This window comes from Silene latifolia, chromosome 4, assembly GCF_048544455.1.
Source record: "Silene latifolia isolate original U9 population chromosome 4, ASM4854445v1, whole genome shotgun sequence".
In the NCBI taxonomy this organism is placed as follows: Eukaryota; Viridiplantae; Streptophyta; class Magnoliopsida; order Caryophyllales; family Caryophyllaceae; genus Silene; species Silene latifolia.
The window spans coordinates 100,933,563-101,077,741 of NC_133529.1; the positions used below are offsets into that span (position 1 = coordinate 100,933,563).

Genomic DNA, 144,179 nt, shown 5'->3' on the forward strand with positions numbered 1-144,179 from the left:
AGCCGCACCGCAGCGCGAAAATACCTGCATCACAACACGAAGTACCATGCCCGGAGCACCACCCGAGGCACAACAACCACATCGATAGACATCACAACTTACACAATTCCCATAAACGTGACTCAGGACAACTTCCCGGACAAGAAAACTTACTCAAAACTGCTTTACTATATCACAACGCAACATATTACACGGAATAAACAGATAAGAATCTCATGAATGTCATCTATACCATTTCACGGAATAAACATGTATCATGAATACACATACAACTATAACTAGCCATGTTAGATCACCCAAACTATCACTTTTAAACATCATTCCATTAGGTTACTGTACCCAACATATATTACAGAACATTCCAATAAAAACTTTATAACTATCACACCACACTACTTATCGTGAGGTCAGAACTTCACACAAACGTTTATACAAATCATAGACCCGTAATGTAATACTACGGTTTTATGAGTCTCTGGGTACTCTATCGAGTGGGCCTTACTCTGTCGAGTAAGGGTGTTTTGATTTAAGAAACAGTATTTTGCCTGTAGGGTACTCGATCGAGTATCCTTGGTACTCGATCGAGTAAGTGGCACTCGATCGAGTACGTTAGTTACTCGATCGAGTAAGTGTGTTTTACGGGTTTGTTTTGACGGGTTTTGTTACTAATGCGGGATTAATATAAAAAGGTTCCGTCACTTTTCTTAAACACTTTTATCATCCTAAAACCTTTCTAGAGAAGATTGAAAGTTACGTTCTTCGCATTCATCGCATTAGTGGCAAATCCCAAGGCTTGGTTAGTCGGATCATCTTATTCTTTACACCGTTGTGATCGTCGTGTCAGGGGTAAGTTCCTTATATAATTTATGTAGTGCTTCGTTGAGTTTCTTTAAAACCCTAATTGGGTAATTTGGGGGTTTTGGGGAGTATTGTTGTTGTAGATTGTGATTGTATGATTGTGTGTCTATAGGAAGTGATTTCGTTGAAGAATGATTATAATTAGATGATTGTGATGATCTTGGTGATGGCTAATTCCAGGTACGGTTTCCCTACTCAGTATTAGTTACATGATGTGTGTGGTGATTGTGTTGTAGTTAGTGATTGTTGATTGATTCAGACGGTTGTTGATTTTGGTGTTATGGTTATTGTTTATCTGTCTGTGTTCTTCGGGGTGCGTCCCTGGCTGAGTGGAGTCACTTGCGGGAGTGGCTTCACGCCCTTGATTCGCCTTCTGTGGAACCCGCCACAGAAGGGATGTGCACATTAATGAACATGGGTTTATCGCTCGATGGAGATGAGCGGGGCTTAGGTGGGAACGGTTGCGGTCCCCCACTGGCGGCGATGAGTACTTGTTGCGATGGGTACTCTGGCAGAGCTACACACTTTAGTGTGTAGTCAGATGTATGGAGTTGGAGATGGAGTTGTGGAGATTATGTTGTGTTGATTGAGTGTTTGTAATACCGTTTCTTTGCAGCTGTCTGTTTTATGTAATCAGTACTGACCCCGTTTAAATGTTTTAAAAATTGTGGTGATCCATTCGGGGGTGGTGAGCAGTTATTGAGCAGGTATGATTGATGCGTATGGGATAGCTGGGATGAGTCATCACGTTGCAGTTAGAAGTCTTCCGCTGTGTCAGACGATGTCTAGTAGCTTTGATAGTTTTATCAGTAGACCGTTTGAGTACTTTGTATTTCATTTAACAGTTTTGGTTTGAGACATGTAATCACTTAAATTATATTTACTTTTAAAGTACGTTTCTTTATTTTCTTATGATTATCATTGCCTCGGGTAACCGAGATGGTGACGTTCCTATACCTGAGTGGTCCTGGTAAGGCACTTGGAGTATGGGGGTGTCACACGTAGTCACATCCAACTAGTCAATCATGATCACATAAGTCACCACTTGATAAAGGTTACTTCTCGCCCGAGCTTAACTCGTATGCCCTCATAACATATTCTCCCATTCGCATAACCATCACCCCCTGCGAAATATAACCATACAGCTAATACTCACCTACTAGCAACCGCCACCTAAGACCACGTCTTATATTTCCTCACAATTGTACATATCAATCTGGCCTCTACAAAATCAACCTATTTAGAATGTCTGTCTTTCCTATTTATCATCACCCTTAACCACTATTGACAACACCTCAACACTACCACCGTTCGTACATCAAACCTCTGACACTCATCTCTAAACATCATGGTTTCTTCCCTATCTTTGGTTAACATCCAAATAACGAACATCAAATTCATCAACAAAATTACCTCAACACTATTTCCAATTCCATCCTTAATTGTATCGTCACCCAACTCACCACCAAGATAGATCTCATATCGTGCAAATTCTTTACCCAGCTTTTACTTTCCTTAATTCCTCGAAACTCATGATTAATATGTCATCCTGGAACTCCTATATAACCGTTAACTCAAATCCTCATGATAGTATCATACATCTCGACGTTTCCTTAATTTTATATCACATAACTCCGGTGAACATTCTCCTAGTTTACTCCTTTTTTTTTTCACTCGACAAAATCAATTAACAATTCAACCCCTTATTACTTCTACCTAACTCTTTAGTGCTCCGGTTACCTTCTCATTGCTCCAAAACTCAAATCCCATTTTTTTTCACCATATTGGTACCATCTCACTCTTTCTTATCATGGATCTTCTCTTATCATGCTATTACTCACACTTATCACCAATCAGTCTAGAATCTCAAAACTCATTTCATACCGTTAATTGACCAAGGAAAACACACATTAGTTTCATCTCTTGATAATACAAATTCCCAAACTCACTCACTATCTGCAAATACACGTTGCGACATGTCTCCATTAAGTTTACCATATACCACTCTTCTCCATCCTTCTACAATGACCTTTCATTACATTTATTCTTAACCAATACAATTCCTAATTAACCATCTCCCTTCATAGTTCCTTACACATCTCAAGTTGCTACTATCCAAATCCTTCTTTTCAATCTTTTCATTCTCAGGTTCCTTAGACTTACATCATCCCTTGCCCACATTCATTTACTTTTTCATTACTCAACACACAATCATATCACTCATCTCAATTCACAAAACATGCTCCATGCCTCAACAAGCCTTACCAATCTTCCTTTTCTTTTTCCACTATCTATCACGACCACATATAACTCATGTCCTCTCCACCGAACTCATACTCACCACAGGTGCCACTCCTTACATCATAAGATTGGGTAACTTACGCATCAGGACCTGTTGGAGCTTGTGTCCTCCACAAATTAGTGTGATAACATTTATAAATCTTTTATAGGTTCACAAGGGTATACTTCGTATTTTATCAGTTGATTAACGATTACCTAATAACGGTTGGCTTGCTAGAAAGTTTGACGTTATTATCATACTGATGGCGGTGATCAACTGGTCCCTAAAGGTCACACCTAAAGGATGTGTTTGAGAGATGTGGTTATGGAAATGTAATCACATTGATGCCTTATATGACTAAACAGTTAGTCAATGTGTTGATGAGACGATTATTTAATGCCGATTAAATAATATTAGCTGAGACGAATTAATCAATTAAGTAAATTGAATATAATAAGTTATATTTAATTAATGTATATAATGTTAGCTTGGACGAATTAATATGTTAATTCGTAATTAAATGTAATCGTTTATATTTAATTAGCAAGTTAAAGTATATATTATACGATATTGTCTGTACACGGCATTAATAAATCCACGCAAGCCGTTGTGTGTAGACTTATTAATACGAAATGATATAAATGACAATTTATAAATAATACATTTTATACATGGTCGATCGACGGTGTGTCGATCGATCGATCGATATACTGTTTAGGATGTATGGGCGAGATTTTGAAAGAAAAAATCACCCTAATTCACCCTAATACACGGTTATAAGGGAGAGGGGAGATTATTTTTCCTAACCTAATTTTCTAACCTATTCTTGCCTCTCATCTAAAAACACAAAATCCGAAAACCCTAAGCAATTTTACAGAAAATTTAGGGATCGATTCTAGCAAGAAGCAAGGGCATATCTCATATCGTCTTGGGTGCAACTGATAGGTGAATATCATTGCGATATTGTTCTTAGGCCGATTTTGCTAGGACCGAAGGTTATTTCTTATTCATCTATGATTTTGTTTATGCAATTTATTTTATGACTAGTTATCATCACAATATATTCGTTATAATCCTTGAAGTTAAAGGGATGCATACAGATAGATCCCACAAGTGGTATCAGAGCCAAGGCCACGAATTTTATTTTGATGATTTTCATAAAATTGGATGTAAACAAAAATTGGTCTCGAAAAATTAGGGTTTCGACTGTAAATTTTTTTTTTAGCCGTAGCTGATTTCGTTTCACAGTATGGTCGATCGACCAGTACCCCTGGTCGACCGACTGCCTCGACTAGTCGACTGACCTTCTTCGTTTTTTTTTATATTTTGATTTCCATTTGATTCATACATATTGTTGTTTTAATCAGTTAAGATGATAATATGATAATTTGTAGATGTTTTTGATTTAATGAAAATTAAATTGAGATGTAAATGGAAATCGTATCAAGTTGTTGATGATAAATTGTTTTTTGCTATATTGTTTTTGGCATAAATGGTTCTAAATTAGAATCATGTTTCATAAATTTACATGTTTAAATTATAAGGTGAATATGCCAATCTTGTTAATAGCAACAATAAACGATCTTGTTCATCAATATCATGTTTTTGTTTTAGGGCATTTTTGCTGCAAAAGAAAAAAAAAGGGGGGAGGAGGGGGGGCTTTATTAGGGTTTGCTTTGCCGAGAGCTCCAAAAAGAAAAAAGTTTCTGTTTTTTTGTTTTTTTTTTTTGCTTTTGCCGAAATAAAAAAAAAAGGCTGTTTTTGTTTTTTTTTTATTCCAGCCGAGAAAAAAAAAAAAAAAAAGATGTTATGTTTCGGTTTTTTCAAGAATTGCCGAAAGAAAAAAAAAATTGATTTCTGTTTTTTTTCAGCCGAGCTGGAAAAAAAAAAAAAATTGGGTGTTTTTGTTTGCCGAGACCAAAAGAGAAAAAAAAAAGATTTTTTTTTTATTTTGGCCAATTAATTATTGTGAAGCGGTTCATAATTCATAGATACCTAATTATTTTAAAGCAGTTTAAAATATTGATGGATAAAATTCATATTACAAGTTTAATATGAATTAAGATTAAATTTATAGTGAGTAATTGAGGAATTGTCACTTAATTTAATCAATGAAATAGGTGGTTTGGATAAAATTAATCTACATAATTAAAAAATTATGTCTTGCATGTTTAATTTTTTTTTAGTTGATGCGTTTTATTTCAGTTGAATGAATCGTTGAATGGTTTTATTTACGTATTTTTGCAATCGGTTGTAATTTGTAATACCTAGTGTGGCCTTAGTCAAATTATATTTTCGTAATGATGGGAACATAATTTTTAATGTAATTTGAGATCTCGTATCTCCGTTTGTTTTTTTTATTTATTATGGTTTTGAAATTAGAATGTAAATAGGTTTATTATGTAATTTTTTTTAAATTGTAATTTTTGAGAAGACTAAAGATGGAGATTGGAGCTCACTCCTGCTACATGGATCAAGATGGAACATCAAGACAAGCTTCTCGGGTCCATGGATGGATTCCAAAGTTGTATTAATGTTCATTTTGATAGGATAGGTCACACTAGTACTTTATTTTGTTTTACGTTTTACCGTTCTTATTGCTTTTCATTCACATGCTAGTTAGTGCATCATTTTCCGCCTAAAACCAAACCACCTACTAAAATGCATGAAAATTGACACATATAGGTTGTATGTTAGTTTTCATAGACATACAGATGTCACATGTTTATTAAGCCATCACCTTAGTTTATTCATTCACGCATGCTAGATATTAGTTCACTTAAAATGAATTAAAATAAAGTTGATGGGATCTTCCTCTAAAACGGAAATTGAGATTAGTCTTTATAAGGGCAAACAACTATGAATCCCTTCTTCGTCGGTAGGCATAATATGACCCCTTCTACGTTGGGTAAGTAGTTTGTGTTGACTTAATTTATCTCAACATTATAGTCCGAAGAGTTTCTCGTGATTATAATGGACTAAAGATAGAATTTGCAGAAATTTATCGACCAAGAATTCTAACAGTAGAATTAGCCAAAAGGTTGGCTTATCAATTTACAGATAATTGAGTCTTGGGATCATTTATATAATTCTTGAGGGAGGTCAATTGTATAAATGCATAAGTCTTCGCTTATAACAGTTTTGCATTAAGACTTAAAATCATCACGATGCACATGCTTATTATTTTATTCTTCTTTTCGCAGTGTAGAACACGTTTATATTACTGTTACAACAAATGGCTGGAAATAACGAAATCCCAATGCCAAGTGCCACACTTGATCGCGAGTCCTGGCTTAAAGTCTTTATGGACCAAATAAATCGATTCACACGCCCGAAAAATGACGGGTCCAACTTTGCGGATGGGAGGCAGCACTACGGAATGTCGCCATTGCGTGTAAGCTCAAGTACTTAATTGAGCCAATACCGGTCAAACCAGCCCCCAATGCGGGGGTTAACGAGTCACTTGCTTATAGTGATTTCGTCATGGAAGCGGGTGCGATAAAGAACGTACTCATCTTTGCAATGGAAACCAATTTGCAGAGACGCTTCATTGCCCAGGGTGCAAACAAGATTTTCACCACGCTCACTAACGAGTTCTCAAAAGCACCGAGGATTGTTACTTATGAGCATACCTGTCGCTTCTTTGATGCGAAACTCCAAAAGGGCCAACCGGTTAGCTCACACATTCTTAACATGATTGAGAATGTCGAGAAATTGGAGGCACTTGATTGTAAAATCAGTGAGAGCATAGTCATTGACCGTATGCTTCATTCTCTTCACGATGGTTTTGCCCTTTTCAGGGCGAACTACTACATGAATGACTTAAAGAAAAGTCCTCATGAGCTACACTCACTTCTCGTGCACGGGCCGAGAAGGATATGAAATTGAGTGGGAGCATGAAGCAGGATGTTCTCACGATTTCCAACAAGGGTAAAGGTAAGGGCAAAGCTCCAGGCGACCTAACTGTAGGTAAGCCAAAATTCAAGAAGCCAGGAAACGGTAAGAGTGGGCCTGGTGAGACTAGTGGCTCACAGGGCAAGGCAAAGAGCAGGGCGGTGACATTGAGTGCCATCATTGTCACAAGACTGGACATTGGAGGAGGAACTGTCCCGTGTACCGTGAGGACATTAAAGCAGCGCGTCGTTTCGTTGGTATGTCATTTTATATTCATATGATTGAGATTAACCATGCAAGTTTTGGAACTTGGGTACTTGATATTGGTTGTGGTTCTCATCTGTGTAATCATTTGCGGGGCCTAAAGAACATCACACCTCTCGCAAAGGGTGATGTGGACCTGCGAGTTGGGAATGGAGCACGAGTTCTGTCGATCTCAATGGGAACATATGTAATCCAGCTCCCTAGTGGTTTTGAGTTATAATTATATAACTGTTACTATGTACCCAGTTTATCTAAGAACATTATTTCTATTTCCGTACTCGATATAGACGGTTTTGCATTTTCAATAAAGGATAATAGCTGTATTTTCTTTTTAATGAAATGATTTATGGCAAAGCAGTTTCCATGAATGGAATTTACATCTTAGATCAAACCACGGAAGTATTACACGTGAATAATAAGAAATTAAAGGTTGGTGACAAAGATCAAACCTATCTATGGCATTGTCGAATGGGACACATAAATGAAAAACGCGTGAAGAAACTCGTCGATAATGGGACTATTCCCGCATTCGATTTTCTTACATTTGGCACGTGTGAATCATGTCTTATCGGCAAAATGACTCGAATTTCCTTCAAAGGTGTTGGAATGCGCGCTAGTGACCTATTAGGACTCATACATACTGATGTTTGTGGACCTATGTCAATTACCGCTAGAGATGGCTATAGATATTTTATCACTTTCACGGACGATTTGAGTAGATACGGATATGTCTACTTGATGAAGCATAAAAGTGAGTCCTTTGAGAAATTCAAGGAATACCAGAACAGGGTTGAGAACCAACTGGGTAGAAAGGTTAAAGCACTCCGTTCAGATCGGGGTGGCAAATATCTTTCAAATGAGTTTGATCAACACCTTAAAGACTGTGGAATCGTTTTACAGTTAACTCCACCTGGAACACCTCAATTAAATGGTGTGTCCGAACGGAGAAATCGAACATTACTTGATATGGTTCGATCCATGATGAGTCACACGGTAGTACCTGATTCATTGTGGGGTTTTGCTCTTTGTCAATTTTGCTCTTATACTTAACCAAGTCCGACTAAAGTCACGACAAGACTCCATATGAAATGTGGAAGGGAACGGTCCCTAACTTGTCCTTTATTCGGGTTTGGGGCTGCAAGGCTTATGTCAAGTGGAGACACGAGGATAAGCTCGGCCCGCGATCGGTCAAGACATACTTTATTGGTTATCCAAAAGGAACGTTTGGTCATTACTTCTATTCGCCTACCGAACATCGAGTTTTTTGTTGCGGCTCGAGAATAAGACAAGTAATAGAACCTTCGAGTTGTCGGAGATTCCAGAACCAACAACCAAGGAACAGATAGAGGAAGTTGTTCCTCCAACTGATGATACGGTTAATATTCCTGAGGAACCTAGTAGGTCGGGTAGAGTCTCTAATACTCCGGACAGATAAATTGGTATGGTCGAGGAGAATGACGTTTTACTCCTAGAGAGTAATGAACCCGCTACCTATAAAGGTGCCATGACCTGTTTCGACTCAAAGCTATGGCTCGAAGCCATGCAAACCGAGATGGACTCCATGTATGAGAATAACGTATGGGATCTAGTTGATTTACCTAATAAGGTAAAACCTCTACAGTGCAAATGGCTTTACAAGATAAAGCATTCTGTAGACGCGCAACCAGATACCTATAAGGCACGACTAGTGGCAAAAGGTTTCACTCAAGTGCACGGATTGCATTATGATGAGATTTTTGCACCTGTAGTCATGCTACGTTCCATTCGGATAATCTTAGCGATTGCCGCATTTCATAATTATGAAATTTGGCAAATGGATGTGAAAACCGCCTTCTTAAACGGTTATTTGGAGGAAGAGTTGTACATGGTGCAACCCGAAGGTTTCATAGATCTTGAACATCCTAAGAAAGTTTGCAAGCTTAAGCGTTCCATTTATGGACTTAAGCAAGCTTCTCGGAGTTGGAATCATCGTTTCGACCAGGTGATAAAATAGTATGGTTTCACTCGATCGGTCGAGGAACCAAGCTTATATACCAAGTCGAGTGGGAGTAAGATTGTATTCTTGATATTGTATGTCGATGACATACTCTTGATTGGGAATGACATTCCTCTCTTATCTTCGGTTAAAGGATGGTTGAAGAACCATTTCCAGATGAAAGATCTGGGTGAGGCACAACGCATTTTGGGAATCCATATCTACCGAGATAGATCACGACGGACGTTATCCTTGAGTCAGGAATCTTATTAGGATAAGATTCTTGAAAGGTTCAGCATGACCAACTCCAAGAAGGGGAACCTTCCAATGACGTTTGGGATGCAGTTGAGCAAGTCTCAGTCACCCACGACGCCTGAAGGGATTGAGCGCATGAGTCGTGTTCCTTATGCATCTGCAATAGGATCAATCATGTATGCCATGATATGCACACGTCCAGACGTGGCATATACATTGAGTATGACGACTCGGTACCAAAAGAATCCAGGTGAAACACACTGGATAGCTGTTAAAAATATCCTCAAGTACCTACGGAGGACTAAGGATAGGGTATTGACTTATGGAGGCGATACTAAGCTATGCGCAATCGGTTACGCAGATGCTAGCTTCCAAACGGATCGAGATGATTAGAAATCTCATTCTAGATTCGTTCTTACTCTTAATGGTGCTTTGTGTGGTCACCGAATAGTTCCAAACAGGAAGTTGTAGCAGATTCTACTACTGAGCCATTGAAATATGATAAGCATGGAGGGCACGTTTTTCCATGAGAATTAAACGTGTACCTGAGTTATAGTAGTTGATTATGAATTCGATACGTTATCTTTTTCATATACTATTTATAACTTCATCGTTTTTATAATATTTTGTTTTTCATGTGGATTGTACTGACAACATTGAATGCCACAAAGTGAACTGAATTACATTATATTTGTTTGGTCCGTAATCGCCTTAATGAGCTGATAACTCTGGCTATTATATTGTGCAGTTGATTGATGGTGGGTTCAACGAGCCATAAGTCAAACGGTTGACTGATCGATCACAGATGCGAGATTATAACGATACCTCGTAGGACAAATTTTTGTGACAACGTAATGGAGTCCTAAATGTTTAAAAACATTCGGTGCCAGGTCGTGGATAGGACATCCATTGTGTTCCTAAAGTCGATTCTTTTGACTATCGACTGTCTCTTGAGATTAAGGCAGTTTTTGGGTGACTTTGGTTTCTTTCTCACGTGCCGTGAATCGGAGGCTAAGTAGATTTTTTCTGGGTCATTTCATACTGTGGTTACATCTGCAGGATTCGAGTTGAGGAAAATATCCAACCCTTATCAGGTTTAGTTATTTCTCAGGGCCACTCGAGGAGTTGTAACTGAAATGCATGGCCATGCTCGAATGATGATTCGTTTATCAGTTAAGTTACTCTCTAGTCGAGGAAACCACTCTTGATACAGATCACTTGTAAAATACGACCTTTGTGAGTACAGATTTTGCAAATTGTTTTACATTGAGTGGGAGAAATTTTAGGATATGAGAATCGGTCATCGCACATACACTTGTGAGGACAAGTGGGAGTTTGTTGGAGCTTGTGTCCTCCACAAATTAGTGTGATAACATTTATAAATCTCTTATAGGTTCACAAGGGTATACTTCGTATTTTATCAGTTGATTAACGATTACCTAATAACGGTTGGCTTGCTAGAAAGTTTGACGTTATTATCATACTGATGGCGGTGATCAACTGGTCCCTAAAGGTCACACCTAAAGGATGTGTTTGAGAGATGTGGTTATGGAAATGTAATCACATTGATGCCTTATATGACTAAACAGTTAGTCAATGTGTTGATGAGACGATTATTTAATGCCGATTAAATAATATTAGCTGAGACGAATTAACTGTCAATTCGTAAATTGAATATAATAAGTTATATTTAATTAATGTATATAATGTTAGTTTGGACGAATTAATATGTTAATTCGTAATTAAATGTAATCAGTTATATTTAATTAGCAAGTTAAAGTATATATTATACGATATTGTCACAGACCGGCATTAATAAATCCACTGCAAGCTGTTGTGTGTAGACTTATTAATACGAAATGATATAAATGACAATTTATAAATAATACATTTTATACATGGTCGATCGACCGGGTGTGTCAGTCGATCGACTGATATACCTGTTTCGGATGTATGGGCCGAGATTTTGGAAAGAAAAAAAATCACCCTAATTCACCCTAATACACGGTTATAAGGGAGAGGAGAGATTATTTTTCCTAACCTAATTTTCTAACCTATTCTTGCCTCTCATCTAAAAACACAAAATCCGAAAACCCTAAGCAATTTTACAGAAAATTTAGGGATCGATTCTAGCAAGAAGCAAGGGCATATCTCATATCGTCTTGGGTGCAACTGATAGGTGAATATCATTGCGATATTGTTCTTAGGCCGATTTTGCTAGGACCGAAGGTTATTTCTTATTCATCTATGATTTTGTTTATGCAATTTATTTTATGACTAGTTATCATCACAATATATTCGTTATAATCCTTGAAGTTGAAGGGATGCATACAGATAGATCCCACAAGTGGTATCACACACCTTTACACACCACCATTCACATATATTTTTATTCCAAAATTCTCTCTAAATATTAGTTGTTTAGTTTAGTTTAGTTTAGCTTGTATTAGTTTGTTACAACATTTCTATTATCAAGTTCAAGATTTATTCCAAGTTATTTCCATTTGCAATTGTTCTTCTATTTTCATTCAAGGTAATTTTATATTTATTTTAATTATGTTATTTATCATTTCATTTAACATTAGTTTAGTTTATATTTTCACAATGTTAGAATAATTTACCTTTGTCTAGGGAATAAAGGAAGCCATGCATGATTAAGTAATTTGTAAATGTCAAAATAAGGATAAGTTAATATTGTATAATTGTTTTTATCACATGTTTGCACCATAATGTTTAATCTATGTTTAAAGGCCTTATTCATCGATTAAGTTTGTTCATTCGTTCTAAAGTCGAGAGGCACGGAATTGAATTAGACTAAGCATGTGTAGTAGGACGATCTAGTCATGGACGAGAGTTTCTCTAGGACCTGGTCTATGGTTGATACTAATGCCGTAAGGTGGGTATCTCTAAGCCTAAACATTTACCGCAAAATCAACTTCCTAACTTGACATAAACATTTACGTAATTAGCATGTGTGACCCGACCTCCCTAGACAATTTCTTTTTATTGTTGTTTTCATTTTATTTGCATAATCAACCATCAATCAATCAACCGCATCGACTCAAGATAAACTTCGCTCCATAACAATTAATTAATAACTCCCGTCTCCTTTGGGTTCGACCCCTAAGTACTACATTCATTTGTTGTCTAGGGTATAAATATTATTTTTGCATAGGTGTGCGATAGCCTATCAAATTTTGGCGCCGTTGCCGGGGATAGGCTATCGCACACCTATCCAAAGTTGGTGCTTTAATGCCTTGTTTATGAGTGTGATTAAGAGCATTAAGGAGGGCATCTTAAGTATTTTGGCATCCTAAGCTCTTCTTTAGCATCCAAATTTTCCACCACATTTTGGACTTGAATTCTTGGGCTTTGACTTGCACATTGACTTTGCTTGCATTTTCATTTTGATCCAACACTTTCTTCATGCAAAATCCATGCACTTCCAACACTTAGTCCAATCTTGCTCTCATACTTAGCCTTGCTTCTAGTGTTAGCCCATTTTGTAGTACTTTAGCTCATTTAGCTCATTTTCCTACAAAACACACTTGAACACACAATTGCACTAGAAACACAATATTAGCTTAAAAATACTTTGATAAGTGCTAAATGATATGTAAAATCAAACTAATATAAGGGGTTAAAATGTATAAAATATGCACTTATCAGTGATTTATAAGTATAAGCCACGAAATCATCATGCATGTTATATATTCTGGTCCTAAATGTTTTTAGGTCATTTTTATGATTTATGGAAATTTATTGCTCATTTTAATGATTTTTGGTCATTTTATTACATTTTTATGACTAAAATGGGAATTAAAATGCTAAAAATAGTTAAACTAAGTCTCTGAACTTGAAAATTTTATATGACCTTACATGCATATTTTACAAGTTGTGTGTAAAATCTCGTATTAATTGGATTAATATTGCATGAATTATGATTTTTATGAGATAAAAATGGATTAAAAGAGGTTAAATGGTTAAAAATAGTTAAATTTCGAATTGGGCCATGAAACTTTAATATGTTGTCACATGCATAATTTACAGAGTGTATGTAAATTTCGAGATTAAATGATCTCATTTAGCATGATTTATGAATTTTTAGTGTAAAAATGGCATAAATAGTGACTATTTTGGCATAAATAGCTAAATTAATTTGCATGGCATGAGAAAATTATTTTAGGTTGCATAAATATCCCACTAATCATATCTAAGGTTGTAAAATTTATTGGACTAATTTTAGATACTTTAGATGTTTTATGAGATAAAACCGATAAAATACAACTATATTTTCTCAAAATTAATTCGAAAATTTTAACCATGATTTTTGATATTATGAGTGTCATGGAATTATTCCAGAATGTTCAAAAATTTAAAATTCAAATTTTGAAATTTTTATAATTTAATTTGGATTTATTTCATAAATATTATGATCTTAAGGTCAAAAATGAGCATAAAATTAAATCAAGTTGAATTATTGTCAAAAATTGAGTGATGACTAATTTTTGAGTCCTAAAAAGTGTTAGGATAATTAACTTGAGCTTAGATGTGATTTAAGTGTTAATTATTAGTGATTTTAAAAGGTTATTATCACGCATTTCCATAAAACCGGGTTATATATACGACATAAGTTAAATAGGGCGATTTGGCACATCATTTGGCATGATAGGTACATATTATAATGCTGCATATTTCAGTTGTTTAATGTTTTTTATTTATATAATTTTGAATTATGTAATTTTATCTTAGTATGGCCTTAGTTTTAATCGATATTACCCGTAATGAAAGAGAATGTTGATTCGGTTGTAATTTAATGTGATCTCGTATCAGTTTTATTTTTATTAGTTTTTCCATTTTACAAATGTATAATAGGAATAGCTTTGTATTTTTATTATTATTTGTAATTATGGAGTATCTTCAAAGACGGTGTCATTCGGAAAGGTGATCCGACGAAGACGGTGTCTTGGGAGGCGTGCCACTTGAAGATTCAAGGGACCAAAGGAGTTGGTTTCCGAATATGTAATAGATTATTAGATTTTCTATTTTAGGAAGGTCATACTAGGAATTTACTTTATTATTGCTTTGCATTTCTTTTAATATGTTACATGCATTGCCGAATCGCCATAATAACACATGCATATCATATCGAGTCATCGACCGTGTCAATTATAATTATCGTAGTTCACCGCTTTAGTTCACTTAAAACGTGATAGATAATAAATTGACAAGACCTCTCACATATAATAATTGAGAAATAGCCTTACCAAATAATAGAAACCATGAATCTCAATTTCATAAGGGAGTTAAGCCGGCTTTACCGTAATACAAACCTTGTTACGTTGGGTAAGTGGGTAATAAAATGTTATTACATCGAAATTTGGATTGAGCTCAACGGAAGTATTCGTGACCGTAGTCGCATGTGTTCCGGGCTAAAGATGAAAATTAGAGTAGTTTTTATCGACCGAGAGTTCTAGAAGTAGAATCGATTAAGGGGTTAATCCACCGAGTTACTCGGCTTACCGTACCCGTATTAATATGAATTTGGATCTCGGAATCATTTATATAGTTGGGTGGAGGTCACTATATAAATGCAATACTTGTAGTGTAATTCACGAGTATTATTAAAACGATAGATGTTAATTATTTCCTTCATTTTCATTTTTGTAGTTAATTATACGCAATGAATTCATCTAATACTCCTACACCAATCACCGTTGATACATGGCTCCAATCATTTGATGAAAAATGCTCCGAGTATGACAAGGATACGATTAGAGAATTACGCGTTGGAATTGGTCAGGATGGAAATTTTTGCTTCTTTACCACCTCCACACCACCCACTTCAATATTATTGCCCACCACCTTGGAAAGAAAATCTTGTGAAGAAAATCTAACAAAACCCAAGGCATCCTTGTTTGAATAAACAAGGAGAAATATTAAATTCAGTGGGAGTTCTAGCAAGAGTGTCCTTGCAAATGAAAGGAGCATTGGTATTAATAAAGGGAAGGCAAAAATGGGCGAGAAACCCAAACCTGGTTATGAATTGGAAATGGATAGTGGGACTACCAAGACCAAGACCAATAAAGGTGCCCAATTCTATGAGGAATGTCATTATTATAATGTCATGGGCCATTGGAAGCGAAATTGCCCCAAGTATTTGGGAGATATCAAAGTTGGACTTATTACTCCAAGTGGGACTTGGAAATGTGGAAAAGCTAAACAAAAGTGATATGAATCTCCGACAAGGAAATGGAGCTAGGGTAGCCGCCACTTCAAGAGGGACTTATGTACTTGTTTTAGCTAATAGCTTTGAGTTGTAATTTACATAATTGTTATTATGTAGCCACTTAGTCTAAAACATTATTTCCATTTCTATGTGAGACATGAAAGGATTTATATTTTGCCATCAAAGACAATTGTTGTATTTTGTTAAAAATAGACATGGCTGTGATCCATGTCACATATCTTAATGATATACATGTTTTAGACACTTCCAACTCAAGCAATGATATCTACATAATACGATCTAAAAGACTCATAACTAGTAATCCAAATGATTTGTACATTTGACTTTTTCAATTAGGTTACATAAATGAGAAACGCATTAAAGGCTAGTGTCGACTGGATTTAATGAACCATTTGATTTCCAATCATATGGAATATGCGAATCTTGTCTCCTTTGCAATATGATTTGTACTTCCTTTAGTGGTAAAGGGACATGAGCAAGTGATTTGTTAGGACTAATACATGCCGATATATGTGTTCTAATGAGCATCACCACAAGGATAATTTATGACTACTTCGTCACTTTTAACAATGATTTAAGTAGATATGGGTATATTTACTTAATCAAATATAAAGTGAATCATTAGAGAAATTTGAGAAATGACGTAGAGAACCAATTGAATAAAGTTCTAAAGCATTACGATCCGATCGTAGTGGCAAAGATCTAAGTAATAAATTTGATTTATTAAAGATGGATTATGACCTAGTGTCACTACCCATAAGATCTAACTAATATGAGTTGGTTTGAGTTGTTGAACTCAATTTTGGGAATTTGCAATCCAAAACGGACAAGTAATTCTAAACGGATGGTCAACCATGAGATACCTAAAATAGAGTGTCTATTTAACAAATTACATGGATCAGACTCGCATATCACATGAATCAAACTGCCATGATAGGGATGGCATTTTGAAAGCTAATTCATAGTCTAGATAAACTTCTTATACTCCACAATATATATGTTTGTAACTCACAAAGCTTTCTCTCAAGAAGATAGATGTATTTCTGAGAGATAGAGTGGGAGTAGATTGGATCGTTACAAACATGTTTTATAGTTATAGTGTTACTTTGTGAAAGTAATGGAACTATAATCTATAAAGATAGAGTGGGAGTATAGTTAAGTGAGAGTTTAGCACACATGTCTTGTTGTTAAAATGTTGCTTTGCGAAAGTGATAGTATCATGACCTTGTTACATACGAGCCATACCATTACAATCCGAAAATGGTTACTCATGAATAGATTTACTTTAAAGTGAGGGTCTCTTTAAAGGTAAATAGAGCTTCAGAGTACACAAATGCATAAGATTTACATGAAGATGTTGATCAAGATAAATTGTGTTAGGAATTGCCGCATTTTATTTTAATGAAGAATGGCAAATAAAATTCGTTTTTCTAAAATGGGAATTTAGAGAAGGAAGTGTTTTAAACACAAAACCTTAGATGAAGATCTAAGAATCCTAACATATTATGCGTAGCTTTCTTAAGTGATCCTAGAATGGTCTTAAGCAAGCATTAAAGGATTATACTTTTCGTTCATGTGATAATAGTGAATGGTTTCATTCACATGATTGAAGAATCATGATTACACATGAAGTTAAGTGGGAGCTAGAATCATTTTCTCCATGTCTTATATGTTGAAGACATATTACTTATTGAGAATATTGTACCAATACACTCTTCTGGCAAGAGTGATTGGGAGACTAGGAAAAGGTGCGATGTATTCTAGATTTTTGAAATCTATGTGAGAGAATATTGGCATAGAGTTGAGAGTCTTATGAGGATAAGATATTTCGTATCTATTTAACATCAACAAGGTTGAATAGGCTATTCATGTTGATGGAAGTGGAATTACTACGATGGAGTCATAGTCATTCACTGAACCTATTAAGTTGTTGATTACATGAAATCGCTTTCTAATGTTTCCGCCATTAGAATGATCATGTATGCCAACAGACGTGCATGCCATGGTGTGACATATGGTGAGAGCATAATAAGTCAATAAAAGAGATAATTCCCATGATATGGCTTGTGAAAGCCTTAAAGAGCATCCTTGATATTCTTGAGAAGGATTAAGGATTTGTTCATATGTTTGGATGATAAACTAAGTTATGTGTTGAAGGGTTGCACAACCTTTAGTTTCCAAACTGTAAGGGACTTGTTGTAATCATAGGATGTCTTATTGACTAAGGAGTAAGAAACTAGAAAAGTGTCTTAGTTTCACGCATTGCAAATTCTACAAAAGGAATCTAAATAAATTGTGATAAAATGGTCAATGTGGGGATTAAGGGTGAATCCCTCTACAAATGACTTTATCACAAGTTATGTGATAACAGTGGGAGCATATTTCAAAATTAAAGAGCCCAAGTCTAGTAAGGAGACTAGACAAATACTTAGAAATAAATTCAAGTTATTAGAAATAACATTGAATAGAAGGAAATAGCAATTGAAAAAGTTGGAATACATGGATATCGGGTATATCCACTTGCCAAGCTTTTATTGCATTTAAACTAGTGTTATTAATATACTAAAGATTATAGGATATGAAGTAGTAATAGTGTATTGACTATTCATATTTGATAATCGCATTTATCGTTTGAGTTTTATTAAACTCACCCGTTACCTTGTCGTATCCGAATGGGTTGTTGAGACAAATTGAACCCCATTAAAGTGAACTGGATTGACATGGTATTCGCCCCTAGTTACTTATATTAGGTGACGTCTCGAAGTGACTAGAGTGTGATGCGATTGATGGCAAGTTCAAGTGCCATAGAGTCATATGGGATGACTAGTCGATCACATAGGCAGATGTATGGGACACTGTCGGGCGTGACCGCTTAGAGTTCTGGTAATTCATAAAGCCTGGTCGTGGCAAGAGCTACTATAGTATTCTTATGAGTCAATTCTTTTGACTAGAGACTATTCGCCCAAGTTGGCACAAACTCCTGATTAGCTTTGATTTATACTCTACGACTTCGTAAATGAGGTCAAACTGGGTATATTTTGGGTTATGATGGATTGTGGCTGAACGAAGGGAATATGGCGATAGGAATTGTCCACCCCTTGTCAGGGTTGTTTGAAATCTCAAGGCCACTCGAGGAGTAGTTAACTGGAAATGCGTGGCCACGCTCGGAAGGTATCTATGGTAGATAATTCCGGTCAGACAGTTACTCTCCTGATCGAGGAAACCACTCAAGATATGATCAAATGTAAGTACGACCTGCAAGACACCTTGCATTGAGTGGGAGATTGTAATAGGACAAGAGAAATGGTGACGCACACTTGTCTCGGACAAGTGGGAGATTGTTGGAAAATGTGTCCTCAACAGTAGTGCGATCACATGATTTAATATCATAATTAAATCTCATATTAAGAATACGTAAGGGATGATTCATTATATATAGTCAACTGATCAACATTAATCGGTAACGATTGGCTTGCTAGAGTTTGACGTTACTGTCGTGGGACGGTGGTGGTCAGTTGATCCCTTAAGGTCACACCTAAAGGATGATGCTCTTATCTATAAAGTTGATTAATTGTATGACGATACGAGTTAATCAATTCCTTAAAATTGAACAATTCATTTGTGAGAGAGAATATATTTATCTTATTGTAATGGGATTAAATAAGATTTATTTTAGTAATAAAAATGCTTTATTAATAAAATTGTTTATTATTTGAGAAACAATAGAAATAAGAATGAATGGTTAATTATAATTATAAGATGTTGTAAATTATAATTATATGACCCATTTTATTTATGTGATCAAGTATCACTAGTCAATTTGTTGTATGTAATTTAATTAATTCATAAAATGATATTTATGTGATAAATATGCATTAAATTAATTAATAACATGTAACATACTACATGTGACATATTATGTGACTAATGACAAATTGACAAAATAAAATGGTGGTCCATATTATGTGAATGAACCGAAATGGAGGTGGTATTAGTGGGTTGTGGTTATTTTATTTTATGTGATAAAAAATAAAATAATGATGCCTATACCTACTAGCCTTACATGCCTAAGGTTTTGAGAAAACCAAAAGAAAAAGTGAAGGACTATATATTGGTCCTCCACCCCTCCAAAACTGGTACACACACTACACACATACTAAGGACACTTTGTTCTATATTCATTCCTCTTTATGCACGTTCATTCATTCACATGCATTCTCTCTTACACATATTCATTTCTTCTTCATCAAAACATGAGAAGTCTTGATTAAAATTGTTCTATAAAGATTAGTAATATTATTAGTGTAATATATGAGTATTAGTAATCAATTTTAAGGTAAACTACTAAACAAATATCTAGCACATATTATTTAGTAGAGATAAGGGATAATCTTGGGTGCAATCAAAAGGAGTGGCTTCTATACTTGGAGTCTTTGGAGGATCATCCTATTATTCATTATAGCTCAAGAACAAGTGAAGGTAGGAGACCTTACTTGTACCCATAAATCCGAAATTTACAATGTAAGGGACATTGTTTTCTTATAAATCTCTTATTTTGTTATGCACGCACTAGATCTAAAGAACAAATAATTAAAAAGTTAATTAGTTCATTATTAGAGGAGTCTAATAATAGGTATATATACCTAACACTTATGAATTAACTTGTCATTGACTTATTATGCTCTTAGCATATGTTACATCATGGCATGTGCGTCTTGTTGACATACATAATCGTTCTAATGGCGGAAACATTAGCAAACGATTTCATGTGATCGACAACTTAATAGGTTCAGTGAACGACTATGACTCCATCATAGCAATTCCACTTTTATCAACATGAATAACCTACTCAACCTTGCTGATGTTAAACAGATATGAAAGATCTTATCATCATAAGACTCTCAATTTTATGCCAATATCCTCTCACATAGATTCAGAAATCTAGAATACATCGCACCTTTTCCTAGTCTCCCAATCACTCTTTCACAGAAGAGTGCATTGACACATTATTCTCAATAAGTAATATGTTATCAACATATAAGACATGGAAAAATAACTCTTGCTCCCACTTAACTTCATGTATAATCATGATTCTTCAATCATATGAATGATACCATTCTCAGTTATCACATGAACGAAAAAGTATAATCCTTTGATGCTTGCTTAAGACCATCCTAGGATCACTTAAGAAAGCTACGCATAATATGTTAGGATTCTTAGATCTTTATCTAAGGTTATGTGTTCCATACACTTCATTCTCTAAATTCCCATTTTAGAAAAGCGAATTTTTAATATCATTTGTCATTCTTCATCAAAATGAATGTGGCGATTCCTAACATAACTTTATCTTGATCAACATCTTCATGTCAATCTATGCATTTAAGTACTCTAAAGCTCTATTTACTTTTGAAGAGACCCTCGCTTTAAAGTAAATCTACTCTTGAGTAACAATTTTCGGATCGTAATTCAATGGCTCGTATGTAACAAGGTCGATACAAGGTCATAATACCATTACTTTCGAAAAGCAATATTTTAACAACAAGACATGTGTGCTAAACTCCCACTAAGCTATACTCCCACTCTATCTTTATAGATTATAGTTCCATTACTTTCACAAAGTAACACAATAACTATAAGATATGTTTGTTAGTTACAATCTACTCCCACTCTATCTCTTAGAAATACACTTATCTTCTTAAGAGATAGCTTTGTGAGTAACAAACATATATGGTGAAGTAATTGGAAGTTCGTCTAGATTGATGTGTTAGCACGTAAAAGACCAGCTCTATCATGGCAACTTGATTCATGTCATATGTCAGTCTGATCCATGTCATTTGTTAAATAGACTCTCTATTTTAGGTATTTACTAGTTGACCAACCGCTTAGAATTACGTGTCTGTTTTGGATTACAAATTCCCAAGATTGAGTTCGATGACTCAAACCGACTCATATATATTATTTTGATCTTATGGGTAGTGACACTAGGTCATAATCCATATTTAATAAATCAAATTCATTACTTAGATCTTTGCCACTACGATCGAATCGTAATGCTTTAGTACTTTGTTCAATTGGTTCTTTACGTCATTTAGAAATTTCTCAAATGCTTCACTTTATATTTGATTAAGTAAATATACCCATATCTACTTAAATCATCGGTAAAAGTGACGATGTAGTCATAAATTTCCTTTGCGGTGATGCTCATTAGAACACATACATCGGCATGTATTAGTTCCAACAAATCACTTGCTCATGTCCCTTTACCACTAAAGGGAGTACAAATCATTTTGCAAAGGAGACAAGATTCGCATATTCCATATGATTGTAAATCAAATGGTCCAATAATTCTAGTCGACACTAGCGTTTAATGCGTTTCTCATTTATGTGACCTAATTGAAAAAGCCAAATGCACAAATCATTTGGGTTAATAGTTTGAGTCTTTTGGATCGTATTATGAAGATATCTTTGCTTGAGTTGGAAGTGTCTAAAACTTGTATATCATAAAGATAATTTACATGGCTCACAGCCATGTCTATTTTCAACAAAATACAACGATTGTTTTTTATGGCAAAATATAAATCCTTTCATGTCTAACATAGAAATGGAAATAATGTTTTAGACAAAATGGGTATATATAACAACTATGTTGATTACAACTCAAAGCTATTAGCTAAAACAAGTACATAAGTCCCTCTTGAAGTGGCGGCTACCCTAGCTCCATTTCCTTGTCGGAGATTTATATCACTCTTGTTTAGCTTTTCCACATTTCTAAGTCCCACTTGGTGTAATAAGTCCAACTTTGATATCTCCCAAATACTTGGGGCAATTTCGCTTCCAATGGCCCATGACATTACAATAATGACATTCTTCATAAGATTGGGCACCCTTCTTGGTCTTGGTTGTGGTAGTCTCACTATCCATTTCCAATTCATTATCATGTTTGGGTTTCTCACCCATCTTTTCCTTTCCTTTAATAATACCAATACTCCTTTCAGTTGCAAGGACACTCTTGCTAGAACTCCCACTGAATTTAATATTTCTCCTTGTTTCTTCAAACAAGGATGCCTTGGTTTTAGTGAGATTTTCTTCACAAGATTTTCTTACCAAAGTGGTGGGCATTAATATTGGAGTGGGGGGTGTGGAGGTGGTAAAGAAGCAAAGATTTCCATCCTGACCAATGCCACAACGTAATTCTCTAATCGTATCATTGTCATACTCGGAGCACTTTTCATCGAATGATTGGAGTCATGAATTAATGGTGATTGGTGTAAGAGTATTAGATGAATCCATTGCGTATAGATTACTAAAAAAACAGAAATGAAGGAAATAATGAACATCTATCGTTTTAATAATACTTGTAAACATTTTAAACAAGTTTTAAGCATTTATATAGTGACCTCTTCCCAACTATTATAAATGATCCCGAGATTCAAATTCATATTAATTCGGGCACGGTGAGCCGATTCATCCCTTATCAATATAACTCGGTGGATTAACTCTTCATCGATTCAACTTCTAGAACTCTCGGTCGATAAAAATTACTTTAATATTTATCTCTAGCCCGGAACACATGCGACTACGGTCACGAATACTTCCGTTGAGCTCAATCCAAATTTCGATGTAATAACATTTTATTACCCACTTACCCAACGTAACAAGTTTAGTACCCCGGTGAGCCGAGCCTACTTCCTCATGAAATTGGGACTCGTGGTTTCTGCTATTTGGTAAGGCTAATTCTTAATTATTATTTAGTGAACTAAAGCGGTGAACTACGATAATTATAATTGATACGGTCGATGACTCGATATGATATGCATGTGTTGTTATGGCGATTTGGCAATGCATGCAACATATTAAAAGAAATGTAAAGCAATAATAATAAATTCCTAGTATGGCCTTCCTAAAATAGAAAATCAAATTATCTATTACATATTCGGAAACCAACTCCTTTGTTCCCTTGAATCTTCAAGTGGCATGCCTCCCAAGAACACCGTCTTTGTCGGAACGCCTTTCCGAATGGCACCGTCTTGAAGAAACTCCACGATTACAAATAATAATAATAAAAATACATAGCTATTCCTATTATACATTTGTAAAATGGAAAACCTAGTAAAAAATAAATGTGATACGAGATCACATTAAATTACAACCGAATCAATATTCCCTTTCATTACGGGTAATATCGATTAAAACTAAGGCCATACTAAGATAAAATTACATAATTCAAAATTATATAAATAAAAATACATTCAACAATTGAAATATGCAGCATTATAATATGTATCTATCATGCCAAAGTATGTGCCAAATCGCCCTATTTAACTTATACCGATTATATAAACCGATTTTATGGAAATGCGTGATAATAACTTCTTAAAATCACAAATTAACACTTAAATCATATTTAAACTCAAGTTAATTATCCTAACACTCTTAGGACTCAAAAATTAGTCATCACTCAATTATTGACAATAATTCAACTTGATTTAATTTTTATGCTCATTTTTTACCTTAAAATCATAACATTTATGAAATAAATCCAAATTAAATTACAATAATTTCAAAATTTGAATTTTAAATTTTTGAACATTCTGGAATAATTCCATGACACTCATAATGTCAAAAATCATGGTTGAAATTTTCGAATTAATTTTGAGAAAATATAGTTGCAATATATCGGTTTTATCTCATAAAACATCTAAAGTATCCAAAAATTAATCCAATCAATTTTACAACTTTAGATCTGATAATTGAAATATTTATGCAACCTAAAATAATTTTTTCATGCCATGTAATTCGTTTTAGCTATTTATGCTAAAATAGTCACTATTTATGCCATTTTTACACTAAAAATTCATAAATCATGTAAAATAAAATCATTTCATCTCAAAATGTACATACAGTGTGTAAATAATGCATGTGACAATATATTAAAGTTTCATGGCCTGGTTCAAAGTTTAACTATTTTTAACCATTTTACCTCTTTTAATCCATTTTTATCTCATAAAAATCATAAATCATGAAATATTAATCAAATTAATACGAGATTTTACACACAATTTGTAAAATATGCATGTGAGGTCATATAAAATTTTCAAGGTCAGAAATTAAATTTAGCCATTTTTAGTCATTTAACCTCCATTTATTCCATTTTTATCACATAAAAATCATAAATCCTGAAATATTAATCACATTAATATAAAATTTTACATGCAATACATAAAATATTCATGTAAGGTCATACTAAAAGAGCACGGCCATTAGTTATATTTAACTATTTTTAGTGAATAAAAGTCCATTTTACTCATAAAAATGCATTAAAATCACTAAAAATCATTAAAATGAGCAATAAATTACCATAAATCATAAAAATGATCTAAAACAATTTTAGGACCAGAATATATAACTTGCATCATGATTTCGTGACTTACCCTTATAAATCACAAATTTTTAATTTTATATGTTAACAAATTAATTCGGAAAAACAATAATCGATTATGCATGCAACATCCTATGCTCTGATACCACTTGTTAGGTTCATATACCTATTATTAGACTCTTTTAATAGTGAACTAATTAACTTCTTAATTTTTGTTCTTTAGATCTAGTGCATGCATAACAAAATAAGAGATTAATAAGAAAAACAATGTCCCTTACATTGTAAATTTCGGATTTATGGGCACAAGTAAGGTCTCCAACCTTCACTTGTTCTTGAGCTATAATGAGTATTAGGATGATCCTCCAAAATCCCAATGTAGATATTCTCCTCTTGATTGCACCCAAGATTAGCCCTTATCTCTACTAAATAATATTAACTAGATATTTATTTAGTAGTCTACCTTAAAATTGATTACTAATACTCATATATTACACTAATAATATTAGTTATATCATTGAACAACTTAAATCAAAACTTCTAAAGTTTTGGTGAAGGAGAAATGAATATGTGAGAGAGTTTGCATGTGAAGTATCTTGTAAGAGAATGAGTGGAAAAATATGAACAAAAATTGTTCTCTCACCTTTGCTTGGTCCGGCCAAAATGCTCTATTTAGAGCACTTTTGGTCTTCTCAAAACTACCACATGCAAAAGCTTTAGTTGAGGAAGTAGGCAAGCTAGATTTAGGTGTGTCATAAGCTTTTTAGACAAAATAGAAGAGTTAGGACAAGTGTCCTATTTCCTCCCAAAAACCGTTGTCTATGCTCTTATTATGGTCCATTTTTGTCTTATAATATTTGTCCCACAAATGCTTATAAGTCTTATGTTTAATTATCTTACATAATTAAATATTAACTAGTTTTGGATCCCGTGAAAATCACGTGATCGTTAATAATTTATTGTTTTAATCAGCTTAAAGATTATGAACTATGAATGTTTATCATCCAACCAATATTTAGGCATTATTTTAAGTTCTCTTTATTGATTGAATGAATTAGAGTGTTTAGACCGACAAAATAAAATCTCAAAAGTGTTTAAGGTAGACAAGTAGAGATATTCTGATAACACAAGAGATGATAATTGTAGACAAAAATATGGCAATGTGTTTAGGTAGTACAAATGAGGAGGGAAGCCAAAAATTCATCATTTAAGAAAAAAAGTGATATTCTAAATTAGTAGAATGTATTAATTATTAACAGGTATAAATATGGGAGGAAACTAAAAAGTTTATTACATTTACATTCTTTTGTCACATTAAAATTTGTCATTTTAGGTACTATTTAATTAAATTGTATAGATTTATTTATAGATGAGTGAATGAAATCAATGTCATGTAACTATAAATTGATAATCCACGTCACATTAAAATTTCCATGTTACATTTAATTAAATTTGTCATTTTAAGTACCCCTTTAATTAGATTGTATATATTATAGATGAGGTTTTAGGGCCGCCGCATGAAACTTCATAGTGAAAAGAGTTGCAATTCAACTAATAAAAAGTTGCTTAACGTAATATTTTTAAATTATGTGAGTATGTATCATCCTCCTGCAATTTGAAAACACAAAAATAATTAAAAATAAGATTCTAATTAATTCAATATACAATAAAGAAAAAAGTAAAAAAATATTCTAGTTATTTATGTAAACTTTACATACCAATTTTTGGAATAAAATGGAAATTTTGATTGTTATATAATGGTGAGGGGAAAGCAAAAAGATCATCATTAAATAAAAGTAATAAAGTTAAATAAATAGGGTAAATTGATGACTAAAGTTATGAGTGGGAGATAAAAAGTTTGAACAATTTTTTTTTAAATTTATTTTGTATGTTTGAGACTTTATATTTTTTAAATTTTATTACTAATATGCATGTGACACATGATAATAAAAAATAAATTTTTGTTATGACACATGGCTTAGTGAGATGACTTAGTGAAATATTTAGTCATGCCTTTTTATAATATTGTACTTTACATACCAATTTTTTGAATAACATGGAAATTATGATTATTGTTATATAATGGTGAGAGGAAAGCAAAAAGATCATCATTAAGAATAATAAAATTAAATAGATAGGGTAAATTGATAACCAAAGTTATGGGAAGGAGATAAAATATTTGCATCAAATTTTTTTTATTTTTATTTTTTTTTTGTGTTTGCAACTTCTATTTTTTAGTTTTTTTTTTTTAATTTATGAATGAGGTAAAATATAAGGTTTTGTTTGTCATGTTGAACTCAAAGCTGGTAAGAATAGAAACTATACATATATGAAAATTAAAGGGTTAAACAAATAAAAAAATGGAAAAATAAACAAAAAGGCGAAAGTAGTAACTCACAACATAACAATAAAGCGTTCACATCAAAGAAGATCAGACATTGAATCCTATAAAACACAACAAAGTAAAGAAGTTAGACTTAATTTACTAATAGAAATGTTAAAAAAACCATAAAAAAATATCAATACCAAGATATACACAAAAGATATATAATTTCATTTAAAGAGATGGAAGTAATTCAAGATGTAATTAGGTTACAAACTTACAATGAATGAGAGAAGGGTAAAACAAAAGTGGAGTAAATGCATAATAAAACATCTTGAATGTGTTATTATTATTATTAAAACTTAATTAGACATGAAATATTATAGCATATTAGGAGGTTTTTGAGAGTTGTCACATGGCAATTAAATACTACTCAAGTTAGTCTTTTAACGGTATTTTATAGATGATTTAGCTAGTCATTTAACTATATTGTATAGATAGAAATATATTTCAACGCGGACATCGGCAATCCAAAGGCATTTTGGCAAAAAATTGGAGAAGATGATATTTTGAAAATTGTAAATGTATTTGATTCATATGTGCGTGGAGTAAAAGAACAGGGATTAGTGGATTACTTAAACGATTTTGGTTTTTTTTTTAAGAAGGAAAAAAGAGTGGATTAAAAAAAAAATTATTGCTAGGTGGCTTTTAGTCGATGTCTACGTGACATTTATAATCCTAGGTGGCTTTTAGTCGATGTCTACGTGACATTTAATAGGTGTTTCAAGTAGCTTTTTAATAAAATTTTATAGATTAGAGTGACACGCGGATTAAGATGTGGCATTGCAAATGCATACGTGACTTTTCCTTATCCTACGTGGCATTGTCTGCGTGGCCTTTTGAGGCTAGCCTTTTAATAAGATTTTATAGATTTGATCATATAACAATTATGTGACAAATTAATAAACATATATTCACTCAACTTATTATTTCTTAATTATGATTCAAATATTTTTGTTCCGGGCGTAATTCCAGAGCAGATATTTGTTACCACTCGTAGCTAGTAGAATGATGTCCTTGCTTGAATCCTCCTTGCGGTCTCCTGAAACGATGAACAAACTGAGGGCTCGGCTTTGGCCGAGCGTACTCACTCCGACGCTCAAGTCAGTAAACTTAGAGAGAAGTTGTTGTAACTTGGCTAAGAGTGTATTGTAGAGAGATAAGGAAGATATTACCAGATGAATAGTGGTTATTAGGTCAATTTGTGGATCCTTTCCTCAATGAAGGTTGAGGAGTATTTATAGGCATTCACCTTTTGTCACGTAGTGGCCAAGTGGCCAAGTGGCTCATTAGGTGGAAAGACCGTTGTACCCTCGGCCGATGGACCTATGGTAGGCTCGCCGAGGGTCTTGGATATGAGTACGCGGATGTGTGTTCCGGCTGGCTAGTTGTCTGGCCAAGACCTGGGTGACAGGCCGATGGGCTTCATCGGCTAGGCTGTCTAAGTTGTTGACTTTGCTGTGGATGCCCTTGACCTTGCTCAATATGTTGACTTAGTCAGCGGTGCAGAATATGCCCCATCAATTTGCCCCCAGCGTAGTCTATGCCGTGGTATGGGCTCCGATGTATGTTGAGCGTATATTCTGCGCAAGTATTTTGCAAAAATTTTCTGCGTCGGCTTCTTCTGATGCATCGGCTTGATCATTCGTAGGCCTACCATATCCCCCCTCCGCATGGATGTGTAAAGGGCATCCGATGTGGAAAAGAAAGTGACGCTGGCCGAGACCGGGGTTGGGAGTGTCGGTTGTTTTTGATTGCCCCCGGCCGGTGCTTCATGGCTTGGTCGATCATGTGGCCGGCGGATAGCAGGTACCTAGGAATTTGTTGAGGGAGATGAGCAGGCGGAGAGATGTGAATGGGCGTGTTGAATACGCTTGGTCACTGTAGCATTGATTGACATTTAACTGTTGCAACGATTGACATTCCGTGGTTGCATGTCCGACACGTGTCTGTTCGCTGATTGGTTGACGCTTCATGGGCTGTGCCCTGATTGGTCCTTCTTTGTGGGCTTTTCCCTATAAATAGGGCAGTTATTCCGTGATTTTGGCCACCAAATTTATTTTCTCAAATTTTCTCCAAAATCTTCATCTCTCTAAACTTTCAAGGGCTTCCATTTCTTCTAATCTTTTGAGTTTTTGATCCGGCGAGTGCATTTCTTCAAGGTAATCAAACAAATTTTCACCTCTTATTTCGTTAGTAACTGCTGTGATCATGTCTTCTGTTGATGCCGGGACTAGTGCTTACAGGCCGGGGTTCCCCGTCGCGTTTTTGACGAGGAGGGGATATTAGAGGCCGTCCCGTTAAGGTTTGGGGGTCCTAGGTCTCCTCCTCCCGTAGTTGATCCGCCCCTCCCGGAGGAGTTTGAGGATGAGGAAGATGCTGATGTTGTTAATGATGATGATGAGAGGGCTCCCGTTGATGGTGGGAGGACGACTATCCAGGATCATGGTGAGGCCTGCACGACTGGCCTTGACCGTGCATTTACAAATAAATTCGCAAGCAGCTCCGGAGAGACTCTTTTCGGAGCTCATTTCTTCCTCGGTGAGGGGTATAAAATTGTTATCCCCGGGAGGGTCAGGCGGTCTCTTTGTCCTCCCCGGGTCACATCGGCGTGCATATCGGCACTGGAGTATGGGCTCGGTTTCCTTTGAATGAACACGTCATGGCCATCATCAAAGCTATGAACGTTGCCGTGGCCCAACTGCATCCGTTGGCCATGAGGACGATAGTCAGCTTTGTGTGGATCTGTCTCTTTAGGGGGGAGATCCCAACGGTTAACTTATTCCGCCGCCTACATAGTCTTCGGCCGTCAAAATCCGGCAAAGTGGGGTGGTATAGCGTACAGACGGAGCCAGGCTATGTCTCCGTGAACAAGCTTACTTCTTGCAAGGACTGGCAAGGGCGATGGGTGTACGTCCAAGTGCCGGAGGACTACCCATTGCCTCGGTCTTTCCAGAGCCCCGTTTATTTGCGGTGTGAGACCCGGGAAGAGTATGAGAAACACATCTCCCGGGGTAGCAAGGTCAAGATGGACGCTTCGTTCGTTCCTCTCACTGCGGATGAGAAGCGGGCAATGCAAATTGTTTGATGCTGAGGAGGGATGCTGCCCCGACTCGGATTATTCTTCGGATGAGCCGCTATGCCGCGTCGGCCTCATACCGGCCCTCAACAGGGTGAGTGGGGTCGGTGTGAGGCCCACCTTTGCCTGTTATGTTCCTTTTCGTGAGCCTTGTTTTACTTCCTTTATGTAACTCTTGTTTGATTTCTTGCAGATCGGTTTGGGCGGGATCATCCGAGAAGGACTTGAAGAGGCTAGGGCTTGATAAGGACGGGAAGGTTGTCCAGCGGCGCCCTACGGCTGATTCGAAGGATCGCAGGCTAGCCCCCAACGAAATCATGGAAAAGCAGGCGAGGGGGTTGGATCGGGAGACGGCCCAGGCACGGGTTCTCGGAGGCGTGTCGAAGAGATCAAAGAAGGCGGCGTCCAAGTCGGCGGCGGTATCAATGCCAACTCCCTCTTCGACCCCCGTGGTCGAAAAGGATCATGTGGAGGTGATCAACATTACTGAGGAGGAGGTGACCGTTGCTAAGGTCCCTTCTCCGAAGAAGAGGAAAGACCCACCGTCTGCTTCCAGATTCTGCCTGGGGAGATTCTGCCTCCACCCGCCCTCCAACTAAGAGGGCCCAAACTGGTACGGATCTAACTTGTGGTTCGGATTTAGCCGGTTCGTTGGACATTCCAGATGACAGGCTTTCTGATGTGTCAATGCATGGTGACATGGATGCTCTGTGTAAATTTTTTGTAGATCCACCATCGGCGGCCGGTGTTCTAACTGAACGGCAATCAGGGAAGCAGCCTGAGAAGGCTATTGAGAAGGCGGGTGATAGAAATGTCACCGTCGACTCCTTAGCTCAGAAAATTCCTCCCTCCGAGCTTGTGGCGGAGGGTGAGAGATTATATAAGAAGTTGGGGACGTGGATCCGTCTAGCCGGCTCTCGCGCCATGGAGCAGGAAAAGGCCATGGACCAATCTGGGCCGCTGATCGCAAAGTTGAAGCTTGATCTCACTGCTGCAAGGGGGGAAGCCGGGAAGGCTAAGCGGGATCTCGCTGCTGCCGAGAGGCGTGTCGAGGAAGTTGAGAAGCTGCTGGGGGCCGAGAGGGCCAAAGTTGAGGCGGCTGATGGCGCCACGGCTAAGATGATGGATGAGCTGGAGAGGTATAAAGGTGCTTACGACGCCGTGGTTGCCAAAAGGGACGAGTGGAAGGATCGGTTCCAGAAGCAGGCGGAGGCGCTCGGGGACGCACAGGCTATCCTTGCTCAAAAGGAGAAGGATATTGACATGCTTCAAGATGATCTCCTCCCTAAAATGTGCGTTCAATTCCGGGACCAGGCCGAGGAGGCGGCCAAGGAGGCAATCAGAAAGCTCGTCCCCGACGGCTTCCCGTGGGATAAATATGACCAGCTCCTGGATGAGATGGCTGAGGCTGCGGAAGCAGCGGCTGCTGAGAAGACGGAGGCGGCGAAGGTGGCTCAGATGGCGTTGGCCAGGGCGGCCTATGATGCAGAGGAGGCCGGAAAGGGGACTGAGAGGCTGAAGGCGGCCGGGAATGACGAGCCTTCTCCAAAGCCGGCCACCAAAGATGATGTTGCTGCTTCCGATGGAGGGCAGCATCAGGCATAGGGAGACGGGCGGTCGTCACCAGACTCACCCGGCATCTCGGATAGCCTTAGCTGTTCGGGGGCCAACTATTGAGCCTTTCCTCCCTGCCACTTTTTGGCGCTTCAATTGATATGTTTGTAATCTTTTGCTTTTCTTTTCCTTGTTTGTAAAAACTTTCATGGTAGGTTGTGTTTAGGCTTACCCCTATGGGGACGGCCGTCGTTTGTATTCTTCTTTTAATTCCTTTAACAAAGTTTGTCCTTTTGCGTTATTAATTGAGTGTCTTCGTTTTTACCTTTGGTATGGCCGAGGTAGTTTGAATGCATATCTCAACTGCGCAACGTCTTTGATGTATTGACCGACGCGTCCCCGTCGCTCTCGGCGAGTTGCCGAGGTAATCGGGGTTATGGCTCGATAGCACTTTTTCTAGCGTGCCGGTCATTGTGTCCCCGTCGCTCTCGGCCAATTGCCAAGGTAACGGGGTTATGGCTCGATAGCAATTCTTCTAGCGTACCGGTCATTGTGTCCCCGTCGCTCTCGGCCAATTGCCAAGGTAACGGGGTGATGTGACCATAATTAGCGCACATTTAGTCCCCTAATTGAGCCTATTTTGCATACTATTATAACATTCTATGGCCATTTTATCCGTCAAAACCTTCCTATTTGCTCTTCTATCGCATTTCATGTGTTTTGTAGAAAAGGAGATAATAAGGCGGAAATTCCCGTCTTTCGTGCATATTTGGAAGCTTATTGATGATATTAGATGGACTAGTATGAAGAGGAGGCAAGAATGATGACCAAAGATGTAGGAATAAAGTGTTTGTAGAAGGATCAAAGGGTTAAAAGTAAGAATGACGAGAGGGAAGGCACTTCATGAAGAAAATGGCTCGGAACGCAAACCAAGAGTTGCTCCTTTGGCTCTGAAAGTATGCTAGATGGAACGGCGTCGAAAAAACAAGCGATCTAGGCTTTTGAATCACTCCAATAGGAGTCCGGATGAGAAAATGACGTCCGTTTTACAATCCGAGGTCAAACAAAGAAGCTGTTCAGGAATCCGCCCGTCTTCGCAGGAATCCGCCCGTCTTCCCCCAAGACGCCCGTCTTCTCTACAATCCGCCCGTCTTGTGGCTGGGAAAAACAAGAAATTCCGCTGGAAGACAATCCGCCCGGATTCCCTACAATCCGCTCGGATTGCCCCACTAGAATCCGTCCGGATTCCCCAGGATCCGCTCGGATCCCCCAGGCCCAATCCGAGCGTCTTCTGCCTTGATCCGCTCGGATCGTCCATGCCCCATCCGTCCGTCTCGACCTCCATCCGCTCGGATCACAGTACAGCATGGTTTCGTCCTTCAAGTTACAAAATGGAGACGCCCTTCTCTCATTGAATACCGGAGTCTCCTTGCTCAACTTAAAAAGTGTAATTACTAGTTTAACCCTTAGTTAACCCTAATGCATCCTCCCTAATTTCCACTATAAATACCCCATTTGTAATGATCTTTTCATCAAGTTTTATTAGATTAGAAATTCCTCTTAGATTAGATTAGGAGTAGATTAGAATAAATTACTCTTTAATCTTTCCACAAATTACACATTAATCTCTCCTTAATTATTGTTCAAGTTTATTATTCAAGTTTACTATTGGGTAATTGAAGATTATTGGGTTATTATTGGGAGATTGACAACCTTCCATCAATCATCAAGTTTCTTCTTTTATTCTTGCTTTATTATTTGGATCATCTCAAGTTGGTATAATTCTTTTACCCTTTTACTCTTTATTGTTTATTTCTTCATTCTATTATCATGTTTATACTTGTTATGATGATTGACACCATTAATGACATGTTTCCCATGATAATGAGTGAGTAGTTTCTTTAGCTAGGATTAATGGGTAATTAGGGGAAACCAACATGGGATTGATTCATGCTTAATCTAATATGTTCACATGATTAAATTGCTTGCTTGTTGTGATGTCAACTTTATGCACATGTTATGTTTGATGAAATGCTAAGCCTATGAATCCTTGCATTTACAACCATCTCTTATCTATTCAACTTGACTTGTAAGATATAAACCAACTCGAGTCTTGTTAGACCATGCATTGAAGTTGATTAGGAGGAAAGTAAGTCGACTTGTAGGTGTTGTACAATCTAATCGATTCGGCTCCGGGACCCAACCCTTCCTAAGAACCGTAAGATATAACCCAACTCGGTTCCTCCACAACATTAATTGCTTGCAACCTTGTAAACATGTTTGTATGATCAACATCATGAATCCCCCATGACCCCATGATATCCTAGCACTTTTAATCAATTGTTTACATCCTTCTTTTATTGCTTGTTTTACCTTATTGTTTGCATTAGTCTAGACACAACTACAAACCCAAACAAATCGTGACACTAGCATAAATTGAGATAGATAGACTTAGAACCCAAAGCACACCGTCCCATGGATCGACCTCGACTTACCGCTAACTAGTTGTTTGTTGAGTATTATAAATTGTGTTTGATTGAGAGCCCCAACGACACTCCCCATCGACGCTCGGGTTGAAGCCCAGGACGCCCATATTTCGCTCGGGACGAGCGGATTCCTCCCTTGCTACAATCCGAGCGTCTTGCCCTACAATCCGCTCGGATTCCCCTGCTACAATCCGCCAATATCCCCAAACCGAACCTTTACTCGTCCCGAGTAAAGAGGTGACAAAAACTAGACCTTTATTTAAACTAACCTAATAACATAATCGATATGAGACAATTAGCGGGTCTCACTCCGCCCCTTCAACTCACAACAAGACAACCATGAGGTAGGATGCCTTCTTGCAAGGCAAGGTGGGTCTTGCCAAAATGGCGACACATCCAAACATTAAGCACACAAAATCAAGTAATGGATGCATCTACAAAAGAATAGCCACTTTCCTCATCTAAGTGGCGGAAATTATCTACAAGGGAAGCAATTCAAGGGTACACACTCCTTCATAGATGCAATTTCTTCAAACTACTAAGCCTAGAAGGATACCAATAAATCACCTCCAAGTTGTGTCAAGCTAGGGTACCTTTGTCCTCAATCGTTAAATGCTTTTGTCAAGAGTAGACTCCCTATGGTGTTAGAAACACTGGAGGATCGCGGAATTCCCCCTCTTGCCTAGACAAGAAGAAGGGTCGTCCCCTCTCTACCATGCACAAAAATGGATACGATGGATAAAGGGATCAATAAATATTTGAGTTTCACTTTGGGAGTTTGCTTTTGTTTTTGTTTTTCCCCCCAATTTCTTGTGGCATTTGACATTTGAGAACACTTTCTTTGCCATTTCTTTTTGATTTTTGGCATTTCAACACTTGACAACTTTCAACTTTTCTTTGCATTTCTTTTGAACATTTTCAAAGTCACCCCATATGTAGGGAGGGTGCCTTGTATTTGAAGCTTTTTAGGAGTCTATTTTTGCTCCTCTTTTCTTTTGATGCATTTTTGCAAACTTTTTCTTTTCTTTTCATTTCTTTGAACTCAAATTGATTTTCTTTTTGTTTTTGTGCCCATTCCCTTTGATGACAAAAATGTGGTAGAACATGGATGATGGATAGAAGTATGCATGGTTTCAAGGGTCACCTTGGAATAAACGGTAGCCAAGGAGTTATCACACCACAAGGTATTCTTGACTAGGCCTTAAACCATGGGTCAAAGGATACTAGCATGACACATCCTAGGGTGTTTTACAAGTATTCTAACAAGCAAAGTCTTAAGAAGAAAAAGCATCTACTAGGGCCTATATACACTTGTCAAGCTTCCCAAGTAGACGGTTTCACAAAATTTTTCTAACCATGCAAACTACATGCCATGATGCAACTAACATATACACATCCTAATGCAAATGATTCTACCAACTAATATGCCATATAAACTAAATGCAACTCCTAAATTCACATTGTTTTACCGCATCAATCAAAATAAAGCCACATAGTCATTAACATAAAGAGGAAAAAGGAGATTGGAAAGATCATACCATGCGGTCTTCAATATCCTCATGTCTCGGATGTGGCGTAGTCAATCAATGTGAAAAAGGATGAACAAACACAATATATACAAAACAATATATACAAGTCTACACTACAAAGGAAATGAACTTGTTTTTGGATTTTTGATTTTTTGAAATAAAGTACAAATGCAATATGATATGAATGAATGCATGCTCTAACTAAATGCAATTCTATATGATATATATAACAAATGAATGCAATCTAAACTATACTAGATGATGCATGATTTAAACTATGGTCACTTATGATCAAACCTCCCCAAACCGATTTAAACACTATTTCTAGTGTAGAAAAGAATAGGATTGGTCATTAGTGACTATGCATGAATTCTAGTCTATATGCAACCATCTACATGAATCATGTGAGATATATTACAATGCAAACTATACATATGAACTAACTAATGTAAATGCAATATGAAATATAATACAAATGCAAGCTAAATGTAATGCAAAGTCAAGGGAAAAGGGTATCTTACAAATGGTGGTTTGAGATAGGACTCCACCAAACTAGTTTGAATTGTTGAAGTTCTTTTCTTTGTCCATGGAGCTCAAGGCTCTTAGAAGAAGATCAAAGGCTTGTGAACAAGCTCCAAATAAGCATATGTATGGGTTTCTCCAAGTGAATACGAAATTTGGCCAAGGGAGCTTGTCATATATTCTCTTCTTCACCTTACCCTTAGCACTTGAGCTTTTGAAGTGCTTCAAACCAAGAAGCCCATGATTCTTGTCATTATGAGGTAAGAAGTATGGTTCATGGTTGCCCGGAGACTTCCACTCACTACCTTCTTTTTCAACTTTGGTGATGATGATAGCATTTTGATTTTTCAATCCTTCCAAGGTGGAAGGAGAATCGTCATGGCTTTGATGATGGAGTTCCTTAGAAGTTGTCATTGTGGGTGCCAAATTTCCACAAGTAGCTTCTCGAGCAAGCTTCTCTTTGAGCTTTTTCACCAAGTAGCTTTTGTATGATGTTTTGACCTTTTGAAGAAGGTTCACCATATCTTCTTCAACAATCATTGGCTCCATGGTAGGTGTCAAGTAGTCTTCATGGGATATAAGGAAAGGACATTCACCTTCATGATAGGATATCTCAAAGGTCTCAAGGATAGGCTCCTCAAGCAAGGTGATATCACAAGTCCATCCCTTAGGCTCGTCATCATCGCTATCTCCATAAGAATCATAAATGGGGGCTTCACTCTTCTTCACCAACTCTTTCTCCAACACCTCAACATTCACATCAAAAGTCATACCCTCATACTCACAAAGGCTAAGAGTATTTGGCTTACTCAACCTCATATCTTCATCATCAAATACCACACTTTCATACTCACAAGAGCCCAAAGAGGTTGGCTCTTCCCACTTCTCATCAAAGGTAACTCCTTCAAACTCACATTCATGGTGAATGTCCAAGGAGTGGTGGGGGGTGGTTTCTTGGGATTCTCTCATTTGGGCAATTTGAATCTCCAACTCCTCTCTTTGGATAACAATGCCCTTAAGAACATTATCTTGTTTTTGGCTCTCTTCTAGCATTTGTTTGAAGAAGTTTTGTTGATCTCCCATCATTTGGAGAATCACATTTTCAATGGGTTCATCTTCTTGTTGTGGGTAGGTGTGAAAGTGGTTGTATTGTGGCAATTGAAGTTCATTGTGAAATGGGTATTGGGTGGGTGGTTGTTGTTGATATTGGGTGTGGTAATTTTGGTGGGAAAAATTGGGGTAGTAGTTAGGATTTTCATTGTACGAATAGTAAGGTAGGTTTGTGTTGACTTGCTCCTCAAACTCCCCATACCCATAGTCATACTCAAAAGATCCACCACATACTCCATATGTCAAGTCTTGAGTCATCATCACTTAAGACAAAGAGATAACTACAAACAATGGAAACTACACAAAAATGGTAAGAACAATCCTTGAGGAACAAGTTCCTCAAGGTGAAAGCACAATTAAAATAGACAAACAAGTAAGAACTTAATCACATAGCACCATCCCCGGCAACGGCGCCATTTTGATGGGGAGTGTCGTTGGGGCTCTCAATCACGGGGTTATGGCTCGATAGCAATTCTTCTAGCGTACCGGTCATTGTGTCCCCGTCGCTCTCGGCCAATTGCCAAGGTAACGGGGTTATGGCTCGATAGCAATTCTTCTAGCGTACCGGTCATTGTGTCCCCGTCGCTCTCGGCCAATTGCCAAGGTAACGGGGTTATGGCTCGATAGCAATTCTTCTAGCGTACCGGTCATTGTGTCCCCGTCGCTCTCGGCCAATTGCCAAGGTAACGGGGTTATGGCTCGATAGCAATTCTTCTAGCGTACCGGTCATTGTGTCCCCGTCGCTCTCGGCCAATTGCCAAGGTAACGGGGTTATGGCTCGATAGCAATTCTTCTCTTTGGGTGGCAACTATGGAGGGGACAAGCACTTGGATGGAAAACTTGGTTGTTTCTTCATTTAAGATCACGCGTTGGGGTGTCCACATTGGGTTTGGACACCTCCGCCGCTATACAAAGTACTTTCTTAAGTTGTCGGTGTTCCAATGGCTCATCAAAGGCACACCCTCTCCATGTCGTCAGTAGGTATGTACCCGGCCTCATTTCTTCAACCACCTTGTAGGGACCCTCCCAGTTGGCCGTCAGTTTACCATGAATATTTCCTTTGTTGGTGGCGGCCGACTTTCTTAGGACTAGGTCTCCTACTTTTAAGTCCCTTTTGTGGACTCTTCGGTTGTAGGCTCTTCTCATACGGTTTTGGTATACTGCCAAGTTGAGGCGTGCTGTATCTCGGCTTTCTTCGACCAGATCTAGGGAGGCTTTAAGGCCTTCCTCATTTTCGACCGGGTTAAAGGTAGCCGTTCTGAATGTTGGCACCGTCGCTTCAATTGGTAGGACTGCTTCGGATCCGTAGACTAAGTGGAAGGGAGTGTACCCCGTTGCTTCTTTCTCGGTGGTCCGTAGGGACCACATGACACCGGGTAGCTCATCGGCCCATCTTCCTTTAAGGTCTTCCACTGTCTTCTTCAAACCGTTGAGGATTGTCTTATTGGTGCGCCTCGCCCTTTGTCCGTTGCTCTGTGGGTGGCGGGACGGACGGAGGAGTACGCATACTTAATGCCAAGCTCTTCTAACCAGTTCATTATCAGGTCACTCCAAAATTCTCGGCCGTGGTCAAATACCATGACTTGGGGCAATCCAAAACGGGTTATAACATTCTCCCATTACCTTTCGACGGCCATTGTGGTCTTTGCGGATCGCTACGACTTCAACCCATTTGGTGAAGTAATCAACGGCGACGATCAAGAACTTCCTTCCTCCGGAGGCCGTTGGAAACGGCCCTAGCATATCCATCCCCCAGCGTGCGAAAGGAAGGGGCTAAGCACATTTGTAGGTCTCGGGAAGGAGCATGTATCACGGGGCATGCATCGGCAATTCGTGCACCTCTTGGTCTTCGTTCGAGTCTTGAAGCATGGTGGGCCGAAGTAGCCGGCTCGGAGAGCTTTGTGGGCTAGTGTTCTTGCCCCCATGTGGTGTCCGCATATGCCCTCGTGAATCTCTGTCACAATCGACTCTGCGTCGGTCGGACCGACACATTTCAAGAGTGGTCTTATTACGGACCTTGCGTACGTTCTCCTTCGAATACCAAGTACCCGGCGGCGATCCTTTTGAGCTTAGCCGAGAGATTGCGGTTATCCAAGCAACTCACTTGTGAGTTTGTATTTCATTATCGGAGTCATCCACGTCGTTTCGGCTTCTACGTCCCCCACCATGCCGATGGTCTCGGTGATGCTTTTGTATTCTGATGTCTACCAGCACGGTTGGTGACGTTCTTGACGGTTGGTGGCAAGTTTTGAGAGAGCGTCGGCTCGGTTGTTTTCGGACACAGGGGACACATTGGATTTGGAAAGATTTCAATTTTGCTATGTCGACTTTTACCCTTTCCAAGTATCTTACCATCCCGTCATCCCGAGCCTCAAACTCTCCTCTGATTTGGTTAGTAACCAAAAGTGAGTCATCTTTAACACAATGTGTTCGCTCCGCGGCTACGGCCATCTTGACTCGGTTATCACCGCTTCGTATTCGGACTCGTTGTTCGAGGCCGAGAAGGTAAATTTCAAGGCGTACTCAAACTCGTCTCCGTTTGGGCTGATGATAAGGATGCGGCTCCCGAGTGTTTCGTCGTGGAGGAGCCGTCGGTGTAAACCTCCCATACACACAGGTTTGGTTCTTCTTGATATGTGCATTCGGCCAGGAAATCTGCAAGTGCTTGTCCCTTTATCGAGGGCCTTGGTTTGTACTGAATGCCAAAACCAGAGAGTTCCACTGCCCATTTGATAAGCCTACCGGATTGTTCGAATTTCTCCAAAGCTTTTTCCAATGGTTGGTCGGTCAGGACCGTCACGGGGTGTGCGTCGAAGTAGGGTTTTAACTTCCTTGCGGCAACGACGACGGCGAAAGCTGCTTTTTCAATCAGCGGGTAATTCCTCTCGGCAACAGCAGTGTGTGGTGACAAAGTAGATTGGGTGTTCTTTGTTTGTCTTCTTCCCCGATGATCACGGCGGCCGACCGTGGCCGAGGTAATCGCTATGTATAGGTATAGCGTCTCCCCTAGTATCGGCCCGGGCCCAGTCGGGAGGGTCCGAAGATGAGCTTTTAGTTGGTTGAAAGCTGCGCTCTGTCCTCCTCCCCCACTGAAGTCTTTATTCCCCTTTAACACTTTGAAGAATGGGGTGCTCTTGTCGGCTGATCGAGAGATGAAACGGGCGAGAGCCGCCATTCTCCCGGTCAGCATCATAACCTCTTTTCGATTCCTTGGTTCCGGCAGATTTAGGATTGCTTGGACTTTATCTGGATTGGCATCAATGCCTCACGGCACCGACGAGTACACCGAGGAATTTACCGCCGGACACCGAAGTTGCACTTCATTGGGTTGAGCTTCATCTTGTATTTCCTTAGTGAACAAAATGTTTCCCGTAAGTCGGCCAGGTGCTCGCTGTCAGATTTGCTTTTCACAATAGCGTCGTCGACGTAGGCCTCAATGTTTCGCCCTTTTTGATTTTGGAATACTTTGTCCACCATCGGTGTACGTTGCTGCGGCGTTTTCAAACCAAACGGCATCATTTTGTACATGTATGTGCCGTTCGCGGTGATGAATGCGCATTTAGGCATGTCCTCCTCATCCATGAATACCTGGTGATATCCCGAGAAGGCGTCTAGCAGGCTCAGCATGGTGTAGCCTGCCGTGGCGTCGATTAAACTATCTATCCGAGGCAAAGGGTAACAATCCTTGGGGCATGCTTTATTAAGGTTGGTAAAATCTACGCACATTCTCCATGCCCCCGATGACTTCTTCACCATCACGACGTTGGCTAACCACTCAGGATAAGTACAAGGCATAATAAAGCCTGCTTCTAGTAATTTATCTACCTCGGCTTTGATGGCGTCATCTTTCTCGGCTGAGGAGTTTCTCATCCTTTGCTTGACAGGGCGGCGGTGGGGAGTACGTTTAGCTTGTGAATGATTACCTCCGCTCACGCCCTGGCATCTCGGCCGCCGAGTAGGCGAAGACGTCTTTGTTTTCCCTCGGCAGATCTAGGAGAGCGGCTCGAATTTTGGTTCCGTGTCGACGCCGATAGTCACGGTGCGGCTGGGTCAATCTCTACCTCCTCGGTCTCCGCTCCTCTACCATGCCGACGGTGGTATCCGTGTGTCCGCCATCCTGTCGTAAGGATGGGCTCTTCCCCTTTTCTGATTTCTTCGCCGCTTTGAAGGATTGCGGGTTGCACCCCCGGCGGATACGGATATTCACCACCTCATCGTCCTCGTTCTTCGAGACGAGTTTATGCGCTTCCCCCCGGTCCGAGACATACATCAATGTCGAGCCGGATGGACATCACCGCGTCGGCCTTACTCGGGTGTCTCGGCCTATGAGGACGTTGTAGGCGGATGAACCGTCAATGACCACGAATTCCGACATAACGTTCTTGGCTGCACCTCGCTCTCCGAACATTTCTTGGCGGCTGATTGACCCTGGGGTACCATGCCGGCCCCGGAGAAGCGTACAACGGGCTGGTGCAAGGGGTCAAGTCTTCAACCTTTAGACCGAGGCTAAGAAAGCATTCTCCGTACATAATATTTGTGTAAGCGCCGTGTCAATCGGGCACCTCTTCACCAAGTGGTTGGCTATGTCCGGTGTGGACTGTAAGTGGATCGTTTGTGAGGAGCGACGACTCCTTCGTAGTCCTTCTTCCCGATGGTCATATCGGGGATGTTGGGAGCGGGGGTTGCTAAGTTGGGCACAAAGTTGATGGCACGATATAGCTCATTCGGATGCCGTTTGTACCCACGAGTGGACTCGCCGTTTCGTTGCCCCGATGACGACATTGATTACTCCTTTCCGTTCTAAGACGGGTTTCTTATTTGATCCGCCGGTATCATTCTTCGGACCTCCGGCAATATATTTGCCTAGGCTCCCCTTCCGGATCAGTTCCTCAATGGCATTTTTCAGATGTCGGCAATCGTTTGTTAAGTGGCCGGTGTAGCCGTGGTACTGCAGATTGGCTTGTGTCACCGTCGCCCCTCGGCTTAGGGGCCTTTCCACTTCCCGACCTTCGCTCTTGCTCGGGCGAAGACCTGCGGCGGATACAACCGGGGGTGTGATCATTATCTTGCTTTCGGTAGTATGGTGCCGAACTCCCCCGCGCCGCCGAGTTACATTTCTGGTGGATTTGTCGGACCGTGAGTTCTTTTCGTCACGACGTCTTTCATCTGGCCGTTCTCCGCGCTCTTCTTTTCGAGGGCTCGGTCTCGCTCGGGCCTGCCTGGTCTTGTGGTAGTCTTCTACTTTGATGGCCTGATCGGCCATCCTTCTAGCGGCATCTAGGCCTAAACCCCCGTACTTGATGAGCTCGTCTTTTAAGTTTCCCTTTGGGAGGCCTTTCATCAGTGCGAAAGCCGCCGGTTCGGGGTTGATCTCCCGAATCTGCTGAACCTTGCCGTCGAACCTCTTCACGTAGCTTCGTAGAGACTCGCCCTCCTCCTGTTTGATAGTTAGGAGGTCCGATGTCTCCACGACCGTCCTTTTGTTGCAAGAGTACTGGGCTAAGAAGGCGTCCTTTAGGTCGGCGAAACAGTATACCGAACCGTCGGGAAGCCCCTTGTACCAACTCTGAGCCATCCCATGCAGAGTCGTTGGGAAGACCCGGCACCAGACCTCATCGGGCTGCTCCCATACCGACATGTGAGACTCAAAGGCCTCGGCGTGGTCGGTTGGGTCACTATCTCCTTTGTATGTGAGCGCCGGCAACTTCAGCTTGGGTGGCACGGCGGTGTCTAGGACATAGTCACTGAGGGGCTGTTTGACCACGTGTCGAATGACACGCGGCGACCGACTCCTCGCATTCCTAGTCCGGCTTCTCTCCTCGTAGCGGGAAGGACTCCTTCTCCGACTTGGGCTTCTTCTCCGACTCTCCTGAGTCGGGCTTCGCTGGTTCCCCCGGGGTGTGCCTCGTCGGTGTTGCGGCGACGCTGTCCTTTCCCGAGTGCGAGAAGGACTTATGTTTACCACGACCACTTTGGGCTCCTCCGGCGTCTTGATAGGGTGCGTCTCCCGGTGCTCGTTCAAGTTTCGTGGAGTCACGTTCGGGGCCCCTGGTCTCCGGACGGCTTCATTTTGCTCGTGTCGGCGTGCTGTGTGAGTGGTGTACTCGCAATTAGGTCCAGGAGTGTCTTCGGTTTTTGCTACGTCAACCACCTGTCCCATGATGGTGACCTGGTTGGCGGGCGGCGGTGTGTCCGGTATTATCGGCATTCCGAATTCCGGTTGGACTACTCCGCCGGTGGAGGGTTGTACTACTCCAGAATGGTGAAATGTATCATCTTGGTAGAAAGTGGCTTCGTCAGTTGCGACTATCTCTTGTTGTTTCGACATCTTCTTAGCTCTTGGGGTGGGTTTTTTCTTGTGTTTTTGTTTTTGTTGTTTGGGAATGAATGTGACTAGCTTCTAGTGTCTATTCCCCACAGACGGCGCCAATTGTTCCGGGCGTAATTCCAGAGCAGATATTTGTTACCACTCGTAGCTAGTAGAATGATGTCCTTGCTTGAATCCTCCTTGCGGTCTCCTGAAACGATGAACAAACTGAGGGCTCGGCTTTGGCCGAGCGTACTCACTCCGACGCTCAAGTCAGTAAACTTAGAGAGAAGTTGTTGTAACTTGGCTAAGAGTGTATTGTAGAGAGATAAGGAAGATATTACCAGATGAATAGTGGTTATTAGGTCAATTTGTGGATCCTTTCCTCAATGAAGGTTGAGGAGTATTTATAGGCATTCACCTTTTGTCACGTAGTGGCCAAGTGGCCAAGTGGCTCATTAGGTGGAAAGACCGTTGTACCCTCGGCCGATGGACCTATGGTAGGCTCGCCGAGGGTCTTGGATATGAGTACGCGGATGTGTGTTCCGGCTGGCTAGTTGTCTGGCCAAGACCTGGGTGACAGGCCGATGGGCTTCATCGGCTAGGCTGTCTAAGTTGTTGACTTTGCTGTGGATGCCCTTGACCTTGCTCAATATGTTGACTTAGTCAGCGGTGCAGAATATGCCCCATCAATTTTGATTTTCAAAATTTTAAAACAGACCCGTGAATTTCACGGGTTTAAAACTAGTACTATACGAGTATATTAAATTCAGAAACCAAGGGACTTTAATGTAATTAAAGAAAGTTATACAAATTAATTATACTATATAGTTTTAAATCAATAAAACCGTGTGATAGACCCGATTAAGGGATGTCGATGCAAATATTATATAGTTTGGGTTAAAATTAAATTATATAGAAACTTGGTAATTTTCCTAATTATGGTCAATTTCCTTAAAATAGAATAATTAATTAAAATGGTCAATTTACTTAAAATAAAATTAATTAAGATGGTCAATTTCAAGGAGACTAAAAGAAAGAAAATGCCTGGTAATTTTCCTAAATATTTATAGAAGACTAGAAGATGGTCAATTTCCTTAAAAAATTAATTAATTAGTATAAACTTGCACACTTATGGTATTAATTATTATCATCATAAAATTATATATTAATTTAAAATCTATGCAATTTTATTAAACTTTATAGTTTATTAGATGTATAGAGATGTAAATTATTTAACATATAAAAATATAATAAGTAGGTTATAAATAATTCAAGTTAGATTCCATAATCTATACTAAATAATAAAACAGAAACCATCCAAGGTTTTTTTCCCTCCAACTACAAGTACCAAATTTAGAGGAATATAAGATAAATTAAATTGGCCCAAAAAAAACCTTATCTCTTAAACCTTATCTCTTAACCCTATTTTTTTCACATAATACTTTGATAATTGTCATTACTTAAATTTGTTTACATTTAACAGTGAAACACTTTAATCTTATTTTAATATTTTTTTCCGAAATAAAAATATTTTTTTATTCTTTTGAGAAAATAAAAATATTGTCTAAATACATATAATTTTTGTTTTTCATCATGAATCAAATCATGTATGGGGCATAAAAAAATTATGCAACAATCATTTTTATAGCACCGTCATTTTTTGCTTATGTACCATACAATTTATGCTCATGTACCATTCGGTTTCATATTTTCATTGTCACTAACTTGAACGGAGAGAGTCAAACTTTAAAATAAGGGAACAATTTCATATTTTCCAAAATCGACTTATTTTTGTAATTTCAATTGAAAAATAGTACCACAATACCTCCAGTTCATCAAAGTCAGTTTGAAATGTTGAATTATTTGACAATTTTTTTTTTTTTTAAATTTAGTTTATCAAAATTTGTCTTTTATTAAGTAGTAATCTATTGTAAAGTTAACCTCTTAATCAGGTAAAGGCGAAGAAACATTTGATGAGTAATACCACCAAGTTTATGCTCATGTACCTATCTATTAGTGGGAAAAAAATTACATATAACTTTTAAAATTGTAGTGAGTAATCATGAGTAGCATTATTTGACAGTTTGACTTAAATCTAAATTGTACCTTTTATTTTACTATTTTCTCGATTTTTAATATTGTAACTAGTTTTGGCGCCCGTGGAAATCACGGGTTTTTTTTTTAAGTATTCTGTGTTTGTATTTATTTGTTTGGGTTGTTTTTTAACCGTATTTTAGTTTGTTTGTTCTTGAGGTTATGTTATTTTTTTGGGTTTTTGTCATGGTTTATCGTTTTCCTTTTTTATTGTGTTTTTATATGGGAACTATACACGTTTGTTTTTAATTTTTTTTTTCTCTTCCTGCCGATGGTTTAATTTATATATGAATATGATATGTTCCGATTTTTTAGTTGTTGTTTTGGTGGGTTGGGTTTGGTTTGGTGTATACGGTTTCATGACGGTTTGCCTCAAGGGTGGGAGGTGGGAGGAGTTCCCGGAGTTATTGGTTTCCGGGGGGTCTCTTGGTTCGGTGTTCATGTGGTCGGTTGAGGCAGCTGCCGATCAAAATTTGTGTTACCAGGTTAGGCTGGTTAACTTGGTTAACTGACTGGTACATAATATATGACAAATTAATAAAGTTGTAAGAAAGCCGTACTTGGAACAGGGTCGCACATTGCAGCAGCCGGGGGTAGCACGCCAGGGATGATTGGACCAGAAACGTTTCCAGACGTTGGTTTTCGTGGACGGCCTCTTTTACGGTACGTTTGTTCCATTGCAATTCTTCCTGAAAAATTAGAGACGGATAAATTGATGATTCTCATTTACTCCCATCTGTTGCATAGATACTTAACATTCTTATAATCGTATAAGATTTAGGATGTAACTTTCAACCTAAAAATAGAACTCATAACTTATTTGCTATGCTGCAGAATACATAGAAAAAACAATACGTGCGATCCAATTGATCCACTTGCCTAACTTAACCGATTAAAAATAGTAGTAATGATTTTTATCTTTAAAAAATCAGGTAAAGAAGTAACTTTCCAACCAAAACCTGACCTTGCACAGTATTTGGAAGGTATCCCTGAAATCAACCAAACAGTAAAGGGCAGGGGTATTTCTGAATCATGTGGAATACAACTACTGTTCTGTTTGATATTTACCTGTAACAGGTCATTGAGATGCAATGACATTAAATGATCTAATGTGCATGTAATTCATGTGTTGTATGCAGCAGCAAACTCATTATAAAATTATGCAACTAAAATTATAAAAAGCAGTTTACATGTCAATATCATAGACGAAACAAAGGAAGGCCAAGTACAAACACGTGGGGAGTTTGAAAGAGGAATCCGGCACTATTGCAGCTATAAAAACGACTACACAACAGAAAATATGTGGAAATAACAGAATACAATTAAATACGAATTAAATATGTAAAGTTGTATAAAACAAATGAAGAATCCACTACTGATATCTAAGACGGTAATAGAGTATTCAATTTTTCAAACCACCGCCTGCGATTCGACATCGAGTGCGGGAGAAACCCTTCCTCTCGATCCTCTTTTGTACTACCGACCATTTGCGGTTCATTTAGTATTAGTGTAGTTTTGTCGTATTAGTGTATTAGTGTGACCAATCGCCATTCCTCCTCTTAAAACTACTCGTCCAAAAGCGCATGTTGAAAATCTCAGTTATCTAATCCTATACCCTAAACAATCAATAATGAACTACAACCAATTACCAATTCATAATAGAATAAATTGAATAAATGAATGAAAGCTACAAGTGTTTAAGTCACCAATTATCAATGAAGGCTGCAACTTTATAATTTTATATAGCATCCGGATTCCGGTCATCCCATGATCCCGTTCCCAAATCCCAACAATTCAACAATTTAATTGCAGTACATAAAATCATGGATTCATATTCATGTGATATATTATGTCTAATTTGATTTTTGGAAGTAGAAGGGTAGGTTCTGGTTGGCAGTTAGATAAGAAGTCAGGGTAGGAGGAGCTGCGGAAACAGAAAACTGTCTAAGTGCTCCAGCAGTCAAGCATGATCAGAGGAAAAGACGAATAGCTATACCAACAGGCAAGATATAATGGGGCATAAAAATCACCAAATGTTCACACAAGCTATCTGTCAAGATAATCATATATGTGTCAACGTCAGAATAGGGGTACCTTAATTTTCCTCCCGGAATCCAAATCCAACGAAAGTCGGAATTATAAGCTACAATTTTTGTCAGGCCGATTTTGTCTGCATTTGTTCATAAACTGGATTTGCGGATAAATTTTGCCCTCTCAAATGTTCGGGTAATTCATCATATGTATGCTGCAGAAAACGCATATAAGTGTACTAACCCGCTGCAATTTTGGAAGGAAAAACCGGTACAATTGAACCTTAAAAAAAGACTATAAAACAGAAAATATGTGGAAACAACAGAATAGCGGTATCTTTGGTTTTTTTTCCGGAAACCCAATCCAACGGTATTCGAACTGTCTGAAATTTGAGGCACGACAACAAATTAAAGCGAGTTACAATAAAAAAGAGAGAGCAATCAGTAGGCAGCAGGAATGAAGTTCGTGAAATTGTATACATATATGAAACAGATCACAGTTCTTGTGTTGCAACTGGTGGATGAACTTACCTGTGGGATATAATATGTACCAAATTCACAATTTGTAAGAGTAGTAACCCGTTCCCGTGACAGATTCGAAAAACAACAGAGGGGCATACAAAGCTGCCGACAATCACAGATCCTAATTCAGCCCAAAATTTGTTTGTTGTTCCATTGCGGTTCCGTCTGAAAACGTGCTAAGACGTTGATGGTTTCGAAGTAATAGACGCGTTTTTTGATTTAAACTTCAAAACGGAGATGAATATGAATGAATTTTAATATAGAATAGAAGAAATTTGGGGGATAATGCTGTAATTCGATGGTCAATAATGGCTATTTCGGTTACGGACACAGGTATACGAAGAGGGTTAAGATTAAGAGTGGTTTTTTGTACTGTTTTATAAAATATAATCACTGTGGGCTCTGATGAGTTTCATAACCGAATCATTATAAATAGTATGCAGTAAATAAGAGCTTTCAATGGAGTAAACCGTCTGAACTGATGAGGAAGATGAAGGAACAAAGGTTTAATGTTTGGGTAGCTGTAGAAAGTCGGTTATTCAATTAATTATGCTAGCTTACCTTAAGAGGCAGGAAACTAAAGATGGCATTTGACGTGGACAAAACGTGGAAGGTAGAAGTCTTAGGTGGCTTTTTTCGTTCCTATTTGGATTTGTCCGCTTGGCGTTTAATAGCCATTTTAGATGAGGCTTTTAATTATATTTATAAATAATGAACATTTCAATACTTATATATACGATATGTAGAATTGGATCCTATTTAAAATCACCAATATGCTAAAACACGGAGATTAATTTTTTAGTACAAAATTCCCATGTTATAATATTGATTGTTTATTATAGTTATACTTACAAACTAATATAATAAAATGGTATCAATATAAATTTCTAAAAGGTAATTATATATATTATTTATACATGTCCGTGTAACTTTGTACGGGTCCTAAGCTAGTATATAATATTGCATAATTCTTTCGATTTGATTTAATGCATATATGTAACATATTTATATAAATATATAATCCTCTTAAAATTGCATGCCTAAGTAGTGAAAGTAATTTCGTCAGTAAAGAAAAGAATTGTAGTAACATCGGATATAGTTATATGATAGTAATCACTCATTTGAATAGTAAAAGTAATAATATTATCAACGAGATTAGTGAGAGTGGTAGAAACAACAACGGGAGTGGTGAAATAATCAATATTAATGCGGCAATAGTGAAAGTAACAATAATTACGGCGGGAGTAGTGAAATTATCAATATTAATGCGGCAATAGTGACAGTAACAATAATTACGGCGGGAGTAGTGAAAGTAACAATGATTACGGGCAAGTAGTGAAATGTTATTACTATTGTTTCATTAATAAGAGTAAAATATTAATAGCGGGAGTAGTAATTTGTCTCAAAATTTATTTCCTCGTAATTTTAGGATATGTTATAAAAAATATATTAATGATAAATTCATCGTAACTTTAAGTAATTTTATTTAATGAAAAAAAATTTAATGGTAAGTAGAGGTATCCCGAGCGAAGCCGGGCACCGATACTAGTTGATATCTAAAGTCAAAACACTACCCTACCCACATATTTATTTACGTAATTAAATCTTGATTTTCTTATTTATAAATTCAGAAAATAAGCTAATTAAATTAATTTAGTTTAACTCAAACTACAAACATATAAGTTTAAGTAAAATTAAATCAAATTTTTTTATCGAATTAAAACACCGCAATTCAAAAACAATCATTAATAAATTACATAATCGATGATTCAATCGAATCAAAATTTCATGCATTGTAACTTTATAATTACTTCTACAAGTCCACTCCACACTAGACCTGACAAATAGATTAGGTTGTGTCGTGTTCGTGTCAACTTCAAACGGATCACCACTACCCCAACCCTAACCTGACCCAGTTACATAAACGGGTCATTTGTGTCAACCCTAACCCAACCCATTTAATTTTTCTAAAACCCAACCCGACCTATTTAACCCATTTATCTTTAAGCAGGTCATTTTTAACCCACGTAACCCATGTAACCCAACAAACTAATAAGATAAACTACGCTTTATAACCCTATCGTCCCAAAAAAAAAAAATGGTGAATGGAAATGCTTATTTTTAAGTTCTTTTGTTGAATTATTGACTCAACCAAATATGTTTTGACAGTTTTACATAAATGGGTTATTCTTGTCGGGTTCATGTCTAAAGAGCTTATCCCTAATCCGACCCATTTAATTTTCGTGTCGTGTCCGTGTCGACCCAATTACTTAAATGGGTCACAATGTCTTGACCCTAAACCGCTAACTTCATGTCAGATTCGTGTCCTATTTTTGGATTGTGTCAATGCTGCCTCTACTCCACACATATCTGTGAAATGTGGCGGGAAATCTCAAAATCATCCCTCGTTTTTTATGAACTTATTTTCCCCTAATTTAAAACCCTAAATCCCCAAATTGGTTCCAATTTCCGTATCACTCACTCTTCACTCTATCACACCCAATGCAAAATTTCACAATTAGGGTTTCATAAGTTCATCGCATTTCATAATTCCATCCAACTCTATTTAATTTTCCTCTGAAATTATGTCACCTGCATCGGAAAAAACCGGAGACGATGTATTCGAAGATGAGAAGAAGCCTACTTACACCATTGATGAGTATCTTCAAGGCATTGAAGATCGCGAGCTTGTAAACATACTTCTCTCTCTCTATTTGTTTCGGTTTCGTATAATTTTTGGATAATAATTGTTTCTAGGGTTTCATTAGATCGTATTTTAGTTGTGCTTTTGTGTTTATTTTTGTTGTGAATTCGGTGTTCTTTAGTGATCTGTTGTTGAAATTCATTTGTTCATTTTCGCTGTTTCGGGTTTCGATTAGTTTGGTTACATTAGGTTCTTTAGTGATCTGTTGTTGAAAATATACTTCGTGTTCCATTTGATTGTATACGTTTTTTTTAAATACTTTCCTGATGCGCGGTTGGAATTTCAGTCGATATTTTTGCCTTTTCAGTTGTTAGTGTGTGGAGTTTTCAGTTGAATTGTAATGGTATGCTGGAAAATATTAGTAAATGAAGCTAGGTTTGTGATTTTTCGTCCTTCGAGTGGTGTGATTAAAATATTCGTTCTCTTCCATTTGATTGCATACGTCTTTCAAAATATGTTTGTGTGTGGAGTTTTCAGTTTAATTGGAATGATATGTTCATATATTTTAGCTAATGATGCTTGGTTTGTAGTTTTTCGCCCCTTGAGTGATGTGATTAAAAATACACTTCCAGTTCTATTGGGTTGTAATGTTGTATACATTTTTCAAAATACGTGACGAGGATTTTGAAAAACGTATTCAATCAAATAGAAAAGTGGAAGTATATGCTTAATTGTGATTCATTTGTGAATTGTGGGAACATTCTAATTAGAAAGCTTTGGACATTGACTTCGTGCGATTAGAATGAAAATTAATCCAGATTCAGAAGTTGTGCATGATAGTTTTCAAGTATTTATCTCTTTGATTAGTTCCGAAGAATCTACGCAAGTGTTAACCTTTCCATTGTTGTGTGAAGCTTCTAATGTATTCCTTTTTTAATCCATCAAGTTGATTGATTGTGTCTGGTTGGTTGCATTTCTTGCATGATATCTTCAATTGTTGGGCTATTTTGAACTAGTCGACAAAAAGTGACTTTGGTTCTTACTCTGGTTAAACTTTCTTTTGTTATGGCAAATTGTTGGTTACATTTAGGTGCATGTGCTCTCCGATGTGTTTTTTTTGTGTGTTTTTGTCTGTCATGGCATTGATATATCACATTTCTGTATACGTGTTTCGGTGTTTCATCATTGATATATCACAATATCACATGTCTAACATCCTGGTCTTTACCTTGCACCATAGGAAGCTGAGATGGTGTTAGGAGGTGACTATGGAGACATGTGCACGTATGAAAAAGGTTATATGAAAAGGCAGGCATTATTCTCTTGTTTGACGTGCACCCCCGAAGGAAATGCTTTGGGATCTGACCGCTTGCACCCTGTCGTGCCATGAAGGACATGAGGTAACTTAATAACCTTTGTGGAAAGGGAGAAATTGTTGCCGTTTGAGTATAATCCAGCCATCTGAATATCCGTTTTGTGACTTGTAAAATTGCCTTGATTCTAGAATCTTTAAAATGAAGTTAAGCATTATTGTAAGGTTATCTTGATAGTGAATACCATCCAATTTACATCCATTATCGGTAAGCGTCAAATGTAAGCTTATTAGTAAGCTTTAGAAAATAATCTTACTTTTAGGATACCAAGCAATGTAAATTTGCTTATTGAAGTGCGATGATTTCTAAAATAGGCCAAAGAAGGTAATTTTTATGCTGTCAAAAAAGACTATATAAGGTGGTCAAATACCAAGCTCTAGCCTTTTGAGTTCATATTGTATGTATCACTTTATTCTCTTACACTAGATTTTTCGTTTCAATTTATATTAACCCCCTTTCAAAAAGGTTTTCCCTAATTGTATGTCCCTCTTGTTTTATTCAAAGTTGTCACTTTTGTTGTTTCCTTTTCATCTTTTTACCTCATTGGTTTTTCAAATCACTTTTCATGTCAGCAAATAAATAAAATTTTTGTGTCTAAGGAATTCTTCTCTTATGTTTGTGACAAATGATTGATTTTACTGAGTTCAAGCAACCAACATCTTGAAGCAATTGGAAACAAATGTTTGGAGATTTCTCTACCCAATTGTATCCAGCTTTTCTGTTTGTTTGAAATGCTATCTTTGAATGTCATCTTTATTTCACTGTGTAATGTTGTCATTTTGCTTGATTGTTCAGTTCTGCCTCTTCAAGGGACTTTTCATGCCGTACTAATTATTTTCTTGCATTTATGTTCATAATTGAGGGTTTGTAAAATTGATATTGTGGATCTATAGGGAAATTGGCGTGCCTTTAGAACTAGAAAACTAGATACCGGTAACTGATTCTGTGTTTCCCTGAGTGTAATTTCATCCCTTTGCTTCTTCAAAATCATTGGCTGGACACTGGACCTCGCATGTGCTCTTATATTGTTAATATTCCCGCTATTTATAAGCTTGGTGTGGATGAGGATGCCATAAGAGAAATTAGAGCTCTGGACAAAGGATGACATAAGAGAAATTAGAGCTCTGGACAAAGAGGAACTTTAGGTGTAGCAAAAATATCATTTCTTTTCATTTGTTTTTTAGATATTGGAGCTCTGGACAAAGAGGAACTTTAGGTGTGATTGTGGAAATTCCAAGTTTGGTAACTTCATCTGCAAGCTTCAGGCAAGTAAAGACTTGGAAAATGTGGATAACTCATACAATCATAATTTTAAAGGTACATACTGTACCTGTGATCGACCATATCCTGATCCAGATGTTGAAGATGAGGAGGAGATGGTACAGTGTTGCATATGTGAGGATTGGTTTCACCGGGAACACCTTGGTCTGGAGTCCTCTGAAACGGTTGGTTTCTTTTTCTACTCTTTGTTTGTTTCGCTGGCCTTGTGCTTCTTGGAGTTCATTTGGTTTAGAACGTTGAATCTTATTGTCACCCTTGATCTGACAAGGGTGGTCATGATTGTGAATTAATTCGTTGTATATCTTAACCGGTAACTCAGCAGCTTAAGGGTTTAAACCTCTATACTTTAGTGTAAAAGTGGGCTAAATTTGGGCAGCATATTACATTGATATTTTCTTCTTGAAGTATGTAACAATGCTCCAAGCCCTATCAAATTTCCGCTAACCAAACAGCTCTTAGTGGGTTGTATATTAGTGCAACCTCCTTTATTTTAAATTATGTTTTATCTTAAAATAATATCTATTGTGCTGTTTCACAATTAAGTTTAACAGTTATGTTTTTGATCCTCCTTTGTACTTGTTTACGCTACCTTACTAAACCTGATATTGACATCCTACATTGTAGTTCATCAAGTTGGCTTGATTTTTGTATGAAACTAATAGTTAGTAACGACTGAGTTTAACTCTGTAATTCAGATTCCAATAGACGAGGAAGGACAAGCTCTGTATGAGGATCTTATATGCCAGGGCTGCTCAGCGGCCTGTTCTTTCTTGACCCTTTATCCCCAGAGCATCTTTGTGGCACCTAAGAAGCTTGATGTGGAAACAAATGATGAGAAAGGGAAAGGGAAAGAGATGGTTGATGAAGCTTCTTCAGGTTGTGCTAGTCCTGGCAAGAATGAGGTTGCGAGTTCCGACCCTCCGGAGCCTTATGGCATTGCTGCTAACATTCTGTCAGGAAATATCCCTAGTACTGAAGTATTGGTTTCTTCAGAAATTTCTAGAAAAGATTTGAGCCTGAAAAACTGCAGCCATGATAGCAGTTCGGGTACAGCCTGCCAGCTTGGTATTGATCTTGGGGATGCGACCCGAGTTCTGAACAATAATAAGACTATGTTCCTGAATAAGGACTGGAGATACCTCCTATGCCGATGTGATAAATGTTCGAATTTCTACAAGCAGAAAAGTGTCAGTTTCCTGCTTGACAAGGATGATTCAATTGCAGAGTATGAGGATCAAGCAAAGAAGAGAAGGGAAGAAAGGTTGCAGCAACAGGAGCAAAACTCAGTTAATATGTTCAATAACCTTGGTCACGTTGAAAAAGTGGAGATAATGAGTGGTATTGCGGACATGCAAAGTGAGATAGGAAATTTCTTGGTATGTTCATGTTCCTCTTTTCATTATGGGTCACAGACTCACAGGGAAATGACCTTTGTGTGGGGATGTCAACAAGGCGGGTATAAGAAGGTACTGCACCACACCCGGCCTAGTTGGAGCTGGCACGGGTAGAGTTTTGGCAGGTGGTGGGATGGGGATAGATTTAATATCGTGTTTGTTTCTTTCTTGCACCTGTCTACTATTTACAAATTAATACGAATATTATTCCTCTATAAATATGTTTTTTTTTTTCTTGTCGAAAATTAATTAAAATTTAAATTCCAAGTATGAAGCCAAATTAAAACCACTAGGAAAGCTACATTGAGTAAACCAATTTTCACTAATAATGATGATCTTATGAAGTTATTATATAGATGGGTTGTGGACTTGTGGGTAAACGGAGAGGCTGAAAGGGTCAGCTCAACCCTCCGGGAGAGGGTACCGGTTTGAAAACTTCTACCTTTTACTAGAGGTAGGGCGGATATGAGAGTAAGGGCATTAGCAATAGATGAACCTTCAATAGGTTTGTTCTCATGCCACATAAGATAATATATAACTCATTTATTTACAAACCTCATACCAACAATAGATAAACCTTCATAATATGGCCCACTATACCATTTCTTCTCTCACATTTTCTCTCCACAAACCTGTATACTATATTGTAACCCCTCTCATCCATGAACCTCAACACCCATGTCCAACAATAGAGGGTTTGTAGACAAACCTCTAAAATAATTGACACATCATTCTACAAACCCTTTGACAAACATCTATTGCTAATGCCCTAAGTTCTGCTTGGTGGGTGCAATCGCGAGGGAGCCTACATCCTCCCCCACCCATGCCGAGTAACATCCCTACCTTTGTGGGTCTTTGAGAACAGGGGGCACAAGTTCGTATCTTTTACTTCCGCTTACTTAGTGCACAAGTGGGACCTATTGAGGCACTGGAGTAATGTTGTTGTTGTTGTCCATTCTCTTTTATTGTTTATTTATACAAAGATGTCATTACTAAGATTCAAGTTATGTTGACCTTGACATTGTACCTTTTTCAGGCAAGTCGTGACAATTCAGAGGCTGTTACGCCTGCTGATGTCTATCAGCTCTTTGAAAATCTCAAAAACAAACGCCGCCGCCAAATATGAGCATTATCGTAGATCTGTGTATCAACTTTTTAAGTTAAACGTCTCCTTTTATTAGATGGTCTCGATTCATCTAATTTGTGAACAATTCTGCTGCGACTGTTGCTAGAATTTTCCGGTCCCTTGATGCGTAGAAATGTTTGTATAATGGTATTTGTTGAACTATTTGGATCTTAAAACAAACTTTCTGTAGTCTTGTCCACTTCATCTTTTGCCTTTAGTGTTTGGTTTGGCGTGGCTTTCTCGAATGCTTTTTTAGCCAAGTATTCAAGGGCATCAAGTCTGAATGTGTGAAACCATTGTTGGTTTGTTTCTATGAAACTATGATTTTTTGAAGTAGAAAACCTCGGATAGTTTGAGGTGACAATATGCAGAAGCCATGGCCTGTTATGTTAGCATAATTACTGGAGAGTATTATTTTTCTCCCATTTTGGGAGGATTTTATCTCTGAATAGAATGAGTTGGGATACAGATCTCTCTCACCCACGGGCCACGCTTCCTAAATTGTGGTGTCCATCTGATCTCATATAACATGAAACGAGCAAGTAAGTATTTGTGAAGAATTAGAATGATGAGATATTGAGATGAGATAGGTAATGGCATTGTATAGAGTTGCGCCTCCCACCTACTGAATATGATTTTGATGGACTCTTGCCATCTTTTCTCAATTGTTCGGTAAACTTAAGCTTATGATTCGTAAGTGCTTATTCATTTAGGGTTTTTCTATCATGTGCCCATTCATTTGGACCCGAAATGTGTCGTGAGGAAGAATTTTAAAACAGTGCATAATTGAAGAAGAAAGATTCTCTAAAAGCCAAAAGCCGGCTTTACCTTCTATTAGAAAGGGGCAGCCAGGCTGTTTGATTTTATTTCCTCCTTTGGTTACCCGGAAATTTTCTTGTCTTTCTTGCCCTAATGGGCACGTGTTAATGAGTCATTTAAGAAAAGAATTACAACAATATCTCATGAGATTTTGAATTATACAACAAATACTATTATACAACTGGTTGTACAAGAGCATTGTACAACGATAATCAATCTTGCAGAGCTTATGTGTATTTTTGTCCAGCTTTTATAATTTTTTATTTATATTTTAATTTTTTGATGTCAAAAATTAAAATTTAATTGAGCTCCTATATATTATTTTTGAGTTTTATTATAATTTTTAAAGTTTAATATTTTTATAATGAAGCTCAGATTCTTTTAAACAGAGCTCATAATCTATAGGTCTAAGCTCAACTAAATAATTCTAAAGCTCGGATTCTTTTCTATACAACCAATACAACTGGTTGTATAATCTATTTACTGATAATTCACCACATTTAGAGGATTAAAATTACTTCATAACTCTCACTCTATTTATACTTCATTTTCAAAATCTATATTTTTTATTTTTTTTCCAAACCTTTTACCTTTCTAGAATTTTTTTTCTGATATTCCCATCAAAATCTCATTTTTGCTAAACTAAATGACTTTTTAGCAATAATAATTATATATCAATGGTTATTCACTTCAATTAAAAAATCACAGTTTTGGCAAGAATGACGATAATGATATTTTGCAAATTTGGGATTTTTTTTTTGGTGCATAAGAGGGGCCAAGCCCCAGCTACAAAACAAACTTAAACACGAACTATTCGGGGAATAGCTACCCCGAGTACATCTTCTCGAATAATAGTACGCAAGCCATCAGGAGGGGCATCGAGGTAAGTCACGGAAATGCTCGAGTTAACCCCGGCGTTTGCAAGCCAATCTGCTGCTCTGTTAGCTTCGCGAAACACGTGGTCGATCTTAACGGTCCATCCTTCTAGCTTAGTGAGTTCGATGCATCTTTGGACTAGTGGTCGAAGACTGTTGCTGAGGAGCTGCTCTTCTTGGATAAAACTCACGCACTGTGAGTTATCCATATGAACCAACAACTTACGTACCCGTAGCGATCTCGCAAGTTCCAACCCTATAACCAAAGCTTTCATCTCCGCCCTCATGGAATTACAGATGCCACAAGAAACATGAAAGGCCTTAACAAAGTTACCCGCCTCATCTCTTAGGATACCTCCACTTCCAGCCGGTCCCGGGTTTCCTTTGGATGCCCCATCCGTATTAAGCAAAAGCCAATCGTGTGGAGGGGGAGACCATCTGATGAAGCGCTCTTCATGAACCGTACCTGGAATGGGTATGAATAAGGAAAACGGATCGAGAGCTTTCCTTGTGCATTCGAATTGTCCTCGCAAAAAACTGAGCGGGTCAGTTGGGTTTTCATTTGCACGGCCAAATGAGACATTATTGCGCCAACGCCAAATCCACCAACAAGTCAAAGCGAATTTCATGGACCAGTCGTGAGTAGCAAGGGGAATACTATTGCTAGCATTCTTTGAGACCCATTCGGAAAAGGACAGTGTGTAAAAAGTGGGGGAGAGAGCACACTCACCAAGCTGCTCCCAAATCTCAGTCGAAAAAGGGCAGCAAATTTGGGATTTTGATGGTGGTAGATAAAGTATTTTGAAAATATGAGTTTTGAAAAAATTGAGAAAATGTGGGAGATTTAATTATGAGATAAAAGAGATTGGAGTTATGAATTAACTTTAAATATAATCAAAATATAGTAATTAATGTTGTTTAAGATATATGTGAGTAATGTGACCCATGTTTATAATGTAAATAACTAAACTATATGGACTTATGGAGTACTGCGTGTTATTAGAGAAAAAAAAAGAAATATTTTTATAACAAAGGCACGTTTGAAAAACCATGTTGTAAAATGTGAATATTTTTAATATAACCTTTTTTTTCTTATTCTTATGTACTTTTGATATGGAAAATTATCGAAATTTAAGTTTGACCTAAGATATTATGACATATGTCAATATATAAAAATATTTACTTCAATTCAAAGAGATTTATGCGACTATGCATAGATTCTAGTATTGACATTTTGACAATAATTTTTTTATTTATAAATTTGTTGAAAATTCATTTTTGTAAAATATATTTTTATTTCAAAACTAAAATACAAATGCAAAATATTGCAGATGGATTTTGTAAAATCCAATCTAACTTAGACCCTGTTATTTTAGACTAAAACTGTTTGAATTGAAATGAATTTATTTTAGACTAAAACTGTTTGAATTGAAATGAATTTAGTGAAGTTGAACTGAACTAAATTGAATTAAGAGTTAATTTGTAAAGAGAATAACTGAATGAAGCTGAATTAAACTGAAATAAAGTCCAAAAAAACAAAATTTTAGACATCTTATATTTCATGTGCATAAATCCGGATATATATTGAAACATAATAAAATTATAATATGGGTATAAAAAAAACAACGAACAGTTGGATCTCGGAAGTCCGACCGACATGATATGATCATGACTTCATGAGACATTGAGACGTAGTTTCGTGTCATTAATCGACCACCCTTTTATTTCTTCACAACAACATCAACAACATAATAATAATATTTTTTTATTTTTTTATTTTTTTATTTATTTATAAGGGTAATATTAATACTTTAATAGTTTAATACTCTTAACTCTTAAGTTATTATTAAGGAAAATAATTAAAAACCTTGTATTATCGCTGTCTCATACATCCCTAATCAAGTTAAGCTCCAAATCCCTGAACAAAGTTTCAACCTTTCTACTTCAGGTATTTTACCATCTTATTATTCATCTTACTTCAATTTAATTTTACGATCAATTTAACATCTGGGTTGTTAAATATTTGCTAGAATGTTATCAACTGTGCTTAATTATTCCCTAAGCTTGTTAATATATTGCTTGTTGAATCAAAATTGATTTGGGTATTTTTGTTTGATGGAGTTTAGTTCAATGTTCAATTAATTAGCTGTGCAAGTTTCTACCTTTATTGGTTTAGGGTTAATTTTCATAATAGTTAAGGTTAGATGCGTCCGACCCGCTTACGCTGCAATTTGCGGGAACCATTGAGGCACTAGGGTAATGTTGTTGTTTTATTTGTTGTAACCTTGGGGGTTGAGTTTGGGTTGTTTCTTTTGATTTATCAATTAGGGTTCATTCTCCAAGGTGGATTATCTGGCAAAATTGGGTATTAGGAAGTTTGTGATCACTTGTGGGGGATCTTAGGCACTTGGTCCGTAATTGAGCTAAAACGGAACCTGTATACTTCACCATTTTGTTTGGTTTTTTGAATTTTGATAAAGCTTAGCTTGTTGGGAGGAGTTCTTAGATTTTCTGGTGGGTTAACCTTGTGTGGCATGGAAAAATACGAACAACTGTTCTTTTTATTGTGAAGTACCAATCACTTGGTATAGTTCTCGCCGCAATTTTTATCCTGGTTCATCCGGTGATAACCTCGTCTATGCGTTATTAACACTGGGTACTTAGGTTGCATACATCCTACCTCTTTTACCCTGCTATTTGTGGGATCGTGTAAGGCTTTGAGGTAATGTTATTAAGGCATGTTGTTGTATGGTGCAGTCAATTAGGAGAAGGTGAAGGGAAATTCTTTCATGGGTGATGGTCCTAGGTACATTGAAATCATACCAGATTACTTTGAGAGTCCAACTTCTGCAACCAGTTCCCCTTTAGATTCTGATTATTCACCATCTTGTGAGGATTTGTCCCATACATCGACATCTGGCACCATTTCTCACTTTCAAAAAAATTCAATCACATCACCAAAGAATCACAACATCTCTTACAGGTACCCTTTTTAGTTAGAAAAGATAATGAAGCTACACGTTAAAGATTATTGTTTTTTCTTGCTAATTTTCTGTATTCGAGCTTATGATAGTTTGTTTGTTGACCAGGAAAAAGTTTAGAACTGCTTCATTCATGTTGAGGTTATTTAGTTTGAAAGGACTACGCAACGGTGAAGAAAAGGTAAGATGCAACCAGATTGGTTTAGTTCTCTTCTATCCTGATATTAACATTGTACATTTGACAATTTAATTTCAACTGACAGGTTGAACTAACTGCAGTAGAACTAGAATCCCTTCGTTCCGAACTTAAAGATGTAGAAGAAAGAGAGGCTCACTTGAAAGCGCAGTATGTTTCCCCTTTTTTTTCATATGTCTGTAATAAATGTACAATCAGCTACCTTGAATCTCTTGTAACACGAGCCTACCTAATTTAGGGCGGAGCATCTTGATGAACTTTTGAGGTGGTCTCGTCTTTCGGGATACTTGTATATGCGAACGGTAAGGGATCCCTCCATATTGCATTCATTGAAATATCACAATCTTTATGTTGGTTACCAACTTTTCTACATCCAATGTTTACAGAGATGGGCTGCATTACCAGGAGAACTGCCCCCGATTGATGATTGTGACGTTGATGACTGGATCCCACGTTTCACTGTCTTGCAAGGACCATGTCTTTTCTTTTATCTTTCATCGACAGGTATTTATACTCATCAACATCTCAAGTACAAGTATTATATCTATAGTCCAAACACTGATTTACTAAGAGGTTTCACACTTTCACCACATCCCATGCCAATCGTCATTCCTTGGCTTGAAATTGCATTAATTCTTGTGCTTATTTGGATGGGAGGGGGAGCGAGAGGTGAGGTTTCGTTGAATCTTTTTTGCGTATCTGTATAAGTATCAACTAAGGGAAGTGAAAACTTAATTTATTGAGAGTTGGGAGAGCTGAGTGGATGAGGTTGAATGATGTATTCAAGTTCATAGTGTAAATGCATGCGTGTGAGTTTTTGAATCTTGCAGAGTAGAGTTTGCACTGTATAAGCACCTTAATCTAATGGTTAGGCAATGTTTTTTTGCGCAGATTTAAGTCCTTTGGATTCAACTCTTCTTTCCGACGTTATTGAAGTAGATCAATTACCAAGTTTCATTAGAGAGAATGAAGACATTTGGCATTGCTTTTACATTGTGACTCGTCATGGACTCAGGATAGAATGTTCTAGTGTTTCCAAAATACAGGTATGTTAAATAATGATCTGTCTGTTAAAACGTAGACTAGGTAATCATAATATTACTTTCTCGAAATTAGTAGTCTCAACTCGTAAATTCATGTGTAACTATCTAATATTATCAAAAATCGCTCGTGATTACGAAATCAAGGCCTTGGAGCTGTGCTTGGGCACGCATTTATTCAGCTGTTTTTTCTGTATAATTTATGTGTGTTTTCTTGCTAGTTTTTTTTTCTTCTGAGAAATATAATCATTATAGATGCCGTATGACTATTTTATAAAAGCGAAAATCAGTATAACTTGTGAAAAAAACATATTCGATTTTAATAGAAACCACCTAAATGAGAATTTGTGATACTGTGTATTATCTATCATTGACGATAGGGCTATGGCAAATCTCATTTAGACTAGTATGCCAAATAGATTGTGGTTGCTTGAATGCTGCATAAGAGTATTAAACCGATAACCTTATTATGTAGGAAACAGGTTGTCTGATTTACAAAAATGTAGAGTATACGATGAAATGTTGTTTCATTAATTACTCCGTATATTATTTCATTTCTCTGAAACCATAAATTCTTGATACAGGTTGATTCTTGGTTGCGAGCTTTGCGGGAAGATTGCAAGCTTGAAACTGTTAACAATGACTCGATTAGTGAAATTTGTGAAGACATTCCGCAGAAATCTGTATAGATATTTTTTTTTTAATAATTTGTAAGGTTGATGGAACTGTCGGCTTGGGTTCCTAAAAACTTCTAATTTGATTGTTGTAAAGTGCTCCATGTAAATAAGGTAGTGACCCATCCACTTGCTATTTATCACTGCTGTATATTGTAAATCATGCCAAATTTGTGCCTGGTTGGGAAGGTGAGGTAAAAAGTTCGAAACTTGTTGAACAGACGTGTGCAAAACTGAGATGCTGAATAATGTGAACTTTTCTATATACACCTCAAAGCTTGTTGAACTGGAATCATTGTAGCCCATCCATCAGTCGGGTCATGGACTTATTCGGTTCATGGTTCAGTTCAGGTTAGTGTGGTGGCTAATACAATGCAAATACCGATTCCCATTTTGTATCCTATCTTATGTCCCATGTGCAAAACTGAGATGCTGAATAACACAAGATCACTTTGTGTTGATATAAATTAAACCATTTTTATTATTTGAACTTTGAAGTGTGATGTGTCATGAGATTAAGATGGTAAGATACAAGACTGGACATGAAAGCGGGACAAATGATCTCAATTCGTGACTAATAGGGTTGTATTGGCTACCAATTTACAATTAGATGGAATATTTACTTCTGCAAAATCTTGTGAACGGCTCGAAAAATATTAGGGCTATAATTTTAGTATTTTTTTTAACACAAATTCTCACTTGTGAGGGACACTTTTCGTCACAAACTTGTAACCTCTCACAAGATGCAAGTGGAGAGCAAGTGAAATTGCAAGTGGGAGAAGAGTTGTGAGATGTCACAAGTTTGTGACGGTTACAAGTGAACTTTTTTTTTTTTAAATTGCCAATATTCAACGCATGCTTTGTCAAATTCGTTACACAAAATTATATTTTTATCATTCAAGTTTTAAGAAAAACACGAATCTCCTATTGATGATTGCAATTATACCTAGTAAATGGCTCATTTGGATCGATCATTCTACACATTTCATTAACAGGTTATTTCGGTACAAGTTAGTTCAAGTTGAGTTTCAAATAAAGTCAATCAGAGTTATTTTACGTCGAATCATTTAATATTTAGGTTTAAACTTTGATTGCAATTTTTGTGTTTGGACCGAATTTGTTGGGGTCGGGTTAGTGAGTAGATCCAAGCAATCATAAAGTTCACCAAACATCCTGGGTACTCCTACAAAACAGGATAGGTGCACCAATCAAGGCAAGCAAGGCATCTTGTTGGTAACTAACTATAAAGTACGGAGTACATAAATAGGTAGGCCATTATATACGTAGAGATCACACAGTAGTGATAACCAAATCTCCCTTGTTCCATTCTTCCATTCTTTATTTCTCTCAAATCTCAATCTACACTACACAAAATGAGGTCTCAGATTTACAGATCTGCTTCAAGGGTTGCTAAATCCCTTCTTTCTTCTTCTAAAAACACCTCTCACTTCCTCCCTGGTACCCTCTTCTTCTCCATCAGTTTGCCATTCATTTTAAGTTTAAGACGGATATGCCCGTCTTTTTATTTAATTTGATCATATTGTAAAATGTGCTTCATTTTTTATCTGATCTTAGATAAGTTGTTTTTTTTAGAATGATTGCAATTTTGGTTTTTGGTTAATACTGACTGATGTAACAAAATGTTTATGGGATGATAATTGATTATGTTTGTGATTGATTTTAATGACTAATGATGTTAGGGAATGTGATTATGATTGATTTATAATTTGAATGCTTATCTCAAATGGGTGCCAATTTGTTATTGTCAATGGTTGTATCACATTTTGTGGGTAAATCAAGCAATTGTGATGAGTTTGTTACATAGGTGGATTATGGATGTACTGATCAGGAGTATCAGATTGTTAGGTTAGTTTTCTAGAAATGATCTTTGTTTTGTTACATTAATCAGGTTTATGCGATTTTACAATTCCACCATCTCAGGAAGTTTAATACGATAATGTACTGATCAGGGGGTATTAGATTGTTGGGTTATCCCGCAATGATCTTTTTTTTGAAGAAAGGATCTTTATCTTGTTACATTAATTGGGTTTATGCGATTTTACAATTCCTTAGGGAGTTTAATATAATGTGGTGGAAATCCTTGGGGATTGCTTGGTATAAAACTCGTTCCACGCTATAAATGTAAAAAGTCGAGGCTTTGGGTATGCGTGTGAAATTTGTGACGTTTCTTGTATTATCTTACCTTTCGTTTATTATTTTTATTTGAGTTGTACTCCGTATGTGATTATGACATTTATGAATGAAGAACCTTTGTTGTCCGATGTGTTGTGTGTGTTGGGATTGTTGTTTTGTGGAAGTTTAATGTCAGTATGTCTCAAGTGTAGAAGGACGAGTGGTAGCTGCTACTGCCGCTGTTTCCTTAAGAGGGAAAGCACAGTACTTGGCGTCACTAGGAAGAGCCAATGCATCTGCTTCATGGTTGTCATCTGCTTTGGCTTTGCCAGTAGCAGGTAAGGACATTTTGCTCTTGTGCGACTAGTTCTTGTGAGTGAAATTAATTGTCTGCATATAACTGACCTTCAAATTTATGTACTGATCTGTTCTCTTTATGTAGTTACGCTATTTTAGATGGCAACTATTTTTATTTATGTTTGGTAACATTGGACCGTCGTCGGTGTATCTATCTTGATTCTTGTTTTGCATTAATTTTTCCTTAATAGACTTCAAAACCCAGGCATGGACTTGTCCCATGCTTGTGTTTTGGCATTGTGTGTATTAGGGCTCGCTTTTTTTAATCGTTATGAAGAGGAGCCTGGTCTCTCCCTTTAGTTTGAGCGTGTTGCCTTGGAAAATTTCTCCTCTCGCACAGAGAACTATACCCCGTCTTTTAACGAGGTCCTCGAATGGTTGCTTCATGCTTCCCCCTTTATGTGTTACATGAACTGGTTATCTCATTAATTTAGTATATGACTTATCATATTGGGTATAAAGGTCAACTCACAATAGTCATAGCAATAATTTTAATAAAAGTTCATTATAAATTTATCGCTTGTCGCTGCTATCAATGAAATACAATGCCTGACTTATCTGCTTTGTGGTCTCTTCCCCTATACAGCTTTCATGCTTCAGGACCAGGAGGCGCAAGCTGCAGAGGTATTGACCCAATGCTTGTCGATTATGCTACGTAAAATCTTCTATGTTATTGGCAATATTTTAATGCCATCAAACCTAGTGAAAGTCCTGGAACTCTAAGATTAATTTTTCATCATAATATTTATTGTAGATGGAGCGCACTTTCATTGCCATCAAACCCGACGGAGTTCAAAGAGGACTGGTATATCTTCGGTCCCTTATATCATTTTAATTTCTAACCAAGGGAATCCCGTTCGTTTGGCAATAATACTGAATTCATTTTTTAAACATGCGCAGATCTCTGAAATTGTAGCACGTTTTGAACGTAAAGGTTTCAAGCTTGTTGCAATCAAGGTTGTTGTCCCTTCAAAGCAATTTGCACAGAAGCACTATCACGACCTTAGTGCGAGACCTTTCTTCAATGGCCTCTGTGATTTCTTGAGCTCTGGCCCTGTTGTTGCAATGGTATGTGTCCAACCTTCGTTCTTTTTTTTGAGGGTTTGATCCTGTGTTTCGGCCGAAACAAAACCCACAGCAAAGCCCTCGCATCGCACATGGACTTATTTTCTCATCCCGACCCCTCATCACCTTTAGACCAGTAGTTTGTTATTGAGCATTTTTTCATTTCCATAGGTTTGGGAAGGTGAGGGCGTGATCAGATACGGCAGAAAACTGATAGGAGCCACCGATCCCCAAAAATCGGAGCCAGGAACTATCAGAGGAGATCTTGCTGTAGTGGTTGGAAGGTATAGTATTTCATCTTGAAATATTGGTTATAGATTTGTTAGCTTGTTTTATTTCAACAGTACTATTTTAACTGTACTTGTCCGCTTCTGTAGAAACATTATCCATGGAAGTGACGGCCCAGAAACTGCCAAGGACGAGATTAACTTGTGGTTCAAGCCTGAGGAATTGGTCACTTACACAAGCAACGCCGAGAAGTGGATCTATGGAAACAACTAAAGATTTCACTGCGACTGATATTTTGACATACACAAATTTTCGACAATAATAAACCAAAATATTCCTTGCTTACATCTCTGAGATGGCTTTATTATTATTCCGGCTCATGGATTGTACTTCTGCAATAATGTAGTTTGGCCCCTGTTTGTTCGCTAGCTGAGAACAGTGGACATAAACATTGAAGAAATCGAGTATTTTTCTTTTCGTGAGAGGAAGTATTTTTTGGTTGTATATCAGCTGATCTTTAATTTCATGTTTGTTGCAATTTTGACGTCCGAGGTTGCAGTTGGTCAAAATTGCATGCACTTCCATCGATAGATTGGAGTACTATGTAACCAAGTGCAACGGGCTGTACATTTCTGACAGTTCGGCCCTGGAAACTTTACGCTTATACACTTGACGTCTTCAATGATCATCCTTAAATGGAAGCCATACTCCTGAGAATCCAACAAATATGTGGTAGAAAGATATTCTAGGATGTATCTTGTTTGTATTCCCAGTGTCTGACATTGTTGATTAGGAATATCCTTAATACAACTCAGACAATCTCCATTAAATTACTGAACCTTAATCGTTACATTCCTCACAAATTAAATATTTTCCATTCGCAAGTTAGTGAAAGACTCCATTATACCAGAGAGTGGTTATACGGAAAACTTCAAAATCAACCTATTTACCTGGCGTAAATATTTTATTCGCTCTATCCTAATCAATGCATTATCTTTGCTTTTGGGAAGAAAGATAAAAATTTACAAAGAGGATATTTCCTAAAAAATAAGTAAAGTAGAAAAGACGAAAGTAACATACACTTACAATCGTACATAAATCGAAAACTTAAAAAAATAACAGACACACTAAATTAAGGAAAGTAAAAAATTGTCGGAAACAAAGGAAATATCGTTTGATTGGACCTCGACGCGGCTTCCTTTGGTAGTATAAATCAACAGCCCCTCGTCTCACGGTCTCACCAATTACACAATCATCCCCAAAATTTCCCCAAATCAATTTTTGGTGTTCTTATCCTTCTCAATTTCTTACCGATTCGCGACTCCTTTAACCTAATTAAGGTACGCGCTCTCTCTCCCTCTCTCTGAAACTTATTTCTCGGCAATTAGTGTTTATTAGGGTTTCTGTATGAAGTAATTAGGCGTCAAAGATGAAGTAATTAGGGTTTACAATTTTACATGATGTCGTTTAAAAAATGAAAATTTCGCAGCTTTTCTCTTTAAGCAGTTAAGGACTTAAGATTACGCTTTTATTTAAGATTATTTGATTGATATTTTGTAGGTTTCTTGTTTGTTGATTTCTATAGTTGATTTTATAGTTATATGATGTAATTATAACAGGTTAGTCTTGTGTAGAACGGTTTTACGGAAAACCTAAAATATAAATCTTATATTATCCTTAACAAACTATTGTAATGCCGTCTTACATAAGAATTTGTGTTATAATTGTTAATATTGTTTGAATTACCAAAAATTTGATGCAGTTTTGTGATTTTTTTGTTTGTTTTACCGAAAATTTGGGCCTTTTTGGGGATTTGTCATCACCGTTGATTGCTGTATTGTACAACAGATGGCAATTGAAGCATTTTCAAAAGAGGATATTGCTAGGGAACAGAAAGTGGATATGGCCTTAGGTAATCCGTCTATGAGTTATTTGGTTTGAAACTAATGGTTTCAAGGAGAGATTTGATTATTTGGATGGTATATTCATATTCCTTGGTCTAAAATGGGGTTTCAATGTTTAATCTTTTGCAGATGATATTATTAAGATGTCAAGGAGGAATCTTGCTAAGAAGCAGCAAAGGGTATCGGTATGTTGATCACCTGATTCCTTTGTTTGTTAGTATTATATCATGATCACACAGTCGAATGTTGGTTATTGAATTATAATTTGCTTATATGTATGTCTGGATTACAGAACAAAAGTCGTGGTGTTTTTCATGGGAATCAAAATAGGTCATGGAAGGTGCGCCAATATATGGACTCCAGGTCTACTCTTAGGCAGGTTCGTTATGGTATTTATTGATTCACCGATCTAGGAAGTATGAATGACTGGTTTTCTTGTATTCATGTTATGCGGAATGTCTTATCTTCCTTTTCTCCTTCAGGGGGTTCTTGATCAGAAAAGGACCAGCTTTCGAGGCACCAATTTTACTTTGGCACCTGAAGCTGCTCCAAAGGCAGCAGTTATCACGTTCCGTAGAAACAATTTTCCTTTGGTAGCTGGAGCTTCTAGGAAGTCAGTAGTTACCATGTTTCGTAATAAGCCAATCAATCAGAATAAAGCAAGGAATTGGAATAACTCAAGGTACTTTGTTTTAGTCCCATGATTATGTAGTACTGCCACTTTTGATCATTCTGAGGAGATGCTGTTTAATAGGTGATGGTGTTGTCTGAGTGTAATGTTTATATCATCGACTGTGTTTTTTGGCAGGTAATTTGGTTCATAGGCTTCACCATGTTGCATCTCATTGTGAACTTATCATTGCCCTATATAATTCAGCATCTCACTTATCATTGCCTGGTTGCCGGGTTCTTTATTTTGTAACTTGTGGATATATATGGAGATGAGAACTGGTGTTCACACAGAATTTTGGCTCGAATAATCGGGGCTGTTTACTCTTATAGCTTTTGTGATTTGTGAACCGTCGACAATTATATACAAAGTTTGACATTTGGTAGGAGAGCTGCCATGGTAGTTAATCGTAGTTTGTGGCTTGTTTTGGGATTAATTTTAGCTCGGAGTTTTGTAGAAAGGTCCATGGAAACTATCTTTTACTTGAGCCTGTAGCAAAGCTTTGGGGATCTTCTCTGCTTAGCCTATCGGCACCACTGGTCTTACTTGATGGTGTTCTGTGATTTCCTGTGCACATTGACTCCCCAGTACAACTCCATGCCACCTATATAGAGATACAGCGCATAACTTGGTTATCAGTACAAGAGAGATGCTGTTAGCTACCATGTTCTTTCAAGCCAAACTCACTCACATATTAGCACTATTTCTGTGGATTGCCCTTCTTTTTAAGGTATTACCATCTAGGCAACTATCCACCTGTTTTTCAACCCACCGGCGGTTAATGGAATTGTTTGGACCTGATATTGAGGTGGCTACATAAATTGTCAATGTGAAGAGGTTTTGGGGAACATGTGGTGGTTAAGTAGAGCACATTGTACTAAAGTTGTGTATAACACACATACTGGACTCTGGAGACTGTAAGCTGGATGTCTGTCGTCAGATACCAACTTAGTATTTTGTTACGTACGGTGTAAATAATTTCATATCGGGGCGGGATATCGAAGAACAGATGAAGTATTTTCACGATGGTATAAATTTGAGGGGGTCAAGAGCTACATCGTTTTACTCTCATTTGGAGCCTGTACTACATATTACACAACATCTCATTTTTAATTACAACCAGAGTAATTTATTGATGGTGTGAACATCTTCTTGAATAACTTATTTATCATTCCTTCATGAAATACGTCGGATCCAGGGGTAGTGTCTCTCTTATTACATGTCCAAGCTTGTGCACACTTTGTTGGGAGTCCAACACTTAATTGCGCGTGCACTTACGTATGGGGAGTGCATAGTTGGGACTGCATTGCATGATTGTTGCTGTTGATTTTGACGGGGGCTGAATCACAGTTTGCATTAATTTGATGGTAATAGCCCTAGAGCAAGTGGTGGGTCGTTTCCTCATCCGGTTCAGTTGGTCTCTTGTCAACTGATAGAAGCATAATGATGGTAGTTTCTCCTCTTATCAAATTGTTTTGCAATGTTGTTTTTACTCTTTTGGAATGTTTGGTGATGTTTCAGGCCTGGTGGTGGTCCAGTAAGGCGTCAGGGTAATGCATCTGGTGGAAATGCTCTGAAGGTATACATAACATCAAATTTGTCCGCCTGTGTGCCTATTTTAATTTTGCTAACAAGTGTAACTTGTGGTTGGTTTACCTCATCCATTGGTCGGATTCTTGGGTATTTGGTTTAAGTCAGCTACTTGAGTAATTGGTGCACAGTTTAGCATTGCCAACACAGTGGTTCACTTAAAAGCGAAGTGGTTAAAAAGCTTGGACATGTTTTTCTTTGCTCATGTTGGAGTAAGTTTGGCATCTAATTTGCGGGCTCAACTTTGCTGTTTTGCAGCAACAAAAGCAGCAGCAGCAGCAACGTGGACATCAACAACATCAATTTCAACATCCTGTGCAGAGGAAGGAGTTGATACACAACCAGAATTTTAGAACACTAGATTCAATGTTTGCCAACATGAAGGAGCAAAGGTTGACTACCTTTACTGGCATGAACAATGGGCCCACTGTACGTAATCAGCCACGACAACCATGGCTCAGGGGTCGATTTGGCAACTGCAGCAACTGGTGATGTTGATTCAAGGTTTCACAATGAAAATGGATAACGTATTTGGTTGAGGAACTAGTATCTAGGAGTTTACTATGAACTTTTCAATTGCTGCGCTGTTGTGCAAAGGAGGTCTGTGGTCTCGCACCTCATTTCTTTTGTGCTCTGCTTGGAATTTCGCATTGTACAGTTGTCACAATGAATTAGTTTCGCAATATATGTTCTCACTTCTTCCTATTTGTTTGCCCTGTGTGCCTACTAGTTCTCCTTTGTTCGTTTTTCCTTGAATGAATATGCTCCTGTTGGAGTCATAATCATGAATACTCCCCCAGTTAAGTATACCAGTAGTGGAAATCCAGCGGCACGCATACGTTTCATGCTTGTTTGAGTAGCAGGAATCAGATTCCCCCGCTACGTTTCATGCTTGTGATATGAAAGAAACTAGGCAATTTTAAACAAGTTGTGATATGAAAGACTTGGTGTCATTACAATGCTCCTTTATAACTGTACAAAACATCATTAACGTTAGGATGCAATCTTAGGCTAAGGTTCTCGCTTCCGCTGAAGTCCGGAACAAATGTACAGGTTCAATTCTGTGTACTCTAACCCAAATCTAATATATAAAAATTTCTGACTCATACAAGATTAAACACAACACAACTCCAGAAGCAACCCTGTTTTCTGACTGTTTCTATTTAAACGGAACACCTAACAATTCTGCCAGAACCAAGTGGGCTAAACTAGTTCGACAATGGGAGTTTTTCTAAAGGCCATTAATGAGCAAACCCTTTGGTTGTAAGATGATCAATGATGTTGTATGGTGCTACTAATCGAAGGTCTCTCTTTTCCAAGACGCGTGTGAAGATTGACCCTTCATTCTCTTTATCTTTGACGGACTGACGGTTGAACCCTTCTTCTTTGCATCTCCAGAAGGGCATGTTGGGTATTCCACATTGCAAGCACATGCTGAAACAAGAACCCCAAACTGACTGTTAACAATGAGGGCCAGAATAATTGTGGAAAAACTTGGTTTAATTGCCTTATGAGACTACCATCTTGGTTGATAATCTAGTATGTGGTTCCAAAATGAAACCAATTTCGTCTTAAAATTTGGGTGAAATTTCTCCAACTTCTCCTCAAACTCCCATGAACAATGCCTTTTCATGTCTTAAGGATAATTTTTTCTATGTTGAGGGATTAAAAGAAATTTTTTGTCTCAAGTTCTTGAAAAATACGACACTAACCATGTCAAATTTTAATTTTCTTTTGTTTACTACTTAGTTGCTTTCTCATGACTTTTCCAAAACTTCAAGCCATGATGCTTGAAGTAGCCTTACACTTAAAATTGCTCGGCTCAAAGACTTTAAAATGGCAAGGAAACATTTCACTTGCCCGAATTTCTTTTAAATCTTGACAAGCTAAATTTTTCCTTAATCAAATTTTAACAAAGATTTTGATGACAACAACATGTAACCTCTTAAGTAAGGCTTTAAAGGGTTAAAATTTTCAAAGCTTGGGCAAATGGCTAATATGATAAGAAACTAGTGTAGTGTGTCATGGTTGAGTCAAAATTCGACAAGTCGAGTGATGAATAAGAGTAATACATGTTATGAAAGTCATGTTTTAAAACCATAGTAAGTCACAAGAATTTTAATTTCCGGGGAAGAATTTGTAACATAAGAAAATTTTGAAAGGTTGGTTAAAATACAAGGAAACTATATTGGAAATTCCTTTTATTCGGTATCCATCAATTTGAGAAGTTGAGGAAATCTTCATTCATATCCAAATTTGCTTCAAATTCTTATCTTTCCCATTCCATATCTTGTGTGTGATCCTCTTGTAGCATGGCAAGGAACGCTAGAACCGATCGTGGAAGGAATGCCCGCCAACCTCAACAAGAGGCACCGCCCGCTATTACCCTCCCGAACTACCCGTCAATAGCCTTTGGGAGTGAGGAGCACCAAGATAAGTTTGAGGTCCTAGCCACTAGGAGGATGGCCCCGACCAAGTGCACATCGGTAAGTACCTTGGAGGCCCTAGGGATAGAGAAAGAGGTGCATAACATCTTCACGGTTCTCGGATTGGAGAGTTTGTACAACTTGGAGGAGATACGTTATCACAACCTCACCCTTGAGTTTTTGAGCTCCTTCACCTATGACAAGGAGACCCATGATTTGAGTTTTAGGCTCAAGATCGAATACCACTTTCAACTTAGGTAGTGATGCCTTTGCCGACCATCTAAGAGTGGGTAAGCGAGTTGTGGGTCACCATGATAAGGTTGAGAAAGACATGAAAGCTTCAAAGAATTATCATCTTTACACGAGTAAGGAAAAGGTTAGTGTGAGTAACATGAAGACTAGCGACATTGAGCACCCTGTCCTAAAGATTTTCTTGCGCTCCTTGATCAATCTCTGGGAGGAAGGACCCGAGCAAACTCAACTCCACGGAGGTGTTGATCTTGAGCTCCTACCTTAACCCCCGCCATGAAAGCCGTTTTCACTTCAATGTCGTGTTGTTGGGTTCCTTATGTTGATGATAACATGCCCATTTGATTTGTGTTATCTTAGTTTACCTTTTCAGGATTAATGATGTAATCAAGCTTGGATTAAGAAGTGTTGAAGTTGTTAATCATCCCATTGTAATTAGTCGTGTGTCATCTAATGTACAAGTGAGAAAGTTAAGTATAGCAGAGTAATAGAAACAGTCCAGATGACTGTTGCTTCAACAAGTAAACAGCTGAGTGGACTGTGCCACAACTCGTAAAAACTTGAAGCTTCTTTTTATCTTTCAAATGCTTTCACGTGACTCATATTTTCAAAGAGAGAAATTCAGATTTTTATTAAGGAGGTAGTATCCAATAAAGAATGGTTTGAATTATTCAAAATGCTTCCTCTTTTTGCAAATTCAATCCTTTGGTTTTTAAGAAAACAAAATTTGCTTTTTGCCTTATTTGTGTTAACTTGTCATCATGTGACTTGTCTCACATCCTTTGTTTTATAATTTTGCATGAGCATTTAAGGTTATCTTTCAAACCTTCTTTCTCTATTCTTACCCTTGCAAAAGACTCCTCTTTTGTGCAAGTTTTTGGGTGGTTACTATTGCTCCTCACATGCAAGGTCTTTGACCCTTCAAAACCCTAGCAACCCCCTTCATTCACCTCCTCTATAAATACCGAGTCCCTCCTCATTAAATCCCCAAGACTTTTCTGAAATAATTCTTTCATCTTTGCAAATTGTTTTTAAAGCTTAAAAGTTGTGTTTATTTGCAAAAACCTTTAAAAGTCTTCAAGTGTCTTTCAGTTTCTACAGTCGTGGCTACTGTTGCTTTTCTATACTAAACTCTCTTGCTTAAAAGTGTTGATCTTGTAAAAGTTGTCCACCTCTATTCTTTGTTAAGAATGTGTTAGTGGAAACTTGATCCTTTACATTTTAAGTGTGTTAGTAGAGTTTAGGACGGAGTAGTCCTTATCTCTTGACAACCGGAGTAGGTTGTGAGTTGGCAACCGGAGTAGGTTGTGAGTATTGAGTTCTAGGACGGAGTAGTCCTTTAACTCTTGGCAATCGGAGTAGATTGCGAGTTAGCTTGTCTAGAACGGAGTAGTTCTTGTACTAGCTTTGCAACCGGAGTAGGTTGGCGTCTTTTATTACAAGGGTCTTTTAGTTTTCGGAGTAGATCACTAAAGGAAAGTAATAAAAAGTAGATTGGACGTAGGCACTTGAGTTTCTTGCCGAACCAATTCAAAAATCTCGTGTTCAAGTGCTTATTTTATTTCCGCTGCCTTTTTACTTTGTTTGTTTGTTTCGCTTAAACTTAGAAGTAACAGTTCATCATACTGTCGTATTTGGCCTGCAGTAATACTCCACAAACTGAGACAAATAGATACAGTCAGAACGATTGTTGCTTTCATACTTCAGCAAACATTCATCGTGATACTTGTTCAATCTCTCAATATTATTCAAAGTATCATCTAATCTCTTTTGTTTACTTAACTTACTTTAATCCAACAAAGTTGAAGTTAAAATTTTTAAAAGAGTACCTAATTCACCCCCTCCCCCTCTTAGGTACTTGAATCCATAAACTCAACACGTGTCTTTGGTGTGTCTTGCCCTTGGGAGAATGGGCGAGTCGGACCAATGCTCCTTAGATTGTGAGGCCTTGGTGACTCGGTTGGCCAAGAACTTGCTAGCTTACGAACCGGGGGCGGTGGATGCATCCATGTTCAAGAAAGTTGTTTATCTTGATCTTGATTGGTTGAGGGCCCAGTCCTGGGTTGTGGATGGGGAGGAGGACGACACCTACTCTTGGAAGGTTTATGTTGACGATATTGTTATCACAGGGCCGAATTCTCATGAAGTTAATAAGTTTATTGCAGCTATTTCCCAACGTTTTTCGTTAAAGGATTTGGGTATGTTGTCGTACTTTCTTGGTATGGAGGTCACGCCCACATCATCCGGCATTCATATCAACCAGTCCAAATATATTTCTGATATTCTAGCTCGGGTTGACATGTTAGAATGCAGTCTATGTACGACACCGATGCTCTCTTATCCGCCACTAATTCGTCAAGATGACATGCCTGTCGAAGATGCCACTAATTATCGTGCTATCATCGGAAGCTTACAGTACTTATCCCTTACTCGTCCCGACCTAGCCTTCCCGACAAACAAACTGGCGCAATTTCTCAACCATCCGACTTCCGTTCACTGGTGTGCTCTAAAACGTCTCATGCGATTCCTTAAAAGGTACTATACATCATGGTCTTATCTTTCGTACACACAATTCCTTTAATCTTCATGCTTATTGTGATGCGGATTTGGCCGGCGACCACACTGATTATTTATCTACAACCGGTTATATTGTGTTCATTGGTCAACATCATATCTCACGGTCATCTAAAAAGCAACGAGCTCTCTCACGGTCCTCAACCGAGGCTGAATTCCGCGCTGTTGCGGACACAACTGCTGAAATGCTTTGGTTAAAGTCGTTATTCACTGAACTATGCATTCCCTTGACCACTACTTCTGTTATTTTTTGCGATAATCTCGGTGCTGCAAATTACTCGGCCAATCCGGTCTTTCATTCTCGAATGAAACATCTAACGTTGGCCTTTCATTTCGTCCGAGAACAAGTTCAAATGGGTGCTATACGGGTTCAACATATTAATGGCAATGATCAACTAGCGGACACACTTACGAAGCCTTTAGCCCGTCCTCGGTTCAATTTATTAGCTTCCAAGATTGGACTCACCCTTGGGCCGTCCATCTTGCGGGAGCCTGTTAAGAATATAATATCATAGAAAACCGAGTCAAGCTCTCATGGTTCAAATGCTCAACCGAAGCCTACTTCTTCTCCTTATTTATCTCCTAGTTTACATTAGTTGTTAATAATAGTCAAATGTATCTCCTAATATCTAGAGTTTAGTTAGCTAGGTTTAGTTGTTGGTTAGCTTAACTTTAGCTAGATCTTATTGTATAAATACCTCACTTTGTAACCATCTCATTAACACATTAATCATAATCATATTTAATCACTCACACCCAGGGGCGGATCCAGCCCATTGGCTATATGGGCTGGAGCCCAACCTGTTTTGTGAGAAAAAAAATACTTATATGCAAATAGTGTAATAATAGCCATAATTAAACCCTTGGCTCAGTGGTAAGGTGTTATGAATATCACTCTAGGGGTGGGGGGTTCGAACCTAGAGGAGGACAAAATTCTTTTTAATTATTTTATGTGTTGTAATTTTTATTTTCTCTTGATTTTATACTCTATCAACCCATAGTTTCTATAATATTTTTTTAGGTCAACATAGTTTCTATAATATACGAATTCTTTTTGTGTACTTTTATTGTCTGACATGACTTTTTATTACTCTCCTTTGTTTATGAAGCTCCCATTATCCAAAAATTGCGTGAGACTTATAACTTTAAGAATTTATCGATAGAATGAATAATAAGAATAGTTATATGTAAGCTTAATTAGCACATAAGTACTTCGGTAATATCAACCATAAGTTGTCAAAAATTATAATTTAAAATTATTGGCTCGAATATGACAAACACATGAAGCATAATACTATATAATAATTAATTTTAAGCCTCTTTAAATAGCGTCTCGAAATAATTTTTTTTTTTGAGTAAGCAAAATTTTCTAGCCCACCGAACATTTCATTCCTGGATCCGCCCCTGCTCACACCTACAAAAACTTATATGAGCTGGTCTTGTCCGTCCGTGATAACGACCCATTAGGGCTTTAGTTAAATGAAGAATACTTGAGAATATGGATTGGTTTTACATGTAAGAGATTGACAGTTGTGCTCCTTCAGTAAAATTGCGTAATGGCTATTGTTTTGGATTGGATGAAGAGTGCTTTGGCTTTTAACATCAATTTATTTCCATGTATCACTCAGTAACAACATTAGTAAGGATGCTTGCAATTGACCCCCTCCTTCCATCCAGCCATTTGGAATTGGGGGAGGCCTTGAGGAAGTAGAATAATGTAGTTGTTGTAACTTCCTTTTCTAACTTCATCTTGTGAGAAACATTGTTACTGATGATAAATTGCTGTAATCTGGAAGGAAGGAGGAGGATATCTCATGTTCGTTCATGGGTGCTGTTTTCAAGAGCTTAATCTTAGAATTTTTGTAAACTCTTAATATGCTTTCACTTTTGATAGGCAATGTCAAAAGTGAAGATATTTTGAGATGTATACCGTGTCTAAGGGGGAATGTCTACAGTGAAGATATTACATGTGTTTGTCATTCACAACTCACAATTATTTTTCTCAAATGACAGTGAGTCCGTCTTAATCCGGCCACTAGTTCTAGGACGGGCTAAAGATGTTCCATTTTGTCCCCTATTATTCGTCTTGCAACTTCACTGAAACTCCACCATTTAACTTACTTGCAAACTGCATGCATCAAGACGGGGCGTCCTCAAATTGCAAGACGGAATCCAGATTACTGAAAGATAACTGGCCGGAATATTATGATGGGAAGCAGTCCAGGAAATGTCAAACTTGGTCAATTGCTGGATATCTGGTTGCAAAGATGATGTTAGAGGACCCTTCACATTTGGGTATGATTGCTCTTCAGGAAGATAAACAGATGAAGCCCGTCATGAAAACATCACCATCCTGGACTACCTAATTATTTAGACATTCCGTTTTTGTTGCATAGCTTAGGCCTAGATTTAGGACTTTTATTGCTTATGGTGTATGTGTATGTCATCAATTGATTAACTTCGACTCTTGAAGTATCTTTTTCGGAATCAGCATCCTGGACTACCTAAACTAGTTGATATCTACAGATTAACTCCAAAACCCTCGTACCTCGTATAGCTGTACTACTACTAGAAGGTAGTAAAGTCGATTATGTTACTCAAAATCGGCTTCAAGTGCATGTTAAAATATCATAGTTATGTTGTGTAGAACAGACATTGTGTCGTAAGAGGAGTGTCATACTGTCATGTCTACAGTTACTTGCCATAATGAAAGAAATTAACTACTACTCTATTTCAATACAATAAGCAGTTAGTTTATTGGACCAACTAACTGAATTGCCGTTTTCAAACCAAGGTACTGAATAGCCATTGTGATTTAAGAACATGGCATCATCACCCTCAGCTATTAAAATTCATACATTGCCATCATTTACCAGCAATGAACACTAAATATCGGAATCAGAGACCTTCTCTTCTTTAGGTGGTGCAAATTGCCTGCTAAGCTTCGACTTGGTCCATGGATCCAAGGGTGCTCTTTGGGGTGGCTGAGGAGTTGCTGGTTTTGACTGCCTCAGCTCATTTTCTCTGTCAATAAACCTATCCAAATACAAAGTCAAACCTCGAGAGGAGGAAAATATGGGTATCACCGAAGAAAATGAAGATAACATCATGACCAACGTTGATAATATTTTAGGCGGGATTCAGAAACCTGTCCTTGCAGTGATGCCAGGACCACCTATCAGTTTTAGTGTTTTACCAACATTTTTCAAATTCCAATTCTAGTTTTCAGCTGATTATAGTATGTTCAAGTAAAGCAACCGACTGACTGAAAGCAGTGCAGTGTAAAGTAGTAGTACTGTACTAAATATCTTACTCGATATACGCCATTGGGGCGGCATCACCAACTCGAATACGCGTCCTCAGCATTCTTGTGTAGCCACCCTCTCTATTTCTGCAGGACAATTTAGAGTCAACCTCCAGTAAACAATGTTCAGTTTCCTACATACGTTAGTTGTTTTAACCAATGATAACCACAGTAATATAAGCAAGCCAGGTTTTGAGATTCACTTGTATCGATAGGCTAACTCGGTGAATAGCTTGTGAATAACATCATCACCCCTTACAAAGGCAGCAGCTCTTCTCGCGGCACAAAGAGACCCCTGAAGTTTCAGATCAAGATAAAATTAAGTTACTGAGTGTGGCATTATAAATATTCACACTTTCAAAATTATCATAGCATAACCCGTGTTACTTTGACTCTTCACTTCTCAGACTGTACCCGCGTCGGCAAAACACGACATGAATATGGGAATGCATTCCTATGTAACTGACACTTATTAGTCCAACGGCACTTCTCTTAGAAGACCAGAACTAGTGAGACCCGTACCACAAAAGTAGAAGAGACGTAAGACATTTAGTATTATACTTAATGATTTTAAGTGTTATTTGTCAAACTTATTTTCATCAGGCTCATATCCTCATTTCAAGAAATGGTTCCTGTGTCTCAAAATCTTAGTGATGCCGAATCCAACACTTGGATATGTACCCTGTGGGAGACTCGTACTCAAGGCAGAGTAACACAGACCACAACCATAAAGGCATAAATAAATCATGAAAAGTTTATATGCTAATAAAAGTAATCTCAGTAATGGAGCAGGCCTGTGACCGAAGGATGAAGTCAGAGAATGAAAATCACAGCTCAAGTCTTGCGAGCACCATAAATTTAGACGCTGGAGCAATAACACCAATTGCATGCAGGCATGCAGCAACAAGAAGCCCTGTATCAGTCTTTGCCTTGTGAATTACATGATCATGTCACATGCTCACAGCACTTGGGAATATTGTACACAACCAGTCATTTAGTACCCCTAAATCACGTTAGTCCCAAACTCCCAGCCCAATTAAGCAAGGAAATAGCTATGGCACGCAAGTCGCCAGCTAAAATGCCCTGCTTAGAGTGTGAAAGATTTAGGCTCAACTCTTGATCACGTAAAACATTGAATTACCAATATGTGCAAACCTTTTTATATGCATTGAAGTATTGAACAGCCCCCGAGGAAGTTTGGCTACTCAAACGGAGGGCAGCTTGTCATCACAAGCAGATAGAAATCTTCAAATACGTCAAACTATTTTTCAAGAGAGCCAAATAATGTCCACCAAATCCATATGTGATACTTCTGCCGTATCATCTATATTGTCTCACTTGAATTGTAACTTCCAACAATGTCAACTTTTACCGCTCATTTCTCAAAAATATACAATCAAAATGCAAAATTTGTCACATCTAACTTACCAAAATACTAGTAAATAACTCTTTTCATTTTATCATTTGCAAATCATTTGACCACTTAAATCTAATCGGGAATAATATATATACGGGGTGGAGAAAGCATTGACAATTGACATCCAACAACAAGAAGTTTCATCGGCTACAAATCCAATCAAAAAAAAAAAAAAAAAAAAAAAGTGGTAGATTGAGACATACATCTTTGCCCAACTGAACCATGTTATCAGCTAATCTCCGAACCTCTTTCGCCTGCAAATTCAATCAAAACAAACAAAATAACCCAACACCACTATCATTTCACAATAAATATCTGATCTTTCCAGCACGAATATGTAAAATCCCAGCAAAAAAAAAACGACGAATCAGCTAAACCCTAAAACCCTAACCGAGATTCAAACAATTCGATTGATTCATGGGATCAGTAAACCCTAAAACGACGAAAAGGGTACCTTGGCAACAGTGGTTTCAATGCGCTCGTGCTTCACCAACTGGGAAACCATCGTTCTACATCCAAAAACAAAACAAAAATGAAATTTCAGCAATTTAATTCAATTTTTGCGCAACGATTAAATGAATTGGATGATAAGTAATACAAATGAACCTGAGCATAGACATTCGATGACCCGTAGGGCGATTAAGCTTCCTGAATTTGGTCATTTTGATTGAATCTTGATAGAGTAAAGTGAGATTTTGGATAATATCGCGCACTTGTTTGATGAGTTAGAAAGGTAGTGTGGCTTGAAGAGGAAGAAGAAGAAGAGAGGGTTAACCAGTAAGATTCCTAGCCTTAGAATCTTCCGCTCGAGAGATGGACGGGCTGCCATAATTGACCATATACCCGGCTTACCCGTTCCAGAGGCCTATTGGGCTCATGCTCAATCCCCAATAGGCCTTCGAGACAACTCGTTTTTCAAAATTCTCCTCATAACCATGGTGACTAGCTTTTAAATCCGTACCCGTACGGGTTATTTTCGAAAATCGCTTTTTAAAATTAAATAAATTATTGTAATATAATTGTTTTCATCTTAATTTATAACGGGATCTGCTATTTGCTACACATATTAGCAAATCTCGCACACTTTTTTCGACTTTACCCCTCTCATTTGTTATACACAAATGACAAAATAAGAAAGGAGGAAAAAAAAAAAAACTTAACCATCACCCTCCCAAACCCCGACCATCCCTACCCGTCCCCTCCCTAACCCCCGCCCCCTCCCAATGATGACCATCCCCTATGCCCTTCCATACCTTAACCCACTCCACCATCCTATACCCACCGCAACATCTACCATCCCCCTGAATCCGACGCCACACGTACCCTCCCCATGCCACATGCCACTTCTTTGACCACCTCTTCCGCTACCACCACCCACCACTCTTACTACACCTTCCGCAACCTCAGGAATTGGGGCAAACCCACTAATAATACTATGGCCACAACTCCTCCGGTCAAACCACCACCAAAATCTATGGACACTATCCGTCGGTCGCTACCAAATTCGGACACCATAAAAAAAACAAAAAAAAAACTTTATTTTCCCTTTGTCACCACCCTCTTAGTCTTCACTACCAATATATAATATGAAAAAACAACGAATTACTCCCTCTCATCCAAACCAAAGGTAACACTCGTTTTTTTGGCACTATTCATGATCGTAGGAAATCTTTGATATTTTTCGTAATATATAAGACAAAATATAGTCATGTGAGATCTTGTTTGATTTATCGTCATGAATGCTATAAAAATATTAATTTTTTATAATTTTTAATAATATGTAACTAAAGATATTCATGTTGCAAAACGTGCCTTAGTAAGTGTGATAAAGTAAAGAATACCTTTGGTTTGGATGAGAGAGAGTATTAATAGAATTCATATCGTATGTCTTTTTTAAGGGATATTCTCATAGTCATGTGAGATCTTGTTTGATTTATCCTCAACTTTTTCATTTTCTAAGATGTACCCTTACTTTCTTGCAAAAAAACTTTGACCGTCAATAACTCTTTGCTACAAATTCAGAATAAGATAAACTTTTTTTTCAAATTAACCGTCTTTTAAGAGGTCTTCAGTTTGAAAAAGAATTCACCGACCTCTCAACTCGTAGTCGGGAATTATGGTTAGTCAAAGTTTATTCGTTAAAAAAGCTTTGACCAACCATAACTACAGGCTACGAGTTCAAAAGGCGGTAAATTTTTTTTTTTCAAATTCAAGGCCTTGACGAGATAATTAGTTTGAAAAAGAAAATTACCGTTTTCTGAACTCGTAACATAGAATTATTGCCGGTCAAAGTTTTTTTGTGAAAAACGAGGGATACACTCCAGAAAATGAAAAAATTCAAGAGGTACACGAGAGACTATCCCTTTTTTTTAAAATTATTATCCATCGTATTTTTTTTAAGGGCCCAATCTATACGTTCACCTAAGACTCAAAAAAGCTCATGAACGGGCCTGCCAATAGTGTACGCCTAGTTCTATCTACCTTGGATTATTAACATCGTTACCGCTCTTGCTTCAAGTGGAGGACTCAACGAGCGGTTAATAATTCTCGTTAACATCCTTCCAAGACTAGTACTATCTGCTAGTCTGGTATTATTGGGCGCACTGTAAAGCTGATGATGCCCACCAGATGTTTGATAAAATGTCCAGCAGAAATTTGTACATTTGGAACAAAATGCACTTTCCGAACAAAATGCACTCCAGATGTTTGATGTTTGATACCGGGTCTTGTAGATTAGGGGCGCTTCTATTCTTCAAAATCGTGAAAAATGATCACAATATAACATTCATCATAATGTAGAAGAACATTATACAGCCTACTTGATCTTCTAGGTCGAGCTGGATTGTTGAGGTGCCTAGTGAGGATGACTAATGAGTAATGACGATAAAATTGATAATATGGCATTAGTGTCATGAGTTCAAGCATTTTATCTGCAATACAGCAATGTAGGGAAACAAATTGTTGAGCTGCCCAGTCCTATAAATGATAATCTGAGATTAGTAACGATTCTAACAGTTGTGTATTTTATAAATCTATTGCAGGTGCTTCGCTAATGAAACTGGTTTCCAGCTGCTACTTTAGTGTACCGGAATATAATTTCGTGGGATATGTTCTGGTGCGAACCAATCGAGGTACCCTAGTGGCCTGGTATGGTGTCTATCTGTAATATTGTGTTTGATTAATCTGTTAGAACTCACTTTTCTATAGGGTGATGTTGTTCTGACTGAGCTTGAATGATTTTGTTTCAACCTAGAGCTTAAGCAATTTGCATCATTGCATGTTGCACTACTATTTGATATAAACATTATCGCATGTTGTCTGGAATCTGCATAATAAGTGTCTGAGTTACATGTAAATTGCCTTTTAGTTCCCTAGTATGACTTGTATCATACAATAATACAAGTGTATGTATAAGCTTGTAGTTGTACTCTCCTAGTCAATTGGTGGGAAGAGGTCAAATTGACCAATTGTTAAGGTATTCAGAAAACGTAAAATTGGAGAGAGTGAAGCAGTAGCTAAAGTTCACCATCAATAGGCCGATCAATCAACGCGAGGAAAGACCCTTGATCTTCTTGAATAATGGACCAACAAACATAGTACATATAACATTTTTTTTTGTCATAAATGTGGACCTCTAGGTCATTATGACCAAAACTAGCATAACAATTTAAATTCAGTTTTAAATTTTATATCACATGAATAGTTAAAACTAAAAGAACTATGCAGCTTGGAGTATTTGTTTACCTATATGCCGTATTAGTTCCGTATATATAAATTTAACTTCCATTTTACTGTTTCTTGCGAACTACTGGACCTCTCAATTGATCTAGTATGACTTATATTTATATTCAACATGTACAAACTGCAAAGGAAAGTTTCATACATTTTAAATTAAAGAAATACAACCAGTAGTTATGTTTGGGAGCAAGTGGAGGGCTAACCATAGGGAGGGCGAGGACCAATCTTTGTTTAGGGACATTCTATAATGGACCAAATCATATTGTATGGACTATAGAATATCATTCTTTAGTCTGAACGTGGTCAAGTTTGACTTTAGTCGACTATCAAAGTTAAATGAGGACAATAAGATTGAAATAAAGGTGGACTCTTTCTTTGGACATCTCTTTACTCTCTCAAGAGTTGAAACGATTGATGTTTGAATGAACAAATATATGAAGCCAGTTCTTCTACTATAGTAAGACCCGGTTTCTCTTATGTACCAATTTTTAACCCACGAAAAGTCAGAAAAGATATATATATATAAAAGTCACATTATTCTCACAAAGAAAGGGAAATTTACAAAGACACGGATAATTTCTTTGATTTTATCATCTCCTTCTTGTCCTTGGATCACGAACAAATGGGTGGTAATCTGTGAAAGAATGATTTGATAGACGCGGAGAGAGTTAAATTAGATAGTCTTTAAGAGTGTTGATGGAGCTTGTGTGTTTCCAGGAAATGCGTACTATCCCTCTGATAGGAAGAACTGGATGGCAAACCTGGATCCTGGGAAGCTAACAATAAACAATATTGTTTGGCCTGGTACCCAATGATTCTGCCACCAACGGAATTGGCATCATAGCAGTTCGTCTTGCAGCTGAATGCCAGACCTTGTCTATCTACGAGCAGCTCGTGAAAGGCGTCCGGGTACTTGATGTCCGCCCGCATTCAGAAGGATCGTTTGGATACAATGTTGATGTGGTGTTTGATGATGTGAAGAGGTTCTTAGCCGAGACTGTGTCCGAGATTATCATCCTTGAGATCAGGTAACTGAATTTCACAAGTACCTGGTGGAAAAACTTGGGGTATACTTAATTTCGCAAATACGTTTTCGTTCATAGTTGTGCCTGGAGCACTTTTGCCAGGGTTGAAATATTTTTCTTCATTGATTTGTCCACTGAGTACTCTATAAAATAGTGATTAACCAACCATGGTATGTAAAAAAATGTAGTAATAATTTATACAAATGGAATTATTATTGCTAAAGCCAGCCCTAATAGTCTAATTTACTTATATACAAAGAAAAAACAAATACAAAAACAAAAAAGCTAGGGCCTAGGAGGAGCCTGGGGTGAAGACAGGAGGTTGATCAGTTACAACTTGAGTTCTCCTTGCAATACGAGGAACAACGAAAAACACGAAAATATTTAAACCTATGAACCATACTACAAACACTATCTTTAATACAATCCCTGCATTACCAAGCTTAACCCCCATCAGAAAGTTTAATAGTGCTAGTATTGTTGCTGTGTACCCTACTCCATGGTGGTACTTATTCCAGTACAGGCGTGATGGCGAGTCCTTTGCTGGTCTTGCCCATATCGCCAATACCTACATACATACATATATACGCACGCGCCTTCCATGTTAGATTGCTAGTCTTAATGATCAATAGCCTGTAAAGTGCGGAGAAACAGAACAGAAATAGCTACCTGTAAAGTGCCGAGAAACAGAACAGTGATGCCGATGAATTTGTGAAAACCCCAATCAATATGAAGGTCAGCTGATACTCGGAGACCCAAAAGTACAGTTATGAAAGCCAGAATGTATCCTGTAATTTGAACCAACTTATGAACATGAAACCATAGAGGGTCATATTGCTTGAAGTATACCGGGAATAGTATCCCTACTGGTATCAACACTATCCATCCCGTGAATGCTATTGCTCCATGAGCCGCCTTCCGGATGCTTGCTGAACTGTCGACATCCCCTGTTTGACCATGAAATTGATTAGAGGGAGATAAGCTATCTAACATGCATTATCAACTCGCATATAGTAGTAAATCACTAAATCATTTACCTTTACTAAAGTCGATTTCTTTCATCGTGATGTCTTTATGAACGGCAAGAATATCGCCTATAGGAGAATCAGGAGATACCGCGAAAATAACCTTTTGCTTCATGTTATTGCTAGGGAACTTCAATTGAAAGGCCATATAAAGAGTACCCTTGATAATAATACTAGTCGGAGCGACTTTGGTTAATTGTAATTCACCTTTGTTGGCTATAACTTTAGCAGGGACGTACCCTTGTAATGAATATTGTTTTATCATGTTTTTGCCACCACCTTCACCCGTCCATCCTATCATGGCACTTGATCCAATCATACCGCCTGTTTTCGACAATCCGATCCCCATCCAACCTTTTGTGTATGGCCCCGAGTATATGATGGTGGTCTCATTTTCAGAGTTGCGAGCATACTGCATCAACAAAGTACAGAATTCGATCAGGAATCAATATTGTTGGTAAAAAGGTTAATGGTCATATTTGAAAGACCCGAGTCATTTTAGGTATATTTTAAATCAGTGGCGGATCATGACACAAAAAACCAGGGATCCTTCTAAAATCCGCCACGGTTCATAATACAAAAAACAAGGACATTTTTACGTACCCGAATAGAATTGGCATTCCAAATGTTATTAAGGACAACTGCACCGGGTCCTAAGGCATCCTTGAACTCAGATGGAAGGCTTTTCTCCAGCTCCTTTTCATCAGCACCATTTACATTAATTTCCGGCTCGAAAATTAGACATAAAATTGCAAATATACATCCCCATCTTTGAATGGCTAATGCCCCCATTTGCTCCCTATTTCGCTAATAACCTTTATTCTTTATATTATATTTCTTGCAATTATAATTATTTTACCTCTTTATCTTTTTACAAACTCTTTTGCATACGTTTTATATTTCCTATAATTGCCCGAAAGTTTTTCTTTTAATCAATGTTATCCAACAGAATCATCTAATTTCCAACTCTTAATTAATGTAAAAATATTTGTTAATGTGTGTTTTTTTTTTTGATAGAGTGTTTTTGTTTGTGTTAGGAAATAATTGTTGTTTAGTTGGTGGTTTGTAAGAGTTCATTCTAATTTTGTCCAAAAATTGTAGGAAAAAAAATATTTTTTTTCTCTATATTCAGCTTCTTTACGTAGGGGAATATGGGATATTGTGCAAGAATATAGCACTAATTACATAATTCGCTACTCGCTCTCTTCATTTTTTTTCTTGTGGCATGTTTAGTGTACCGTTCTCATATACTTTATTTATTTTTCATTTAGTTCAAGTGGTAAGAGTTTTCTATATAAATTTGAAAAAAAATTAATCTTCCAAAATACAAATATATAACAAAAAGCATGTAGACTGGTAGAAGATACTTTTATAACTTTTCTATACGAATTTTACAATATTATTTAACTCATTTTAGAGTAATATTAAAAAAATTTAAAATTTAAGTAATCGATATTCAAACTTAACAATCGTTAAATCTCTCGGACTAATATTTTATGAATCAATGTTCCACGCATGGGGCATATGCTTTTCATAATTCAAGGATTTAGTTATGGCCAAGTAGCATTTTCTCTCGTCTTCATTATTATAAAAACGTGTTAATAGAATATAAAATATAACGGAGTGTTGTAAATCAAAACGGGGGTGTAGCTCATATGGTAGAGCGCTCGCTTCGCATGCGAGAGGCACGGGGTTCGATTCCCCGCACCTCCATTTTTCCTTTTATCTGAACTGATATTATCTTATTCCTTGATTGTTTTTTGGTTTCAGCTCAACCTCACATTCCTCATCCTTTCTTCCTCAATCCTTATATAAACAGAAAATCATCTTCTTCATTACGAAATTTCTTCATCAAAAATACAAGAAGAAAAATGAGCCTAAATTCAGTTAGATCACCATTTTCTTTCTACACAAAATCTTCCTACAATTATAATAGTAATAGTAATAATATCCGGCATAGAAGAAACCCGTATCTTCTTCTCTTGGAAAAGAGTATAAAACCATGTTCATCATTGTCTACATATTTCGGAGACGGTTCGGTCTCGACAAAAGCTGCTAGTGGCCAGCATAGTAATGTTTCTCAAAGTGAAGAAAGTAAGAGGGTTTTGTTACAAGATGAGGTGATCATTAGGGCTGCAGGCTTAAGTGATGCAAACCAAGTTGTTGAAATGATAGGGGAGAGTGTAGGAAGTTGTGGTGTGAGTAGTACAGATTGTTGTAGGATAATCAAGGCTGCTCTTGAGTGTAACAATACTCACTTGGCTCTCTCTATCTTTTCTGCTATGCGCTCTTCTGCCTTTGATCAAGGTTCTTTTCGTCGTTTCCATGTGTTTTTGTGAACGGTTTTTTAGTCGTCTGTCATTTATTGGTTGTACTAGTAGTAGAACCATTCATTCTTTGATAATTTGTTAAAGCAATCTTGACTGTGCAATTCTATGCACTGCATTAATTAGTGCATTGATCAAATATTTGTAAAATTGCAGGTGTACAGGAGAATGGTAGTTTTGTTGGGAGGTGGAGATGGGCGAGGCCGGAGTTGAGCGTGTACACCACATTAGTGATTGGTCTAGCAGCTTCATTGAGGGTTTCGGATGCCCTTAAAATAGTTGATGACATATGCCGAGTTGGACTTTCTTCAGTAGAAGAGGTTATCCATTGAACAGTTTCTTAATTTTGTGTAGAATGTGACACTGCATGATATTACAGTAGTACTTGCCTTTGCAAAGTAATGTTGTTTCATTTTGTGCCAGCTGAATAGGATGTAAGTCGTTAAAACTTCCATTTTCAGGTCCCTTTTGGTAAAATTGTAAGATGCCCGAGTTGCCTGATTGCCGTTGCAGTTGCACAACCACAGCAGGGTATTCAAGTATGCACATCAAGGTCTCTTGTGCTTTCATTATACATTACATCCTGATTCTATTTCAGAGTTCATGTAATGATGCATTGCTTCATGTCCTGGGACCGGAACTCAGTTAGTATAGATAATCACATACTTAGACTCCCGAAGTCCCAATCATAAGCAATGATGGCCATTTTGGTATAAAATTTGTCTTTAAGCAACACGGCTCTGTTTAATGTCGCAGATAGCATCTTGTGCAAAATGCCGCTACCAGTATGAGCTAATTTCAGGAGACATAGTCAATATTGCATCAGAAGAAATCAGGTTAGCGACTTGACCTTGTTTTTTTAACCTTTTCCTAGTTGCATCAGAAACACCAATGCATTTTCCCAACTTATCCCTCAAACTTGGTTGTAATTCTTAGCTGTTGCTTCTTGAAAGGCTTCAAAACAAAAGTCATTTCCAAATGATTTATAATGAAGAATGCACGGCAAAATGTATTAACCGACTGCTACTTCAAAAATATGAATCAGTTTAATGAGCCATTTTCTGTCCAAAGATATCAATGGGTCTGCTTCTGGTGTTGATCCTGATACATTGAATTTTCTAAGGATCTCAACCTGCCGCGCGCAGCATGGACATTCCAGCTTGGAAAAGATGGCTTGGATCTCTTCCGATGACTAAGCAAGCAATACCCTCCGCTGTTCATTCGATTGTGGTATTGTTTCTAACAACAATTCTAACATTCATCCAAAATTCTCAATTTCCATGCCTTAGACAATTTGGTTTCTTAGGGTCACAATTGTGCTATAAACCTTGATCTCGGAAACCCCCTGACAAAAACATGTTCATTTTCAGATCCAAACCCCTTCTGGAATTGCTCGGACGCATAGATTTGCCACAGAAACAGCCGAGGTCCCTGCACAAGAAGGGGAAAGAGTCACTATTGCAGTAGCAGCTCCAACCAGTATCTTCAGAGAAGTGGGCCCTTTCAGATTTAGTCCGAAATCCCCCAAGTATTACCCTTCAGAGCCTCTTTCCCTTACAAACCACCGAGATGGCCGAGAATCACTTCTTCTAAGAGCCCCTCCTACAGATAGCAAATTCTCCTTAATTTCTCCATCTTTTATCTTTCCACTATTAGTTGTATTGGCCTCTGGTGATGCTGCCTCTGGGTTTATCGATCCTAGCTTGCCCCGTCTTCTGCCTGCTGCTCTTGCAGCATCTCTAGCTGTTGGAGCCACTCTAAACACAGTGGTTTTACCTCAGATGGGACAGGTAACATTATGTCATTGCATGCACTGTCGATTATACAAATATCATCTAGTTAGCTGGTAAAGTCCTTAAATCCCATACTTATAACATAAGTATCCCCCAAGTACTACCAGTCAGTATCAAAATTACCATTTTAGCTCCATTTACTAAAAAAACAGTTGCTTTTTCCGGGGTTATAGCTCTTTATGTTCTCATTGGATCATCCTGTAACAGCCTCGGATATGCTAGATTGTTATTCACTGAATCTTTGGTTTCAGATATCTCCGAGATTGACTGATGTAACTGAGGTCAAGCAGCAGCTGCTGGCACAGTACGATATGCTCCAGTCCCGGATCAAAGATCTTAAAAAAGCTGCTGAGAATGAGGTATTCAGAGTGATGTAACTCCACCTTTGAATTGTGGAAACCATAAACCTCATAATTTGATTTTGTTGCCTCTTAGGTTTGGATGTTAGCTCGAATGTGCCAGTTGGAGAACAAAATTCTTGCTGTAGGCGAACCTTCTTACCGGTGATGACATTGACTTTGTTTTATGGAGATCTATTGATTCATGTATATAAAAAGTTGCTCCGATAGTTTCTCTTCATAGATTACATGTACAATAAGGCAGCTCAGGTCTTTCTGAGCAAATGTTGTTTGACATTCTTTACTTCTTCCAGTGCTCGGAGGAACAGAATAAAAAAAGTACGAGAAAGCCTGGAAAGTTCCCTCAAGGGACGGGTAGAGCTTATAGACAGCTATGCGAGGGTATGTTTTTCATCTGAAGATATTGGAAATGATTTCAAACCTGGCCTGTAATTTTCCTTCAACCAGAATAATAATTTTGGGTTGGCACTGGCAGATATCGTCCATGATTGAAATCGAGGTGGAAATGGATACCAATGTCTTAGCTGCTGAAGCTACCGGCAACACGGTAATTTCACATTCACTTTCTACTTTCTCTTCTTGAAATCCCTTTATGACAACTTTAAAAATGTCATCACTTGTGACTTGTGTGCAGGAAAATGTTGCCAAACAAATACAGCAAATGATGGAGTTGGAAAATCTTGAAGAGGTTTATTTATTTATTTTCTTTCTTTTTTGTTTTCTTTATAAATTCGGAGTAGTTCTTTCATAGTGTCCTGCTATTGATGTGTACCCTCATATTCTTCCTTACATGGGAAAACAGAGATGGAAACTGCAAGCCGAGGCCAATGACGAGGTCGAAAGGCTTCTGAGCACCGAACCACTGTCAACAGAACAGCTCTGATGCACAAGATGTAAACATCAGGACACAACAATCATATGCAAAACAGGCCATTCAGCAGTCATACTCTAGATTAATGTCATAGAAGCGAGCGTTTTTTTGTCACTTTTCTGTCGAGTTCTACTTCTTAACAATGGTATCCATATTCCATAGTACAGATTTATTAATTTATTGAATTTTCTCTGTAATTTGCTGTCACCCTGAAATCCTGGATACACGCGGATTCCTTAAACCACCACAGTCAGATCTTGATTCATACTGGTAGAGTGGTAGCTAGAATACAAAAGGCAAAGGTGGACAATAATTAGTGAGAGTTATTAAGTTTAAAGGTTAAAATTCATGTGGGAGATTCAGAAGCTCAACCGCTTAGGTTTAGGGCAATTTAATGGTGACCTAAAACTCTAAAACTATGTCTTACCCAGATAAAAATGCAAAATGGATCAACTCAATTTATTTTCTCTCAATTTCTCTCACAAGACATTACTATATTAATAACTAGATTTTGCGCCCGTGCGTTGCACGGGTTTCAAATTTATCCTTCCTCTAATGTTTAAATATTTTAATATCATTTTGAATGATACGTAAAAGTTGTATTTCAATTACTCAAATAAGAGGTACTCCGTATAAATCCTCCTATCTTATTAATTTGAACATCTTTCAATAAAGTTTCTTTCTTTTCAAAAATTTATCTTATTAATTTTATATAAGATTAAGAAGTACGTTTATGTAAGGACTCTAGGAATATGAATTATAATTTATTAGAATAAGAGGATAATTACAAATTATTTTAAAGTTTTATCCTTTAAGTTTTCACTTTGCAAATTTATAATTTAGTAATTTGTAAATTAAGTTAGTTATCCGTACGTAAAACACCATATAGTTATAGTAAATGAAACTTTCATTGAAGGCTTTGCTTATCACCCAAATATTTAGCTCAACGATTGTCATCACCTCATTATACAATGTAAACTCCTCAAAACTGCAAGTCGTTTACCCTACTATGTTGTTTATCCCCATTGTTTATCTCCCTATCAAATTAATAAATGTACAAACCCTCAAAACTCGTAGCTGTTTACCAATTTATTTGGACTTTTTGGTTAATTAAGGAGCATTAGAATGGTAGAACGTTAGAAGTGTCAAATTAACGGGAAGAGCTTCATCTAATAATGTAGTTCTATTTTTTTAGATAAATGGAAAAATACAATAAAATATTACACCAATTGTGTTCAAGTAAAAATCTAAAAAAAATGATAATAAAATGATAATTTCCTTTATGAGAGAGGTCTTTTATTGAGATTAATGAGAGACCATCTTTAATCAATTGAATCAATTAGGGCAAAAGGGGTGTTAATTTTGCTAAATTAGGACGTGGGTTAAGGTTAATTTTGCAGGGTACTTGGTTTGTGCAAATGGGTTTCTCATTTTTTAGCGATTTGATTGCGAATAATTGTCATTTGCAATGGAAAAGTAGTCACAATAGGTGTTATCACTCTACTCTGAGCATGATATCAGTTTATTATATTACGCTATGGAACTGTCATTAAGCTAACTTGTATCCTGCCTGTGGCTGGATGCACCATGCTTGCAGCAGCACCAAATGCAAGATTCCTTTGCTCTGTACTGGGTAATAAAGTGCCTCCGACAGGAATGTAAGACCACTCCTGCATCATATATGTGTCCTATTATCCAACGCATTGCAATAAAAACAGTTGGAATGAATGTGGCTAACATTTGACATGATGCATGAACCGTGAGAGTAGGTTTTGTGCATTACAATGTGCAGACCCTCCGTTTTGTTCATTAGTGCACATTAGTTATATTAGCTATGAGGGCAATACATAGAAAACATGGGAACTGATAATTGATAGTAATGTGTAATTAAAGCAGTTGCAAATGGGTTCAAAGGAAAGACGAATGATGAATCCAAGACACAAGAGTATGAAAATGATAAAAGGGAGCAGCTTACTCCGCTAATAACTTCATTGACCAACTCTTTGGCAGAGTCAATCTGGTCTTGAGTTTCGTTAATGTATACGTTTCTTTCGGTGGAAGTATCACCCGGGGGAAGGTGAAGAGGAACAACCTGGAAAAGCAGGAGCTAACTTATAAAACTCTATTAGATAGAATTTGCACCAATATTAGATAGAATTTTCACAAATATTGGGGATAATTAACTATACATAAATATTGGGATAATTATACATAATATTATTTTAAATAAAAATTAATTAGGTAGTTTTATAAAGTTGGAGTCTCAAGAATTGCCTGAAAAAAGCCTCTTTTATATATATACTAGATTTAATGCCCGTGCGATGCACGGGCCTATTTGTAATACTCTACCGAGTAAAATGTAGTAACTGAAAATGTTAAAATGTGTATAGTTAAAATGCTCGTAAAAACTAATTTAGTTTTATTTTTTCTTAATTAAATGCGCACTCACTCTTAGTACTAAATTATTACATATCTCAATTTTTTTCTCGCATTTTCTAACAAAGGTAACAATTTCAACGCATAATGGTTGGTTAGTTACAATTCAAAAGCCATATAGTATCTTCAAATCCTGGATATATATATAATTAAATATATATATATATATATATATATATATATATATATATATATATATATATATATATATATATATATATATAGAAGTAAGGAAGTGAATACTAATAGATCCCGTTCTACACTAAATTTGTGTAAAATTGGCTTACCCCGAGTATTTTTGCAATTCCAATGCTGTCATCACCATGTCAAAGATCCATTGAGACTGCAAAAAAAAAAAAAAAAAAAAAAAAAATAGATTCAAGTAATGATAATACATCTACGTAAAGCAATACTTGAACAAATCAATATATCATGCACACAAATTAATAATTAATAATAATAACTATTCCTACAAAGAAATAGCACATAGATAAAAAAGAAAAAGCTAATGCATGAGGGCATATCCAAATAGTCTACACAATAGAACATGCGTGAAAATTTGGAGGGTACGCATATATTTATATGTGCATATAAATAGAGTTTGGTAATTAAATATACATAGTCTTCTAATTGTGGTATAATGGCATGTAAATAGGATTGTAGAGTTGTAGTGATGCTAGAGATATAGTTTTATTTTATGTAGTCGTATTTTATCTCCTCTTATACTCAATATTATATATCTGATCCCAATTCTTTTTTTTTAATTAAAGTAGTTTGGAAAAGATGGACTCTCTAGAATCACTCGAAAAAAGCTTCCTTTAATAATATAGATAGATACTAGATTTAATGCCCGTGCGATGCACGAGCCTATTTGTAAGTTCTATCGTAAATAATGCAGTAATTGAAAATGTTTGTATGATCGAAATTGTGTGCTACTTCGTAGGTGTGGTGTTCTACACATGATAGGATAGTAATAATGTTTGAATAATGCACTGGCCTATTTATATTATTCTATATATGATGTGCTTGTATAGAATTGATCCCTGGATATATGACAAAAATGATTATACGTCCAGCGATATAATAACAATTTACAATTATATCAGATGAGCTCGTGTATCGTTTTCTAGTGTTTTAAACTTTTAAGTTGTCGCACTTAAGTTATAAAACATTGTTCTTATGATAAAGAGTACATAAACTTTTTATTTGAAACATGTCCAAATCGATTTTTCCTGACAATCAACAATGCTTTACTCCGTTTATTTATTCGAGGGCTCACCTGTCCATTGAAATAAACCCGTTTAACTTGCTAAAATCATATATTATATTAAAGCAGAAACCAGTCTCCCACATGTCATTTGCTGAGAAATTTTGCCACGTGTCAACTCCGAGTTTAATAGTTATATTGAATACTTATTCTATTTATAGCAGTTATAAGAAATCTTTAATTAAAATTATTTAAAAATGTAAATAATAAATAAATCCAAGATTTAAGCCCTCATTCATGGAAAGTATAAAATCAATCTTCTCAAAATTAAAATGAGTACCCAGTTTAACAAGATGTGGTCAAATATTTACAATCTTAGGCGTAAAGGAATTTGCATATAATGTGTGATCATAATTAATCTATTAACCTACCTTCTACTATTAGAATATCTCAACCCCCTATCTTCTTCCCTTTGGTAAATGATTTTTCTTTGTTTTAATACTACGTACTTTATTTTAAAATATTTCGTCTAATATCTACTTTATAATTCGATTTCTAGGGACCTGACAATTCTATTACTGCTTCGTAGATTGAAATATTTCATCTAATATCTACTTTATAATTCGATTTTCTAGGGACTTGACGATTCGATTGTTGTTCCGTAGATTAATTTACGAGTGTATGGGTTGTAGTTTGAGAGTCGAGTTTGAGGCCAAAATGATTGTACGTATAATGGCTTTTGAAGATTTAATTTTTTTTATATTATTTATCTCAATCATTTGTTTACTTTATATATTGTCCATTGAACCAGAAATATCGATCAATTTTATTCATTGACATAACACTTTTGCTGACAGATAAATTATAGATATACACTATGACCTGACACTTCATCGTCTCGAGACAAAGGTGGAATCTAAGGGAGGTTTGAGCATCATCATTCATTCATTGAAAGAAACAGTCTGATATAAAAAATTGGTCAGGTGAGTTACAAATCAATGTTAAATAATTATGAAGTTGATAATTGTTGGAGTTTTTAATATAAGAAATAACTTTTAATAAATTATGATTATTGAATATCGGTTATTTGTAATAATTTAGACTCGATCAATTCATGTGGTTTTATTTTTTAAATTTTGGCATTTGTTAGTCAAATTAAATTGAATATATTATTATTGAGATGTAATTTTGTTAATTCGATCATAACCAATAACTAAGACTTTTAATTGAGATGACTATCTCCCGATGTATCAAAATAACCGAGTGAGTTCAAAATCTTAAATACAATAATGAGTATAATCTACATAGTATAAAAGCTGGGTTTTTTCTTGGCTTCTGATTGGCTGATAGTTTTTATATGTGGGTCCTCCCATGTTTTCTTATTCTATTTAATTATTCTCTCTCCTCAACACAATTCTTATTCCTATTTTAATTATTTACTTTAAAATATAAGTTAAAATGTCACAGTTTACATACATTGAACGAGTCTAACATGTCAAATAATTTAATATAATTCTAATAAAATACGGTTGTATATTATCTAATATTCAAATTTTTTATTTATCAAATATTCGAATCTTAAAATATGGATTATTTATATTGTCACGGTATTGAACACTTAATCACGCTCAATTATATGTTCATGTATCTAATGATAGCGCCTACTATTATGACCCGTGCATTTTTTGCACGGGTATAAAACTAGTTAGATGTATATTGCGTGATAAACAAATATGAAATCAACACTAATTTTATATTCATTTTTTCATATTTTACCTCTTATAAGTTAAAAAATCAGAGGAAAAAAACAAAGTACTTCGAATAAAATTAAGCAACATATATAAACTTATAAACAGTGTGTGACAAATAAGGGTGATTAATTTTTCTAAAATTTAGTTATTTACGTTGTACTAAATAAGAAATGCGTAAGTTTTTTACTTTTAATGATACTTTTCATACCACCCGTATTATTATTGCAATTAGAAAATTAGCATATTAATTTGGCCAAATTCATTCAAAATGATTTGGATTATGATTATTCCAATTATGATTATCCTCATTAATGTCAAAAAGAGATTCATTTCCCATTAATATTCCAATGAGTAGATTGGACTGGAGTACTCCATATTACTCCCTCCATCAAAATCATTTATTTATCTTTGATATTCTTTGTGAGAGGTCTTTTATATGCAAATGTACAAAAATAAATGAATTGGACGAAGATAGTATCTTTCAAAGAAATGTAACTAACACAAATGGATTGAACAATTTATTGGAGACGAGTTAGATAGAGGTTAATATTGGATTCGTATAAATTGATATGTTAAATAAATCATCCTTTAATTCATTTTTTTTGTGCTTTAATATACTCTTCACAATACTTCTTTTAACTTGCAGTTACTCTAATTAAGGTTGATTTAAAAATATATATCTACCATATAATTTTACACAAGTGATAATACAACCAATGACGTAGAAATTCACAACGGTTATGGTTGTATTTACCACCATTTTGATACTTCACATTATAAATGCATAGTTGGTATTTCTTAAGATAGGGTTAAATAACACCATACTTGGATGGATCGGACAAGCTTATTATTAATCCCTAAATATTATGCTTTTGTCCTATGTATTTTATTTGATCCGTTTTAAGTTTAAGATGAGGTATTAGAATTTAGAACGTAAACATTGATATGCCAACGGGGTACGAAAACCATTTTATACATCTTTACTTAAATGCGTATGAGAACGTAAACATTGATACGTCAACGGGGTAGGAAAATAACATGTGTCGCATTGCAATAGTTCCAGTTTGGGTAATAACAATTCGGTAAATAAAATATGAAGTTTCATACTCTCTTGAGTCCTTTCGTCCCGATCATTCATTCGTTTGCCTTTGGTTTGGACACAAATGACAAGAAAAGAGGAGGAGGTCAATTATTAAATAACAAATTAATCAAATTGAGTGTGGATTATCAAATTGCTTATCAAAGGCATTCCTAAAATATAAAGGCACACAATTGATTGAGACAACCCAAAATGGAATAAGCAAACAAATGAGTGGGACAAAGGGAGTTTCATATAAGGAGTTACTTATCCATTGTTTTACACAATTCGGGTTCAGATCAAGCTTTGGTCTTGAATTTGGGTGTCAGGTAGGGTTATTCAGATTCGCTCAATTTGGACAAGTCTAAGTTACCTCAGCCGCCTACTTCGACTATTTAGGGATAACTTATCAAAAGTCGAGAAAAAAATCATAGTATTTCGAATAAAAAAATCATAGTATCAAAAGTGTATGGGTAGTAGACAAAGTGAAATTTTCTAAAATTTAATAATTTACTAAACCCAAAAAAATATGTAAGTTGTTACTTTTAATAATACTTACCTTTTCCACCCGTGTAGTGCACGGGTTCAAAAACTAATAAAATAAAGAATTTTATAAACGCCGCATTTTTAAAAAAAATACAAAAGCTTGATCCACTATATTGCCCCAAACCCTTTAGCTGCTTATTTGGAAAAAAAGTCCATGTATATCCGGCCCAAACCAACTTATATTATCACTAAATAAATATAAGATCAAATGTTATCTCGATCTTTATTTGAGGTTGCGAACAATGTGTACATAAATCACTACTAACATATACTTTATCATTACTGAACAAATAGTTTATTTGTCTATAATTTAGTTAAATATCTAGATGATTAGAAATTGTTTTCCTTTTCTCCATGGAACTCCTCAAATTTAAGGGGTTTTGTACAATTAATTGAGCATAATCATCATAACAGTGTAGTTTTGTACAATTAATTGAGCATAATCATCATAACAGTGTAGGTTGGCATATTTGAAAATACATTATCTTTCTTCTTGATGTCATATAATATATAATGGCTAACAATAGTATTTAACGGGATGAATCCTCTCCATTCCTTTTTCTCTCCATTACCTTCTATTTTCTCTAATACACCTATATAAAATCGTTATCCTCTCTTTGCCTCATCAAAACACTTGACTGTTAGATCATTCCAAAACAAAATATCATCCGTTGAGAGGTAATGGAGGGTAATAATGGAGAGAGCAAGGTAATGGAGATATCTTTTTCGTATTTAACATAACTATACTTCTCCATCTTTTTGCCAAGTTATACTTCTCCTTTTTAAAAAGCTAAAGCATGAATAACTTGTAATGCTTCTTTCAAAGAGGGGATATATTATAGGGAGAGACTTAATCTAACTCTTGATGTACTTCTTGTTTATAGTTCAACAATTTTACTTTAAGCCCCTTAAGAAAACCCTAAGCAGTTTATAACTTAACTATTAGACCAAATTGTGCGCCTCTATACAGATTAGAATCAATCACATCTCATATGGAGCATTCTTATGCTTGAACGATTTAATGTCATTATGCCATTATAATATGAATAGTTGTGGCCTATGGGACATTGGGTACTAACATGTTTTAGGAGAAGCGAGCAATCAAATTAGGGTAGTGCGTGGCGAAACCCCGAACGAAGGTTATTTGTCGTCATTTATATTTACTTGATAAATGTATATAAGTTGCTGGATAAACTCAATATGACAATCCTATGAATCGTTACTTAGTTCCTGAAAAATAAAAATAGATATTGTAAGAAACAATATTATATATTTTGTAGTTATTTAAAGTACAAAAGCAATTCTTATCACTGATGAATGATGATAACTCCCAAATAGTATAAGATGCCTGTTTATAAGCTTTAGTTTATGGTTTCTCAAAATAAAAGGAAGTGTAGGAGTCATGAAACTCCCATAAATAAGAACAGTAGGCAAAGATATGTTAATCATAAACTGACTTTTTATTGCACAAACACATATCAACACACATAATTGTTGTTGAATAATCATGCTCTTAATATACGTTTCGTACTCCTTCTGTTCACTTTATTAGTACTCTACGGCCACTGCAACGAATATCAAATTATTAGTCGTAAAGAAAAAGATGGTATTGGAAATCAAAGATACATTATGTCTACCTACAATGAATATAGGCTTAACTGCTTAAGCGCCCAGAAAAAAATCATGAGAACAATTTAAACATAAAACATTTATATTGTTCATACCTTAAAATTTAGACTGGCCCAAATCATTGTTTAGCACTCAATACTCTAGGTGTCGAGCTTATAATTCTCATGATAGGCATAAGGCATGCGTCTATCTGCATAGTAGTTAATACTGTAGCGCAACGACAGATTCACATGCATATTCATGAAAATTAATACGGAGTATTAGGGCAGTGGAAGGGTAAATTTTGAATCGTAATGTATGTGAAATAAACGATTATAGAAACTTAAAGAGTTACCTGCTTATAACAAAACACATGTAAATCATAAGAAATATGCTCTGTCTCCATCTAGTCCGACTTCTTTACCTTTTAATCTTGTATCAACAGAGCTACTGAAACCTGCAAAAGAAAGTTGACAATACATGTTGCATATAAAGGGAATACATGTTGCATGACTATTAGCTAAATAAATATTAATTAAAGCAACATGGGGTTCTAGCATGACTATTATACAACTTGCTACATTAATATGAAAACAAACAAATTATGTAAGCTTGCAATAATTAAAAATAAATTGGATCAGAAAAATTTCTTTGTTTATGAAGTCTAGAGGGAGTAGTATTTATACTACACAATTATTTTAAGAATAATTGAACTCTATTTCTTATCATAATGATATAATTGAACTCTATTTCTTATCTTATTGTTATAGTTGAACTCTATTTTTTATCTTATTGTTATTGTGATGAAGTTCTCATAATTATTTTTTTTATTTTTATTTTATTTTATAATAACTCGAAATAGTTTGTAAACCTTGGACTCCCTGCAATCGCTCGAAAAAAACTTCCTTTAATAATATAGATAGATATATTGATGATTTCAATCCCATTCATTTACCTATTTATTTTTTAATAAATCCACAATCATCCGATCGAGCCTAAATTTAATCCGGACCGTTGATAAATGGAGAGCATTCATACTCGTGAAAATAGAAGTTGACCTAAAAGCCTATACAACCTACTACATATGATGCCTGTTAGGATTATATGGATTACGGAATAGTCGTATGCTATTTCCGAGTAGTATTTTGCCCAGTCACGAGAAGACTCTTGGTTTCCATTCATTGTATTTAGATACATAGATACAATGTATTGAAGAAAGTATATGAGAAAAGCTTAATTGTATTAACTGAAAGCAAGGTTATAAATACAGAGCTAGTATGAACATAGGAAGGCTAACCTAGGTAACAAGATAATCTACTAGACTAAAATACAGGATACTAATAACTAGAAGATTACAAAAGATAGTACAATATAATTAACAATAGGAAAGGAATAATATATAGGATAATACAAGATATTATCTAAGTAGTATTATCTTCAATATGCTTCCGCAAGACGGACGTTCCAAAGGAAAGACCGATCTTGTGCAAAATAGGATGTAAACGTGGTCGAGCTAAGAGCTTGGTGAGAGCATCGGCTAGTTGATCATCCGCGGAGATATGTTAGACACGTAATAGCCCTTTGTTGACCTGTTCTCGAACGAAATGAAAGGCGAGGGCAACGTGCTTCATTCTAGAGTCAAACACAGGATTAGACGCATACTGAGTTGCACTTAGATTGTCACAGAAAATAACAGGTAAGTGCAAGGGATAGAATGAGGCGCACCGTGACAGGCTTGATGACAGGACTAAAGGTTTCGGAGTAATCAACGCCGGGGCGTTGATGGAAAACCTAAGCAACAAGGCGAGCTTTATATTTATTGATGGAATTGTCCGGGTTATACTTGATGCAGAAAACCCATTTGCAGCCAATGACAATATAAGAAGGATCAGGGGGAATAAGAGTCCATGTTTGATTGTTTAGAAGTGTCGAGTATTCATCCTTCATGGCAAATAGCCACTTCGGATCATGAAGGGCAGCATTGAGTGTGACTGGAGGAAGAGAAGGCGAGGAGAGGGCTGCCATTTTGGCATATTTGGGATTAGGAACCCGGATATTGTTCATAAGACGTGTGACATCACGAGGTTGTTGTGAGACGGAGGTGGTGGGAATAGAAGCCGAGGGAGAAGGGGAGGAGTCAGGGGAAGAGTTAACGGAAGATTTAACTGATGTGGACGGAGTGGAAGCAGGGGTCGAAGTAGGGGTGGATGGAGGGGATGCCGAGTGATGATTAGGAGAGGTGGGACAGGTGTTGGGGTTTGAAGAACGGGGAGAGGTAGGAGGAGTTGATGATGGTGACAGAGTGGTGGTAGGGGTATGGGTGATAATAGGGACCGAGAAGGAGCACCATTGGGTGGGAGTGTGGGAGGAGGTGGCAGCAGAACCTGGCTGTAACTCATTGTAAAGAAAGACATTTTCGACAAATTGGACATGTCGTGACGTGTAAACCCGATTGCTTTGGGGATCGAGGCAATGAAAAGCATTTTGGGTAGACGAATAACCTACAAAGATACATGGCATGGACTTAGGCTCGAGTTTGTGAGCGTTATAAGGTCAGAGCCATGGGTAACATAGACACCCAAAGCTACGTAATTTTGTATAGTTGGGGACAAGGCCAAGAAGTTTCGTGTAGGGGGCAGTGTTGGTGAGAGTCGGTGTGGGCATTCTGTTAATTAAGTAAACCGCAGTAACAAAGGCATATGACCACAAGGTGATGGGAAGAGAGGCATGAGTGAGAAGGGAGAGGCCTGTTTTAACAATGTGACGGTGTTTGCACTCAGCTAGATCGTTGTGTTCCGGAGTGTGAGGGGGAGAGGTAAGGTGAGTGATGCCTTGTGAAGTGATGGAGGGTGTAAGTTTAAGGTATTCTCCTCCATTGTCGGAAAAAATTTGTAGTATAGGTTGGTTGAAAAAATTTTCAACTAAAGCACGAAACCGATTAAATACATCAAACGTATCAGATTTCTTTTTAAGAGGATATAGCCTGGAATATCGTGTATAATGGTCAACAAAAATGACATAATATTTGTAACCATCGATCGAGTGAAGAGGGAAGGACCATACATCGGAGAAAATTAATTCAAGGGGTCGTTTAGACGATAATGTGGACTGTGAAAAAGAGAGTTTGTGACTTTTATTAATAGAGCAAGCAGTACAATTCGCAATGAAATCGTTCTTGAAATGTAAATTAGATAACTTATTAATTGAACCAAAAATAGAAGGGGATGGGTGACCAAGCTTATGGTGCCATAGAGAGACAGGAGAGACACGGGTGAGATGGACCGAAGGTGGACATGGTGCACGCCATTCATAGTGACCTATTTTAAGTTGGCCTCGGAGAAGCACTTGACTCGTCAGTTGGTCTGCAAAACACACACATCAGCAGTGAAGTTAGCAACCGCATTATTGTCCCGAAATAATTGAGAAACAGAGAAAATATTTTTGGAAATTGACGGAGCGTGTAAAACGTTTGTGAAATGTAAAGTAAAGGAAGAATAAGGAATGGTAAATGAACTGATATTGGCAATGTGAAGCGACGATCCATCACCGATAAGCAGCTCATCATTCCCGTCATAAGGTGAGTGAAGGGCAAGGGTATTAAGATCATTGGTTATATGGTGAGTGGCTCCACTGTCAATGATCCAGTTGGAGGGAGGGTTGGTCTGCGTCAGAGCAGCGGTGTTGGCTCGGGGAAGGGCTTGGTTGATCTGGTTTCGATGTTGAGGGGCGGGGCGAGAAGGTACGACAATATGTGGGTGCAAGGATTTGAAGATAGGGCATATTTCAAGGTAATGACCAGTGGTGTGACACCACTGACATTTTCCTTTGAAGGGATTGGACGTGGGGTTAGTGTTAAGTTTTGGGGAGGTCGTGGGTAAGGGCAGCAGGCCGGGTGCAGCAGCGGAGCGAGGATGTAACGTCCTATCATTTTAGGATAAAACAAGGAGTAAAAAAGTAACCTTTTTATTTATTAACAACGTTTACAGAAATAAAAGAAAATAGAAAAGTTGACCAAGGCGCTACCGCCGTATTTCCTCTATAGGAAATACAAGGCTATAATCTTAATTATTAACTTAATACTTGGAGGATTATACTATACAAGTCTATCTTATTACACATTATTTTTAATATAGCATCAGTTCCTTCCCACGTTCTTATTCTCGCATTTCCTTAGCACAACAACATGAAAAGAAATATGAAAGTAACGGATCAGCCAACCACAAGCTGAGTATGACTCCAGTTGCCTACAATGGCCTTATGTTCCATTATTTTATTTATTTTTATTTTTATTCTTTTCATATGGGTCTCTCAAGAATACATATTATGGAACAAAGAGAATACTTAAAAAAAAATGACATAAATCCTTTACTTATCATAATCATATCGGCCTACTATTACTGAAAAGAGACTTATTACGGAGTCAAGACTCCTCCAGTCTAAGTCCATTTTTGTGTACATAGTATAAGAAATCCGGGTCTGAGACCCATCTCGGCCCTTGCCGGATAACATAATTAGCGTTTTTATGCGGCCATACTTTCCCCTCCCCTCTTTGTTTATATGGGGTCATACTCCCCCCCTCCCCTCCTTCCATGTACACAGGACAAAATAATGTCATCTCAATTCAATAATCGTATCCCGAATGCTATAATTGGCCAATGATGCATTATAACGACAATACCCTTATAACTTTATAAGACGGTAAATAATATAACATGTGGGCAGTATAACGATTACAAGATAAAATTAACAATAAACTAATATAACATGTTATTTCTACTATCTTATTTTAAATGTAAACAATTACTTATATCGACGAAGGGTTCCGAAATCATACCTTATTCTTATATATGGAGTAAATTGTATTACGAAATATTATAAAACACTTCTTACTTTTATACTTGTGTTTTGTGTATGACGGAAAACCAAAACTTGCTCTTAAGTTTTCACGTAGTCTGCTATTTATAGTAAACTCTTTGCTTAGCCAACAAGGCACACGCAATTCTATCCATTAAGGGGAGGCTGCCATGCAAGGCACGTAATTTGCAAATTTGATGAGTAAGTAAAATCTTATGTTTTGATAGGCACGCAACATAGCTATCCATTTCGGTCCGTCTCTCATACACACGTGGTTCCGATATTAACTATATTTCCGTATTAGCGGATATTATATATATAAAAAAATATATCATAAGGGTTAATTAATAATATATATTCTTACCCTTAATCCTTGTACGTGCCCATATCAAAGGGGAAGAAAATAGCAAATTGGAGGGATTATTATTATTATTATTATTATTATTATTATTATTATTATTATTATTATTATTATTATTATTATTATTATTATTATTATTATTATTATTATTATTTTTGGAAGAAGGTCAGAATTCTCATTAAAAAAATGGGAATAAAGTTTCTTACAAAGCAGAACCAACTAAAAGACTAAACACCCAACTGACCACAATCGAGTCACCCTAGAAGTAATTGGAGCATTTGGGAATTGTATATCCCATTACTCCAAGCATACATACGGACACAAACAACGTATTTAATCTGCTTTAACAACACACTTACATCTCTACGCACCCCATCAAAAACTCTTAAATTACGCTCTTGCCACAAAAAATAGATGACAGCAGAAAAAGAGCACCTAGCAAGCTTGGATCTCCAGGACCTATTCCTACTAAGAGCAAGTTTATAAAGTTCATGCTTTAAGCTCAAAACCTGCCGAGTTGTACCTTGCCAAATCAAAACCTGCTGCATCAAAGTTTTGGAATAGGGACAACCAAAGAACAGATGAGCACAAGTTTCAGCATCTTGAAGACAAAGCACACACCTGTTAACAATGAGGACCCCTCGCTTGCAGACATTGTCGATGAGAGCAAGAGCATTTTGGGCAGCTAGAGTCGCAACAAAAGCGTGCTTGGGGAGAACAATGCCATCCAGGATGGGGGCCATCCATCTAAGATCATGGTGAGTCCCATGGAAAATAGAGTACACATCCTGTAATGGCAGCTTGCCTTTTGCAGCCCAAGCCTGGAATAGGCGTTTAGCCTCAGTTTCAGAGCCTACCTTAGAAATAAACTCGTCTCTGATGGATAGGACCTGCCGCCAAATAGGAGAGGAGCATGTATTAGCAACAAGGTCCCAACCAGATGACTGCTTGAAGATGTACTCCCTGGACCATTGGAGCCAGATGGAAGTACAAGAATGATTATAAGACCAAAACATTTTCAGCAAAAGCGTTTTGTTCCAGCCGAGGACTTCTCTGATATCAAACCCTCCTTGAATCCTACTCCTACAAACCTTGGACCAGCTAAAAAACACAAGCCTGCGTTTACCATCAGACCCCCATAAGAATTGTCTACAATTTTTTTCAATTTCAGAAATAACTCCCTTTGGAAGAAGCAAACACGCACACCAGAAAGACTCCAGGCCAAAAATAGCAGAATTTATCAAATGCACCATGCCAGCATAAGTAAGATGAAGGCTAGCCCAATACCCAAGCTTGCTCCGGATTTTAGCCATCAAAGGTTGGAACAAATCTTTAGTGAGCCCTGGAAGAGTGCGAGGTGTGCCCAAATATCCGAAAGGAAACTTGCCTTCAACATAACTGTAGCCTTTGTAGAATCTTTGTTTTTGACATTACTCCTTACCCAACAAAATAAATGTTGGTCTTGCTAGGATTTGGGGTGAGGCCAGAGTAGCTCGAGAAAGTATCCAAACAATGCTTGACACCAAAAAGAGGGGTAGTCTCCTCTAACAAACACCAATAAATCATCCGCAAAAATCAAATGGGACAGTTCCAGCTTTACACATTTAGGGTGATGACTAAATTGAGGAACTTGTTTCATTTGCTTTAAAAGCCTAGTAAGTACTTCCATACAAAGAACAAAGAGCAAGGGGAAGAGAGGATCCCCTTGCCTTAGCCCTCTTCTTCCTTCAAAAAAACCTTTAGTACTACCATTTATTTTGAGGGAAAATCTCGAGCTAGTAACAAGAGTAGAAATCCAATGGCAAAATTTAGACGGGAGACCAAAAAGAGGCAGAATGTGCTTCAAGAACTTCCAACTCACAGAATCAAAAGCTTTTCGAATATCCACCTTGACCACACACCTAGGAGTTTTATACTTCCTACCATAGCCTCTAACAAGCTCATTAGCAAGCATGGTATTATCAAAAATGGATCTGTCAGAAATAAATGCAGCCTGCTCAATCCCCACCAGAGAGGGCATGACTCTTTTAAGTCTGGCTGTCAGAATCTTACTGATTGTCTTGTAGAGAATGGTGCAACAAGAAATGGGTCTAAAATCCAATACAGTGTTTGGGGCATTTCCTTTTGGAATGAGCGAGATAAGAGTTGAATTAACCTCTTTTAGCAGCTTACCCGTAGCAAAGAAATCAAGTATAGCAGCTGTAAAGTTCCCCTGAATAATATCCCAGGCATCACGAAAAAAACCAGAGGTGTAACCATCTGGACCCGGGCTCTTGTTGGGGTCAATTGAGAAAAGGGCAGCTTTTACCTCTGCAGGCGTGACAGGATCAAGAAGAGAAAGTCACTCAGAAACACTTAGACAAGGTCCAGATTGCATAACCATATCATCAAAATCCGCCACTGGTTCATCAGTACCAAGGAGACTCATGTAATATTCCAGAAAGGCCTTTGAAATATCACCAAACTCAGTGCAAACATTACCATTCATACCCATAACCTTGCTAATACTGGAAGAGTTCCTTCTAGCAGCAATTTTAGAGAAAAAATACGAAGTACTAGCATCCCCTATTTTAATATCAAACTCCTTTGCTCTTTGATAAGCAATGCTGAGCTCCACATTTTTAAGCCTGCAATACTCTTGACTAAGGGACTTCTCTTCTTGATGAAGAAAAGAGTTGCTAGGATTCTGTTGCAAATGTTGTTGGCAGGTAAGCAGCTGTTGTTCCACCTCCAGGACTTTGGCCTGGATACTACTATAATTGACTTTGTGCAGCCCCCTTAACTGCTTCTTCAAATTACGCAAATGTCCCCTGGTTCTTGGCTTTCCCTACAACTATAATAATAATAATAATAATAATAATAATAATAATAATAATAATAATAATAATAATTATTATTATTATTATTATTATTATTATTATTATTATTATTATTATTATTATTATTATTATTATTATTATTATATACATATTTTTTTTTGAAATATTACATTCTACCCTCCTAATAATAAGTTTCGTCCCGAAACTTCTAATAACTTGCCATATCTAAATTACCTTATTTATTGGAACAGATGAGGGTATTTGTCTTTTATCTCCTGTTCTACTTCCCGTGTTGCTTCTGTTTCATCATGACGAGTCCAAAGAACTTTCACTAATGGAATGGTCTTGTTACGGAGGACTTTCTCTTTGTAATCCAAAATTTGAATGGGTAGTTCCTCATAACTAAGATCTTCCCTAACTTGTAACGGTGGTATGGTAACCACATGACTAGGATCAGAGATATATTTCTTTAATACTGAAATGTGAAAAACGTCATGAATTTTTGATAGCTCTATCGGAAGAAGTAATCGATAGGCCACATCTCCCACTCGTTCTATTATTTCAAATGACCCTATATACCTTGGGCTTAATTTTCTCTGCTTTCCAAATCGTACCACTCCTTTTGTAGGAGATACTTTTAAAAATACTGAATCACCTTCCTGAAATTCTAAGTGTCGTCTTTTTAAGTCGGCATAACTCTTTTGACGACTTTGAGCAATTCTCATTTTCTCTCTTATAATTCTTATTTTATCCGTAGTTTCTTGAATCAGATCAGGTCCAATGATCCTGGTTTCATCTATGTCATTCCAACACAAGGGTGTTCTGCACTTTTGTCCATATAAAGCTTCATAGGGAGCTGTACCAATACTAGCATGGTAACTATTATTATAAGAAAACTCTATTAAGGGTAAGTGTTTCTCCCATGAGCCTTGAAATTCCAAAATACATGCTCTTAATAAGTCTTTCAACGTTTGTATTGTCCTTTCACTTTGACCATCTGTCTGCGGGTGAAAAGCAGTACTATAGTTAAGTTGAGTTCCCAATGCTGTTTGGAAACTTTTCCAAAACTTAGCAAGGAAATTTGTATCCCTATCGGATATAATTGTTTTAGGAACTCCATGTAATCTTACTATTTCCTTTATGTATTTCGTAGCTAACTGCTCTGAATTCCATGAGGTCTTAGTGGCTAAAAAGTGAGCACATTTGGTTAATCTATCCACTATTTACCCATATTTCATTCATTCTTTGTGACGTTGTAGGCAGTCCTGTTACGAAGTCCATTATAATTGATTCCCATTTCCATATAGGAATATCTAAGGGTCGTAAAAGGCCGCCCGACCGCTGATGTTCGATCTTTACTCGTTGACATGCTAAACATTTCGTGACAAATTCGGCTATCTCTTGTTTCATATTACTCTACCAGAACATATGTCGAACATCTCTGTACATTTTATTTCCTCCGGGATGTATCGAATATCGGGAGTTATGTGCTTCATCCAATATTTTCTTTTTAAGGGTTTCTGAATTTGGTACACATAAACGGTTTTGAAACCAAAGTGACCCATCTTCCTGGATTATGAAACCATATGCCTTTCCTTTGTGTTTATCTTTTCGGATTTTCTCTAATTGAGGATCGGTTCTTTGGGCTTCTTTTATCTCGTCACTCAAGGTTGGCCGTATTTCTAGATTTGCCATATAACCCGTTATATCACCCATAACCATTTGTATATCTAACCTTTCCATATCACCTTGAATACAAGGTTGTTTAACCGTAAGCACATTAAGGGTCGGAAAAGGCTTTCGGCTAAGTGCGTCTGCTACAACATTAGCTTTGCCCGGATGATATTGAATATCTAAGTCATAATCTTTGAGAAATTCAAGCCACCGGCGTTGCCTCATATTAATCTCTTTTTGGGTAAAGAGGTACTTCAAGCTTTTATGATCCGTATACATACGACACGGGACTCCATACAGATAATGTCTCCAAATTTTTAAGGCAAAAACTAATGCAGCAAGTTCTAAATCATGAGTGGGATAATTATGTTCATGGGTTTTTAATTGTCTTGAAGCATAAGCAATTACTTTTCCATTTTGTATTAACACACATCCTAATCCTTGTTTCGAGGCATCACTATATACTTCTAAGTCATCTGTGCCATTTGGGATAGTAAGAACAGGGGCACAAGTAAGTTTACCCTTTAATTCAGAAAATGCCCTATCACATTTTTCACTCCACTCAAACTTCGTACCTTTTCTCACAAGATTCGTGATTGGTTGGACCAGTTTTGAAAAATCTTTTACAAAACGTCGATAGTACCCAGCTAAACTCATAATGGTCTCAATCTTTTCAGGGTCTACCTGTATTCCTTTACTTGAGACAACATGGTCTAAGAAGTTTATTTTCTTTAACCAAAATGCACATTTCTTAAACGTGGCGAATAATTGATTTTCTCTTAAGGTTTCCAAAACTGTTCTTAAGTGTTGAGCATGATCTTTCTCATTCTTAGAGTATACAAGGTTATCGTCCATAAAATAATAACAAATTTGTCCAAGTAAAATTTGAATAATCTGTTCATAAGGTCCATGAAAACTGCAGGAGCATTAGTGAGTCCAAAAGGCATTACCATAAACTCATAATGTCCATATCTTGTTCTAAAAGCTGTTTTAGGAGTATCTTCGGTTTTTATTCTCATTTGGTGATATTCAGAACGAAGATCAATCTTTGAGAAAACAACACAACCTTGTAACTGATCAAAAAGGTCATCTATACGAGGTATAGGATACTTATTCTTTACAGTGATTTTGTTAAGTTCTCTATAGTCTATACACAACCTCAAACTTCCATCCTTCTTTTTGACAAATAGCACGGGTGCTCCCCAAGGTGAGGTACTGGGTTTTATATATCTTTTTTCTAACAACTCATCTAGTTGTTTCTTTAATTCTTTCAGTTCTGCGGGAGCCATCCTATAAGGGGCTTTTGAAATCGGTGTACTTCCAGGTACCAATTCAATAGTGAACTCCACTTCTCGGTATGGGGGTATTCCCGAAATTTCTTCAGGAAACACATCTGAGAATTCCTTAACCACTGGTATGTTGGTTATATTTGGCTCAAATTTTGAAGGTTTAGAAATGTCACATAGGTAACCGTTGCAATCTTGTCGTATTAATTTTAGTGCCTTTAAGAAGGATATTATTCTAACCCCTTTATAAGCTTTGTCATTTCGGAAAAACATTTTCTCTCCATCTGGCCTCATAATTTTTAATGACTTTTCGTGACAATCTAATATCACGTGATTCTTTGCAAGTCAATCCATTCCTAATACAATATCAAAATCTTGTAGGTTAAATCTAACAAGATCTGTGAGGAAGTATCTTTTTCCTATTGTTAAAATACATTCTTTATATAAGGTAGAACATCTAACTATCTCTCCCGTTGGTAAACCAATTGAAAGTCTTAAACCCTGATGGTGAGGTGTTAACTTTAACTTTTTACTTAACAATTCAGATATAAAGGAATATGATGCTCCAGTATCAAATAAGACATTTACGGGAGTAGATTTTAGAAAAAGGTTACCCGTAATCACGTCGTCAGAACATTCCACCTCCTGGGAATTCATTACATACATCCTTCCTCGAGTTGGGCCTGGTTTTTGAGCTTGGCGTCCCTGTGGTTTTGGAATAGATGTAGAAGGTGTAGAGGTAGGAGTATTTCCCGACACCATTGTCCTCCGTCTTAGACAATTATTCCTTACGTGATTTGGGCTTCCACATTCATAACATCGTAGGTTTAAAAGTCTACATTGACTGGTAGGGTGATTTGTGCGACCGCATCTAGCACAATGGGGTACCTGGTTTCTATATTGGAATTGATTGTAAGGAATCTTCCCAAAATTTGGTTGTTTGTAAAAATTTCTCCCGTTAACTCGATTGTTTTCGAACTTCCTTTTATTCCCCACTTGTTCAACATCTTTTTCATTTATTATTCTTTCTACATTTGTAGCCTTATCATACATGTCTTGATAGGTTGAACAACAATGCGTAGATAACCTGTCACGAAGATTCCAACCAAGTCCTCTTTCAAAGCGATTCATTCTTAATTCTTCTGTTGCCACCATATGTGGGGCAAATCGGGACAACTCCATGAATTTGGTGGCATATAACATGACTGACATTGACCCCTGTTTCAACTTATTAAATTCTTCCTCTTTTTCCTTCCTAAGTGAGGGAGGATAAAACTTTGATCTCATAAGTTTCTTAAATTGAGTCCAATCAAATCCTTCCTCATTTTTCCTTTCTTTCACGGTTTCCCACCATAAGTCAGCTTGCCCTACTAAGTAATATACTGCAAATTCCGCCCTCCATTTTTCAGGGCATTGTATAGCATCAAAAAGTTTATCAAGACTTCTTATCCAGTTTTCAAGTTCTACTGGATCCAATTTCCCATCGTAAGTTTTTGGATTACAATTTCCCATTTTCTTAAAATATTGAATACTATCTTCCTCATTATTAAGTTTGTTGTTCCTTATAGCTTCGCTTACTAAGGTGGCAAGATTTCTGATATCCGAATGATTATCAGATATTGATTGATCAACTTCTAAATTATTAGGATTTGACATCCTATTAACCATGAAACACAAGGATTAGATATTTATGAGTAAATATAAAATATATACATATACGACGAAAACTCATCACAGTTATTATACATACACACTACAAACATATGTATACACAATTAACTAGTGTATTTTATTATACATTCACACTATTTACCATTTTCTGAAAACATCGTTCTATTTACAAACTATATACCAAGATGGGGTGGTCGTCCTTATTTATTCTACAATCCCCAACAGAGTCGCATACTTTCATTTTATTTACTTATTTCCAAACTTTTTCTCAGTAACAACCATTGTTTAGGAACCTCTTAATCATTACTTCCAACGGAGCTCCACTCCTGTGTCACTGTACCATAATCCTCATTATTACCGGTGTTTACTCCATTATATAGATTGTAATCGTCCAAAAGCATGTAGTTGTGATCCGATTCATCGTCCGACGCATAAATAACATTATTTTCCTCAAAAGTGGTAAGTTCTAAAGCTAATTCTTCAAAACTAGGAGACCATCTGTCATAAATTAATCCAACACGGAAGTACTTGGAGTGATTGGGTACTCCATAAATAAGCATGTCGGAATATTTCTGTTTAAAGGTGGCCCATGGAATTGTGTCTGACAAGGTCATAAGAAGACAATAAGCTTTATATGGTTCCGAAATGGAGTATAAATGGAAATGGGATGCGTGATCCTTAAGAACCTTCCTTAAACGATCAATATGCGAGGAGACCTGGTCACCTGACTTCATAGCTAAATCGTACAGATTTGATAGCGTCATACTACGTATTATAACAAAAATATAACTAAATTAGTCAACAACAAAAATAAAAAAGTATGGTCTTATAATAAGGTTTCTAAGTAATTCACAAAGGTTATTTATATTTCACATTATACATTATTTATGTACATATACATTTTCGAGGGATAACGATTGCTAGTCACTGATTATCCGTCAAAATTTACATACTAACAACCACTAAACTATAAACCTAGTGAGCCGCCTTTTTAGTTTATATTATTTATATACATTGTCTAACAACATAACTGGTACTAACCTCCTAATTATCACTTTCTGAACCAAATTCTTCTTTTAGGGGATCAGTAGTGGGACTGTCATCCATATTTTCATTGGCCTTAGTACTTTTATTTGCACTTATATGTTCATTCCCGTTATCTTCTGATAGATAAACAACTCTTTTTCTTTCAAGGGTTATGAGTTCCCAAGCCAAGGCTTCAAAAGTAGGAAACCCATATATCGTAAAACGCCCCTTTATGTAAGTATTTTGAATGATTTGGAGTCCCATTCACCACAAGATCATAGTATCTCTCATTAAAAGTTTTCCATGGAATAATATTGGGTAGGGTTTTTATAAGACAGTCGGCCTTAAAAGGTTCGCTCATAGGATATGCAGGAAACAAAACATTGTGTTCAGATAAGGCCTTCCTCAGCCGTGCCACGTGCTGTGATACTTTTTCGGATGGATCGATAACCAAATCATATGGGTGAGGTCTAGCCATCGTAGTTTATATAACAAAACAAATTTAAATATCAATGGCATAAAATTCATAAAGCGAAATAAATATAATAACACACATCAGTAAAATCCTATGGTATCTACTCCTCTCTCAATATTTATTTAGTATACCAATTTGTAACGCCCTGTCATTTTATGATAAAACAAGGAGTACAAAAGTAACCTTTTTATTTATTAACAACGTTTACAGAAATAAAAGAAAATAGAAAAGTTGACCAAGGCGCTACCGCCGTATTTCCTCTATAGGAAATACAAGGCTATAATCTTAATTATTAACTTAACACTTGGAGGATTATACTATACAAGTCTATCTTATTACACATATTTTTAATACAACATCAGTTCCTTCCCACGTTCTTATTCCCGCATTTCCTTAGCACAACAACTTGAAAAGAAATATGAAAGTAACGGATCAGCCAACCACAGGATGAGTATGACTCCAGTTCCCTACAATGGCCTTACGTTCCATTATTTTATTTATTTTTATTTTTATTCTTCTCATATGGGTCTCTCAAGAATACATATTATGGAACAAAGAGAATACTTAAAAAAAATGACATAAATCCTTTACTTATCATAATCATATCGGCCTACTATTACTGAAAAGAGACTTATTACGGAGTCAAGACTCCTCCAGCCTAAGTCCATTTTTGTGTACATAGTATAAGAAATCCGGGTCTGAGACCCATCTCGGCCCTTGCCGGATAACATAATTAACGTTCATATGGGGCCATACTTTCGCCTCCCCTCTTTGTTTATATGGGGTCATACTCCCCCTCCCCTCCTTCCATGTACACAGGACAAAATAATGTCGTCTCAATTCAATAATCGTATCCCGAATGCTATAATTGGCCAATGATGCATTATAACGACAGTACCCTTATAACTTTATAAGACGATAAATAATATAACATGTGGGCAGTATAACGATTATAAGATGAAATTAACAATAAAACTAATATAACATGTTATTTCTACTATCTTATTTCAAATGTAAACAATTACTTATATCGACGAAGGGTTCCGAAATTATACCTTATTCTTATATATGGATTAAATTGTATTACGAAATATTATAAAACACTTCTTACTTTTATACTTGTGTTTTGTGTATGACGGAAAACCAAAACGTTCTCTTAAGTTTTCCGTAGCCTGCTATTTATAGTAAACTCTTTACTTAGCCAACAAGGCACATGCAACTCTTATCCATTAAGGGGAGGCTGCCATGTAAGGCACGTAATTTGCAAATTTGATGAGTATGTAAAATCTTATGTTTTGATAGGCACGTAGCATAGCTATCCATTTCGGTTCGTCTCTCATACACACGTGGTTCCGATATTATCTATATTTCCGTATTAGCGGATATTATATATATAAAAAAATATATCATAAGGGTTAATTAATAATATATACTCTTACCCTTAATCCTTGTGCCCATATCGAAGGGGAAGAAAATAGCAAATTGGAGGGAGTATTTTTTTTTTTTTTAATTATTATTATATACACTTTTTTTTTGAAATATTACAGAGGAGAATAACGGTTTTGATTTTTGTGGTAAGCAAGCAGGGCAGAGGCCGGGTTGGAGGATGAAAGGAGAGTGTTGGTGTTATGTTTAAGGGAAAAGCCGAATTGGAGGATGCATTCGTGGAGGGCGTCGAAGGAGATGGTGGTGTCCCGATGCTTTACTGCCTCAATAAGGGTGTGATAAGTCGCATAATCAAGCCCATTGAGAACTTTAGCAACGACATCTTCGTCATCCATAGATTTACCCATGTGTGCAAGTTCATCAACACACGAGGGAATCTATTGCATATAGTTAGTAGCAGAGAGATCGCCTTTGGTAATGGACTGGAGACGATCCTTAATTTGTAAGATATGGCCCCTTGACGGGTTCGCATAAGTGGAACGGAGGAGAGACCAGATATCTTGGGAGGTCTTAGCATTGAGAAGTAATGGGGTGATACTCGAGGAAATAGTACCACGAAGAGCACCGCTTAAAAGACGGTCTTGACGAAGCCACGGGGAGTAGGCCGGGTTAGGGATAGGCACCTTCTTCTCGTCTTCAATTGTGGAAGACGGACAAGGATAGGACCCGTCCAAAAATTTGAATAGATCATAACCGAAGAGAAGGTTTTCAATTTCACGAGACCACGATCGGTAAGTCGAGGGAGTTAGTTGCGTGACAGTAGCAAAGCTAACAGCAATGAACGGTTTAGAGGTTTATTAGCATTGGGCAAAATAGCAGTATGGCCTGCCATTGATTGATATTTGTGTGAAGAAGAAGAAGAGAGAGTAGATCGAAAAAGGCTTTGATACCATGAAGAAAGTATATGAGAAAAGCTTAATTGTATTAACTGAAAGCAAGGCTATAAATACGGAGCTAGTATGAACATAGGAAGGCTAACCTAGGTAACAAGATAATCTACTAGACTAAAATACAGGATACTAATAACTAAAAGATTACAAAAGATAATACAATATAATTAACAATAGGAAAGGAATAATATATAGGATAAAATAAGATATTATCTAAGTAGTATTATCTTCAATATGTATTAGGCTTATCATATTGTATAAATATGCTGGCATTGTTAATGATAATGCGACACAAAAATCATTTACCAAAATAATTGCTTATCATGGTATCAGATTCCCAGGCCTTTCCACAAACTCTATTTAAAAAAAAAAAAAAAAAAGAGCTTTAACACCACGAATATGGTTCAAGCTAATATGGTGTCTTCCCATGTCGCCACCAATTTTGTCCATGATCGTTTGAGTGGTATGTGCTCCTGGATAATTGACACCGGTGCTTCCAACCATGTAACCGAAGTATTGTCTTGCTTGCTCGACCAAACTGTGATTCTGCCTCGTCCTGTTGGCCTTCCAAACGGATAACGAGTCGAGTCCACAATCATGGGCTCGGTGTATATCAATTCTTCTTTAACCCTGCACCGTGTTTTATATATTCCAAGTTTAACTTATAATTTAATTTCCGTTTCACAACTCACCTCGGATCGTGAATATGTTTTTGAATTTGCTAAAAGCTCTTGTCTTATTCAGGACCGTTCCTTGAAGACGACGATTGAAGTCGGTGAGCTGCGGGATGGACTTTATTGGATGAGTGCAGAGTCTCGGCCTTTGGTGATAATTAAATCAAGTGAATGATGGTGGTTACCTTGCTTTATGGCATCAACGTTTGGGGCATCCTTCCGATAAAGTGGTTAAGACAATTTTTTTTGCTACCTGTTTTACTTCTAATAAAAACACTATTTGTGATGCATGTCACTTTGCAAAAAAATCTCGTACTAGTTTTAATTTGAATGATAAGCGTGCCACGGATTTGTTCGAATTAATTCACTGTGATTTATGGGGACCATATCATATTGTTTCATCTTGTGGGGCGAAGTATTTTTTTACAATTGTTGATGATTATTCTCGTGCTACTTGGGTTTTATTTATTGCTTGATAAGATGAAGGTCACTGATATGTTCATGAATTTCATTAATATGGTTTCTACGCAATTTTCTAAAACAAATAAAATTGTGCGTAGTGACAATGGTACGGAATTTAATTGTATGGGGGGCTATTTTTTTCAAAATGGAATATTGTTTCAAAATTCCTGTGTTGGCACGCCTCAACAAAATGGTCGTGTGGAAAGGAAGCACCGTCATATTTTGAATGTAGCCCGTGCCCTACGGTTTCAAGCTATTTGTCACGGTCGTTTTGGGGCGAATGTATACTTACCGCTGTTTGTGTTTTGCTCACAACCAAAATACGGGAGGAAATAAATTTGAAAAACGGGGCCGAAAGGGCATATTTGTGGGTTATCCGCATAATAAAAAGAGGTGGAAATTGTATGATCTTGAAACGGAGTCGTTCTTTGCATCACGCGACGTCGTATTTTATGAGCAAACATTTCCTTTCGCTACCTCTGTTTTGCCCCCTGTTTCCACTCCCAAATCCATTCCTTTGGATGAGCCATTTAATGGGGATACTGATGGGGCTTTTGATACGTCTGAACCGGGTTCTGAAAGTGACATTGCTACAGCTGCCACTAATGACGAGGGTACTGTTGCTACTGATGAGACTGTCGTCAAAAGGGAACCCTCGGATGAGGTTGAAAATGAGACAGTTTCCTCTGATATGGGTACTACTGATCTTGGTGTTTCGGGTACTAATGAACCAGGTGTTGGTGCCACTGAATTTGGTCGTGGTCAGCGTATTAAGTTTCCCAATTCTCGTCTTCGTGGTTCTGTCCTTGACACTGCTCATAGTCCATCCCCGCCATCTAGCTCTCCGAGTTCACCAACGTCGTCTTCAGGTACGCCTTACTCTTTAGCTAATTACATTAATTGTAATAAATTTTCGGAAAAGCATCGTTTGTTCCTTGCAGCCATTACCAATGGGGTCAAACCTCCTTCCTTGAAGGAAGAAATCCGTGATGAAGGGTGGTGTGCTGCCATGAGGGATGAAATTGATGCTCTTGAACGCAATGAAACATGGGAGCTTACCGATCTTCCGTCTGATAAAAAAGCTCTTGGTTGTCGTTGGGTATATCGAATTAAATACAAATACGATGGCTCTATTGAACGTCTTAAAGCTCGTCTTGTTGTTTTTGGTAATCATCAGATAGAAGGTTTAGACTACGGGGAAACATTTGCTCCCGTCGTCAACATGGGTACCATCCGTGCTTTCTTAGCTCTTGCTGCAATTAAGAAATGGGAGTTACATCAAATGGACATTCATAATGGGTTCCTTCACGGTGACTTGAACGAGGAAGTTTACATGAGGCTTCATCCTGGTTTTAGTCAGGGAAAAGAAGGCAAAGTTTGTCAATTAAAAAAATTATTATATGGGCTCCGTCAGGCACCTCGCTGTTGGTTTGTTAAACTCGCTACAGTTTTACTGGATTATGGTTTTTCTCAGTCCTATTCTGATTATTCCCTCTTCTCTTATTCGCATGGTGAGGTACGTCTATTTATCCTTATTTATGTTGACGACCTTGTCATCGCGGGTAATAATGCTTCTGCCATTGCTACATTTAAAATTTATTTGGGGAATTGTTTTCATATGAAAGATTTGGGACCGTTTAAATATTTTCTCGGCATTGAGGTTGCACGTAGTGCTGAGGGTATTTATTTAAATCAACGAAAATATGCTCTAGACATTATTTCCGAGACGGTTTTATTTGGTGCGAAACCATCTGCTACTCCAATTGAGCAACATCATAAGCTTGGTGTAGCGGAAGGTGAGCATTTAGCCGATGTTGAGCCATATCGACGTCTTGTTGGGCGTCTTGTTTATATTTCCGTTACACGTCCTAATATAGCCTATGCCGTTCATGTACTCTCTCAATTTTTGCATAAGCCGAGACAGGGCCATATGACGGCTGCTTTGCGAGTCGTTCGATACTTAAAGGGTAGTCCAGGTCAGGGTGTCCTTTGCGTTCTGATAGCAGCTTTCATATTTCGGGTTGGTGTGTTTTCGACTGGGGTGGGTGTCCTACCACTCGTCGTTCAGCTACAGGATGTCTCGTTCTTTTAGGTGACTCGCCTATTTCTTGGAAGACAAAGAAACAGCATACGGTCTCCCTTTCTTCTGCTGAGGCTGAGTATCGGTCTATGGTTGCGTTAGTTTGTGAGTTGAAGTGGCTTAAAGGGCTTTTGCTCAGTCTGGAGTCTAGACGTTGATCTACCCCTCCCTATGCGCTTGTTCTGTGATAGCCAATCCGCGCTACATCTTGCACGCAATCCCATTTTTCATGAGCGAACGAAACACATTGAGATTGATTGTCATTTTGTTCGTGATGCTGTTACAGAAGGTTTGATCACTCCTGCTCAAGTTTCTACACATAAGCAGCTTGCAGATATTTTTACTAAAGCATTGGGAGCACCTCAATTCAATTGCATTCTCCGCAAGCTGGGCATTCTTGATCTCCATGCTCCAACTTGGGGGGGGGGGGGGGGGGTAGGATTATACGGATTACGGAATAGTCTTATGCTATTTCCGAGTAGTATTTTGCCAAGCCACGAGAAGACTCTTGGTTTCCATTCATTGTATTTAGATATATAGATACAATGTATTAGGCTTATCATCTTGTATAAATATGTTGGCATTGCTAATGATAATGCGACACAAAAATCATTTACCAAATCAATTGTTTATCAATGCCTAGAAATTTATCTAGTATAGATAAAAATGTAGTGAACAAAGATTCTCATGGAGTCATGAACAGTGTAACTAAGTACACTCTGTAACTTTGACCTTGAAGTTTCAATTTATTTAAGTTTCTCTTAGCATACAAGTTTTAACTAACCTGTAAGCTAAGTGAAGATGAGACACGTACGTCATCAAATTACTATTAATGACCTAAAACTATGTCATCTAGATTCAGAAGCTCATCCTCTTAGTTATGTCAATTTTATGGTCACTATTAATGATCTAAAACTATGTCATCTGGAATATGCGTAAAATGGTCATTGACATAGATGCATAGTTTATTATTTTGCAAATTATTACATATGCCAAAGATTTATGTAATACACACCTGGCAAAATATAGTGATTACACGGATTCTCATGAATAATGTAACTTTAACCTTAAAGCTTCAATTTATTTAAGTTTCACTTAGCATAAAAGTTTTAACTAACTCGTAAGTTAAGTGAATATGAAACACGTCATCAAATTAATTGAAACCAATACGATATATAATTATATAAGTGACATGTGTCAAAACCTCGAAACAATCCCGATCCAACTCTATCTCAAATCTAACTCACCCAAATCCTATGAGAGAATATGTTACTATAACAAATAAGAATAGAAAAAATATTATTATTAGATTTAGCTAACTCGATACTTAATAGAAGGATTGTATTTCTTAATTTAATGAATCGAAGTTAAGAATCTACTTTACACTATGAATAAACATAATGGCTAAATCACCCACACAATTTAATTTACTATATCCTACACAATTTGCCTCTTTTTTCCATCACTACCTCTATCTTTAAAAAACATAAAAAATTATCCCCCTCCCTCTCAAACCCTCACAAATTCTCCTCACCGTCCCTAACCTGTGACACCCCTCGATGAGGCATCAAAAGAACTATTAAATTTAAGCGGAAAATACGATATTTTTAAAACCTTTAAAAGTTTAAAGTGCGAAATCCACCATAAGTGATCAAACGAAAATGAAAAGAAAGATAATTAAGTTTTACAATTAAAAACAAAGTGCGTTGGGGAAAAGATATCCCACGAATAAGCACAAGTCTAAAGATAGGTGAGTCTAAGAAGACGATAACTAAAGTCCAAGGGTCAACGTTCTCGCTAGCTCACACGTCTCCCCCATATAATCTGCATCACAAACCTGTCATTCATGTAAACATGAACGCCACAGTTAGTGGGGAGTAACTCAGGGTTCTCCCAGCCACAAAATGTGATACCCCCATACTCCAAGTGCCTTACCAGGACCACTCAGGTATAGAAATGTCACCATCTCGGTTTCCCGAGGCAATGATAATCAAATGACAATAACGAAACACAATTTAAATAGTAACTATAATTTAAGTGATTACATGTCTCAAACAAAACTGTTAAAGGAAATACAAAGTACTCAAACGGTCTACTGATAAAACTATCAAAGCTACTAGACATCGTCTGACATAGCGGAAGACTTCTAACTGCAACGTGATGACTCATCCCAGCTATCCCATGCGCATCAATCATACCTGCTCAATAATCGCTCACCACCCCGAATGGATCACCACGTTTTTAAAACATTTAAACGGGTCGATACTAATTACACAAAAATAATGCCACAATGAAACAAGTACACAAACAGTTCAAACAGCTCAACACAACCCCAGTCTCCATCTCCAATCTCCACACAACTGACTACACACTAAAGTGTGTAGCCCTGTCAGAGTACCCATCACAACAAGTTACTCCTCGCCGCCAGTGGGGGACCGCAGCCGTTCCCACCTAAGCCCCGCTCATCTCCATCGAGCGATAAACCCATGTTCATTAACGTGCACATCCCTTCTGTAGCGAGTTCCACAGAAGGCGAATCAAGGGCGTGAAGCCACTCCCGCAAGTGACTCCACTCAGCCAGGGACGCACCCTGAAGATCACATACAATTAAACAGTAATCACAATACAAAATCAACAACCGTCTGAATCAATCAACAATATGAAATCACAACCGTCTGAATCAACCAACAACATGAAATCGCAACCGTCTGAATCAACCAACAATCACTAACTACAGCACAATCACAACACATTATGTAACTAATACTGAGTAGGGAAACCCTACCTGAAAAAGCAATCACCACAGAAGGTCTAGCAGCTAATCAAAATCGTTCCTCAATGAAATCACCTCCTATCAAACATACAATCATACAATCACCATCTAATAAACACAATACTCCCAAAACCCCCAAATTACCCAATTAGGGTTTTAACTAAAATCAACGGATCAACATAAAACGGTACAAGGATCTTACCCATAATATGACGGTCTCAACGGTATAAAGAACTCAGGATTATGGCGACACAAGCCTTGGGATTTGATAGCAATATGAGAGAGGAGAACTACGTAACCTTGTTTTCTCTTTTGTGAAGTTTAGAAAAAGTGTAAAAGTGAAAATAAACTGACGGATTAAGTTTATATATCTTTCTCACGTTGCTATCAAAACCCGTCAAAACAACCCGTAAAAGTAACTTACTCGATCGAGTAAGTAACTTACTCGATCGAGTGCCCCTTACTCGATCGAGTGCCACACATACTCGATCGAGTACCCATCAGATAGGCTACTATTTCATATAAAAACATACTTACTCGACAGAGTAAGCCCCACTCCATAAAGTACCCATATACATAGAAAACCGTAGTATTACAGTCTTCACTCCTTAAAAGGAACTTCGTCCCCGAAGTTCAACCCATACTCAAAAACAAACAAACATACTAACTCGATCAAGACACAACAACGCAACTAAGAACTCAAAACAAAACTCCAACCTACCAAACATGAACTCTTAACACCAACTCCACCAACTATTCCTACCTCCACAACATGGCTCACGATATCGTATCAACTCCATTATATCTCTCTCGACACTAACTCCATACACTACCAACTATCGTCCACAAACGCTGCTAGCTCCGTACTATATCATCCACTAGAAAATTCAATATCAAGACACACATAGACATCAAACGGAATGTTACATTCTACCATCCCTAAAAGGAACTGTGGTGATCCATTCGCGGGTGGTGATCAGTTATTGAGCAGGTATGATTGATGTGCATGGGATAGCTGGGATGAGTCATCACGTTGCAGTTAGAAGTCTTCCGCTGTGTCAGACGATGTCTAGTAGCTTTGATAGTTTTATCAGTAGACCGTTTGAGTACTTTGTATTTCCTTTAACAGTTTTGTTTGAGACATGTAATCACTTAAATTATAGTTACTATTTAAATTATGTTTCGTTATTGTCATTTGATTATCATTGCCTCGGAAAACCGAGATGGTGACATTTCTATACCTGAGTGGTTCTGGTAAGGCACTTGGATTATGGGGGTGTCACAAAGTGGTATCAGAGCGACGATCCTGAAACCTATAACCAATGAACCTAATGAATATAGGGAGTCAATTAAAAAGAACCCGGGGTAGAAGTTGTAGGAGCTAATGCAAAGACTTGTGAGACGTCCTAAAGTCGCGAACTTGCCCTACAATTTTGAACCGGTCACCATGGGATATGAGTCGGGATCGCTATGTGTTTGTTTTGTGAATCGTGTACCTATATAGTGATATGTGGCATGAATTGGTGTGATTTTGTATGTCGTTGGTTGAAAGCATGTTGAATGATAGTTGGTTTACAATGTTGATTGGAGTCGTTGAAAAAGTATGTGAGAATGACGAATGATGTGTTGGAAAAAGGAAGTAGTTCATATGTGATAATATGTGATGAATAATGATGTTGCAGGATGGATGATTTATAATGTGTCTATACTAGTACCATGTGATTAGAGGATGTGACATAATTTTACATAATTTTGTTTGCGTAAACTTAAATAATAAGTTTATATACTTGTCTACTGTTGTATCATATGCACTTGTTAGATGAAGAATGTGGGTGGAATGGAAAGAAACCGTGATGTTTAGAGATGAGTGTAAGAGGTTTGTTGTGGTACGGTCAATAATGGTTAAAGGTGATGATAGATAAGAAGGGTAGCAACTCTAAAGATGTTGATTTTGCAGAGACCAGATTCATATGTATGGTTGTGAGAGAGTATAAGATGTGATTATATGAGGCGGTTGTTAGTAGTTGAGTATTAATGGTATGGTTACATTTCGCAGGGGGTGATGGATAAGCGAATGGGAGAATATGAGGGGCATACGAGTTAAGCTCGGGTGAGAGGTAAGTTTTATCAGGTGGTAGCTTACGTGATCAGGATTGACTGGTGGGATGTGATTACGGATCTTTGATGTATATAAACGTTTGTGTGAGGTTATGACCTCACGATAAGTGGTATGGTGTGATAGACATAAAGTTGTTATCTGAATGTTCTGTAATATATGTTGGATACGATAACCTAATGGAATGGTGTTTAAAAAGGTAATAATTTGACTAATTTGGCATGGCTAGTTATGCTTGTATGTATTCATGATATATTTTATTCTGTGATATGGTATGGGGGACAATATTCATGCAGTTCTTACCTGTTTAATTCATATAATTTGTTGCGTTGTGATTAGTAAAGTGAATTTGTGTAATTTTTCTTGTCTGAAAAGTTATGCTAAGTCAGTGTTCATGGGAATTGTATGTGGTTGTGATGTCTATCGATGTGGTTGTTGTGCCTCGGGTGGTGATCCGAGCACGGTACTTCGTGTTGTGATGTGGATATTTTCGCGCTGCGGTGCGGCTGTTGGTGGCGGTGTTGCGATGCCGTCACCGGTTGTGGTGGAGTAGGCGGGATGATTACGCTACGAGTTTTCGAAAGTACGTACCAGCTATATATAGATTGTTGTTTTATTTGCCGCTGCTTCCTGTGAGTTTTAGTTCGTTCAGATAGACAGTTGTTTTGTTTATTGATGTTTCTTACCAGTTTCGGTTTGGAAATGAGGGTAGAGTATGATATGAAAGATAGTTGTGCATGTTTCCGTTGTTGTCATGGTATAGTGATATTCTGTTGATGGGACACAGTTGTGAGAAGTTATTACAGTAATTTTGATCTTGTTTTAGGATGAGGTATCAGTAGACATAGTCATGGCAAGTGATTTGTGGAACAGGTGTTGTACTGATATGGAAGTTGTAAGTGGTTCATAATCTCTTATTGGGACAATGAGTATAGGGTGTTGGAAATTAGTATCATGTTAAGTGATGAATGAGTTTTGTGGTAATAAAAGAAAAGAAATTGAAGATCTAGTGTGAGTATGCGTAGCAAGTGTGGACCGAGAGTTATGTTTTTGGTGATAGGTGTTTTATCTAGATAGGTATGTCGTGTTGTGGTAATGTAGAAGAGTTGGAGTATTGGTTATGTTAAAGATTTTGTGGTATAGGTTAGGTGGTGTGCCGAGTGAATTGAGATGGAGAACTGTTTAAGTAAGAGAGCCGTGGATATAGGAATTGTGAGTGTTTAGATTATAGGCGGTTATCTTTGACATGTCGTGGTGATGACGATAAGGAGAAGATATAGCTAAGGATTTAGTATTAGTGAGTTACGAGGACGTAACATTTGTTTTAAGAGGAGTAGGATGCGATAAAAGAGAGTTTCATGGTTGTGCTTGTAGTAGTTCAGTGTTTAGGAATGGAAGAATACTTCGATAGTGTTAACAGGTTGATGATGATGTTTAGGAGTTCGAGAGTGTTGACAGTGGCATGATGATGTTTATGAGTGTGAGTAAACTTCGAGGATGAAGTTCAACCCATACTCAAAAACAAACAAACATACTAACTCGATCAAGACACAACAACGCAACTAAGAACTCAAAACAAAACTCCAACCTACCAAACATGAACTCGTAACACCAACTTCACCAACTATTCCTACCTCTACAACATGGCTCACGATATCGTATCAACTCCATTATATCTCTCTCGACACTAACTCCATACACTACCAAATACCGTCCACAAACGCTGCTAGCTCCGTACTATATCATCCACTAGCAAATTCAATATCAAGACACTCATAGACATCAAACGGAATGTTACACAATATGTCAAAATACAAGTAAGCAAGAACTTAATTAAACATATTAATCATACATCATACTTGAATAATAATGAACAAGGGGATATAAACGATAATCATAATGAGATAGGCATATTACATTCATAATGAGATAGGCATGGTACATTATCTTAAATATGCATTCAAGGGAGTAGAATAACTAAGTCAACCAATTTCATATTAACTCGACTCAACTATTCATGTGAGATAATTAAAATAATATGGAAGACACGAATACGGTCGTTTAGACAAAAACACGCATTTCAAGGAAATATAACATAGATATGAGATTAGTCATCGAATCATATGAATAAGATAAATAACAGATCAATTAAATAGAAAATACATGGATGGAAACCATATCCATTACTTTGAAAATCTCTTAACAAACATTGCACGGGACGTGGCTACCAATGTCGCATTCATACTTATGGCTTGCATCTCACCATAAGAACGGATGGGAACATATATCCCGGTGATCATATCGCAACTAGAGGCTTGCATCTCACCTTTAGTATCCGATAGGACCAAGACTCTCACAAACAATCATAGGAGACATGAACTCTCGTATATAAGGACACGTCAATGACCATAATCAAGCAAGACATTTACGTAGTATGGACTCATAAGACAAACATGTAGACTCCAGCCTCTTGGTAGGACGACGATAATAATACGGTCCTAGCCTAAACCTGGATCCAGACTCTCGGGATGGGCGTCACCCGATTCGACAAACGATATAGCAATCGTATCCAAGACTCGAAACATGGCACACACTCGTATCCAAAGGTCGAATAACCTCTAATCGGAAACATGACTCACACTCGTGACCAAAGGTCCAAAAGGGAAAACATAACCCAATACGGAAACATGGCTCACACTCGTGACCAAAGGTCCGAAGAAAAGCGGAAGGATACCCTAGTTTGGAAACATAGCTCACACTCGTGACCAAAGGTCCGAAAGGGAGAACATAACCTCATCCGGAAACATGGCTCACACTTGTGACCAAAGGTCCAAAAGGATAAAATAAGGAATGTCAAGTCATCACACAATGTAAACCATTACACTCGGGTCACAAATACGAGTAACAATGATTATATAAATGTGACGTAAACAATTCATTTGGAGCATGTATAAGTACGAGAGTATAACAAATATCAGGTGCTCCCATGATAAAAGAGTGTCAATACACCATAAACAAGCATTAGAAACAAGTTTAAGATGCATACCTAATAAGAAACATAAAACCCAATCTATAACAACAACTTTAGTACTCTACTACAATAAGGGTCAACGAAGAAGTTATGGCCATTTTACGAAAACTGGTCCAGGCTGTGGCGCAGCCTGCGCAAATCACTGATTTGCACGACACAACAAATTCATCTTTATCCCAAAATCATTTTTTTTATCATGCCATTACCATCTCAATTGCACCATATATTACCCAAGTAACTTTATACAAGTATTAAGGGTGAAATCAAAGTATAAAAGAGGGATTAAAACACAAGATTCGATTCAAATTCAAACAATTCCAAACTAACAATTTCATGACATAATTAAACACAATTACTAAGAATGAATAAGACGGTTTCTTTACTAACTCATCCATGTAAACACTCATGTAACCCAAAATATTGGAAATTTCTTCAACCAACCATGAGATGGTTTCTCACACAAACTCATTCAACAACAAACATGTGAAACAAGAAAGGATCCAATCTTTAACATACATATGAACAAACTACAACATATAAACACACAAATTTGACATAATGTCGAGTAACCCATCACCGTTACCTTTTGCACTTAAATACGCAATAGACTCGTCTACGTTTCAAGAATCCACTTCCGGGTTAACTAATCTTTCTCCTAAACATAAGAAAACACAAATTAAGACTAAGAATCGAAATTAGGAAAAAGGGTACCATGTATAAATGGCTCGACAGCCCTATATAAGGAGGAAAGTCGGTTACTTTCTTATCTAGAAAGATGGAGGGCGATGAGAAGAAGAGATAGACGCGAAAAACACTTGATTCGGATAAGAATTGAGCAAGTTATGAAGTTTTGAAGATTTGTAAGAGAAAGGTGTAAAAATGGTGTTTGTTGAATATGGTGTGCTGAAATTTTGAGGAGGGAGATGTAGTTAGGGTTTCCTTCATAATTTTTATGAGGAAGAAGGAGTAGTATGTGAGCCCATTAGTCATACTAGGCCCAAAATGCAAGATTGAGTCGATATACATAAGAATTTACGTCTCAAGCCCACTACATATTATTATAATTATTATTATTATTATTATTATTATTATTATTATTATTATTATTATTATTATTATTATTATTATTATTATTATTATTATTATTATTATTATTATTATTATTATTATTATTATTATTATTATTATTATTATTATCCGACCAAAATATTTATTTTTATATAACTTAAGCTTTAGAAATATAATTGATGGGGCATATTCTGCACCCCCTGACCGAGTCAACATATTGAGCAAGGTCAAGGATCAAGAGACAGCAAGTCAACATGTTAGACCGCCTAACCGACGCAGCCTGTCGGCCGGTCACTTGGGTCTCGGCTGGGCAATCGGCCAGCCGGGAGACATATCCGCGTACTCATATCCAAGACCCCTCGGCATGGAGTCAGCCGGCCTACCATGGGTCCCTCGGCCGAGGGTAGAACAGTCTTTCCACCTGCTAGCCACTTGGCCACTACGTGACAAAAGGTGAAAGTCTATAAATACTCCACTTCTCTCATTGAGAAGAGGATCCACAATCTAACCTAAAACTCACTATTCATCTGGTATAAACTCCCTTATCTCTCTACAATATACTTTGTCAAGTAACATACAACTTAATCCCTTTAAGTTCACTGACTTGAGCGTCGGAGTGAGTACGCTCGGTGCAAAGCCGAGCCCTCGGTTTGTTCATCGTTTGGGAGAGACCGAAAGGAAGAGTCAAAGCAAGGAAGGACATCCATTCATCAAGCTTACGTGGTAAACAATACGCTTTCCGGAATTACACCCGAACAATTGGCGCCGTCTCGTGGGGATAGATACTAGAAGCTAGTCAAATCCCTTACAAAAAAAAACACAAAACCCACCCAACAAGCTAAGAAAATGTCAAAGCAACAAGAAATAGTTGTGGATTTGACGAAACCGAATTCTCGCCAGGATGATACAGTCCACATTCGGGATTATGCGGTCCCCCACCGCCGAGTAATTCAGCCGGCGACGGATGCCAATAATACGCTAAACACCGCCGCCCACCGACCAAGTCTGTCATGGGACATGTGGCTGATGCAGCTAAACTAAAGCTATTCCTGGACCTAATGGGTAGCACACCGACTCACACTGTCACGACGACAAGAGCGGCGGCACCCCCACAGGAGACAAGAGTCCAAAAAGTGACTCCGAGAAACTTGAACGGAGCATTGGAGGAAGCTGACCATGTCAAGACGCCGGGGGAACCCAGAGTGCCAGTGGCAGACCTGAGTCCTTCCCGCACTCGCGGGAGGACAGCGTCGCCACGACACCAACGAGGCCCGCCCTGCAGGAGTGAAAGAAGTCCAACTCACCGAGTCGGAGAAGAAGTCCGACTCACCAGAGTCGGAGAAGAAGCCCTTCCCGCCACGGGGAGAGGAGCCGGACTAAGGATGCGAGGAGCCGATCGCCGCGTGTCACTCGACACGTGGTCAGACAGCCCCTCAGTGCCTATGTCCTAGAGGTCCCGGTGCCGACTAAGCTAAAGTTGCCGCCCATATCATACAAAGGAGAAAGCGACCCAACCGACCATGCCGAGGCTTTCGAGTCTTACATGTCGGTATGGGAGCAACCTGATGAGGTTTGGTGCCGAGTCTTCCCAACGACCCTGCATGGGATGGCACAAAGTTGGTACAAGGGGCTACCCGATGGGTCGATATACTGTTATGCCGACCTAAGGGACACATTTTTGGCCCAGTATTCTTGCAATAAGAGGAGGGCCGTCGAGACATCGGATCTCCTGACTATCAGACAGGAGGGGGGCGAGTCTCTCCGAAGCTATGTAAAGAGGTTCGATGCCAAGGTTCAGCAGATTCGTGAGCTGAACAGCGAACTGGCGGCCTTCGCACTGATGAAAGGCCTCCCAAGAGGGGACTTAAAAAACGAGCTCATCAAGTGCGGAGGCCTGAGCCTAGACTCCGCCAGGAAGATGGCCGACCAAGCCATAAAGGTGGAGGACTATCACAAGACCTGGGTAGGCCACAGCGAGGCCGGGCACCCAGAGAGGAAGAGCCGCCGGGAGGACAACCCGGATGAAGGAAGCCGTGATGATAATAGGTCACGGTCGACAAGTCCGCCAGAAATGAACTCGGCGGCGCCGGGGAGTTCGGGGCCGTACTACCAAAAGCGGTACAATGGTCACACCCCCCGGTCGTATCTCGCTGCCGAGGTCTTCTCCCGAGCAAGAGCGAGGGGAGAAGTGGGAAAGGCCTCCCAAGGCGAGGGGGACGGTGACACGATCCAAGATCTTGTGAGTACCACGGCCACACCGGTCACTTAATCGACAACTGCAGCATCCGAAGAATGCCATTGAAGAGCCGATCGGAAGGGGAGCCTCAGCAAATATGTTGCCGGAGGCCAAAAGACTAATACCGGCGGCTCAAATAAAAAATCCGTCTTTGAACGGATAGGAGTAATCCATGTTGTCATCGGGGGCAACGAGAACGGTGGGTCCGCTCATGGGCACAAACGGCACCTGAACGAGCTATATCAGGCCATCAACTTTGTGCCCAAAACAGCGATCCCCGCTTCCAACATCCCCGACATAACTATTGGGAAGAAGGACTACGAGGGAGTCATCGCCCCGCACAGCGACCCACTTGTAGTCCACTTGGACATAGCCAACCACCTGGTCAAGAGGTGCCTGATTGACACAGGCGCCTACACGAACATTATGTTCAGGGAGTGCTTTCTCAATCTCGGTCTGAAGATTGAGGACTTGAGCCCCTGCACCAATCCGTTGTACAGTTTTTCCGGGGCCGGCCTGGTACCCCTGGGGTCAATCAGACTGCCGGTGATGTTCGGCGAGGGGAATGCGGCTAAGAATGTCCTATCTGAGTTCGTGGTCATTGACGGCTCGTCCGCCTACAACGTTCTCATAGGCCGAGTCACTCTGAGCAAGGCCGATGCAGTAATGTCCATCCGGGCCCTGACACTGATGTATGTCTCGGACCGGGGGGAAGCGCATAAACTCATCTCAAAGAACGAAAAAGACGAAGTAGTCAACGTCCAGATATCTGCCAGAGGGTGCAACATGCAATCCCTCAAAGTGGCGAAGAAGTCAGAGAAGGGGAAGAGCCCATCCTTACAACAGGAGGGCGAACTCATGGATGCCACTGTCGGCATGGTCGAAGGAGCCGAGACCGAAGAAGTGGAAATTGACCCAGGGCGCACCGTAACTGTCGGTGTCAACCTGGAGCCAAAATTCAGGGCCGCTCTCCTAGACCTGCTGAGGAAGAACAAAGACGTCTTCGCTTACTCAGCAGCCGAGATGCCAGGCGTGAGCCGGGAGGTAATTGTTCACAAGCTGAACGTACTCTCCACCGCTCGCCCTGTCAAGCAGAAGATGAGGAACTTCTCAGCCGAGAAGGATGAGGCCATCAAAGCCGAGGTAGATAAATTACTAGCGGCGGGCTTTATCATGCCTTGTACTTATCCTGAGTGGTTAGCTAATGTTGTAATGGTGAGGAAATCATCGGGGGCGTGGAGGATGTGTGTAGATTTTACCAATCTTAATAAAGCGTGCCCCAAAGATTGCTATCCTTTGCCTCGAATAGATAGTTTAATCGACGCCACGGCAGGCTACACTATGCTGAGCCTGCTGGATGCCTTCTCGGGGTATCATCAGGTATTCATGGCCGAAGAAGACATGCCTAAGTGCGCATTCATCACCGGTAATGGCACATACATGTATAAACTGATGCCGTTCGGTTTGAAGAACGCCGGCGCAACTTACACAAGACTGGTGGACAAAGTGTTCCAAAATAAAAAAGGGCGAAACATTGAGGCTTACGTCGACGACGCTATTGTAAAAAGCAAGTCTGACAGCGAGCACTTAGCCGATTTACACGAGACATTTTGTTCACTAAGGAAGTATAGAATGAAGCTCAACCCAAAGAAATGCAACTTCGGTGTCCGGGCCGGCAAGTTCCTCGGCGTACTTGTCAGCGCCAGGGGAATTGATGCCAATCCAGAGAAAGTCCAAGCAATATTGGACCTACCGGAGCCGAGGAATCGAAAAGAAGTTATGACGCTGACCGGGAGAATGGCGGCCCTTGCCCGTTTCATCTCTCGGTCAGCCGATAAGAGCACACCGTTCTTTACAGTTTTGAAGGGAAATAAGGATTTCAGCTGGGGGGAGCAACAGAGCACAGCTTTCGGGCAACTGAAAGCTCACCTTCTGACACTGCCGACCCCGTCTGTGCCGATCTTTGGGGAGACGCTATACCTATACTTGGCGATTACCTCGGCCACGGTCGGTCGTAATTGTCGTGGAAGAAAACAAGCAAGAAAAGACCCAATTTACTTTATCAGCCATACACTGCTGGCCGCCGAGAGAAACTACCCACTGATTGAAAAAGCAGCCTTCGCTGTCGTCGTTGCCACAAGGAAGTTAAAACCCTACTTCGACGCACATCCCGTGACGGTCTTAACCGACCAGCCGTTGGAGAAAGCCCTAGAAAAATTCGAAAAATCAGGCAGACTTATCAAATGGGCAGTAGAACTCTCCGGCTACGGCATTCAGTACCAACCGAGGCCTTCGATAAAGGGGCAAGCGCTGGCAGACTTCTTGGCCGAGTGCACATATCAGGAAGAATCACGTCCCGGCATGTGGGAGGTGTATACCGATGGGTCCTCTACGGCGAACAGCTCAGGAGCCGGCATCCTTATCATCAGCCCAAACGGGGACGAGTTTGAGTATGCCTTGAAGTTTACCTTCCCGGCCTCAAATAACGAATCCGAATACGAGGCGGTGATAACTGGAGTCGAGTTAGCTAGAGCTGCCGGGGCGGAACACATCATTTTGAAAACAGACTCGCTCTTGGTGACTAATCAAGTCCGAGGAGAGTACGAGACTCGAGACGAGGGGATGACAAGGTACCTGGAAAAGGTAAAAGCCGACACTTCAAAATTGAAATCTTTCCAAATACAATGCATTCCCAGGTCTGAGAACAACCGAGCCGACGCTCTCTCAAAGCTTGCCAGTTCAACCATCAAGAATGTCAGGCGAACCGTGCTGGTGGACATCAGGAATGCTAAAAGCATTACTGAAACCGTCGGCATGGTGGGCAACATAGAGGCCGAGACGACGTGGATGACTCCGATAATGAAGTATAAACTGACAAATGAGTTACCGGAGGATCACAGTCTCTCGCAGAAGATAAAGAGGATCACAGCAAGGTACTTGGTGTTTGAAGGAGAATTATACAGGAGGTCCGTGATAAGGCCACTCTTGAAATGTGTCGGCCCAGCCGACGCGGAGCTAATCGACGAAATTCACGAAGGCATCTGTGGTCATCACATGGGGGCAAGAACACTAGCCCACAAAGCTCTCCGAGCCGGCTACTTCTTGCCCACCATGCTTGAGGATTCCAGAGCCAAAACCAAAAAGTGCAACAACTGTCAAATGCATGCTCCGGTGATACACGCACCTTCCCGAGACCTGCAGCCGGTACTTAGTCCCCTTCCTTTTGCACAGTGGGGGATGGATCTACTAGGGCCATTTCCAACGGCATCCGGAGGAAGAAAGTACTTGATTGTCGCCGTTGACTATTTCACCAAATGGGTTGAAGCTGTAGCGGTACCTTCGAAGACGACGGCGGCCGTAAGAAAGGTAATCTGGGAAAATGTCATAACTCGTTTTGGGTTACCCCAAGTCATGGTATTTGACCACGGCCGAGAGTTTTGGAGTGACACAATAATGAACTGGTTGGAAGAACTTGGTATCAAATTTGCATACTCCTTCGTCTGCCACCCACAGAGCAACGGACAGGCGGAGGCAGCCAATAAAACAATCCTCAACGGTTTGAAGAAGAAAGTTGAAGACCTAAAGGGAAGATGGGCCGATGAACTACCCGGCGTCCTGTGGTCCCTTCGAACCACGGAGAAAGAAGCAACGGGGTACAGTCCATTCCACTTAGTCTACGGGTCCAAACGATCCCCGCTAATTGAAGCGGCGGTGCCGACATTCGTAACGGCCACCTTTAACCCGGTTGAAAATGAGGAAGGTCTGAGAACCTCCCTAGACCTGGTCGAAGAAATCCGAGATACAGCACGCCTCAACTTGGCAGTATACCAAAACCGAATGAGAAGAGCCTACAACCGAAGAGTCCACAAAAGGGACTTAAAAGTAGAGGATCTAGTCCTAAGAAAGTCGGCCACCCCAACAAAGGAAACATTCATGGTAAATTGACGGCCAACTGGGAGGGTCCCTACAAAGTGGTTGAAGAAATGAGGCCGGGTACATACCGGCCGACGTGACATGGAGGGTGTGCCTTTGATGAGCCATTGGAACACCGACAACCTCAGGAAATACTTTGTATAGCGGCGGAGGTGTCCAAAATCGTTGTTGGCACCCCAACGCGTGTTTATATCTAATGAAGAATCATCCAAGTTTTCCATCAAAGTGTTTATCCCCCCCCCCCCCCGTAGTCATATCGAGGTAGACGCCACGGCCCAAGCCGGGCAGTCACCCCAAGAAGTAGACGCCACGGCGATCACTACAGCGCATAGTTGATACTCGCGAAAGCGACCAACATGCCTTAGGAACGTATAAGTACAGTTGAGACGCAATTCTAGCCGCCTCGGCCAACCGAAGGCCTGGCAGAGGAAGCGATCAATATGTCTACAGATACGAAAGTTGTCGAGCCGTAACCTCTAGCCGCCTCGGCCAACCGAAGGCCTGGCAGGGGACACAACGGTCGATACGCTAACATGTTCACATGTTTAAAAAAAAACGTTAAGCACAGTTGAGATACGCATTCTAACTGACTCGGCCAGGCCGAAGGTAAAAACGAAAAAAGCGCTCAATTAATAACGTAAGAAGACAAGTGAAGGATTGTGATCAAAACCCCGGCCAAGCCGGGGGCCAATAAACAAGCTTTATTGAAAATGATTACAAGTAAGGAGAATGCAGACGACGGTCGTCCCCATAGGGATAGCCTAAACACTACCTACCAAAGTTTACAAAAAAAGAAGTAACAGCAAAAGGGTACAGACATAAAACTTTGAAGTGCCAAAAGATGGCAGGGAGGAAAGGCTCAATAGTTGGCCCCCGAACAGCTAAAGCTATCCGAGATGCCGGGTGAGTCTGGTAACGACCGCCCGTCTCCCTATGCACATTCGCTCACCACCGTCGGCCCGCAGCAAAGATCATCTTTGATAGGCGACCCAGAAGGAGATCCGGCAGCTTCGCGTGCCCTTGCCTTCTCGGCCTCTTCTTTGGCCTCCTTCGCCTTGGCATCCCGGGCCGCCTTCTCCGCAGCCTCCTCCTCCTCCTTCTTCACCTTTGCCTCCTCAGCGGCCTTCGCCTCCGCGGCCTTCTCCTTAGCATCAAGCTTGTCATCAAGCAGCTCGTCAAATCTCTTCCACGGGAAGGAGCCTTCAGGAAAGAGCTCCCCAGTCACTTCCCTGGCGGCTTCTTCGGCCAGGTCCCGGTATTGGGCGCACATGTTAGGAAGAATGACGCTATGGAGCGTCTCAATGTCCAACTCCCTCTGGGCGATGATAGCCTTCTTATTCCGAAGCGCCTTCCCCTGGGCCTTAAACATGGACTTCCATTCGTCCCTCTTCCCAGCAGTGAAGTCGACGACAGCCTGAAGCTTGTTACGCTCCTCCAGCAGCTTAGCAGTTTCAGCCCCCGCAGCCTCAACATTGGCTCTCTCAGCAAGGACTGCCTTTTCAGCATCCTCCCTAAGTTTTCGCTCAGCAAGGACCGCCTTTTCAGCCTCAGCCTTGGCCCTCTCATCTTCCTTCTTCGCAGCTGTGAGCTCAAGCCTGAGCCGTTCGAGCTGTGGGGCAACTTCAGCCATGGCCTTTTCTTGCTCCACAATATGAGCACCGGCCACATCAGCCCACTTCGCCAGCATCCTGGACAAACTTAGGCCCTCCGACCTAATCTGGGCGGGGGTAGGCTTCGGGAAGGAGGAGACGACGGTGGCATCTTTACCACCCGCCTGCGCAGGTCTCTTCTCAGCACGTCGTTCAGCAGGACCGGTAGACGGCGGCGGTTGATCTACAAAAAATTCAATCAAAGCATCCATGTCAACATTCATGGACATACCAGAGAGCCTGTCATCAGGAACGTCTAATGAACCGGCTAAGTCTGAGCCACAGGATAGATCTATACCAGGCTTGGCCTTCTTGGCCAGAGGACCCATTTCTTTGCCGGCCTCGGTAGCAGCAGCAGCAGCGGCAACAGCGACAGCAGCGGCAGCAGTAGTATCTTTTCTCTTGCGGAAGAGAGGAGATTTCACTGCCAAGGTGACCTCCTCCTCGGTAATATCGACGATCTCCACAGTCTCCTTTTGGACTGCGGGGATTGGAGGTGGAACTGAAGTTGACGCCGTCGCCGCCGAAGACATTGCTTTTCGCTTTCGGCGCGGTATGTTATCGGCAACCTTCGCCTGGGCCGCCGTCGTATCTAGGGCCTTCAACTGCTGGTCCATGAGGTCGTTTGGCGCCGATCTGCGATCACTTTTATCGGCCTTCGGATGCATCTCAACAACGTTCTTGTCTTTGTCAAGTCCCATCTTCTGGAGGATTTCCTCAGACAGATCCGGGCCAAAACGGTCTGTGAAAGAAACGAAGCAAGAGTTAAACAAAAGAAATAAATCAAAGTTCAAAAAACAGAAACATTAAAAGCAGAGATGGGCCTCACACCGACCCCACTTACCCTGTGCTAGGGCCGGTATGAGGCCGACGTGGCAGAGCGGCTCGTCTTGAAGAATGATCTGCGTCGGGGGCATCCATCCCTTCGGCGACCCATCCTTCTCAGTCTCAAACAGCTTCATTGCCCGCCGTTCGTCCGCATTAAGAGGGACCTTCAAAGCGTCTATCTTAAGCTTGCCCCGGGAGACATATTTCTCACGCTCCCCTTTGCTCTCGCACCGCAAATTGACGCGGTGCTGGAAGGACCGAGGCAGTGGATAATCCTCTGGAACCTCAACGTATACCCACCGTGACTTCCAGTCCTTGCAGGAAGTAAGCTTGGGGACGGTGATGTAACCTGGCTCGGTCCGTATGCTATACCACCCCCTGCCACCTTGAACATTCATTCGAAGGTGATGAAGCCGGCGGAATAGGTTCACCGTTGGGGCCTCCCCCTTAAACTGGCATAGCCACACAAAGCCAACGATCGTCCGAATGGCCAACGGATGCAACTGTGCCACAACGACGTTCATCGCCTCAATTATAGCAGCAACGTATGTATTGAGAGGAAACCGGAGCCCATACTCCAGGTGTCTCATGTATACGCCGATACAACCCGGGGGAGGGCAACAGACGGCCTGACCCTCTCTAGGAATAACAATCTTATACTCCCTGCCGAAGGAGAAATGATGTTCAAAAAGTCGGACCGAACAATCGGCGAACTTATGGGTCCAAGCACGATCAGGGTCGATCTTACAGGCGTCGCCGTGGTCCAGGATTTGCGGCCTCTCCTCATCAGGATGAGTCATTTCCTCATCATCCCCGTCATCATCACCGTCATCATCACCATCGTCATCATCCGAGAAACCATCCAAATACTGATCGTCAACCTCAGGAGAAGGAGACCTAGGGCCACCAGACCTTATAGGGACGGCGGCCAGTGCCTCCTCTTCATCAAGGCGCGACGGGGAACCCCCCGGCGCAGGATTACTAGGTCCGGCATCAGCAGAAGACATGTTCACAACAAAAACTTAAACAATTAAAAGTTGGAAAATTTGTTTGTTTACCTTGGGAAGAGTGTTACGCCGAGTAACGCTTCGAAGACTAGAGAGAGGTTTCGTCAAAGAAAACTAAGCGAAAAGAAGAAAATTTTTGAGAGAATGAATTTGGAAGGCCAAATTCAGGGGCTAACTCTCCTATTTATAGGGCAAAGCCCACTCAATCCGACCAATCAGGGCAAAGCCCATGAAGCGTCAACCAATCAACAACGAGACACATGTCAAGCATGCAGCCACGGAATGTCAATCGTCACAACAGTTACCAATCTTCTTTGACACGCTACTTGGCAGAATGCCAATCGACGTATCTTCTTCAACACGCTCCTTGTTATCTACTTGCCAAACGGCCAGCTGATCAACCAAGCTTGACAGCACCGGTCGGGGGCAATCAACGCATCCGGCACTCTTAACCTTGGACCCGCCGGCCAGCGACATCTTCTTTTCCACATTTGATGTCCATTACACATCCATGTGGAGGTGGGATGGGGTACGGCCTGAACAGAAGCAAGCCGAGGAAGAGGAAGCCGGGGAAGAATTTTCAACTTGCGCAGAATACGCTCAACACTCATCGAAGGTCCATACCACGGCATAGACTACGCTGGGGGCAAATTGATGGGGCATATTCTGCACCCCCTGACCGAGTCAACATATTGAGCAAGGTCAAGGATTAAGAGACAGCAAGTCAACATGTTAGACCGCCTAACCGACGCAGCCTGTCGGCCGGTCACTTGGGTCTCGGCTGGGCAATCGGCCAGCCGGGAGACATATCCGCGTACTCATATCCAAGATCCCTCGGCATGGAGTCAGCCGGCCTACCATGGGTCCCTCGGCCGAGGGTAGAACAGTCTTTCCACCTGCTAGCCACTTGGCCACTACGTGACAAAAGGTGAAAGTCTATAAATACTCCACTTCTCTCATTGAGATGAGGATCCACAATCTAACCTAAAACTCACTATTCATCTGGTATAAACTCCCTTATCTCTCTACAATATACTTTGTCAAGTAACATACAACTTAATCCCTTTAAGTTCACTGACTTGAGCGTCGGAGTGAGTACGCTCGGTGCAAAGCCGAGCCCTCAGTTTGTTCATCGTTTCAGGAGAGACTGAAAGGAAGAGTCAAAGCAAGGAAGGACATCCATTCATCAAGCTTACGTGGTAAACAATACTGCTCTGGAATTACACCCGGAACAATAATATTTATAAAAATCATGTTTAATAATGAAATTAATTTAAATTAAATAATTTAAATATAAATAAGACAGTAGATGGTTAATTAAATTATAAATGTCAAAATGGAAAATTCGCGGGTGTTACATAACCACCCGTCCAGCTCCTGAACACCCTGCGTCGTCGATCACCATTGCGCCATTGATCACCTCTGACCCTTACCACTCCGCACGACCAACCCCTTCTCATTTCCTCAATCTCTCTATCACTGCCGAGCCTCCCTTCTACCCACCTCCAGCTCCGGCTGTAACACCCCCATCTACCAAAGAGCCTTAACAAGACCTTCCCCAGCAGATAAAGGCGTTACCATCTCGGTTGCCCGAGGAACAGTAATAACCAAATGTCGATAAAAGAACAATTATGTTTATTTACAAGTGATTAACCAAAAGGAAAGATACAACTTTTGACAACTACCAACTACGTGATACTATCTCTGCCATGACTCGTCGTAGACTCGTCCCTTCAAGCACCCAGCTATGATCCAGATTGTGGACATGGGGGGCCCACAGGGTCGCTTGGGAAACAAGCATTTGCATTTGTGGAGTCGCCACCAATTTATTGTGGAAAATTGGAAACCGTTCGAATACTTCGCGTCATGTCAAGACACAAAGTAGTGACATAGACACTAAGAACTCGTTACCCTTAGCATTCTATGTCTAGAATGACTCTCGTGGATGCCAATGAACACGGATGTTCACAGAGATCTGGAGTAAGGGTTGAGGGTACATATTAGGAAGTCCTTTTAATGAACACCTAATCCCGCCCGCCTCGATAGCGGCCTCTACTAATGATTAGGGAAATCGTTTGTACTCGATATGCTGTCGATTATATGCATGCAATGCAACATCCACAGATTAATCCTAGCATGTGAATTAATACTAAGTCGATGAACATATAATTTAGTAATTAATTATGTCGAAGTAGGGTTTAGAATTAATTATATGTGAAAACAAAATAAATAAATCATCCAATACAATAAATAAATACAATAAATAAAATTGCGATAATTAAAATTAATAAATTACAACGATTTAATTGATTTACGTCAAAATTATATTTAAGACGGATATTTTGAGAAAAAAAGAAAACAAATTAGGGTAGAAAATACGGACAGATTAGAGTGATATAAGGGGTAATAGTCGATTAATATGTAAACTAATGAATTAGGTCAAAGCAAGAACGGAAGTTCAGAGACAAAAATCAACCCGGAACAAGGCAGCATTTGCTGCGTCTCTTGGAAGAGGCGCAGTGGTCACTGCGTCTGTTCCTGAGGTGAGTTCTGGCTGTGAAGTCAGAACTGCTATTCGTTAATGCTCGTTGGTGTGTTTAATGGTTGATTATTGATACTTGACTCGAATGAAAGTGATTTAGTATATTATTTACATATGAAATCGTCATAAAAGCGGTAAAAATGACTTAAAACGAATTAAAACGAATTAAGACGGATTAAAGACGGGTTATAAACAAACTACAAATTAATTAGGGTTAAACTTTATTAATTGAAAGGCGTGTCAAGCTGAAAATAAACAACGAAAATTGTTCAAAGGTCGAATTCCGAAGACTTGATATGAACAAATCGAATCTCCAAAAATCCGGGTTCGATTTAATGACGAAAACTTGCAAATATTGATTATAAGGGATTTAAGTCGGAATTAAAGGCGATAATGTTTATGAATATGTGCATTAAAATTATTATATACGACGAATGGATAAGAAGAAAATAAGAAGAAGAAATAAAAAGAACGAACAAACAGAGAAGCGAGGAAGAAGAAGAAAAGCAGGAACTGGGGCAGCCTCTGGAAGAGGCGTAGCAGATGCTGCGACTCTTCGAAGAGGCGCAACAGTTGCTGCGTTTTTTCTCGACGTCTGCCTACTGTTAATCCATAAAAATAGTTTAACAAAGGGGTTTTAGAAATCGGTTTTAAGTATACTTTTGACGTAAATGTTACATTATTTAGTACAAAAATAAAATACAATAATAAAAGATAGGATTTACACCCTCAGACTTACATGTTTGACGAAACGAGATTAACTAAGTTAAAGTTTTATTGATTGCTCGACTCGAATGTATGAAGAAAGTGCTCTCGTAAGAGGATTTAGATTAAATTGATTGATTAATTGAGGTGTAGTTGGTTAAATAGGTCGGTCATGCAACGTGACTGGTACTCAGAAGGATCCGAGCTTACGTGGTCGATTGATCAAGCACGTAGACGTCAATAAGCTTAGAGCACGGTCTTAGAATGCAAAGGGAGAAGAGAAGGGCAGACACTCGCGTGAGAAATATGAGGAACGAAGGTCCCTATTTATACTAATCACACGGAGGAAATATGGAATGACTAAAACTTTGGAAACAAATCTCGAAAAGATCTGAAAATATGCATAAAAGAGCTGGAGAAGAGGCGCAGCAGCTACTGCGATCCTTGTAAGAGGCGCAGCAGGTGCTGCGTCCTTTCCCCAGAGATATCCTCCTGCGGAAGAAAGATTTCGGGTTTCTTTTATGGAATTGCGGTAAATCTCGACTTCCGATCCTTATTCCCTAAAATAAAATTTTTGGGATATATTTTACCAAAAGGATATAAAATTAATTTATGGAATAAATATCTGGAATATCCTAGAGCATTCCGACTTGGCATTTTAAACGGTTATTAGAATATGAAGCGGTTTTTGACCCAGACTCCAAATGAACTCTAATTATTGTCAAAATGACCGTAATGGCACGTAGATGACATCCAAGGGGTAGACACAAGTATTTGAGCTATCACTTGACGATAAACTTACAAACTATCATAAATCATTCCGTGTACCAAACATGCGGCCCAATCATCACCGGGTGTTTGGCGGGAGGGGCAGAAATTAGGTATCTACACAGATGTCAACCTGCTAAGACCGACTGCTCACCATAGTAGACACGGCAGACACGACACAAGAAGAAAACACAACAACACCACACAAGGTCAGTAACTAAATGAACACACAAAACTAGACACAACAAACATGCATACAACCCCTTCTCCAGTCACCCACACACCTGTGACTGTCCGAAGGTCTAGTCCTGCCAGATTACCAATCGCAACCAGTAATCCACACCGCCAGTGGGGGACCGCAGCCGTACCCATCAAATCCCCACTCATCTATTCCGAGCGATAACCCATGTTCTTTAATGTGAACATCCCCTCTTGTGGCGGGTTCCACAGAGGGCGAATCAAGGGCGTGGAGTCACTCCCGTAAGTGACTCCACTCAGCCGAGGACACGCCTCGCGAACCACAGACAAATAACAACAACCAAAGACAACAAATCTGCTCAACCAATCAGAACACCAAAAATAATCAAGCACTACAACCGACATACTAGACAACCAATAGTACTGAGTAGGAGAACGTACCTCTAGCAAACCGCAGCGATTTCGCACACGACTGTAAGACGACAAGCAACCACCATAACCACCTATAACAAACAGTATGACCATCTATTACTATTGTCACAAGCACAAACGAAACCAGGGAAGACGATGATGATGATGACAACATACCTATACATAGCAAACCGGCATCAAGATCGCTACCCGACTCATGCTTCCCATCCCTATGGTGTCTCTACTCTCAAATGCTCTAAAGGGGTGGCTCAAGGTGAAGGAATAAGGATATGACGACATCTAGGTTTAGAGGAGAAGAAAAAGAAATGATTTGGGTTTC

General features: G+C 38.3%; 8 protein-coding genes and 1 non-coding gene across 11 annotated transcripts; 5 read left to right on the forward strand and 4 right to left on the reverse strand.

Annotated features, from left to right (window-relative positions):
- The first annotated feature begins 51,233 nt into the window (after positions 1-51,233).
- Positions 51,234-56,805, forward strand: LOC141653655 (uncharacterized). The gene is given in 6 exon segments (XM_074461481.1): positions 51,234-51,462; positions 52,657-52,770; positions 52,772-52,816; positions 53,974-54,234; positions 54,766-55,446; positions 56,501-56,805. Coding segments are annotated over 6 exon segments (1,296 nt in total). The 5' UTR covers positions 51,234-51,357; the 3' UTR covers positions 56,591-56,805.
- A 3,302-nt stretch (positions 56,806-60,107) lies between these two features.
- LOC141653658 (nucleoside diphosphate kinase 4, chloroplastic) lies at positions 60,108-67,462 on the forward strand. Of its 2 annotated transcripts, XM_074461486.1 has the most exons (15): positions 60,108-60,232; positions 61,042-61,267; positions 61,374-61,446; positions 61,529-61,611; positions 61,700-61,763; positions 61,848-61,965; positions 62,353-62,507; positions 63,086-63,133; positions 64,561-64,633; positions 65,524-65,646; positions 66,252-66,289; positions 66,420-66,470; positions 66,566-66,733; positions 66,902-67,014; positions 67,108-67,462. In XM_074461486.1, the coding sequence occupies exons 2-15, from the start codon at positions 61,074-61,076 to the stop codon at positions 67,229-67,231; spliced, it is 1,425 nt and encodes a 474-aa protein (XP_074317587.1). In that variant the 5' UTR covers positions 60,108-60,232; positions 61,042-61,073; the 3' UTR covers positions 67,232-67,462. The 2 variants fall into 2 exon arrangements, with proteins under 2 accessions (XP_074317587.1, XP_074317586.1); XM_074461485.1 differs by lacking the exons at positions 60,108-60,232; positions 61,042-61,267; positions 61,374-61,446; ... (3 more) ...; positions 62,353-62,507; positions 63,086-63,133 and having other exon boundaries at positions 64,363-64,633; positions 65,521-65,646.
- Positions 67,463-68,071: 609 nt separating this feature from the next.
- On the forward strand, positions 68,072-71,825 carry LOC141653659 (uncharacterized). Its single transcript, XM_074461487.1, has 7 exons — positions 68,072-68,298; positions 68,807-68,870; positions 68,992-69,047; positions 69,155-69,241; positions 69,345-69,544; positions 71,054-71,111; positions 71,381-71,825. The coding sequence occupies exons 2-7, from the start codon at positions 68,807-68,809 to the stop codon at positions 71,612-71,614; spliced, it is 699 nt and encodes a 232-aa protein (XP_074317588.1). The 5' UTR covers positions 68,072-68,298; the 3' UTR covers positions 71,615-71,825.
- Positions 71,826-78,985: 7,160 nt separating this feature from the next.
- On the reverse strand, positions 78,986-81,921 carry LOC141653656 (uncharacterized). The gene is made up of 6 exons (XM_074461482.1): positions 81,699-81,921; positions 81,547-81,601; positions 81,296-81,346; positions 79,879-79,970; positions 79,685-79,762; positions 78,986-79,407 (listed from the first exon to the last, which is right to left on the reverse strand). Exons 1-6 carry the CDS (start codon positions 81,752-81,754, stop codon positions 79,257-79,259), a joined length of 483 nt encoding a protein of 160 aa, XP_074317583.1. The 5' UTR covers positions 81,755-81,921; the 3' UTR covers positions 78,986-79,256.
- Positions 81,922-86,008: 4,087 nt separating this feature from the next.
- LOC141652353 (cytochrome b561 and DOMON domain-containing protein At3g61750-like) lies at positions 86,009-87,915 on the reverse strand. Its single transcript, XM_074459834.1, has 4 exons — positions 87,484-87,915; positions 86,893-87,292; positions 86,525-86,802; positions 86,009-86,423 (listed from the first exon to the last, which is right to left on the reverse strand). The coding sequence occupies exons 1-4, from the start codon at positions 87,670-87,672 to the stop codon at positions 86,148-86,150; spliced, it is 1,143 nt and encodes a 380-aa protein (XP_074315935.1). The 5' UTR covers positions 87,673-87,915; the 3' UTR covers positions 86,009-86,147.
- Positions 87,916-88,520: 605 nt separating this feature from the next.
- On the forward strand, positions 88,521-88,593 carry TRNAA-CGC (transfer RNA alanine (anticodon CGC)). The gene has a single exon. It is a non-coding gene; the product is annotated as a tRNA-Ala (tRNA).
- Positions 88,594-88,654: 61 nt separating this feature from the next.
- Positions 88,655-92,437, forward strand: LOC141653657 (uncharacterized). 2 transcript variants are annotated; one of them, XM_074461483.1, is made up of 12 exons: positions 88,655-89,187; positions 89,364-89,527; positions 89,669-89,746; positions 89,964-90,043; positions 90,353-90,437; positions 90,578-90,997; positions 91,252-91,359; positions 91,436-91,503; positions 91,653-91,740; positions 91,835-91,906; positions 91,994-92,047; positions 92,162-92,437. In XM_074461483.1, exons 1-12 carry the CDS (start codon positions 88,752-88,754, stop codon positions 92,240-92,242), a joined length of 1,734 nt encoding a protein of 577 aa, XP_074317584.1. In that variant the 5' UTR covers positions 88,655-88,751; the 3' UTR covers positions 92,243-92,437. The 2 variants fall into 2 exon arrangements, with proteins under 2 accessions (XP_074317584.1, XP_074317585.1); XM_074461484.1 differs by lacking the exons at positions 91,835-91,906; positions 91,994-92,047; positions 92,162-92,437 and having other exon boundaries at positions 91,436-91,545.
- A 13,888-nt stretch (positions 92,438-106,325) lies between these two features.
- LOC141651832 (uncharacterized) lies at positions 106,326-107,384 on the reverse strand. The gene has a single exon (XM_074459527.1). It carries the CDS (start codon positions 107,382-107,384, stop codon positions 106,326-106,328), a length of 1,059 nt encoding a protein of 352 aa, XP_074315628.1.
- A 4,811-nt stretch (positions 107,385-112,195) lies between these two features.
- LOC141651833 (uncharacterized) lies at positions 112,196-113,506 on the reverse strand. The gene has a single exon (XM_074459528.1). The coding sequence runs from the start codon at positions 113,504-113,506 to the stop codon at positions 112,196-112,198; it is 1,311 nt and encodes a 436-aa protein (XP_074315629.1).
- Between the last annotated feature and the right edge of the window lie 30,673 nt (positions 113,507-144,179).

Excerpts from the sequence above, each read along its gene's own strand:
- LOC141653658 (XM_074461486.1), top strand. The coding sequence starts at position 61,074 with ATGGGTGATGGTCCTAGGTACATTGAAATCATACCAGATTACTTTGAG. Across the intron at positions 61,447-61,528 it reads TACGCAACGGTGAAGAAAAG|GTTGAACTAACTGCAGTAGA; the intron begins GTAAGATGCAAC and ends TTCAACTGACAG. Across the intron at positions 67,015-67,107 it reads CTTGCTGTAGTGGTTGGAAG|AAACATTATCCATGGAAGTG; the intron begins GTATAGTATTTC and ends CCGCTTCTGTAG.
- LOC141653659 (XM_074461487.1), top strand. The coding sequence starts at position 68,807 with ATGGCAATTGAAGCATTTTCAAAAGAGGATATTGCTAGGGAACAGAAA. Across the intron at positions 68,871-68,991 it reads GAAAGTGGATATGGCCTTAG|ATGATATTATTAAGATGTCA; the intron begins GTAATCCGTCTA and ends AATCTTTTGCAG. Across the intron at positions 69,545-71,053 it reads AGGAATTGGAATAACTCAAG|GCCTGGTGGTGGTCCAGTAA; the intron begins GTACTTTGTTTT and ends GTGATGTTTCAG.
- LOC141653656 (XM_074461482.1), bottom strand. The coding sequence starts at position 81,754 with ATGACCAAATTCAGGAAGCTTAATCGCCCTACGGGTCATCGAATGTCT. Across the intron at positions 81,602-81,698 it reads CATCGAATGTCTATGCTCAG|AACGATGGTTTCCCAGTTGG; the intron begins GTTCATTTGTAT and ends TTTTGGATGTAG. Across the intron at positions 79,971-81,295 it reads TGGTTCAGTTGGGCAAAGAT|GGGTCTCTTTGTGCCGCGAG; the intron begins GTATGTCTCAAT and ends CTGAAACTTCAG.
- LOC141652353 (XM_074459834.1), bottom strand. The coding sequence starts at position 87,672 with ATGGGGGCATTAGCCATTCAAAGATGGGGATGTATATTTGCAATTTTA. Across the intron at positions 86,803-86,892 it reads AGAAATCGACTTTAGTAAAG|GGGATGTCGACAGTTCAGCA; the intron begins GTAAATGATTTA and ends ATGGTCAAACAG. Across the intron at positions 86,424-86,524 it reads TGTTTCTCGGCACTTTACAG|GTATTGGCGATATGGGCAAG; the intron begins GTAGCTATTTCT and ends GTATGTATGTAG.
- LOC141653657 (XM_074461483.1), top strand. The coding sequence starts at position 88,752 with ATGAGCCTAAATTCAGTTAGATCACCATTTTCTTTCTACACAAAATCT. Across the intron at positions 89,747-89,963 it reads AACCACAGCAGGGTATTCAA|ATAGCATCTTGTGCAAAATG; the intron begins GTATGCACATCA and ends TTAATGTCGCAG. Across the intron at positions 91,504-91,652 it reads GTAGGCGAACCTTCTTACCG|TGCTCGGAGGAACAGAATAA; the intron begins GTGATGACATTG and ends TACTTCTTCCAG.
- LOC141651832 (XM_074459527.1), bottom strand. The coding sequence starts at position 107,384 with ATGGCTAAAATCCGGAGCAAGCTTGGGTATTGGGCTAGCCTTCATCTT.
- LOC141651833 (XM_074459528.1), bottom strand. The coding sequence starts at position 113,506 with ATGTCAAATCCTAATAATTTAGAAGTTGATCAATCAATATCTGATAAT.